At 45.7% G+C, this 142,803-nt stretch overlaps 3 protein-coding genes and 1 long non-coding RNA gene across 8 annotated transcripts; 3 read left to right on the forward strand and 1 right to left on the reverse strand.

Moving 5' to 3' along the window:
• Positions 1 to 2,779: 2,779 nt before the first annotated feature.
• On the forward strand, positions 2,780 to 24,065 carry Trim16 (tripartite motif containing 16). The gene is made up of 6 exons (XM_059269389.1): positions 2,780 to 3,542; positions 11,024 to 11,119; positions 16,937 to 17,170; positions 19,388 to 19,553; positions 19,932 to 20,027; positions 23,169 to 24,065. Exons 1-6 carry the CDS (start codon positions 3,045 to 3,047, stop codon positions 23,750 to 23,752), a joined length of 1,674 nt encoding a protein of 557 aa, XP_059125372.1. The 5' UTR covers positions 2,780 to 3,044; the 3' UTR covers positions 23,753 to 24,065.
• Positions 24,066 to 31,940: 7,875 nt separating this feature from the next.
• Positions 31,941 to 63,226, forward strand: Fbxw10b (F-box and WD repeat domain containing 10B). 4 transcript variants are annotated; one of them, XM_059270906.1, is made up of 13 exons: positions 31,945 to 32,667; positions 35,469 to 35,630; positions 37,342 to 37,542; positions 37,636 to 37,763; positions 39,654 to 39,776; positions 42,403 to 42,512; positions 44,644 to 44,844; positions 47,229 to 47,350; positions 50,037 to 50,185; positions 51,335 to 51,477; positions 57,441 to 57,599; positions 58,704 to 58,975; positions 62,379 to 63,226. In XM_059270906.1, the coding sequence occupies exons 1-13, from the start codon at positions 32,157 to 32,159 to the stop codon at positions 63,173 to 63,175; spliced, it is 3,078 nt and encodes a 1,025-aa protein (XP_059126889.1). In that variant the 5' UTR covers positions 31,945 to 32,156; the 3' UTR covers positions 63,176 to 63,226. The 4 variants fall into 4 exon arrangements, with proteins under 4 accessions (XP_059126890.1, XP_059126891.1, XP_059126889.1 ...); XM_059270905.1 differs by having other exon boundaries at positions 31,946 to 32,667; positions 62,376 to 63,226; XM_059270907.1 differs by lacking the exon at positions 62,379 to 63,226 and having other exon boundaries at positions 31,941 to 32,667; positions 57,441 to 57,562; positions 58,704 to 58,869.
• On the reverse strand, positions 43,910 to 65,175 carry LOC131917211 (uncharacterized). The gene is made up of 4 exons (XR_009380633.1): positions 65,106 to 65,175; positions 61,358 to 61,485; positions 44,077 to 44,195; positions 43,910 to 43,995 (listed from the first exon to the last, which is right to left on the reverse strand). It is a non-coding gene; the product is annotated as an uncharacterized LOC131917211 (long non-coding RNA).
• A 49-nt stretch (positions 65,176 to 65,224) lies between these two features.
• On the forward strand, positions 65,225 to 81,263 carry Tvp23c (trans-golgi network vesicle protein 23 homolog C). 2 transcript variants are annotated; one of them, XM_059270909.1, is made up of 7 exons: positions 65,225 to 65,333; positions 67,737 to 67,819; positions 69,568 to 69,712; positions 71,864 to 71,953; positions 72,921 to 73,052; positions 77,944 to 78,072; positions 80,157 to 81,263. In XM_059270909.1, the coding sequence occupies exons 1-7, from the start codon at positions 65,235 to 65,237 to the stop codon at positions 80,181 to 80,183; spliced, it is 705 nt and encodes a 234-aa protein (XP_059126892.1). In that variant the 5' UTR covers positions 65,225 to 65,234; the 3' UTR covers positions 80,184 to 81,263. The 2 variants fall into 2 exon arrangements, with proteins under 2 accessions (XP_059126892.1, XP_059126893.1); XM_059270910.1 differs by having other exon boundaries at positions 65,281 to 65,469.
• Positions 81,264 to 142,803: the final 61,540 nt, after the last annotated feature.

Consider the following 142,803-nt stretch of genomic DNA (forward strand, 5'->3'; position numbering starts at 1 on the left):
TCGGCACTGACAGAGGGACCAGCACTCCCCATACGCTGCATTAAAGTGTTAGTCATAGAAAAGAGGGCTGACAGGAAATAGTTCCTTAATAAAAGGTGAAGGGTGGGAATGAGATAGTAAAGAAATGAGAAATGAGTGGGAAGCGCATGGAGACCGCAAACTCTGTTCTTTCTGCTCTACCTTAGAGGCTGTGGAAGGGCCAGGCAGGGCAACCACTTTGCTTCCTTCTTCTGAGAAAGATCAGAGGCATGTGGGCAAACTAGTTCAGCTTCTGGTAAGTACTAGGTCGTTCTGGAAATGTCCGTTGATATTGAAGAAATGTCTGATAATGAACTGGCTGGTTGGGCAAGTTTTCTTCTCCCGGCTGGAGATATAAAAACCATGAAATTAAGTTCTGGGAAGCGTCTTCTGGGGATCTTCCAAAAGTGGGAGTCTTAGGAACGAGGACACTTGGGTAACTTTACTTGGCTGAAAAACCATGGCACTGGTGTTCTATGGTGTCTTCAAAATACACAAGGCTGCATCTGGGGTGAGTTTGCAGCCTTTCATGTACACTGATTCTGAGAAGTCTGTGGATTTCTTGGGATTTTGACATGTTCTGCTCAGAAATATATTTGGGTCTATTTAGTTTAACCCCAAAGAATCAGAATGGCTTGGGAGATATCATAGTAGAACAACCCCAATCCCAAAGTCCAACCTGTCTCTCTCTATTCCAAAAGTTCTACAAATCCACCTGAGTCTATATATGGATCTGAACAAACCCTGGGGGAAAGCTTAGAACATCTCTTGGACACAGAAGTTGGGGTACATGTGCCCTAGAAGGATCCTTCTGTTAAACCATGTGTTACGGACATGCCGCCGTATCCGGGAGATCTCTTTCCACCAGGAACCACTTGCTTCCCATCCTGTCCTCTGGCCCCATGCCATGAGCAGAGTTTCTATTCCCCTCCTCAACTTCCAGATCCATACACTGGGTTATAATCTCCGTTATATCAGAATGTGACTGCATTTGGAGGCAGGCCTTTGAACAGGTAATTAAGGCAAAATGAGGGAAGGTGGTCCCCTAATCTAGCCTCACTGACGTCACTCTAAGAAGAGGCAATCAGGACACAGATGAGCACAGGGAAGATGGTGTGTGTGGGGGACAGCCACAATTCAAGGGGTGAGGCCTCAGACGAAGGCCACAGCCATCTCCAATCACTGATCTCACATTTGCAGAACTGTCAGGAAATTAGTGTCTGTCGTCGAAGCCAGCCAGTCTGTGGCACTTCGTTATGACAGCCTGAGAAGATGAGGATGCCCTGTCCAGGAACACTTTCATTAGATGGGTGTAGGGCTAGGTTAGCACTTGTCCATCCCTGGAAATCACAGAATAGGATATGCGGCCTGGAGAGGCTGTGTGGAGCTGTCTGTGGAAGGAGACAGTGTCTTCCCTGGTCTCCCTGACTCTTCCCTGCCACCATCTATTCCTGGTCAGCTCCTGGAATGCACTAGAAGCTGACACTGGGGGGTCAGGATTAGAAACGTGCATCATGTCCTGCAGCTAAGGAACCAGGTTGCTGCATAGGATGGCAAACACAGAGACCCAGGAGTTTTGCAAAAGAGAAGAAATATATTTGAAGGCAGCTGAGGTGGGCACAGAAGGGGAGAAGCACAACCAAGTCCAATACCTAGAGGATGGGGTCTGGTGACATGTATGGGATAAAGAAGCAGGGTGGGGGAAGGGTGGTTGAGGTGAGGCAGTTGGTCTTCATGGCTCTTCATAGGATGCATGTTCAGAACATATCAGCGTTAGAATGTTCTGAAGGTAGAAATTTTGACCCTCTGATGCCAAAAGGTCACCCACTGGTCACCTGCTCAGATCCAAATGAGTCAGTTTCAACAAAAAGGCCTTCAAGTTTCAGAGAAGTGACCCAGGCAACCATTATCATCAGAACCCACACGTTAGTGGCATTCATGGCAGAGCGTGGAAGACCCAGAACCTGCCCAGCTGTGTGGCCTCTCAAACGAGAGATTTTTTTTAAAAGTCAACTAGAATTGGGGTTAGGAAGGTGGTCCAGTGGGTAAAGTGCTTGCTAGGAGTGCATGAGGACCTGAGTTTGATCACCAGGACCCATGCCATGGTGCTCCATGCAATGGTGCTCCATGCCATAGTGCTCCAGGCAATGGTGCTCATCTGTAACCCCAGCACTGGGGCAGCAAAGACAAGAACATCCCTGGGACTGGCTAGCCAGCTGCTCTAGATGACCTAACAAGTTCCAGGTTCACTGAGAGAGCCTGTCTCAAAAAGTGAGGTGGAGTGCAATTGAGGAAGACACCAGACTTTGACCTCTGCCTCTGTCTGTCTGTCTGTCTGTCTGTCTGTCTGTCTGTCTCTCTCTCTCTCTCTCTCTCACACACACACACACACACACACACACACAAACAAAAATAAAATAGAAGTCAGCTATTCCCTCAAAGCAAGTTATTAAAAGCAAGTGAAGCTAGATGATATTATTTATTTATTTAGGTCATAGTTTTTGTGGTGGTGGCGGTGGTGGGGGAACAAGCTCATGCAGGGTAAGCGGCTGCTCTAATGTCAAAGTCCTTGCATTTTGGATCCCTTTAAAACATACGAAGCTAAATATGGCTTGTGGGAACATTCAAAGCCGCATGGGCTTACAATAGAACTCAGGAATCTCTTGCTGTCTTCCAGAGCCACAGGCACACGTGGTCTCCCGCAGAGCCTATGGGAGACGGTTCCATAAGAATAGAAGTTTCTGGGCTGGACCAGGAATGGGAAGAAGTCTGAGCCAGTGAAGACTTCAGAGCCAAAGGGCAGTCCCGAGCTTGAGGATCGAGTCGCCTTGTCACTGCGGCTGGCTGCTAGCCAATCCGGAGGAGCCCAGTCCTGTCTGAGTAACTGAGCTTCCTCCGAGGGAGGAAACAGTTAATCTCTCAGGCAGCTGCAATCAGCTAGGCGTGGCTCTTGGGTCTGACTTGGGCTACACAGATCCTGAGGCAAGGGGCAGAGGAAGGACGTCTTAGTCCCGCAGAGCCTCCAGATGGCTGAATTGGATCTGATTGCCCCAGGGCCACTGACCGGGGTCAGCGTTCACCCCTTGGCCCCTCTGGGCCCAGACCCTCGGTCAGCTATCCCAGTAGAAGAAGAGGATGTGGACTCTCTGGGGAAGCCAGGAGAGGAAACCCAGGGACAGGGCTGCGATCCCGCAAAGGTCGGGGCTCCTGGTGAGGGGGAGGAGGAGATCCTGTGTGACTTCTGTCTTGGGGCCAGCAGAGTAAGGGCAGTGAAGTCCTGTCTGACCTGCATGGTGAATTACTGTGAGGAGCACCTGCGGCCACACCAGGAGAACAGCAAACTACACAGCCACCAGCTGACGGAACCCGCCAAGGACCGGGATCTGCGGACCTGCCCTGCCCACCACAGCCCTCTGGTAGCCTTCTGCCACACACACCAGCAGTGCATCTGCCAGGAATGTGGTGAGGGCGAGCACAGGGGCCACAGCACTGTCTCCCTGGAGGCAGCCCGCAGGAACAAAGAGGTGAGTGATGGGGTCCGTCCACATGGGACGGGGCAGTGGGAGATGGTGTCCCTGGGGAGAGGTCAGACATGCTGCCACTCCTGGCTCTGTGGATGCCCCTTCGGTGTTCTGAGTTTACAGACAAGGACTTTAGCTGTAGTGCCTGGGTGTTGGTCCGGTGTAAGTAAATATCTATAGTGTAAGTAAATATCTATAGCCATTGGCTTTGGAAACAAAAGTGGGTCACTGTCCCCATCCCTGTGTGGCTGTTACTGTGCGGTCTCTATTGCCTCCGTCCCTGCGTGGGAATTTCCTCCTGTTTCTTGTTAGTGTTTGGTGAGGTGTGTTTGGGTGTGGGCTGTACAAGTTTCACCTCAGGAAGATGGTATTCCCCTCTGGCAGGATCTGTGAGGCAGATTCACTACCAACCCTCAAAATACAAACCTTGGCGAAAGTCCAAGAGGAAAGAATAAACCTCAAACTTCATTTCTCTTTTTCTTTTTACCGAAAAAGAAGCCAATATAACAGGCCGCATTAGAGTTAAAAAAAAAAGCCAAGATAACAGAATTTGAAACACACACTGAGATTAACACCAAGGACGACTTAACTCACTGGAAAATAAAATTTCCTTACCAGATAGGGCTATCAGGAATGGCTGAGCACTACCATGCTCAAAGTCTGAAATTTTACTTCCGTCAGATAAAGACACTATTTCTGGAACACTGCTTACCTTTGTCCTAAAGTCAAAAAGCCAGACGAGACCTTGGGGATGGACTCAGCTTCACAGGCTTGGTTTCTCCCACTTTGAGTTTTCCCATAGGAAGTGAGGTTGACTCTTGTCCCACAGGTCTGGTTCACCCTCAAGGCACTTACCTCTTTGTACCGCCCACAGCTGACAGGGCCACAGTCCTTTTGCAGCATGAGTTCCCGGGCAGTAAAGGAAAGAGGTGTCTGGGTAAAGGGCTTTCCTGACCAGGGTATTTCCTCTGTGCCTATACCAGAGGTGGATTCTCTCTAGTCTCAGTGGGTGTTTTTCTGGAAAGTTCTGCACTCTAGATGCTAATGAGTCACCATTTCCGGCCTGGGAAGCTACTTGTCAACTGTTTTCAGTGTTTCCTTTATCAAGGGATGTCCTGTAAGGAAAGTACAGAAATCAACAAATACATAAAATGAAAGGGCCCCACCCAACTGAGGGAAACAGCCCTTGCTGGGTATTGCCACTTCAAAACACGTTTTGTGGCTCTTCCCACCCGAAATCTCAGTAATTATTATGAGGGCTCTGATTGTCTCTAGTATTTGTCCAAGTTCACACAGCTGATGGGTGAGGCACGGAAGCTTCTGGAATGCCATCTTATTGGAGAAAAATGAGGGAAAACTCAGATCACAGCACTGTAATCTTAATATTTGTTTATTTTATATGTGGGTGTGTGGACGTGTGTGTGCATGTATGTGCGTATGCATGTGGCGGCAGAGGCTAACCTCAGGTATGGTGCTGTAGGTGTGCAATGAAAAATGACTGTATGTGCCTCCCACTTCCCCTCCAACTCTTCCATATCTACCCAATATGTCCGCTCCCAACTTAACATCTTTTTTTTTTTTTTTTTAAATAACCCACTAAGTCCAGTTAGCGCTGCCTCTTTGAGCATAGGTGAGAGGCCATCCACAGGAGCGTGGGAACCCTGCCAAGCCACATCCTCAAAAAAGAGTGATTCTCCCTCCCCCAGCAAGTGTCAGCTGCCAGTGGCTCCTTGTGTTTTGAGACAGGGCTTTTTCTCATCTGGACTTAAGTTAACCAAACAGTCTAGGCTGACTGGCCAGGAAGACCCAGGCATCCACCTGTCTCTGCCTCCACAGCACTGGGTGATAAGCACATAACACCATGCCTAAATGTTTTTTAATCTGAAAAGTTTTTAGGTTTATTTTATGTGTGTATTTTACCTGCATGTATGTATGGGCACCACCTGTGTGTCTGGTACTTGTGGAGGTCAGAAGAGGGTGTCAGTGCCCCTGGAACTGGAGTGATGAGCAGTTGTGAGCTGCCATGTGGGTGCTGGGAAGCACATTCAGGTCCTCTGAAAGAGCAGCAAGAGCTCTTCACCACTGAGCCATCTCTCCAGCCCCAGCTTTAAAGATGCTTGTTTATTTTTATTTGATATGTATGGATGTTTTGTCTGCATGTATGTTTATGCACCACTTACATGCCAGGTGCCAGAAGTACAGACAGCTGTGAGCCACCCTGTGGGTGCTGGGAATTGAACCCGGGTTCTCTGGAGTGTAGCCAGAGCTCTTAACGGCTGAGCTATCCCTTCAGCACGCTCAGCTTTTTTAAGCGTAAGTTCTGGGTATTAAATTCAGGTCCCGATGCTTGCATAGTAAGCATGTTACAGACTGAGCTGTCTCCCCGGACCTAACCTTGCTTAAAAAGAACAACAAAACAACCATGAAAACGAACAAACAAACAAAAACCAACCACTACATACAGTAGAGGCATTTGGTCACAGCATGTTGCTATTCTCTTTGGATACAGTGTCTGAACTTTATGAATTTTTAACTGGAAAACCTATGCATGAGGATGTTAAAAAACAATCTCTACCAAACAATGCAGCAGATTTGAGTAGGGAGGAAGTTAGTTCTCCACCCCAACTCCAGATCCCGCATCCTGTGCTCAGAACACCTATGTTTGGTTCCCTCAGAAATGCCCTGAGCCTGTTCCAACCCAGATGCAATACAAACTGAAGGCTAACCACCCTGTACCACAGAGACTTGGGTGAGCATTTTGGCCAGGAGGAGCAGTGTGGAGCATACATGGAGCCCCAGATGCAGACATCTTGGGAGAGAGCTGTGTGACACAAAATGCTGGCTGAGAGGCTGGGGGGCGGGTCCAGGGCTACAGCCCTGTCATGGACCCCTCTTTACGGTCTGCTTTAGAGAGTGAGCTGCGCCCTTTCCATCCTACATCCTTATTGTCAGCCCAGAAAGCAAGTGTACTCTGTAGGCACGGCCACACTCTGAGTGGCTCCACCAAGTCTTAGCAGCCGAAAGATTTATTCCAAGGAGCCCAAGAGCCCAGCTCAGGAGACAGTTTCTCGAAGAGCACCATTAGGACTGTTTTGAAAGACTTATTAGACATATCGCAGGTTCCAGAGGTTCTTTTCAGCTAGCCCACACCTCCTGCAAGTAAACTTGCTTTCTGAAGGTCACCCTGGAGCCAGCCAAGGGCTCATAACTCATGCAGGCACGTTGTGTACAGGAAATGGCAAAGTCAGGTCAGCTGGGAGGGCACAGAGTGATGTTTCTGTCAGCCACGTGAATCCTTTCTGAAGTGCCCATGGCCACCACAGGTTAGACTGATGGACGAAAATTAGGCGTCGAGAGCTGGATGCACCTGACCACTGGTTCCATCCTGACGAACTTCCAGAGCTCAGCTGCTCCTAACAGAGACCTCAGTGCTCCCCTCAGCTCTAGCTCAGTGTCCTGAGGCTCCTTTTACCTTGTCAAAAATCTCAGGCCTGCCAGTATGGAAATGAGATCCCCATCTCCCTTGTCCTTCCACTCCACCCCCCCCCCACCGTGTGTGTGTGTGTGTGTGTGTGTGTGTGTGTGTGTGTGTGTGTGTATGTGTGTGTGTAAAATTTGGGTTCCTGGGACTGCTTTTGTTAGTTTCTCTGCCCCATAAGTGTGTGTGGTTCCCTCCTGCTCTTCAGAGTGCATTTGATGGGTTAAGAGGGATGCTGGCTGTACTGTGTACCCTCAGGGAATTTGGACTCAGGAAGGTATGACACATACTTTAATTTCATGGCATGCCAAAGGGTTGGTGCAACACAACTGTTGTGTGTTTGAAGTGGGGAGCCAGCCTGAAAGTGACATCAGCACAGTGCTCCTGGAGGAGGGAAGGCCTGAGCTAAGACCTTTGAAGGCCACTAGTGCCAGGCCACTAGTTCAAGCTCAGGATTGATTCCAGAAGGTCAAGATGGATCTTGATCGCACACAGTCTCCATGAAGAGAAGGTACCAACCATGCGAGAACTGGAAGGATCTGTGCTTGTCTGGAGAGCTGTCACCCAGCATTACCCAGTCTGTTCGCTGGCAGTCAATATGGTACTGGGCCACTCGGGGTAATATTCTCACAGAAACCCAAGTGAGTGCCTTGGGGTCAGTATTATATAACTTGTTTACTCACAAGCACCAGACTATACCACTACGCTTTCCAAGAGCCAGGAGTGCGTGGCTTAGTTGACCTTATTGGCATGCAGTAGGTCCTGGTCCAGCCACAGAGGAATGGAGTCAGCATCCAGGTCTAACTCTCGTGATACTAAAGGCAAAGTCAGTCTTACAGCAGAGTAGAAACTAAATGACTCGACAAGATCCTACAGCCAGGAACAAGGTCTTCATGCTCCAATTCCATCCTTTCTCAACGCTCTCTGCTAGAAGACGTGGCTGTCTGCGCTCCCAGGCAGTCCTGCTCTCAGACTGGGCACACCATGGCTCTCTTAGGGGACTCTGAGGTCAGAGTCTAAGGCAGCCCATCATTTTCTAGGAACAGGAACAACTAGAGAGACAAGACTCAGCCCCACCTTTTGTGGTAATTGGGAGTGTTTTCCTTGTGGTGACTCAGAGGGGTCCTCCTTTGATGCGTAGGCATCCCTTTCTCCTTTTATGGAAGTCTGAGGGCAGAGGCTAGAAGGCCCTTGCTGGACACCCTGGCTGTCTCTCAAAGGCTTGGCTGGGATAACAGCTTTAAAACACACTTGTGGCGCCGCTGCTCAGATGAACCAGGTTGCTAGGGCATGCTCTGTGGTGTCTTCCAGTTCCTTCAAACAAGCAATTCACCTTTCCCTCCTTGACCCTGGGGCTGGGTCACTGCAGAAGATTCCAAGATTGCCCTCCAAAAGGCCAGACACCCTCCTCTCCTTTCTCCACTCCCCACTCCCAGGCATCAGGTCTCTAGTGTCAAGGGTGTGATCCCCGGGACACCCTCAGCTTCACTCCCGTGACCTAAAGCTGGAGCAAAGTTTGCCTGCCAGCCCTCCATGATGCTCTGGTGCTCTGCCTACAGCTGTTCCTTCAATGTGTATTGGGGGGGGGGTGGCGGTGAAGAGAGGTGTGAAACTTTTCCAGGCTTCATGGGAAAAGAGCCAGATGCTCAATTTATGACTTCTGAGGTCTATTGGGCATAATGACTTGGTTTGGAACACAGACAGAAGCTATTAAAAGCACCCAGAGCTGTTTGCTTATTAGGTGTGTGTGTGTGTGTGTGTGTGTGTGTGTGTGTGTGTGTGTGTGTGTGTTTTGTGCTATCTCATGCCCTGTGGACACAGGAAAGTGGCGGTACCTCTGAGGTTTGCCAAGGCTTAGGTTCTCTATGTTGACAGGCTGTCTTTTTGGCAGGTGATGGTGTCCTCTGAGCTCAAGAGACATGCGTGAAGAGTCCAGGCAGGCAAACCTAAGACTCTCAGGCAGGCACTGGCTTTGGCTTGGGCAGGGGTGGGGCAGGGAGGGCAGAACTTGCCTCCAGGTGCAAGCATGGAGCATGAATAGAAAGCAGCCATGGTAGCAAGCCTGGTGGTGACTGATAACAGTAAGGGGGACATTATTGACACTTAGGGTTCACTTAGCGTGTACCTGGCTCTATCAAGTTCTTATTAATTTCATTTAGTTATCTCATAACCTGGGACATAGGCATTTTTATCCCCATCTCCCAGGTAAAGAAAGGGATATTTAGAGACATTATGTCGTGAAATAGTAAGAAATGCGGAGATGTCAGTTGCTTTTCTTGGTGTCCTGGCCACAGATACCTGACAAAGACCAGCTTAAGGAAGGCAGAGTTTTGTCTTATGGTTTAGGAGGGATGCAGTCTGTCACGGTGGGAAGGTAGGGTGACAGGGGCTTGGGCAGCTGGTCACACTGCATCTGCCATCACAGAGAGCAAAGGCTAGAGCGATGACTCAGCAGTTCAGAACACTTGCTGTTCTTTCAGAGGACCCAGGTTCGAGCCCCAGCACCCACGTCAAGTATTCAAACCCATGAGACTCTGGGAGACATCTCACATCCAAACCACAACATTCTGCCTGTCCCTGGCCCCCATAGGTACTTGTCTGTATCATAATGAAAAATACAGTTGTTCTAACTGCAACAGTGCCGTAGTCTTCAATAGTCCCAGTACTGTACAAAAGTCCAAGGTCGCTCCCGAGACTAAAGGCAATCTCTTACCTGTGGGCCTCTGTCCAATCAAACACAGTTTACACAGTTCTGATATATAAGGCACAGAGTAAATATTTTCCCTCCAAAGGGAGGAATGAGACATAACAGGGAAGAATGAAGCCAAAGCAAGGTAATAAAAACACCCTATAACTTCATGCCCAGTTCTGAGGTTTGGGATGGGATCCTCTGGCTTCCAAATGACTCTTCTAACTGCAGCACACCTAGCCTTTTCCCTGGGCAGGCTGTACTCCATACCTACAGCTTTCATCAGCAAATATCCCATGGCTCTGGAATAGCCCAAATTTCAACTTACCTTCACACAGTGCCCTCTCAGGGCCTCCGTGTAGAGAGTCAGACTGCCACACACCGCCTGGACTCACTAGCTTTCTGGACTCCTGGCGCAACCCTGCATCACCTTCTTACTCTTGCATCCGTCTTGCTTGCAAACCCAGGACCATGTGGGTGAGACTGCCAGGCTCTCCAGGCAGCTCAAGATGTAGCTCGGCCTCTTGAACGACAGCTGTAGCAGCCCCTGGATGTATTGCTGGCTGGATCTTCTAAAACACACATCACCAGGCAGTTGTTTTTGAGCAGGGGACCCCTTCTGTGACAGTCTCGGTTCAGAGTCTCTCCTTTGAAATATATTTGCATCTTCAAAAACTGGACCTTTTGATGGGAAGTCTTGCTCTCAAAGCACTTTCCCTATGTCCCATGCAGAGCACGAGGCTTCTCTTCAATAGGGCTAATTGATCAATAGGGCTAATTAATCCCTGTATTGATTACAGATGATTTAGAATCCACCCTTGTCTGCATCTTTAATTTCTCATGCTAATTTCCTTGGCAAGTTGCTTATTTTTTCCTACCCACTTGGTGCTCTCTCTCACTGCAGACCTGGATGAGAGCAGTGAACAGTAACCATGACTCAGCCTGAATGTTAGTCTGTCATGAGATGTCCTCTGCCGAACAAATTAGTCTATTACTTTTGAATTCACCCTGAATTAACTTCTCAAGACCCAGGCAGAATTCTTTGCCAGAGTGGGACATAAATGACCCGTATCCCCGCACCACATTCATGCTCAGGATGTGGCAGCTGCTTCATGCTGAGTTCAGTCCCAGGAGGCCACTGATACCTGTCTGACCCTTTGTGCCTCTAGGCTGGCTTTGAGCTCAGTTTTAAAGGTCATGCTCTCCTTTCAGGGGAGAAAGGCAGGGATATGAAGGACAGAAAGTGCTGTTGTCCTTGGGGACTACCTGTATACACCAGACTCTTTGCTCCTTAGTCCTCTCCTTCTTCCTCCTTAGGCTGACCTTCGGTGCATGCAGCTGGACCTGGAGCAGAAGCTCAAGTTGAATGACAATGCCATTGCCAGGCTCCAAGCCAACCATAAGTCTGTTTTGGTAAGACTGGGTCAGGTTACCTGTCTGGCTTCAGCGTACTTGGCACCACTGCAGGGTTGGTGAGACCCATTTGGGGCTGTAGGACGTGGGTTGGGCTCTAGCGGGGGTGTCAGCAAGTGAAAATAGTAGGCACAGTTGGCCACATTACGAGGTGCCTTTGCCTTGTCGGGATTTCTTACAAAATGGGCGTAAGCAGGCTGGAGAGATGCCTCAGTGCTTAAGAGTACCAGCTGCTCTTTCGGAGGACCCTAGTTCAATCTCCAGCACCCATGTGGCAGCTCACAACTGTCTTTACCTCTAGTTCCAGGGGGAATCTAATGACCTCTTCTGGCCTCCGTGAGCATCAGGCATATGGTACAAAAAAACATAAATGCAGGCAAAGACCCATACACATAAAGTAATAATAGGATATTTTAAAAATTGACTTAAGTTTTAAAACTGGTTAAGTGAGTCACCTTTTAATAATATGAAATAGACCCAGGTTAGTCTTGGACTAACAGCTTTCCTAATTTTATATGTGTATATTCTCTCTCTCTCTCCTTCCTCCTGCGGGGGAGGGGGAGGGGGCACACTCTGTCTCTTTATTTTTCTTTTGACAGAGTTTCACTTTGCAGCTCATATTAGTCTAGAACTCACTATATAGAACAGGTAGCACCAAACTCTTAGCAATCCTCCTGCACCAGCCTCTCAAGTGTTGCTGGGATCACAGACACACACCACCACACCAAGATTATATATGTTTTATTGATTAAGGGAAATGTGCATGTATGTGTATGCTCTGATTGGAGGTCTTCAGTCAGAGCTCCAGGAATTATGTGTCCTCTGGCTTCTTCTATCCCAGGAGGGTGATCTGCAGGAAGCTGGAGAAAAGAATCAAGGACTCCTGGATTAGTCAGTGGTATTTGGTAAGGTCAATGCTATGGCAGGCAGCTTAGCTTTAGTCTCTTCTGGTTTGATTTTAATTTCCCAATAATAAGTTCCATAAACACCTGTCATTGGTGACAAGCCAAGGGCCACCACTCAGAAGAGAATACAGGATATTTCCCCTGTGGCAGTGAATTGGAAGTATCATCTTACAAACTGAGAATGAATGACTCTATCCATCTGACTGTCCACCATTTATCCATACTTTATCCACTTACTCACCTATCTATTCACCTATTCATCTACTTATCTACATGCCCATCCATCCATCCATCCATCCATCCATCCATCCATCCATCCATCCATCCATCCAACTACCCCATCTATCCATCCATCCATCCATCCATCCATCCATCCATCTATCCATCCATCCACTCATCCATCCCATCTACATACCCATCCATCCATCTACCCCATCCATCTATCCATCCATCCATCCATCCATCCATCCACTCATCCATCCCATCTACATACCCATCCATCCATCTACCCCATCCATCCATCCATCCATCCATCCATCCATCCATCCATCCATCCACTCATCCATCCCATCTACATACCCATCCATCCATCTACCCCATCCATCCATCCATCCATCCATCCATCCATCCATCCACTCATCCATCCCATCTATATACCCATCCATCCATCTACCCCATCCATCTATCCATCCATCCATCCATCCATCCATCCATCCATCTATCCATCCATCCATCCATCCATGCATCCACTCCCCCATCCATCTACCCATTCATTCATCCATCCATCCACCCACCCACCCACACATTTATTCTAATCTAGTATCCAACTTAGTTTCTGTCTCCTGAGTGTTTATAACCAACTAGTCACTGAAGGATTAAAAACCTTCCTTACCCATAGCCGTTAGGTCACCAGCCTTCTAACTATGGTGCTTTTTGTGTCTTCCAGCAATCAGGCCACACCGCTGCAGTCTTTCCCTCTTAAGACAAAGAGTTGACAAGCCCTGCCTCTCTCTCCCTTGCAGCTGCAGGATAGGTTTATGGCCCTACGTTGCGCTTCCCTTTATGCCCCTTGGCATGTAGGCTAAGTCAGGCTAGGTCACAGTATAGCACCTACCCCTGGAATCTGTAGGTCCCCATGAAAATCTATAGGATGGAGGGACCACCTTTGTTCTAGGGATGGGAAGGGAGCTGATATACTTAGAGACTCCTGTCTCTCACTTCAAGCCCCTCATGGGTGCTGATGATCATGAGATGCTTGCTCTGAACAAAGCTAAGTAATCTCTCTTGTCGGATGTCAACATCCTCAGTACGGACCTCATTTTCTTTGTTATAGGCACAATATCTTTCTAAAGAAAGAAAAACAGTTGTCCCTGTAAAGTCTCAGAGACTTGATTTGCAAGTTCTGGATGATTAGGAGGGTTACACAAGACACAGTTCTGGCTCTGTAATCTGATTCCTACTTAGTTCTTTTCTTTTAAGATTTATTTATTTATTATGTGTACATGTTCTGTCGGCATGTGTCCCTGCACGCCAGAAGGCGGCACCAGATCTCATTATAGATGGTTGTGAGCCCCCATGTGGTTACTGGGAATTGAACTCAGGACCTCTGGAAGAACAGCTAGTGCTCTTAACCGCTGAGCCATCTCTCCAGAGTCATCTCTCCAGCCCTACTTAGTTCTCATAATGACATGGTAGTCAGAGAGATACTGCAATGGCCTTCATATACAAGGGATGTGGAGACACACAGAGAGATGTTAAGCCTGCCTTGGACTCTTCATATTGACTAGATGGGAGAATCTGGGATCGTTGTTTTCTTGCCCCGAGAATGATTCAGTACATTGCTGGGTATGTGTGCCATCCTCATATTTTTAAACCATTAACTACTAACTATTTGATATGTTCATGGCTCTCTCTTTGCATGGCTTACTTGTCATGGTTTGGGAAGTAATTAATATCCTTCACATATTCCATTCATACGAAAAGCAACATTTCTCAATGGGAAGGTTTAGGAAGAAAATGACCGGCAGGAGTCTTATCCACCAATATCATCCATCATCAGATGCCTCCTTTAGGTTAGCCTTCATCAGGATGATCTCTGATGGGATGGAGAGGGACATGACCTTGAATTTTGTCTTCAGACTAATGCCTTTTAGCCCATTTAGCCTCATATAATTTTCTTTTATGGGGAACCGACATAACGTAATTGTGGAGGTTAAATGGACTATGTTCTTTTCCCATGACACCCTCATATTTATTTCTATGTCTTTTTCTGTTCCTGGATTTTAGAGTCTATTTAAAAAGTGGCCATAAGCCAGAGAAACCAAAGCAAGCAGTGTGGCACTGCATTGGTCATATCAACACCACTTATTAGTCTAGGAGTTCTTGACTCTTTTCTCCAGCCTTCAGCGCGTTAAGACTAGTGATCTGCTCAGACAGACCATCCTCCTCCATGGTATAAGAAGCCAGGGCATGTATAATTAATTCCTGGAGCTCTGAGTGAAAAGCTCCACACACCCTACCAGGCAAACACACCCTGGTTCAGAAAGCACACACAAGCTTGTTATAGTGACCCACACCTGTGACCTCACCACTTGGGAGGCTAAGACAGAGGGATTGCCCAGAGTTTAAAGCCAGTCTGGATAGGGAGTGAGCGGGGTAGGGAGTCCCTACTTGCTTCTATGACTCATGAAACATGTACATCTACTGCTTGATGGGTGGGAAGGATGAGTGAGCCAGAGAGCTGGAATGAGTTAATGTGGAGCTTGGATGAAACACAAACAGCTCTACACCCCCAACCTCAACCCCTTAGAGCAAAGGCTATAAGCAAAACTGCCCTGTCTTCCAAGGTAGATTCCTCCATCTTTTCTTTATATTCTATTTTCAGTATTAAAATATAATTTAACATTGAGATCAAAATCCGGCCAGATGCTGAGACAGTATACAATGATGAGTCCCTGTTCCATTGCTATAACAAAGTGCTTGAGCTGAGTTCTTTGTCAATGAAGTTAAGGTTGTTTGGCTCATAGTTTCAGAGGTTCATGATCATATGTGTACAAGCTGGGTTCTGTTGAGGGCCTCATGGTGGCTAGCACCACTGTGGCAAGAATGTATGCAGAAGAGAGACAAAGAGAGCCCAGGAGAGCAAGACTCACTCTTTTATAACAACCCTCTCACGGGAGCTAGTGAGGGTTGGGGCCCACGACTCTTCCATATCCTTCTACTGCAATGTCTAACATGCTGGGAACTAAGTGAACCAGTACACGGACAAACCCCATCAGAACCACAGCCATGGTCAAACACATGGGTGCTGATCATAGATAGCCCTGTGAGTTTGGCAAATCATTGAATTTGCTGGTGTCTCAATTTCTTCATCTCAGTGATAGGGAGCATCATGGGTGACTTCTTGTTAGAGTGGATGAGAAGAGATGGGATGTTTGCCCCAGTACCGGTAACATTTACTCAACCTGGTTGTTGTGCTTATAATTTCCTATCATTGTACAAGTAACCAGATAGGCAGCAAGGACCCAAGACTGCCTCATGCTGCCCTGGTGGGTGCACACTACCACCCATCCCAGGGCTTTTCTGGGTCTGGGCTCAGGGAATTTGGAGAAAATCTGCTCTCTGCTCTCTTTCTTAATGGGACCACAGGGTATTTGCTTCCTGCTCTTTCCAGCTGCCCTAGGCCAAGGAAAGCATCAGATAACGGAAAAGCTGACAGGCAGTGAGTGTGTGGGCATTCCATCCACTCTTCAGGACCCTTTCCAGGAGGGATGCCACTTGCTCTCTTTCCTTCTGCTATCGGCCATAGATCAAAGGCTGATTGGTGACTATTTGTTCTCCCAGCATTGCACTCCAAGGCCCAGCCTGAACCAGGCAGTGGTCCTCCTATCTGCTGCCATCATTCCTTCTTGCCATCTCTCTCCAAAGCTGCTGGCTCCCACAGACACCAGGACAGCCCTTTCCTTACCAGATTACCCATTTTGAGTTGCTGCCTCCTTGGAGAGAGGGTGCTTGTGTGCCTCACTGAGGACATCATCAGCTGCTTTCACTTCCCTCAGAAGCCTGGTGTAGGCCTAGCCCTGGCCCTACATTAGGAAGAACTGAAAACAGAACATGGAGAGAGATCTCAGTTATGTGGGTGGTGCAGGTGTGAAGGGTGCTGAAGCAGGCAGAGAATGGTCCTGGGCTATGGGGTGGGGATACGGGGTTAGGATAAAGGAATCGATATGCAGGACGTTCTCAGGAAGTGCACTCAGTGATGTGCCTGGGTGCCACAGTCACCAACACTCTCTAACGCTTCCTGGGGACTGCCTGCTAGAGATACTGTAATATCAGATGCACTTTTGGCTCAGCCAATGGTCATTTAAACAAGGCACAATGAAATGCTAAGAATACTTACACAAAACAGCACAATCGTTTATCTCTTGAAATATATTTATCAACTATACTGAATACCGGTACTGCCCTATGACAATCAGTACAGTGGTTCTCATAACTTGTGGGTCATGACCCCTTTGCGGGGAGGAACCAAACCACCCTTTCACAGAGGTTGCCTAAGACCATCGGAAAAACATAGATATTTTTTACATTATGATTCACAACAGTGGCAAAATTACAGTTATAAAGTAGCAACAAAAATAATTTTATGGTTTGGGGTCACCACAACATGAGGAGCTGTAGTAAAGGGTCACAGCATTAGGAAGGTTGACACCCATTAAATCAGTATATACCTAGAAGAATACATCTCTTTTCTTAGGCACCCAGAATCCCCACAAGAACAAATCTGCCTTTTACTGTCTGGTGTTCTTTAATCTTTGGGCTTCTCCGCTTCCTGGTCATGTATGTTGAGCTTTGACCCTGTTGGAAGCCTCTGTAATGGAGTCTTGCCTGCTTCCCACCCCATCCCCACCAGGTGTCCGTGTCAGAGGTGAAGGTGGTGGCCGAAGAGAAGTTTGGGGAACTCCTTGCGGCTGTGAGGAAGGCCCAGGCTGACGTCATGCTTTTCTTAGAGGAGAAAGAACAGGCTGCACTGAATCAGGTCAATGGCATCAAGACCCACCTGGAGTACAGGAGCATCGAGATGGAGAAAAGCAGGCAGGAGCTGGAGAAGTTGGCCACCATCAGCAACACTGTGCTCTTCCTGGAGGTACAGAGGCTGCGGGTGGAGTGGGAGCAGGGGACTCTGGATGCATCTGGCCTGAGACACACCCGTGCATGGGACTGTCTTTTCGTACAGAGAACTGTAAAAGCAGGGGAGTCAGGTCTTGATTCATCAGGAAACAGTAATACGGGAGGGCCCCGAGAGGACTGATTAGATCAGGGAAGATCCTGGAAGGTAGCTCAAGTTCTGGGCTCTGCATGTGCCACATAGAGACCACCATGTGCAGACAGGACTAGGAGAGACCACGCCTGGCTCAAGGAGTCAAGGCGCTTTGACAAGGAGTGGGTGTGGGGTCTACGGTGGCGGAAGACGAGCCCGGCAGGGCCAGACCAGCGTGCAGCCGTGAAGGACTTTAGGTGGGGATGCAAAGAGCGCAGAGATAGGTTTCATGAAACACTCCGGCAGGTGTGTGGAGGTCTGCATGACAGTGTGAGACTGGAGAGACCGGCTGGTTTTCAGATTGGGCTGTGTCCACTGGGGTAACCGAGGAGGGCTTAGCAAAGCGAATGGAACTTTCCGTCTCACAATGTATCATGGGCATGGGAGGCATAAACCAGTTAGGCCTGGGTCTACAGAACATGCCCTCTTGCAGGATAACACTACCCCTGGTCTTAGATCTGTCACTAGATATCACTGTGTAGTGTTTAAAAAACTCACCCAGACTCTCGAGAGTGTCAAATTCCTCACTCACCAAACTGACAGGTTGGAGTAAAGAATCTGCAGCTTTTCTTTCAGTTTTACTATTCAAATACAAACAATTCCTTGCTTGAAATATGTGAAAGAAAAACAAACAAAAAATGCTTGTAACCTCAGTGACCAAACTCAGCCAGTGAAACATACTAAAAAAGTCCATAGAAAGTGGACAGTCTCGCTCTTTCTCTCCATTGTTTTGCTTTGCAGTTCCAAAACACAAAGAAAACGTGAACATTTGAGTCCTCAATCCATGAGACTCTACCAGGATCTCTTCTAAAAAGTGAAAGTTCTTTCCCTTTCTTCTTTTTTTGTAACTTTATTATTATTATTAGACAAGGTCTCATGGAACCCTGGTTGGTGGCCTCTAACTCACTATATACCTGAGGATGACCTTGAACTTCTGACCTTCTTCTTTCCTCCTCTGAAATGCTGAGATTATAGCAGCAGCCACCACGCCCACTTTATGCCATACTGGGGGTCAAATGCAGGGTTTCATGCATGTTAGGTAAGCACTCTTACCGACTGAACTACATCTCTAGGCCCTGTAACTTTATTTTTGAGATTAAAAACTTGAATAATCATAAAATATAGTTTAGCATAATGTAATTCAGTTGTAAAATTTAGTGAAAGATGGGTTGTTTTTTCCACAAATAATTCAAAGTGACAGCATTTCTTTCTTTATTTAGACAGGGTCTTCCTATGTATCCCAGGCTGGCCTTAAACTTGGGTTCCTACTGCCTCAGCCTACTGAACGCTGGGGTTACTGGCATGGACTGTAATTTATACCGACAGTACCCATGTTTTGCTTCACCTATTTGAATTACTTTTATCTTGCACTGCACCAAACCCATAACAATATGAAAATGCTCATCTACAGAGCTCTGGTTTGGACTCCTCTTCTATAGGTCTGCCTCGGTGTGACCGATTTCATTACTGTTCTATCTGGTCTGCTACCTGAAGCTTCATCTGCACCTGAGTAGTGATGATGCATTGCACATAAAAACAATCTTCCTTGACCCTACGTTGGGTTTGGAACTTAAGTAGCTTAATGTGATTTTCTGATGCACGCATAACTTTCAGATGCTAAAGCGAAGTGCAAGAATAGCAAGCGCAGTCATTGGGTTGACAGGACTGAGGTTGGCTTGGGGCTCTTCAGACCGCGGCAGCAGCAACAGCCAGGTCTTTCTTCCGTTCTCACCACAACTCGTACTTAAGCCATGGAAAGAGAAAGGATTTAGGGAATGGCCGACCTAAGAAGGTTCTTATTCCCTGGTCCCCAATCTGAGCTGTATATGGGAGCTGTCTGCGGTCATACATCTCTTGATGTTAAGAAACCCACGTTCCCACTTGATTTTAAGAAGGCTCACTTCCTTTGTAGGGTCTCGAAGCATAGGAAAAACACTTTATATGCACTCTCTCTGTGAAGCACGCATTGCCATCAGCCCATTTCACAGATGGAGAAAGAGACATGTTGGGAAGAGCTGCCTGATTCTGTTTCCCTCTCCGCAGGAGTACTGCAAGATTAAGAAGACAGAAGAGACTGCCTTCCCCAGCATTTACATAGGGCTGAAGGATAAACTCTCAGGCATCCGCAAGGTCATCACAGACTCGACTCTGCACTTAATCCAGTTGCTAGAGAGCTATAAGGAAAAGCTCCAGGAGTTTTCCAGGGAAGGTGAGGAACTTTCTACAATGGTGATGAGGAAAGAGGAAACCTGGGAAGGGAGGGAAAAGGACCCATTTCAAAGCCATTCTTTGGCTAGGCCATTAATGATTCTTATCTCGACTTTATCTTATAATTGCAACCTGAAGGAGGTAAATTGGCCACATTGCATCAGCATTTCTGTGACTAGAGTCTCAGGCTGCAGACGTTTGGGTTTTAAGTGGATTCTGTGTTAGCCTGGGGTCTTCTCCAGCAGGGTTTGTCTGGTACACAGAGTGTGCCCAGCTTCCCAGGCACCAGACCCTCCAGAAGACCGGGGAAGGGCAGCCTGTTTCTTGGGTACTCCCAGTCAACTGGACAGGTGCTATTCACAACTCTCTGATTTTCTAGAGGAATATGACATCAGAACTCAAGTGTCTGCCGTTGTCCAGCGCAAGTATAGGACCTCAAAACCTGAGCCCAGAACCCGGGATGAGTTTCTCCAATGTAAGTTGTGAAAGGTAGCCCCTTCTGACACGCTGGCGGCAGTGGGATGCTTTGCCAAAGCAAGAACCACCATATCTGGTAGAGGATTTAGGTTCTTGTAACTTCTCATCTATTCCTAAATGATAGACTTTAAAGTTTTTAACTGAAAACATTTCTTCCTGAAATAAATTGAAAAATGCAACAATTCCTATATATCTACCCAACACTCAGTTTCTCCAAAATGCTGACATCATACATAACTATGATACATCATGCAAGAAATTAGCATTGCTCCAATATTATTAACAATGTTGCAGATCCCCCCCCTCCCCCCCCCCCCGGTTGTCTAAGTTATTTTTCTATTACTGTGACAAAACACCATGACCAAGGCAAATTATAAAAGAAAACATTTAATTGAGGGCTCACAGTTCCAGAGGGTTATGGTCCATGACCACCATGGCGGGGAACATGGGAGCAGGCAGGCATGGTGCTGAAGCAGTAGCTGAGACTTCACATATTGAGAGACAACCTAGAGGTAGAGAGAAAGAGACACTAGGAATAACATGGGCTTTTGAAACCCCAAAGCCTATCCCCAGTGACATATCTCCTCCATCAAGCTTACACCTCCTAATCCTTCCCAAACAGTTCTACTAACTGGGGACCAAGTAATCAAGTATATGAGCCTGTGGGGGCCATTCTCATTCAAACCACTACATTGGCCCAAAGTTGAACTCAGAGACACAGATGTGTGTTCTAGTTTCCTTTCTGTTGCTGTGATAAAAACATTCTGAACAAAATAACTTAGGGGAGGACAGGGTTTATGTCATCTTACATTTCTGGGACACAGTCTATCATGAAGGAAAGTCAGAGCAGAAATTTAAAGGCAGGAACTTGAAGCAGAAATCATGAGGGAATGCTGCTTGATGGCTTGTTCAGTCACAGCCTTATGCTTATTCAGTCTAGGGATGGTGCCACCCACAGTGGGCTGAGCCTTCCTGTATCAATTAATGATCAATACCACCTCCTTAGACTTGCCTACAGACTAATCTGATTGAGGCTTTTCTCTTAGGCAACTCTAGGCTATGTCAAATTGACAAAGCTAACCAGGGTCCATGTTCCCATGTTTTCTTAATCCTCTCTAATCCACATCAGTCCCTTAGGCTTTCTTTAGATTTCATGACCTTGGCATTTTGAAATGTCCTGTCCATTTACCACATGGTTATTTTTAAGTGTGCCTTGACAAGATCTTATTGTTATTGCATTGATGTGGTCTGGCATCAATTTGGTTTTTGACACAGGGTTTCAGTATGTATGTAGCCCAGGTTGGCTTTAAACTCTTGATCCTCTTACCTCTGCTTCTCAAGTGCTGTGATTAGAGATGTGTGTCCAAGCCCAACTGTTGCCATTTTCAAAAGCACCGTATTTCTAGCTAGACATGGTAGAATATGCCTATAACCTTAGCAACTTCTAAGCACAACACTCACGAGGCTAAGGTAGGAGAATGGAGCGTTCAAGGACAGCCTAGGTTACATGGTGAGACTCTACATCAATTGACCAACCAATCAACCAGCTAGTCAGCCAGCCAACCTGTCAGCCAGCCAGCCAGCCAACCAACTAACCAACCAACCAAATGAATGAATGAATGAACAACGACAATTAAAGCACTATAGGGCTGCAGAGATAGTTCAGCTGCTCTTCCAGAGGACCCAAGTTCAACTCCTAGAACCCATATGGCAGCTCACAATTGTCTGATTCCAATTCCAGGGGATCTAACAACCTCTTCTGGATTCTGAGGGCACCAGGTAGGCATGTGGTGCACAGACAGACACATAGGCAAACATTATACCCAACAAATAAAAGTACCACATTACTAAGCAGTGCTTTGTGATATAATAAGTTTAAGAGATCTTTCACATAACACATATTGTAGTCTTGAAAAAAGGAAGTATCACCACCACCTGTCTACAAAAGTAATGTGTACGATATATGTGAAGTTATACGTTAACCAGCCTGATTTAGCTACTCCATGGTGTATACATATTTCAAATATCATGTTGTGTATAATAAACACAAGCAATTTTTACATGTTAAATTCAGAACTTAGAGTGAGAAAATGCTCCATGGTAGTCAAGAATTCATCAGGTTTCACCTCCCAGCAGGAGAAACTTCACTGTAGTCACAGCTCATTTGTACAGCATCCTTCTGGAACATGCAACTGAGACGTGCTCCTGTGTGGTTTGGGGGAGCAACCACGATCCCATCTTTTCCTCTGGATATTATGTGGGCCCCAGAAGCCCACAACTATGTCTTGCTCTTGTTGCAGCTCTGCATGTCTTGGCCTCCACCTGCTTTGTTCTCTCCTGTCTCCTGTCAGAAGCACATTTTAGAGACAAACGTTAAAACCATATACTAAATGCCATTTGGTCTTAAAATGAAAGTTAAGAATATCCTAGTATAATTTGTCTTTCTTTACAAGTGTTTTTACATATGTTAAGCCTTTTTGAGTATTATTTTAGGTAATGATACAACATATCTTTTTGAAATACTATTCTTACTGTGGAGAATAATTAAACAGCTTATTACACTATGCCAGACAAAATTTGCCCATGGCTTAGATGGGGGTGAAGCAAGGGTCTTGAAAGGAGTGGCTGGAGTATTGGAGGCTTGGAAGGAGTGATATCTGCATTGTAGGAGGGACAAGGGCAAAAGAAACATGGGAACAATTTTATGTTTGACTTGAGTAGATGTGCACGGAGGTGCTGTTGTTAGTCTTTGCAGTTAGGAAGAAAACGCATTTGACAGTGTGTCTAAGGCTTACCATGTTAAATGCTGGTCAAATGCTTAGCAAATGAATGAGTGGATCAAATTTAGGCATACAAGGATCTGAATCTCTGAACTTACCCCAGACCCATAGAATAGTGCCTGACTTCCTGTATACAGTCTATGAATGAATGAACGAGTTAATTGCTCTATTGAGTTCAGATATTACAGTAAGTGCAATCAACTCAAGCTTCAGAAAGGGGTGTGTTCTCTCCACTGGTTTTCACCTGCCCCTGATCCTAGGGAAGCACTGGCTGGGCAGACAGAACCAAAAGATGGGTGTACTCTCATGAATGCCTTGGGGGCCAGCTAGGTTCAAAGTTGTCTTCTGTGTTTCCTCAGATGCATGTGACATCACATTTGACCCGGACACAGCACATAGGTACCTTCGTCTGCAGGAGGACAACCGCAAGGTCACCAACACCACGCCCTGGGAGCACCCCTACCCGGACCTCCCCAGCAGGTTTTTGCACTGGCGGCAGGTGCTGTCCCAACAGAGTCTGTACCTGCACAGGTATTATTTTGAGGTGGAGATCACTGGAGGAGGCACCTATGTTGGCTTGACCTGCAAAGGCATTGACCGGAAAGGGGAGGAACGAAATGGCTGCATCTCTGGAAACAACTTCTCCTGGAGCGTTCATTGGAACGGAAAGGAGTTCACAGCCTGGCACAGTGACACAGAGACCCCACTCAAGGCTAGCCCTTTCCGGAGGCTCGGGATCTATGTCAACTTCCCAGGAGGAACCCTTTCTTTCTATGGCATAGAGTATGATACCATGACTCTGATTCATAAGTTTGACTGTAAGTTCTCAGAGCCAGTCTATGCCGCCTTCTGGCTGTCTAAGAAAGAGAACTCTATCCGGATCGCGGATCTGGGAGAGGAGCCCGAGAAGCCTGCTCTGTCCTCAGCGGAGACTGCTCCCTAGACTCTAGGATCTGCTCCCAGACTTTGCTAACTAACTGTGACGACTGGGCAGCAGCTGGTATTTTAAGGTAGAGAGAAATATCCGCTGGTGGTAGTTGACTCTGGAAACTGTGTGGGTCCCGAATGAACTTTCCTGTCTGCTTCTCATTGCAGTTCTTGCGTGAAAGCAGAAACTCTAAGGCACCAAAGCCTCTCCCCAAACTTTCTAGTGACGGGGTCTGCTCGGGTGATTATCAACCTTCACCCAGAATTTATGACTAGGGCTCTTCTGGGCATAACAAGACGGCATAGGGTCACAATAAATCACAAACACATCTCTGTGCGTTTATGTACTTGACGTGTCTAGCGTGTTTTCTCGGTGTTAGTTATGTCATCTTCACGGGATAAACATTTATATTGTCTTCATGCTACACATTAAGAGATGGTGTCAGGGCGGCTAGCTAACTTGTTCACAGTTAGTCTGGTCACTCAGTAAATGAGGGGTAGAGTTGGGATTCAAGACTGGGTAGGCTATTGTTAAGCTTGTGACTACCTCATTAGATCATTGTGGTGGTTTGACAGAAAATGGCCCCCAAAGGAAGTGGCACTATTAGGATGTGTGACCTTGACTACTTCGTTCTCCTTTAGACAGATGGCAAACACCCATCATGCCTTTAGGCACACCATCTTCAAATAGATCTCTACGGACATAACCTGATGTCCCTGGTGGGATTTACTAGAAATATTACTTCCCTGTCATTTCCCACGACCCATGTCAAGGCAAAATCTCTTCCTGTTCAACCAGTCTTGTGATCTGTCTCAACGGTGTTACTTTACCCACTGTGTATGGGGGTGGGGGTGTGTGTGGGGGGGTGGGCTTTGAGCTCTCTTTTTCTCAAGCTTCCCTCAGTGTGACAGTCAGTCTGACCCCCTGTTGCCTGCAAGATGGAGCACTCTCAGCTCCAGCACCACATCTGCCTGCACGCTGCCGTGCTCCCCTTCTATATCGTAACGGACTAAACCTCTGAAACTGTAAGGGAGCCCCCTCAATTAAATGTTTCCCTTATAAGAGTTGCCGTGATCCTGGTGTCTCTTCACAGCAATCGTAAACCTGAACTGAGACAATCATGAATGTTACATATAAGGGGTAAACCTCATGCTAGACGGCATAGCCAACAAACATCCCTTCAGCATCCCTCTCAGGGTTTGCTCATCTTTCTGCATGTGCCAGGCTCAGCTTGGTCATCAAGCCTTACACCATCCAAGCCCTCATCCCTCACACAACAGCAGCACGTTATGGTTTTGAACAGCAAGGTTTAGAATAGATGTTTTAGTGAGGCCCTTTAGGGAGGAGTCTTTGTCCTCTCTTCTAAAGTTACCCAGACTTCATCAACTTGTCTATTTTCTTGTGCAAAGAGATAGTTCTTCAAGAGTTTGGGGACAGTGCTCACCTCTCCTAGGAGCTATTCCTGTGTTTGTGCTAAGCTGATACTTTCTGCCATGGTTCTTATTTCTCCCTGACACTCTGTTAATTCCTCCGTTCTCCTTTAGACAGATGACAAATACCCATCAAGCCTTTAGGCACACCATGTTCAAATAGATCTCTGTGGACCTCACCTGATGTCCCTGGTGGGATTTACCAGAAATAGTACTTCCGTGTCTTTTCCCATGACCCGTGTCAAGGCAAAATCTCTTCCTGTTCAACCAGTCTTGTGATCCTGTCTCAACAGTGTTGCTTTAGAATTAGACTCTGCACCTTTGTCTCCAAGGACGTGGACAGTGCGGTATTTCAATGTCTTCACTTCATGTCCTCATATCTGCTATGCTGAGACACTTTCCTCATCTGTCATCTAGCACATTACCTCTCCTTCTAGCAGAAATAGACTGCTTGCAGAATCCACGGTCTTCTCTTGAGTCTGAACCTTGTGGGTAGATATACTGATTATGATGGGGCCAAAGCCAGAATGTTGCAGACCTGCTTAACTTCTGGGTTTAGTGGCACACTAGGTACTCAGTGGTAGAACTAGGCAGTGCCATGATTCACTGCTTGCCTCCCTTCCCCACTGAACGCAGTGAAACACTTTCTCTTTTCATTTTATTTGAGATCCAGCCTTGCTAGGTAGCCTAAGCTGGCCTGGGATGCACTATGTATCCTCAGCTGGCCTCAGACTCACAGCTGTCTTCTGAGCTTCCCAAGTGCTGGAGTTACAAGCATGAGTTACCAGTGTGATGCTCAGCTCAGTGAAGGACCTTTTCAGTAGCAAAAATCAGTCTGAATTTCTTGGATCTAGCTGTTAAAGAATACTCTTCAAAAGAGAAAAATCATATCATCTTGGCTTGTTCCTTCATTTTTTAAAAAATTAAATTTCTTTGTTTTTTATTTTGATTTTAATCGACACACAATAACTATGTATACTTGTGGAATTCACTGTGGTTTTCAATATATGTATGTAATGTATAATAACCAAATAAGAGCAATTAACATGTCTATCACCACAAATATTTATTTGTTATAGAACAAACCCTGTCTTCCAAATGTTTTGAAACAAGCCTATCATTATTATTATTATTATTATTATTATTATTATTACTATTGTTGGTAGCTGCCATTTTAATTACCACAGACTATCTGATAAACCATTTTATGATTCTGCTTTAGATTAATGCTGCATTTGTGAGTCTGTTGTTTTCAGGAAAAAATTTTTTTTGAGACAGAGGACTCATAAACGCTGAGATTATAGGTGTGTCCCACTGTGTCTAGTTTACTTGGCATTAAGGACTGAATCCGAGGTTCCATGCAGTCTATGCACAGCTCTCTACCAACTGAACATCTCCAGCCCTTTATTAAAAAATTTACATTTATTTATTGACTCTGTGTGTGTGTGAGAGAGAGAGAGAAAGAGGGGGAGTGGGTGGGGGGAGAACCATGGCACACATGTGGAGTTCAGAAGACAACTTGTGAGCCATCCCACTCCCTTCTTTCTTGTTTTTCTTTTTGAGACAGAGTTTTGCTCTTAGCCCAGGCTGACTTGAACTTCTGACTTTCTCAGCTCAGTGTTACCGCAAAGCCAGGGATTAATCTGTGCACCACCAAACCTGATTGTTCTTAAGAAAAAAAAAAATCAAAACTGTCCTCATCTCTACCGTTCTCTCCAGTTTCTCAAAGATTCAGTGTCCTGAAATGTAATTCGATTAGGCCAAAATATCCAAGCTCATACACAAAGAGCCATTTAGCTGTCTCTTTACCTGGCTTGAACTTTGGTTTTTCTTACAGCTTTTTGCCCATTAGTTTTCAGGTTGAAGATCCCTTTTCATATAATAGACCAAAGCAAAATTAAAGAGTCTTACATTTGCTTGCTTTCTGTCATGGCCTCAAGTGATGGACGTATCACTTTTCATTTTCTTTGAAAACTAAAAATTAGCTATAACACAAAAAATAAAAACTAAGAAAAGGAGCCGGGCGGTGGTGGCACACGCCTTTAATCCCAGCACTCGGGAGGCAGAGCCAGGTGGATCTCTGTGAGTTCAAGGCCAGCCTGGGCTACCAAGTGAGTTCCAGGAAAAGGCACAAAGCTGCACAGAGAAACCCTGTCTCGAAAAACAAAAACAAAAACAAAAAAAATAAAAACTAAGAAAAGGAGAAAAGAGAGAGTGAGCAAAGGACTACTTTTGTATTTCTCACAAGCTGTGGACTTTTCTCCAAGCTTGTGGAAGTGTGTGCCAACTGTTTGTATTCCACTGTTCTCTGTCAGTCCCCTGACCCCATTGTGTGGACTTACCCTAAAAAGCAAAGCAAAAAGCAAACTGGACCACAGAAGGCGCTCACTTTGATGCCGTTAGATGTAACTTTAGGCACTGCCTGATTTATTGTTAAAAACATGCGTGCACATTTGATGGGGTACGTTGCACATACACAGAAGTAGGAGGACAACCCGAGGGAGCTGGTTCTCTCCTTCCACCACACTGGCTCCAGGCTAGAACTCGGGTTGTCAGCAAGTGTTTTAATTTACTGAGCCATCGCCAGTCCTAATTTATCCTTAGCCCTTTGAAAGCAAAGTCCATTTGGTGCCATCTTCCAGGATTCTTAGGAACTCCAAGTAAATCTCCCAGGATTGGTGACCAATGATGAGACATAAATGTTCTTATCTCGTTGTCTCAGTCAGTTCTGTGTTGCTAATACAGAACATGGAAGACAGAGCAAACAGTAAAGAAAGTGAACGTGTCATTCACATTTCTGCAGGTCCAAAGTCAGGGGCCTTACATCTGCATCATCTCTGCGTGGAAGCGAAAAGACAAGGAGACCAACCTTGCAGCCTTAACTCTTCGAAAGTGAGCACTTGGCCGGGCAGTGGTGCTTTTAATCCCAGCACTCGGGAGGCAGAGCCAGGCGGATCTCTGTGAGTTCGAGGCCAGCCTGGGCTACCAAGTGAGTTCCAGGAAAGGCACAAAGCTACACAGAGAAACCCTGTCTCGAAAAACAAAAACAAAAACAAAACAAAACAAAAACAAAAGAAAAAAAAAGAAAGAAAGAAAGTTAGTACTAACGTATCCATGACCACAGGGTCCTCATGACCCAAACATCAGGCTCCACTACCCCCTGTTATTGCACTGGGCATCAGGCTTCCAACACCTGCTCTCTAGGGTCACAATCAAGCCACAACACTTTTCAACTTGCTTCAGCATATTTTGATAATGAATGCCTGCAAATCAAACTGATTCAAAGTGTGGCCTTCATAGTGTACAGTATGAGACTAACCTAGAAGAGAACAAGCTGTGTCTTTTGCTCACAAGATACCGATTTAAACAGAAGTGAAAAACCATTTATAGGAGAAGAGAGAAAAGGGAATCCATTCTTTTTTTTTTTTTAAGATTTATTTATTTATTATGTATACAGAAGAGGGCGCCAGATCTCATTACAAATGGTTGTGAACCACCATGTGGTTGCTGGGAATTGAACTCTGGACTTCTGGAAGAGCAGTCAGTGCTCTTAACCTCTGAGCCATCTCTCCAGCCCCTGAGAATCCATTCTTTAAGATGATAACAGAATAATCATGGCTGCATTTGGATTCACTGCCTCTGATTTAACATCTTTTCTTGGCTTCTTCAGCAACTGGGTTCTGTAACATGTGGTCACTCATCTTCCCGATCGTTTCCCATCTGTAGCGGATGGCCTCAGAGCCTCCACTACCTTAGCTTGGAGACTGGAGAAAAGAGGTGTGAGCGTTCCTGCTTCAGATAGACCCCTTCGGTTTTAGTACTAATGCCCAACAGCTCCCCCCCCCCATCTATACCACTCGTGTATCTGGGTGTCGGGGCAGGTGACCCTTGCAGTGAGGGCCATTGTGCCATATGACCCCAAAATTCATATGCACAGCACAGTCTATTCAGCTCACGGAGAGCTAGCCACTTAGGCTTACATTTTATCTCTAGTTTTGGTTTGCTTGGAAATTGTATTCAGAAAGTCCCATTGTCTTCCAGAAAGACCAGATACCAGAAAAGACGAGTGAAAGCAGATCATTTATAAAATACTGAGGATCAGTACAGCAACGCTTGGTCATGCAATGTTAAAATCCTTTCCCCCCAAATCAATAAATTAAGTAGTGATGTTGGTATCTATCTAAAAAAAAAAAAAAAAGCCATGTGTATATAGGCACATACTAACAAGACCAAGACTGGTCTCTAGGCCACACACTACCATTCTTCTTCTCTGAAACCTCTTGAGCCCGGCCCCCACAGTTCAGATCACACTCAGCACCACTGCCTTCCACAGTCCTACTAGGATGGCCCATTAAGCAGCACTTAAAGCATTCAACTGCTTCCCTAACCCAAAGAAAGTCCAAGTTCCTCCCAACAAAAACATGGTCAGGCCTATCTCAGCAACACCCTGCTCTTGATACCAACTTCTGTCTTAGTTTGTGTTTCTATTGCTGTGAAGAGACACCATGACCATGTCAACTCTTATAAATAGACACATTTAACTGGGGTGGCTCACTTACAGTTTCAGAGGTTTAGTCCATTATCATCATGGTGGGACATGGCAGTGTGCAGGCAGACAGGGTGCTGGAGAAGAAGCTGAGTATCCTACATCTTTGATCCGCAGGCAACAGGAGGTGAGGTGTGTCACTGAGTGTGGCTTGAGCATATGTGAGACCTCAAAGCCCACCTCCACAGTGACACACTTCCTCCACACATGCTCCAACAAGGCCACACCTCCTAATAGTACCACTCCCGTTGGGGGCCATTTTCTTTCAAACCACCACAAGTGCTATTTTTGAATACTGTTTCTCATTTCTTCTCTCACATAATCCTGGTATGCCTGAGACATAGATACTGCTTTCTCTGTTACATAGATGGAAGATGAAATGTCTCCAAGATCAGAGAGGTTAAGTAATTTGCCCCAGGCCATACCACAAGAAATCATGATGGAATTAAGCAATGCACACTTACGTCTAAACTGGAGTGACTCTGACTGCTTCTGGATGCAGGTCAGTCTCACAGATTAGAATTCTAATTTAGCCAAACCTTGAAAAACAAGGTACTTTTAGCTGTGGCACTTGTGAGGGTAATCTACCTGCTCTTGTATATTCGGACAGTGTGCTTTGGGCCTCCTTCTTCCTATCTGCCTCCTCTGTGGTGAGTTAGATCTCAGTGTCCCCCCTGCCTGCTCTCCAGTTCTCTCTCTATAGAAGAGGGTGAGCTTTTAGAACTAACCTCATTTGTCCCCAACCCTGGACCCAATATGTGACCACCAGTGCCAGCAACTACAGGAGATCATCTCCACTGCCTTCTTCCAAATGTTCTAGCCTTCGGAAGGGCACTGGAAATCCATCTCATATTATATACCTGAGTAGTAAGGAAAATAATAGCATCACCTTAGCCCATAGAGTTTATCTAAATCTACTTGTTGGCTATAACACGATTGCTTTCCTCCCTTCAGTTCTTCTAAGTGGAGAAACTGAGGCCTGCTCAGAGGAGCTGGGTAGCTTGCACAAGACTGCATAGCTAAGACATGAACCTAGCCTTGTATGAAGGAGGAGAATTATCTCAGCACACCTCAGTGAGTGCTGCTAGGCCTTTTCCAGTGATCTCCACTCTCCATCTTTATTAGTTATCTGAAAAAATTTCCAATCTACGAAAAGCTGAGAGACTAGAACAGTGGACACTTATGTACTCTTCATTCACACCCATTAACTCTCAGAATTTGGTTATGCCTGATGTTGAATATTTTACAAAGCTCAGGGAGAACCTTATTTCCTTCCAGGATGTGAGGGTGAGCAGAAGTCTTCTTGAGGAGCCATATGTACGTGTGTTTGGCCCTAATAATCCATGTCATTACTTCTGGGGGTGTCATAAGTCAGGGCTGAAGGGAAAATATCCTAGATAGCAGGTAAGACATACATTTCATGCTGCTTTTCTTTAGGAAAACACATTATTTAGGGTTTGATGTTATCTTTTGGCTTTTGTAATCCGAGTCTCAGAATGTGTCTCCCATGGATAAACGGAGACTCCTTTAACAATCACAATGACAGTCTCAGAATGTGTCTCCCATGGATAGACGGAGACTCCTTCAACGATCACAATGACAGCAGGATGACAGTTAGCATGTAGTCAGGGCAATGTAAGTGCTGTGCAGTCTCTTAAGTGCTGTGTGTACAGTATCTCACTTAATTCTCACATCTCCTATGTGAAGTGGAAACCATCACGGTCTCCACTTTCAGACAAGGAAACTGAAGAAGATTAAACAATCTCCTGGTGTCCACAGCAAGGAACAGCCATACCCTAGATCTCACAGTCTTCACTACCAAGCCACACTATCTCCCTGCTACATGGGGGGTGACTGAGGCTAGAAGTCAACTCCCGACATATCCTTGGGACAACTGAAACTTCTGGACCAGACAGTGGTTCCCTGCAGATTTCTGTCTAGCACTGAGACGTAATTAAATAACTTACATTGATGTTACTTGTAGGACACTGGAACAGCCCGTCTAATGGCTACAAATGTAAGAAGATCACATCTAAGTTTATATTCATGAATATTTAAAAGTCCTAAATAACAACAACTGAAATCTCTAGACGTTTTTATTTTTAAAAGGGGCTGTGTATATTTTGCATTTGGTTAACAGCATACCTGCTATAGAAATTAGATGACCAGCTCTTCCAGAATATACAGCAACTGTCTCTACTTTTGCAGTGCCAGGCTTAGAAGATTTACGGTAAACTATGTTTCCAAGGAGGTCAGTACAAAAAGCCAGACAGGCAGTTTCTGGGTCAGACCAGTTTTCCATCCATCGAAGTGGCTTCTGTTTTCTCCAGATGCTTATCACTAAGAGGCTCCCAAAAGGCTATTTTTCTGCTTACCCTGCCCCTCTGGTGTTTGGTGGTGTTGCTAACAGACAAGGTTAAAATGAACTGGTCATCTGAGAGTCATGGAAAACATGGAACCAAGACTTAAGCAGGCCCCCTATTTTCGTTGTGAAAAGGGACCCGATTGGGTTCCTGTGTGCCAGAAGTGTGAAACCTGTGTCTTAGCGTGGAAGATCTTTGCTACCAAAGAGTGGTTCAGGAGGGTCAGTGACATATCCCAGAGGAGGTTTCTAGTGAGCATCCTGGGGCAGTTAAATAGCCTGTATTTGTTACACTACTTCCAGAATATCCTACAGACCACCCAGGGGAAGGATTTCATCTATAACAGGTCCCGGATCAAATTCAGCAGGAAGGAAGGGAAGGAGGACGTGGTGAAGTCTTCCTTGAACCAAATGTTGGACAAAACGGTGGAGCAGAAGATGAAGGAGATCCTGTACTGGTTCGGTAACAGCACTCATCGGACTAAGGCAAACTACACGCTCCTGCTGCTGCAGATGTGTGACTCCAAGTTACTGCTCACCGCTGCCGACGTGATCCGAGTCCTGTTCATGAAGGAGTGGAACAGTATCTCAGGTGAGAGCCAAGGGCCCCAGGGACTACCCACAGTGCAGCTTCTGTGAACCTTGTCCCCGATGACACCCAATTGGTTACCGAAGGAGGGACTGCTGAGTGGGACTTCATTCTAGAAAACTATTCGCTGACCAGCACAGCAGGAAGGACAATCCTTTCAACCCTGGGGACTGAGCACAGCTTTCTGTCTGCCTCAGGCCCAGGAATGGCTGGCCCCAGGCTCTGACCACTGCAAGCTGTTGTCATTTCTTGTACTAGGCTTTGACTGGGTGTAGGAGGGATGTGACGGGGAAACTATTTGGCTTCTCAGCTGCTACAGGCAGAAGCCAAGCCAAATAACACAATTTACAACTTGAAAAAGTTTCGTCTTACCATGTTTCTTGCTTAAGCATGAAACCAAATTTTAATAAGACGCTTTAGAGGCCCAAATGTGGCTAATAGTCCAAAATTGCCCAGGGCAATTTCATAAGCAGTGGTTTGCATCTGAGTCTCCAACAGGGCTTGATAAAATAAACTGTGGGCCTCTGCCAGAGCCTGGCCCAGCAGCTGGTCTGAGGTGATGTCTGGTGGGCCTCAGGGGTGCAGGTGTCTGTTTCTGGCTGATACAGACATTGCTGGACCTTGCTGAGAACCTTCTTGGTCCTGAGTATTGACAGGAAAGGCTTGGAAGCAAAAGGAACCAGAAGAGAGGACAGCGACTTTCGACTAGGAGGGTCCCTGAGTGGAAAGGCTGAGGGAGATTAGGGAATGGAGAAGAGGTTTAGCCAGGGCTGGGGAGGAGAGGAGTAGGGGTGGCCACACAGAGGAATTTTGGAGTTTGAGCTCTGGAAGGTGGGTAATTCCCGTCCCCAAAGGATATTTGACTTGTGGTCCTTCTGTAGGCTAATGGAAAACCCTCCCCCACTTTAGAGACAGGGTCTGCTTTTCTTGGCTAGCCTAGAGACTCAACAGTATTCCTCCTCAGTCTCCTGAGTGCTGGGATTACTTACAGGCATGCACCACCATTCATGACTTTCAAAGAAATTTCAAAGCTAGATGACCTAGGATGCAATTAGATCCTCACATATGCCAACTGGCTTTTTTTCCCTTTCTTTTCTTTTTTCTTTTCCTTCCCTCCTCCCTCCCTCCCTTCCTCCCTCCTTCCCTCCCTCCCTCCCCCTCTCTTTCTCTCTTTTTCTTTCTTTCTTTCTTTCTTTCTTTCTTTCTTTCTTTCTTTCTTTCTTTCTTTCTTTTTCTTTCTTTCTTTCTTTCTTTCAACTCTCTCCTTCCTTCCTTCTTTCCTGCTTTCTTTCTTTCCCTTCTTCCTTCATTTTTAAAGATGTGTTTATTTTTAGTTTGTTGTTTTGCCTACAGATATGTATGTGTCCCCTGTGAATGTCTGATGCCTGTGGAGACCAAATGAGGGTGCCAGATCCCCTGGAACTGGAGTTACAGAATGTTGTGCGCTGCCATGTGGATGTGAGGAACTGAACCTGCCTCCTCTGCAAGAGCAACCAGCGCTCTTAGCAACTGAGCCATCTCTCCAGCCCCTCTCTTTGTATCTTTGGTATCAAAGATATAAAGGATGATACAGTTGAGAAAAAAAAATGAGAGAATCCAAGTGCACTAAAACTAAGTTAGGTTAGTGTGTTGCTCCCTAAGTTTCTAATAAAGAAACCAAAGTCTGGGGAATCTGAGCCTTGGGGCTTGGCCATCCAGCATAGCAGCAGAAAGCCAGCATTTGCCCCCAACACATTTCACTGCACCCTGCAATGTGCATGCATATCCCTGGTTCTCTTTCACCGGCTCCATCCCATGCTGTAGACTCAGCTATTTACACTGGGGTTGGATAAGCCTAGTTATAGATTAAGGCCGATTTCTTTGCCTAGGAGAGCATCTCTCTTAAACAGTTAGAGGTTCTGGGGCTGGAGAGACGGTTCAGCAGTTAAGGGAAGGCCCTGCTTTGCAGAGGTCCCACACTGGACAGTTCACAATCTCCAGCTCCAGGGGACCCCATACTCTCCTCTGAACTCCAAGGGCCATCTGCGCTCTAGTACACATATCTCCATACAGACACACAGTTAAAAATGATAAAAATAGGTATTTCTTAAAAGGTAACGTTTCTAATCTGCTGCAAGGGCAGTTACACGTTGAAGGAAATCAGCGAGAGCTTCAGAGAGCCACCCTTCCTGCAGCAGGTCCTTCCACGGCTCCCCCACTCTCTCCTTGAGTACAGAATGCTAGCAACATCTGCAGTGGAGACTGGTGGGCAGAGCCCGGGTGGAGGCTTTCTGAGACTTTTACATGGAAACTCAGATGCCTTGAGTAAAACCAACAAAGCCCCTTGTTTGTGCTGCATGTGTGCTTCTCTCTCTATATATCTCTGTGTGTGTGTGTGTGTGTGTGTGTGTGTGTGTGTGTGTGGTGTGTGCGCACGTCAATTCCAGGACCTCAATATCCGTAGATGCTCAAGTTCTTCTTCATATAAAATAATCTAATATTTGCACAAACCTCCCGGGAATGTTCAGTTACCCCCAGTTCCTTTTTAAAACCGACTACAGACCACATGTGTGGTAGATGTTATGTTGTACTGTGCATGTCAGGGACTAATGACCAAAACTCTGTGCATATCTGCTACAGACATGGGTTTCTTACTTTTGTTTTATTTTTTTCATTTTCAATTAAAGGTTGATTGAATTTGAGAGATTCAGAAAACTGGCTGTATTTAAACCAAACGAGAAAAAAAAACAAGGCCTTTTCTCTCTACTTCATTTCCCTCTCTACACCTACTTCAGGAGCAAACTTGTCTTGGTTTTGTTCACCAGGCCTCCATCAAGACTCCGATGATATCATGTTTTTCCCCGAGAAAAACTACAACCCCGCATCTGACACTTCATACGTCTCTTGGTCAGCTAGACCCAAACCCATGTCGTTCCCGATGTCCAAACCTAAAAGTGGGGCTGAAAATGAGAGAGAAGCAACTACTGGTAAGTCGGGTTCTACCAAGAAATCTAACATAGCACCAGATGAGTTAGACGGCTCACCCTACAGGTTTTTTTTTTTTTTTTTTTTTAACTTTTGGTGGGTCTTTTGTGACTTGATAGCATTCTGGGTCAGAGAACATCTGCCCTTACATAGTTTGACTTAAGATTTCTTTTTTTATTTTTTAATGGTTATGAGGTAGTAAAAACATCTTATCGTGGCTTTCTGAGTCAGTCTTATTATGTCTCCTGGCTGGTCTTGAACCCATGATCCTCCTTGATGTACCCTCTTATCACAATCATAGGCACGTGGCAGCATGACATTATTTTTATTTATGATGACTTTTCCAGGATGCGACCTCACGTGATGTCAAAGGGCTCCTGTATATGAGGTTGGGAAATCTCAATGGAGCTGGAGGTACTGGCAAGGCCTTAGAAGCTGGGGACGTCAGCTGTGAACACTAACCTTCACTTAGCATTATGTGTTGGAGCCGGGTAGTGGTGTCGCACGCCTTTAATCCCAGCACTCGGGAGGCAGAGCCAGGTGAATCTGTATGAGTTCAAGGCCAGCCTGGTCTACAGAGCAAGATCCAGGACAGGCACCAAAGCTACACAGAGAAACCCTGTCTCGAAACAAACACAAACAAAAAAGCATTATGTGTTGGGCTCTTGGATTTTTTATTTTCTCATTTAATTCTCACAGCTGGTAAGGGCAGAAGGATAAAAACCAGTCAGTATTACAACTGATGCTCATGCTTTCCCTTCCGTGGGCTCTCTAAGACACTCCTGAAAACAGATCAGAAAGGAACTTTCTAGAGCCTCTCTCGATTGCTCCCTCTACTCTAGGCCCCAGTGTACTCTCTGTCTCCTGAGCTCTGGTATGGTACACGGTGGCCCTCTAACCTGGCAATTTTAACTTATCATTCTTCCCTCTTTTTAAATTGTTTCAATTTTCCTTCACCACAGCATTGTGTGTGTGTGTGTGTGTAGATACTGGGTGGGTACATGCAGAGGCCAGAGGATTTTCTTAATTGTTCTCCATTTTATTTATTTATTTATTTATTTATTTATTTGTTTGTTTGTTTGTTTGGTTGGTTGGTTGGTTGGTTTTTCAAGACAGGGTTTCTCTGTATAGCTTTGGCGCCTTTCCTGGAACTCACTTTGTAGCCCAGGCTGGCCTCAAACACACAGAGATTTACCTGCCTCTGCCTTCCGCGTGCTGGGATTAAAGGCATGTGCTACTGCTGCCCCATTTCCATTTTATTTTTTGAGGCAGGCTTTCTCACAGAACTGGGAGCTGAGCCCCAGGAGTCTTTCTGTTTCTGCTCTCCCCAGGGCTGGGGTTACAGGCGCAGTGGATCACTGCACCTGGCTTTTAAGTTGGTGCTTGGAATCAAAACTCAGGCCATTATGTCTGTGCAGCAAGCAGTTAATGGACTGATCTCTCTCTCACTGAAGCATTCTTATAGGAAACTCCAGATAAGATGCCATTTCAGTCTTCACTACTATAAACATCTGGAGCTGAAAAGTACTTGTGTGTTTGAATCAGGAGGTTCCGTTTTGGTGGGGAAAGACATTGATTAGAAGATTCAGTGGCCCAGGGGTTTTATTATTTATGAAGATTTATTTGGGGACAAGCTTTGCAGTGGATTTGTTTGGGGACTAGAGTTACTGCAGATTCAACTCAACCATCTACCCTTCTTTGGCTTTGCTCTAGAGGAAAAAGGGAAGAGTTCGCTCCAGTGTATTTCTGAGATGAATAAACAATTTTCTGGAAAAGCGGGTATATTCAGACTGGGAGACGACCCGTGCCATCTGCTGCTGAGCCTGGATGATGTCCAAGTCCTGTCTTCTGGGTCCAGCAAACATCGGGACTTTATACGTTACCTGCCCCTCCACCTCTCCAAGTACATTCTAAGTATGTTGGGCAGGTGAGGGAACTTGGCAGAGATTTCCCAGCTGGGCCCAGCTCTGGGGGTTTCTGGGTCCATCCTCTTTCTTTTTCTCCCAGGAATGCTGGATAAGAACAGTCTGAACAGGTGTTCTTTTGTGAGTCAGCACTGGGCCGCTCTGACCCAGCAGGTCAAGCTGGACCTGTCCATGCACTCCTTCATTCAGAACCAGATTTCTCTCCTGCAGGTACTTTGGGTCTGAAAGGGGTGTGTCTGGGTGTGAAGCTTTGTTTCCATAGGAAGGTTGAACATTTGTGTCTCCCTGGTAGACCCCCAAATGGCTTCCTATCCACACGGGCAGTCACTCCCTGGTGCTCCGGCCTCCTGTAGGTCAACATCTGTCTTTCCGTTGTCAGTGTTTGGTCAGTAGGGACAAATACAGAAACCTTTCAGGTGGTGGGATGGTTCAGTGGGTGGAGGTACCTGCTACCAAGCCCGATGACTTGAGTTTGATCTCCTAAACCCACATGTTGAAAGGAGAGAACAAATTCCTCCGAGTTGTCCTCCGATCACACATGTGCTGGTGTAGACGTGCCCATTCCCTATATACACATACACACAAAATAAACAAGTGGACAAAAAAAATCCTTTTTAAACGGAAATCTTTCAGGAACACAGGGCCTTCCTGACCCTCCGAGGGCTGGGGCTCCAGCCCACTAGCGAGCCGTGTGCTTGTCTAGCGTGTGCGAAGCTCTGGGAACTTTACTTTGTGAAATGGTTGAATGTCATTAACTCACGAAGAACACAATACTTTGCCTTTTCAAGAGTATAATCTATTGTCATTATCTACTGTGAAATTATCACACAATAGATCTCTTGAATCACCATCTCTAGAATCGCAAGATCCCAAACCGAACCACACTTGAGAGGCAGAGAATTCTCCCTCTGCACAAAGAGTTATAGTGGTTTCTACAACCAGAAAGCCACCGATGAACTTCTGAATCAGCTTCGAGCTACCCACTTACTTACAAGGCCCAAACGCAGTGGGTTTAGGTGACCAAGAAGTTCTCTCCAACAGTAAACACCCGAGCATTCCCACCTTTGTTCCTTATCTGAGACTTAGCCCTGAACCCCGGAGTTCAGGCAGTGCCAAAGGGAGAGAGGCAGGCACAGTTAGTGGACCACTGTCAGGACCGCTCCCATCTCCCCTGGGCTTCCTGCCTGGCATTTGGCATTCGCCATTCCTTCTTGATTTGTCCACACACAATCCTGGTGAAACTGGCCAGGCTTGGGCCTTCAGGGTTCGATCATCTTCAGATTTCATCAAGAACTGGTTTCCCTTCTTTCTCCTGGAGAGTAGAAATGAAGAGGAGTCATTTCGTATGTGTGTGTGTGTGTGTGTGTGTGTGTGTGTGTGTGTGCGTGCGTGTGCGTGTGTGTGTGTGTTTTAAATATATATTTAAGACTGCGGATGCAGCTCAGTAGTAGAGTGGTTGGTTCAACCCCCAGCACCACAAAATATTTTTCTTGAGATGATAAATAGCATTGTATGTATTTATCATGTAGGATATGATGTTTTGAAGTATGTGTGCATTGTGGGATGGTTAAATGTCACTAATGAGTGAATCACTTCACCCTGGAGAGAGAGCACTCAGCTTTGCATTTTCAAGAATACAATATATCTTCATTAGCTATTGTGAACTTACCATACAATAGATCTCTTGAACTTACTCCTGTCTAACTGTAATCATGTGCCCTTTGACCACCACCTCTGCCCCCTCCCCACCCGGGAACCACCTCAGTCTCTGGTGATCACTATTCTTTATACTTTTTTTGAGATCGCCTTTGTTAGGTTCCACACAAGTGAGATCATGTATTTGTCTCTATGTGCCTGGCTTATTTCACTCAACATAGTGTCCTCTACTTCCATGCACATTGTTGCAGATGACGGGATTTCCTTTGTATTTATGACTTGTCGTATTCCATTGTGGGCACATGCACACACACAGAGTTTTTTCTTTATTCTTCTTTAACGAATATTTACTTAATTTTATATTTTAGCTATTGTGGATAGTATGATAATAAACACGTGAGTACAGATGTTTTTCTTTTTTCTTTTTTTTTTCAAACCACACAGGGATCCTACACAAGGGGAATAGATCCTAATTATGCCAGCAAAGTCTCTATCCCAGTTCCTAAAATAGTCAATGATGGGAAGCGTTCACGGTCAAAAAATCAGAAGTGGAAGCTGAGAACAAAGGTGAGTTTCATGTCTGGGGTAAGTAGCTGAAAGTGTGGTATTCCTGTTGACCATGGAAGGTTGACATCCACAAACAAGGACAGAGGCTCCTGGGAGGTACCACTCTCTGAAGGAGATGAAAGTTCTGTGTTGCTGCCCACATACAAGTCATTCCTTCTACATAAGCCTTGACATCATCCTCCACTGGATGAGTGGAATTCATTGGGTTGTCCTCTCAGGGGTCTACGTCAATGGCTTTAAGTCATCTATGGCGATTTCAGAGTCTGGGAGCAGGGTCAGCCACGCCTCGGACTCCCCATTGTCCTAGAAGTCCACACACCTCAAGGCTACTTGAGTCGGCTGCTTTGGATTGAGAAGGGCATATAAAGAGAGCTAATGCTTGTCTAGAATGCCAGATTCTTTGCCTCACTACTGGGTTTGTGCTGCTGTTTCATGGAGGGGAGGATCAGTTACCTATAGCTCTCCTCGTCAGCTCTTAGGCATTAATTAATATAGAACAAAGGGAAGAAAATTGGAGCATTGTGCATTTACTATCTAGGCATTGTAGGTACCCCCAAGACCATGAGACTTCTAGTCCATCCGCTCTGTTGATGTTCCATTTATTCTGGAATCTATTCAGTTGGTACTAAAAGGATCCTTTAATGAGGGGTGGTTTGACTTGGGTGCCCATAGGGAACCTGTGGAGGCTAATTTAGAGAAGGTTTACCTCGTGTGTGTAGGGCCAGGCAGAGAACACAGAGAGGAGGTGGTCTGTAAAGGATACCGAGACTGATGAACTGAGAGGAGGCTGCCCTCCCAAAGGCCCAGTAGCTACGCAGCTCCAGCTAATTATGCCATTGAGGACTGTGGAATCTGACTTCCCAGACAATTTTAATTTCCAGGAGAAGGGAAAAATCAGAGTTATGTGAAAGCTCTTGTATTGCCAGATGTGGTGGCACACATCCGAAATCTCAGCTGAGGCAGGATTGCCGAGGCTACATTGTGAGCTCCCAGCCAGCTTGACCTGCCTCAGAAACAAATACAAAAACAAACGATGGAACCTCTTGTCTTTTTAAAAAATGATAGGTGTTTTCACAAACTACGTAAGCTAAGAAAAGACATTTGTGAATCTTATTTACCTGCAAGTTTTTATCTCCAAGTTGGTTCATCTATCTGTTTTGTCAATAAAGAAACTGAGGGTCGGAAAGCTCAAGGACCTCCAGCCAGTTGAGTGACAGAGGCACATGTTAAACACACACACACATACAGACACACACACACACACACACACACACACACACACACACACAGACACAGACACAGACACACACATACACACACACCCCTTTTCTAAGGCTCTTTTATGTCTAACAAGCTCCATGGGCCCCGGAGATCAGGCAGGTTTGCAGATTCTTCTGGAGCAAGACTTTTAGGTGAGCATCTCTGTGTGGTTAAAGCTCAAGAAGCGTGAGCAGAGGGGCGAAGGCATCTGAGCAAGAGTCTAGGACACGGAGGAGGAGGAAGTCTGAACGAGACTTCCTGTCTGGCGCAAACACGATGCAGCTTCCCTCTTGCGACAGTCTCACTTTCTTTCCTACAAGTTGAGCGCGTCTGCTTCCCAGCCTTCCCTGAGGGCTGGGGAGAGGGACGGAAGTGGAAGTTCAGTTCAGTCTTCTACACCAGAATTTTTCATGCCTGGCAGGTTGGAGCCATTCAGAAACGGTGTGGTGAATGGCTGGAGGGAAGGAAGGTGGGAAGCGGGAAGGAAGGATGGAAAGAAGGGAAGGAGGAGAAATGAGACGCACAGGGCATCACCCCTACTGAGACTGATAAAACTCATTTTTCCTCCCCGAGTCTCAGATAAGTCACCTGTAAGGTGATGAGAGTACTGTGCTAGCAAGTGGTCTGCTTTATGAGTCAGCTGCAAGGACAAGGTCGGGTGTCTATGAGCACTGGACTCAAGTGTACCAAGTGCAGCACAGTTTCACCTGTGGTGGATGTTCTGGTGTGTTCTGTGTTATTAGGTACCTGGACTAGAAATACAACATCCCGATTTTGTGAGATGGTTGGTCAAAGGCTGCTGTAATTTGATCTATGACCATGCCTAGGTGAGCATGTCCTTGTGAGCATGTCTGTGTGAACTTGCCTGTGCGAGCATGTTCATGCAAGCATTCCTGTGTGAACATGCCCATGTGAGCATGTCTGTGTGAGCCTGTCCATATGAATATGTCTGTGTGAGCATGTCCATATGAGTATGTCTGTGTGGGCATGTCCATGTGATGCAGTCTGTGTTGAGCATGCCCACGTGAGCATATCCACGTGAGCACGTTCATGTGAGCTTGCTCATGTGAGCTCATTTTCAGTAAAGTTGCGCTCCAGGCAGCACTTGGGATTCAGCCATGAAAGTGCATAGAGCTGAACTGTAGAAAATTCAGAGGCGAAAACATGGATTAGTACCCTTACCTTAGTGTTTTCTCTCACAGGTAACGTTAGTGTCTGCTTATGGGCCTCTCCCCAACAACCCCAAACAGCCGCTATATCCTTGAAGGGAAGAGTCCGTGGGAGATTGGGGATGGGGGGGGGGCAGTGCATCTAGGACTCTGGGTGGAGTGCGTGCCACCTTTGACTCCAACCATCTCTTCTTTAGAATGATTACAACTTGTGGAATGCATACCAGAACCAGGAAACCCAGCTGGTGCAGATGGAAGAGAGGAATGTTTTCTGTGGCACCTACAACATCCGCATTCTCTCTGACACGTAAGCACTGGCGTGAGAAGTTAGATCTCTAGGGACCTTTGAAGTACTCCAACTGGCACTTTAGGCTTTTCTAGACTTTCACTGACTTGGGAAGGCAGCGCTCCTCCACTTAGACCCTGGGTCTGAACTAGCTAGCATAAGATCCTGTGTGAACAACCAATCTGCACCATTCTCTACAGCACGGGACACCCTCATTAATTTTAGATATTCTGACAAAAAAAAAACAAAAAACAAAAAACAAACAAACAAACCCTTTTGTGTAGATGACACACGGGAAATCTTTGGGTCTTTGAAATTTCACTATTGTCTTACTCCAACTTGGGAGCTAATCCATGGAGAAAGGTCCTATAAATCCCAGCCAGTGTACAGAGAAATAAAGTCCCCTGTAATTGTGCCACCAAGAGCCAGCCACCATCAATATTTGTCTCAGGTAGGGTTCCTGTCGGTGTAAAGAAACACCATGACCAAAACCACCTGGGGAGGAAAGGGTTTATTTAGCTTACATATCCTGAATCACAGTCCATTGAGGGAAACCAAGGCAGGAACTCAAACTGGGCAGGAAACTGGAGGCAGGAGCTGATGCAGAGGCCATGGAGGAGGGTTGCTTACTGGCTTGCTCCTCAAGGCTTGCTCAGCCTGCTTCCTTCTAGAACCCAAGACCAGCAGCCCAGGGGTGTCCCCACTTACAATGAGTTAGGCTTTTTGAATCAATCACTAATTAAGAAAATTCCCTGCTGGCTTGCCTACGGCCCTGTCTTATGGAGGCAGTTTCAGTTGAAGTGCCCTCCTCTCAGATGGCTCTAGCTAATTTCAACTTGACATAAACCTAGTAAACACAATAGTGACCTTGAACCTCCACAATAGAGTCTTTGAACACATAGCATGTACTTGAAGGAAATGGGATTATATTATACATTTCTGTAACATATTACAGCAAAACACTCTGGTATCTATTTTAAATATGAAAATGTATTTATAATAATTGTACCATGTGACATCATTTGGATATGCCACAAGAAGTCTTGCTTATTTATTTATTTATTTATTTATTTTGGTAAGGCTGGGGTTTGAAACATGGCACCTCACACATGCTAGGCCTGTGTGCACCTGCCACTGAGGCATAACCGCTGCCCCAAGAAAGCATTTTAATAGTTTATGTTTTGCCATACTTTTGGCCTAGGTCCTTTCTCTTTATTCACAAGGTTCTGTAGAGGCTGCCTGTATTTTATTTTCAGTCTGTGTGGGATAGTTTTACTAACTGTTTGGTGATGGCTCCTCTTCAGATGTGTGTGTGTGTGTGTGTGTGTGTGTGTGTGTGTGTGTGTTGCCCCATAGATATGACACAAGGAATCAGGAGATAAATACCAAGAACTTCTCCTCATCAAAGTGATTTTTGCCTTCCTGTTTGCTGTGACATTGCCTCCTTACTGTGTGGCCATGGTGTACTTGATGACAGTGTCCTCTTTCACAATCAAGGACGGCTCTACTTGGACAAATTATTTGGTCATCCTGTTCATAATACCCAATTGTATAATAGTTTTTTGGTTGGGAAATCAATTCTCACCTGGCAGTAGACTGACTATAAAGCTCACAGTGAGCAAGGGCTACATCACATTCTTGTTTATTGTCGGTGGTACTTATTGGCATGAGCTCCAATCCTAAGACCCGATCCTTAGATGCTGGCTAAGGGGAAAGACAGGAAGAGAAAATTTAGTGCATGTGGGACTTCCCATATTCCTCTGAAGTTGTCTATGAGAAACCGACTTCCGTGGTCAATTAAGTTTGGGAACTGTCACTCAGTTTAGTCTACCTTTGGGGCATTTAACGCGCGCGCGCGTGCGCGCGCGCGGTGTGTGTGTGTGTGTGTGTGTGTGTGTGTGTGTGTGTGTGTGTGCGCGCGCGCACACATTATAAATTTGCCCATGTCTTCAGGGTTTTATCCTCCTTGGCATAGATTTCTGTGGCATGAGGCAGGGATCATCAGGTCCCATTATCACTTGGCCTTGTCTTCTGAAAGTCCCTACATTTCCTATTATTCCACCAATGCAGGCAAAGTAAGGTGTTGTGGAAGCCCAGGAAGACACTAACTCTTCTTTCCTATAATCCATCCCCTCCGCATCCTGAAACCCAGGAAGGACCAAAACAGAATCATCCACTATAACGGGGGAGATCTGATGGCTGTCTCATCCAATCGGAAGATCCACCTTCTGAACATCATGGAGGCCAAGGAGTTGCCCATTGAGTTCCGAGGCCACGCTGGCAGCGTCAGGGCTCTCTTCCTAGCTGAGGAGGAGAACATTCTCTTCAGTGGGAGTTACGACCTGAGTATTAGGTGAGAGGCACAAGGTCATGACCCTTGTCCTGCTTAGTGCCAGCAAAAATGAGGCTTTTGTGAGAAGCACGCACAGCATGCTTCTTCCATTTTGTATTTATTTACAGGTTATCTCTTATTACATTAGGATCTAGACTGTCTATAAAAGTAAATATTTTTGCAAGATAAAACCCACGATTTTATTTACGGTTTAAACTTTGAAATAGATTTGTAAGTTAGCAGATGTTGGCACTGAAAATCAGAAATTTTCTTTCTTTTTTTTCTTTTCTTTTTTAAAAAAATATTCTTAAAGATGTAATTTATATTGTTAAAAAAGTAAATTCCTTCAAGAGAAATCAGTTTTTTAATGGATGTGAAATATAATGTGGAAGCAAAATCATGTTTAAATGGTATAGATTCATATATTTTAGTTTTAGAGATTTAAAAAATTTAAAAATTATGCGTGTGTGTGTGTGTGTGTGTGTGTGTGTGTGTGTGTGTGTGTGCGTGCCTATGGATGGGTATACGGACATGAGCACCGTTGCTCTTGGAGGCTAGAAAAAGGTGTGGGATGCCCGGGAACTAGATTTACAGACCATTGTGAGCTGTCTGGTGTGGGTGCAGGGAACTGGACTTGGGCTAATGGCTAGGTCATCCTTTCAGCCATTTTAAAGAATATAATGAACACTCCTGCTCAGACCAGGAAAGAGCCCTTCCCTGACCTCTGAGTCATTTGTCTTTTTTTTTTTTTTTTCAGACGGGGTAACATTGCCAAAAGTTTTATATTGATTATTCTCTTGTATTTCTTCATAGCTTTTTCTTCTTGTTTATATATTTTCAAAAATAGTATCTATTTACTTGTACCCACATTTCAAGTCAAAACAAATGGAGCTGTACTTTGAAAAACTTGGTTCTTGCCCTGGATTGATTTAAGAGTCTCCATATGATGTGTACAGCAGTCATAGCATATTTGTGTGGGGGGCACAGTGTTTCACTGGGTGAATATTTGTGTTATTTCTGGTGTTTAGCCCTAGAGTGCTGCCACAGATGATCGTGGCTACACCATCTGGTGCCTGTGTGCATGAGCTCTGGGTTAGGTTTTTCTTAAGTGTCTCGCTATGTAACCAGGCTAGACTCTTACTCAAGGCAACCTTCCTGCCTTAGCCTCCTGAATGCTGGGACTGTAGGCATGTGACATCCTGTCCAGCTTTGTGGTGTTTTCCCTAAAGCCCTATCTTGTTCTACTTTTGCCTTTCACTTTCAGATCCCCCGTCTACCTGAAACTCATGCTTGTTATGACCTCCTATTGTTTTAAGAGGCTCTTCATTTGTGTCCCCAGCTGTCCCAGCACCACTTGTGAAAAAGAATGTCCTCTTGTATGGCTGGCTGTGTCCTAAGACTCGCATCTCTATCTTGCCATTTCTGGCCTCGAGGTTCTACTTTAGTTTTCTTTTTGGCTGTCTTTGCTCAACAATGTTTTAATGACTTTGGTTTCTTAAAACTTTGTATCTGGTAGGACAAGTCCTGATCTCATCCATCCTGTGGCTCTTCTCCGACTTGGGTTTGGTTTGGTTTATTTTTAGTTTTGTTTTTGGGCATTAGGGAAAGGGAAATGAGCTGCCTGGAACATTCCAGTTCACACCATCCGATCATTATTAGTCTGCACAAGGCTTCATTTCTGGTTTTATTTATCTGTTACTCTATCTCATCTCTACCTCTGTTTCCCCTCCCATTCCTCAGGGTGCTATCTAATCTCTGGCCCTAGCCCTAGTGTTAGGGACGGAACCTAGGACTTCCCAGATGCAAGGCACTGAGTAGAGATGCAAACCCCTCCTAATCTTTCTCAATGTGTATCCACCTTTCTCTCTGAGATAGAGTGTATTACTGGCCTAGAACTTACCTAGCAGGCTAGGCTGACTGGTCAGTAAACCCCAGGGACCTGCCACCTCCCCAGCACTCACACTACAAACACAGATCACCATGTCAGGCTTTGTATTATGTGGGTTTTGGGGGTCAGAGTCAGGCCCTTGCCTTTCTTACTGAGTTATCCCTCTAACCCCCTTCTTTGTTCTGTTTAAAACTCCTTATAACAGTCTTGTGCACTCTTATTAAACCTCATAATTCTATTTGATTCTGAATGCCATCATAGCCTTGTGTTTTCAAATTGGTTATTGATAGAGTAATGGTTTTGAGTTTTGTAAGCTGATCTGTGTCCAGCAGACTTGCTCACCTCTGTTACTAGTCCTAAAGTGCACACAGTGCTGATTTGGATTTTCAATGAGGATGATTTTATCAGTGCTAACAGTGATAAGACTCTGTTGCCCACTAACTATCTAAAGGAACCCTATACAACAGGATCCTCTGGACCTTCAGAAAAATCTCTAACCCTCCCCCCATTTCTGCAGATACTGGGATGTGAAAACTGGGGCTTGCGTACGAAACTTCTATGGTCACCAGGGGACAATCACTTGCCTGGATTTATATAAGAACAGGCTTGTATCTGGAGCAAAAGATGGACAGGTGAAAGGTGAGAAATCTGACTTAATTTTCTTTCTTCCTCTCTTCCCTTTATTTTTTCCCTCCTCTCCACCTTAGCACAGGGTCTCCTGATATATATAGCCTGGGCTGCTTTGAACTCATGATCCTCCTATGGCAGCCTCCAGGGTTCTGGAATTTCAGGCACATCCACCTCCTCAGCTTGTGCTTCACTCGTTTCTATAACTAGTCCTTATATATTTGTCTATCTATTTATACATCTGTCCATCTATTCATCCAATAATACTTCAGAATCCCCTGCCTAGGGAATGGCACCACCCACAGTGGGTGGATCATCTCACCTTAATTAATGTAATTAAGATAATCCCTAAAAGACATGTTTGGAGGCCCATCACCAAGGTGATTCTAGATTTTGTCAAGTTGATAATTAATAATTAACACTACCATCACAACCACTGGGGCAGAAAAATAGCCACAATCAGAGCTACAAAGAGAAGTAGGGATTTGAATTGAAGACTGTCTGGCTCTCAGTCATGTGCTTCTAACCGCATGCAGTGTTCAAAAGGAACATAGAAATAAGAGTAAATTAGGAAAAGCTCCATCAGCAGGACGCCACTTGGGTGTGATCTTAAGGATGAGTGGTTTCATAGGCAGATAGTGGGAGATGTTCCAAGAAGAGTGAACAAGGACAGACAGATGTGTGTGAAGATGAAGAAGACTGTACTGAGTACCTCCCATTGTCTGTTGTGGCTGGACTGCTGTGTGCGGTATTGGATAGTCTTCTAAGCTTGTTTGGGGACCAGTTATAGAGAGCTTTCTGCATCACAATGCAAAACTGAACCTTAAAGCCACAGGTGTGTTTTCACCTGTGGACCCGACACGATCTGATATGCACTTTAGACAAGAACTCAGATGAGTTTGGAAGACCTTGGAAGAGGGTGACTATGTGGAGATGGGGGACAAATGAAGACACCTTGCACCCTAGAAAACTGCCAGGGTGCCTTCAAAATACTTGAGGAAACTTAGGTGGATGTAGCTTCATATTCAATGGCCCAGGTGAGAGACTTCCAGAGGGGAAATCGCCAGGACTTTCTCATCAACTGGATCTAAAAAGAAGGCTATAAAAGTGAGCAATAACGCCATTAAAAAAAAAAAAAAAAAAAAAAAAAAACAACCCAGGCTGCCAGACATCTAAAAATACAATTCATGGAAATAACAAAGACTTATGGGGGAGAACAAGGTAGGGAGAAAACAGAGAGGAGGTCATGGGTTCCGTTGCAGACATGTCGAGTATGGCAGGCAGGGCAATGCCCAAGCAAAAAGGTTTACACCCTAACGCTTGGAACTGGTGGTGATCCTATCTTGTGCTAGGCTGTGATCCCCCTAAAAGCTCATGTGTTGGAAGCTTGGTCACCACTATGGCAAGTGGAAGTGACATATAGGACCTGATTGGGAAGTTTTGGGGCCAACTTGGGGCACTGCCCACAGAAAGGATTATGGAATCCAGTGGCTCTCTGGCATCCAGTTCGGCAATGTTCTTACACACACACACACACACACACACACACACACACACACACACTTTTCCACCGTGATGTGATACAGCCAAGAGAGCCCTCCACAGAGCTGAGCTGATGCTAGTTGGCACCATGCCCTGGAACCTTCAAGCCTTTGAGCTGAATAAAGTCTTCTCTTTGTAAATGCATACGTCAGGTATTTTGTTAAAGCAACGGCATATAGACTAAAATGCCTTGGGAAGCAAAAAAAAAAAAAGGATTTTTTTTTCAGATATGATTAAGTGAATGACTTTAGGATGTGGAGATGATTCTAGATTATTGATGGTGGGCCGATGTATTCACTTGGAAAGCACACATACAGTGTGAGGGCTCACCTCACAGAAACGGCCAACGAACCAGAGGCCCCGGATGCCTGGGTTTTAGTTCTCGGCTCTCCCGCCTGGTCCTTTTCTAACTTGAAGTCCCTGGACTCTAGGCCTCCATTTCTTCAGCTGCACAGGGTGGAGTAGAGACAGTGTTTTGCTCTGTGAGGGTGAGAGCACGCGGCAGACACTTTAGTTCCTTGCTCGTTGTGAACGCTTTGCTGCTTCAGATACGCCATCCCTCTTAGGTGACTTGTTCTTCCACTTCAGGACAAAAGCACCTCTGGGGGCTGGTGAAGTAGGGCTTTCAGCATCCATCCCGGAATTTGTGGTCCCCACCTGAAGCATCTGGTAGCTCTACTTGCTCACATATCCACCCCCTCCCATCCTCACCTAACCCCGGCTCTAACACAGTCTGCAGAGGTAGTAGCAGCAAACCCACCCTCATCTGTGAAAACAATGCCCCAGAACCCCAGGGTCCCAGTCAGAAATACCTAGAAAAGATGACAACTCACCTTCTACTGATGGAAGGTGTGGGCCAGGAAGAGAGCTCTTGGCAGGGGTCATGACACTAGGTATGCCTTGGTTTTCATGAACCATGTTCAACAGCAAGCCCAATTCAGGCTTATCGCACATCGGTTGCCCAGCATGGCAGGTCCAAGGTAGAGTTCCAGGGTCAGAGCGAAGGCCTTCCTCATTGCTGGTTTTCCCAAGGGTCTGTTGTCAGGGGACTCTGTCATTGCTGGTGGGTCTGGAGGGGTTCCAGCAAGGTGAGGGTTTCTGGGGAAGATTTAGTAAGCTAAGCAGCAGAACGTCACTGTAACCTTCTCCCCTTCAGAATGGGACATAGACACAGCGAAGTGCCTGAAGACATTTAAACACAAAGATCCCATCTTGGCCGCCAAGATCAGTGAGAGCTACATCGTGAGCAGCTGTGAGCGAGGCACAGTCAAGGTGTGGCATATTGCCACAGCTCAGCTGCTAAAGGTGAGTAGGCAGTGAGTAGGAACATTGGTGAAGAGTTACAGCCAGCAACCAGGAATCCCAGAATCACTCAAGGAAGGGTCTCCAAAGACATTCAAGGTAGGCCAGGATCATAGGTTCCACCCCACATCATGCTCCACATTATCAAACAGTGGGTGGATGAAGGCTGCATAGGATATGAGTCCCAGGGCCTTGTAACAGAGGCAGAGGTAAAGTACCCTTTCCTCTTCTGGAATATCCTGCCCTGGCCTGAGGGGTGGTCAGGGGATGAATACATTCCCCCCCCCCAATAAATTAAAATTATTTTCTCTTTTTCTAAGAGAAAATACCACCACCAATTATATCAGCAAAAAAAAAAAAAAAAAAAAGAGTGTTGGAAAAGTAGTTTTTGTCTTTACTAATGATAAGAGAACACCCGGCATCTTGAAGGCCGTTAGAGGTTGTCTTAGTCCATGTTTTGTTATTCTAACATAGAAGTTTATTTAGCTCCTAGTTCCGGAGGCTGAGAAGTCCAAGAGTGGTGCTGTCATCTGGTAAAGGCCTTTGTGATGGGCCATGCCACGGTGGAGAGCATCGGGTGTTGAGACAGAGAGAGCATGGCAGAGACCACTGCTCTTAGAACAAAGTCTCTCCTGGGACAAGCTACAAGTCTGAGGCTTCAACTTCCAACACCTGAATTCTGTAGGGTGCATCCAAACTCCAGCATGTGTCCACCAACATTCTTGTTGGATTTGGACTCCTGGGTTTAGTGGGTACTGGGCAAGATCTGGCTTGTGCCAGGACCACAGGACCACAGTGAAACGTAGGATGTTTCCACCTCAGTCCTGTCGTTGTGGTTGAGCCTCGGCTGCAGGCACAAGAATGCCCACCTCCACCCTCTGAGTCATGGCGAAGAGCTGAGGATGACGGCAGAGAAGAGGGATTTCAGGCCTCTCTGTGCTCCAGGGAGACGGCGCCTGTCCTAGCCATGGACGCACCAGGACAAGAACTTAGCTTACTCATATTCCTCCTGAGTGGGGAAGAGCCTGCTGCCAAGAGGGAGGCCCAGGCCTCTCTGGTCTTAGAGAAGTTAAGCCAGCTGAGGATATCAAATGAGGGGCAGTCACGGAGGCGTGGTGAGGGTCTGAAAGTGGTGGCATTTTTTTCTTGCAGACTCTCACTGGGCACGAGGGAGCTGTGAAATGCCTGTTCTTTAACCAATGGCATCTTGTCTCTGGAGGTGCAGATGGCCTGGTCATGGCCTGGAGCATGGTGGGAAAGTATGAGCGGTGCCTGATGGCCTTCAAGCATCCTAGGTAGGTGCCGGGGAGTGGAGTGGTGACTGTGGCCTTCCCTCCTTTTCCTAGTACTGTGGAGACAACACTCTTCAGTGGATGGGTCCCTCTGTGTACTGCTGCTCTCCTGGCCCTTCTTTTCCTCATTTCACTCTGCTTTCTTCCCATCTGTTACCCATTTCTACCACCATCCTTCCTTCCGGACAGTCTTTCTTACCCTAGCTTGTTTCTCCTGAGAAATAATAGCACTAGATACACATTTTGAGAAGTTGTTGGGGAGAATGGGGTAGAGTGAGTCTCCCTATGTAGCCCAGGCCGGCGTTGAACTGGTGAGCTAGCTTTGGCCTACTGACTGCTGAGATTACAGAGAACACGTGACACATGACAGAATCACATCTGTTAGCTATCTGGCGCACTGACGGATTGTTCCAAATAATGCCAACTCTAAACTTAGAATTCCCGCACTTGGCCTTTCTGCCAGGAAATGTGCTCACAAAACCTTAAAATGATCCACGTGTCAAAGTTTTAAAAATAACAAAAGACATTTTAAAAGTTTATACTTCAAAGTCTGGGGACTGAGCTCTTCTCCAGGATTGCGAATGGCTTTGTTTTCCATTCCAGTTCAAATTCAGTGCTGATGGCTGCTGGGCGCCTATTAAGAAGTTTTCTGAGGTCACAGCTGGGCTCACTTGGAAAGGCTATTGTGGCCAATTAATGATTCCGCTGTGCCTACAGCTTTATAGACTACACAGATAATGCTTTTCACCCTCAATGCATTAAAGTGCCAGGAAACACAATACTGTGTTACTTGATTAAAAGAGCAAGTGGATTCCCTAGAGGGATCTATCTGAGGATAGCTGTTTAATAAGTCAGGCTCTAGATTTCCTGATAGTCCTCATACACTGGCCTTGTGAGAGGTATGCAAGATATGCGTATACATGGGTATGCTCTTTGTGGTACACGATGAGTACATTATTAGCAGATGAGTGCCGGGAAATACCTATGCTCAGTGAATTGACCTAATCCCCAGGGAACTGTGAGCAAGCCTTTTAGTGTAGCACCTAGACAATCAAATTGCTACTTCAAGGAGAAAGTCAGCTTTATGATGTCTCCTGAAAATTATTAACTATATGTTTTTTACAACCTATAAACCTCTAAACAGCATCCAGTAAGACTTAGTGACTGGCAAATAATGGTTTCAGCAAACCTGACAGTTCGGTTGTCATCTCGTTAACCCATAGGCCTTCTGTCTGCTAGCAGACAACTTCAGATACCACCACTCTTGCTGGATGTCACTACCAACATACCATTCATATGTGTTATTTAAAATTTTTAAATTAGATTTACTCACTTTATTTTATGTGTGAGTGTTTTGCCTGCATATAAGCATGTGCACCATTTGAACTTGGTGCTTGGGCAGGTCAGAAAAGGGTGTTGGATCCCCTAGAACTGGAGTTATAGGTAACCACATGTAAACCATCATGTGTGTGCTGGGAACCAAGCCCAATTCTCTGCAAGGGCAACAAGTCCTCTTCCTCATTGAACCACCTCTCCAGCCTCATATTGGTTCTTGATACCTGGTGTGAACACAGAAAAACCATAGCTACCTGGAGGATGTGACTAACGCTTTTGTTTGGAGGCTCCTCCAACCCTCTGTAATGGTGTTAGCTAGATACAAGTGCTCAAAAATATTTGATTGGCAGCAAGCATTCATTCAGAGATTGCTTTTCTGGAGAGTTCTAGTGATTGGATTGATACTCATCTTTTGAATATGGTAGACAGTTACTATGTTAGGGTCTGCAGATCACCCCACAAAAGAACACCACTCCACATATACAAAAGCAAGAGTGTTTATTTCTCAGAGAAGAATTCCTGCATGCCGGGGTCAGCCACACAACACAATGGTGATGACCCCCAGAGAAGTTCACAGGCTCCTTTTACAGACAACCAGGAGGGGATTAGATAATCCTAAACAGGACTGGCCAAGTGAGCAGCAGCCACACTAACATGTTGCTGATTGGCTGGAGCTGTAAGTGCTGAATCACGCCTGGTGTACAATATCTCCCTCACCTGCCTTACCAGAAACCAAAACTGAAACAAAAACTGAGACATAAACAGAAACTAAAACTTAACTGAAACTCAGGCCTAGCAGGGGCTGGGCCAGGAGACGCCCACCATGGTGCTACCATGGCCTCTCAACTATCTGGGAGAGGAGCTAGAGAGAGGCATCTCCTTTTTGAGTCCCATTATGTTTTCAACTAAAATTATGATTTTTGATTACAGCGTGGGAGAAGAATACGGGAGAAGAAATCTGAGCATGGAGAGTTGGTTTGACAGATGGTGATCTTATTCTCTGTTTTTTTTAATAATCTTCAATGTTTTTTCCACAACTCAGACCATAATTAACTTTTTGCAATTTATAATTGAGACATAGTTTTCATGATGTAAAATTCACTACATTAATATGTAGCAGTTTGTAGTATATTCACAATGTTGTACATTATCTACCCATAGAACTTTCCATCTGTCAGCAGGAATGTCCCCCAGTTCCTTCCTGACATTAGTTTCTTGAACCTTCTCTCTTCTTTTATTTCCTTTTCGGTGCTAGGAGTTGAGCAGGGCTTCATAGCCCAGGAGTTGAGCAGGGCCTCATAGCTCAGGAGTTGAGCAGGGCCTCATAGCCCAGGCAAGCACCCCAGGCCACACCCATAGCCTTTCTTCTCTTATTTTCTTGTCAGTTTTAGTAAAGTCTCATTGTTGACTGTCTATCAAGGTCTGTTGATCTTTTCAAAGGATTAGCTTTTGGTTTCATGATTTGCTCTATTTCTTTAATTCTCAACCTAATTAACTTATGCTATCGGGTTTTACGATTTCTTGCCTTCTGCTTGATTTTGATTTGTTTTTCCTTCTTCTAGTTTTAAGGTAAAGGGGTCGATTACTGACTGGAGAAATGTGCACATTCGTAGTATAAAATTTCCCCCAGCATTATTTTAGCTGTTTTGTTTTTAAGACAGGGTCTTGTTCTGTAGCTCAGGCTGCCCCCAAACTCAAAGTCTACTACTTCAGCCTCCTGAGTGTTGGGATCGCAGGTATGCTTTGACATGCTGTATTTTCATTTTCATTTCACCTGCAAAATATTTTCTTATTTCCTTTCTGATCTCTCCTTCGACCTGTCTTAGTACGCTTTTCCACCTGCACAGAACATCAAGGGTAGCTGGGGGCAGGAGCTCAAGGCTCTCTCAGACCTTTCCTAAGCATGAGCTGGACAGTGTGGATGTTAGATTCTGGGGGATATGCTGGAGATTTTTGAGGCCCCTGGACCTCTCATTCCCTGGCATTTCCTGACTTTTTAGTTAGTGTATCATTTGCCCCAGTGACTTTCTAGTTCCTCAGGTAGCAAGAGCCCACATGAGACTTTCCAGCAAATGCCCCTCGGGTAGCAGATCCAGCACTGAAAGAACTCTTGGTAACGAAGACAAAGCTTTTGAGGGAGTCTTCCAAGAACCCTTAGACAGTCCAAATAACTCATCATTAACACAACCTGTCTGCTTCTTTCTTGTGCCAAGAATGTGGCTATTTTTTCCCCTCACTACCATTCAAGTGAAGAATGGACTAGAGTCAGTTAACATGGCACAAAACACGCCATTCTTACCGACTCTAAGACCATTTTTCGTGTTGAAATGCTCCTTAGGCTGCCGCAAACTTTCTGCAGTTTTCCCATGACCCTGAAAGAGTGGATTCTGACAGTTTTTTTCAGTTTGTGTTGCTGTTCCAGAAGGGTGGAATTTTGTAGTTTCCATCTCCACCGTCTTCACTGATGTTACTCTCTGAGTAAAGGTCAGAAAGAGCAAAGCAGAAGACATCTTCTGGGCAGATAAAACCTGAAAGGAGTCTGAGCTAGTCTAAGACCTGTAACCACCACTGAGTCAGGTACTGGGCAAACTTAAAAAAAAAATCAGCTAATTAAATTGTCGCAGAAATTATATGAGGTAGAGATGACGATTCCTTTCAATGGGGTGTGAGGTGTGTATGGGGGGATGTGAGGGGAGACTGAGGCTGAGGTGCTTCCTCAGTGATGTGCAGCAAGTATGTGGTGGCGTCAGGTTTCATGGTAGATGTCTGACTCTGAAGCCTATGTGTAACCATAGGCTATACTGGCACAGGTTGAACTACCAAATGTCACTGGAACCTGGGGGAAGTGTAGGTCCAGCTCAACAAAGTCAAGAAAGACAGCGAGGCAAAGCCTTTTGCGTAGGACATCTCTGTCCCAGTGCTGGATAACTGCAGGGGCAGACTAAGAGGTGCCTGAGCTATCGAAGCACCGGGACTTCATTGGATGTTTAACTTTTTGAATAAAAGCCTAGTTTGATATCTTCTGCCTCCACCTAAGGAGGAATCCAAGCCACACTGGCCTCATGGCTGTTTTTAGAGATCCTGATCATGTATCTGCTTTCTGAGGTCTTTGCTGTTTCTCTTTTGATAGTTGTTAGGTCGCTGAAGAATCTTCACCTGGCCCTGAGATCAACCAAGGTTAAAGTCCAATAGGGTAGACTTCGTTCTTTTAACATTTCTGTAGCAATGACCACACTCTGAAGATGTAAGTCACCTTTAGAATAACTATATATTTAAGATCTGCTACAGGCTAGGTACTGTGCTATGTGTTGAGCATTCGGCGATAAGTATGACATGAGTTGTTCCCAAGAGAATCTGTCAGTGTATGTGAAGTGTGTATACATATGTAGTGGGGAGGAAACGGAGAGAACTCTGTTTTGTTTTGTTTCTCGTTGTTGTTGAACAAAGTGGCAGATGAATTAGGCCTTGGCTGGCGATTTCTCATGAATTGCTCAAATGAACCACCCAAAGCTGGACGGATTGTAAAGGAAAGAGTCTTATTTAACTCACAGTTTTGGATGCTCGAAGACCAGGCAGCCCTGTCTGTCCAGCCTGTGGTGAGGGCCACGTTGGTGGCATCTCGACATAGTGGCGACCCAGGAAGGACTGAGTGTGTGAAGTGGCCTTGCTTTCTAACAATGCCTTCCTCAGTTACTAACTGGAGATGTGTACAAACTGCCAGCTGTGTCCTCGTGCTGAGAGTGGGGACTCCAGTGATTTAACTGGGTCCTGCCTCTTCAAAATTTTTCTTAACATGGCTACCTCAGAGACCAATATTCCAGCACATGAACCATGTGGGGATACACACGACCCATACATACGCCATAGCAGATCTGGGTGGGTAGATCATAACCAACAGGCTTGCTTTGCATGCAAGATCTAGCAAGTTGATGTGATTACATTCAACTAATCAACACCATCAATAAAAAAGGCATTGTATTTGTCAGAACTGAATAAACCAACTTGAACCCTGTAGTTGGGGAAAGGCTGTTTTGGAGGCCTCTCTCTGGGTTTTTCCCTGGTTCCCTCCTTGCTTATTGGCCATCACAAAAACACACAAATCTCATCCCAACGAATGTATAATTTTCTTTAAGGATGTTCTTTGTTGGAAGGAATGAAAGTCACTCTTTAAAGACCGAAAAAGAGAGTCTATACATTTAAGACGTCTGTTCATATAAAACTAATCATTAGCCTTATACTGTTCTTTCTTACATAACAACACTGTTCTAAACTGGATCAAAAACCAACTCTCAGTATAAAAAAGTAGCTAAGGCTCAAATTGCATGAAAAAAATAAATGGCCATCTGAAGTATCAACCCGCTCTCCCCAACTTCCCCCTTACAAGCCTGAAGCAGCGTCCTTTCTCCTTGGCTGACTGGTGGCCTGGGACTAAACTGCAAACAGCTGCAGGCCGGGGATGGGATGGCTGGTGGTTAAGGATTTAAATCTAGAATTAAAAAAGATGGAAACAGTGTCTCAAAGACAGACAAGGCTCCTGTCTCCCAACTGCACACAAACACTACAGACCACGACCAATCCCAGAGTCTTCTAGACGGTGGGTACTGCCTGTTTGTTGCTCTGTTCCCTTCCAGGGAGGTGCTGCAGGTGTCTCTTCTGTACCTCCGTGTCATCAGTGCCTGTGGAGATGGCAAGATCCGCATCTACAACTTCCTCAATGGGAACTGTTTGAAGGTGATAAAAGTCGATGCCAGAGGTGACCCTGTGCTATCCTTCTTTTATCAGGGCAACAGGTGGGTGGTAGGTAGGTGTGGAGGGTGGAACCATGAACAATTCTGTGTGATTTGCTTTTTCCTCCTCTGGGACTCTGGATTCACTGACAGAGCATAATAGGCCATGCTTCCCTCCAGCTTGGCTGAAGGAAATATCTCTGGTGGGACTAACTGGCCTTTGCCCCAGACTTAGTGATCAGGGCACAATTAGAGCTGTGTTTACTCTTAAGGGTGTCATGATGCCCAGCTTGGATGATCTCCTTTGGGTTTGAGTAAATAGAAACCTGGCAGAGATTTCTTAACAGAATCTGACTCCTCAGACTCCATTTCAACATTTCCAGCCCAAACAAGATGCTTTTCTAGAGTTTACACTACAAGTTAAAGTCTTAAAACTACAGTATTTAAGGAGGGGACACACACGCACACACCCGCACACATGCACACATGCAAACTTCAGTTTCTTCATATAGTTTCAAGAAATCTAGACACACAAAGAAGAGAGCAGCTTACTTTGTGCAAATGAAAAAAAAAATGAAAGAAATGAGTGGGAGATGGGAAGTGTGCTGGGGGTGGAAAAAGTGAGTTCCAGACCTTTGTCCCCTGGGGAGGGAGAGAGAGGATTAGAAGCAACAGAAATCACCATGCTTTATAAAATGTCTCCATTATGTCCAGAGGTCCTAGAGGGTGCTGTGCAGCCAGTGGGGCTTTGTGTGGGAGCTCAGCAGAGGAGAGGAGACTTCCCCATTGACAGTTTTTATTCCAAGGATAAAAACAGAAACACTGAGTCTAGACACCAAGCTTAAAAGAAGAGTGAATTTCCAGACATCTCCCTGCAGAGTACCTAAGCTTTTGTCTTGGGCATCCTAGGTATTTGGCACTCCAGAATTAGCAATTCACTGAAAAGGTATTCCACCCTGAGCAGTGAAGCCATCAGAACACATGTGTCCCTTTCATGATTAATTCACAAAGAAAAGAGTCACAAAACTACCACCCTGAACCAGCCCATTCCTGCGGTCCTCGCCTGGCCCCAGCTCCCCGAGCCTAGGGATCGGGTAGAACACAACTGCAATGTATGTTTTGGTGGCTTCCATGCTCCTTTTGTGGACACTCTCATTTTGGTTTCAGGATGGTGGTCCAGACAGACAGCAATATCCTCATGTTCCAGTTTGAAAACGTAAAGTGGCAGTACAGCATGGACAAAAACAAAGCAAAGAAGAGTAAGGATAAGGAGGAGGAGAGGGAAGAAACCAGCATTGGGGATGGGCATTCCAAGTCCAGCACTCAGGTTCAGAGCCTGAGAGATTCTGTGTCCAGTAAACAGACTATGGGCCAGGAATTCTTATCAAATAAACAGAAGTCTCAAGTTCATCTGAAGCCAAACAAGAAGGTCTCTTCAGGTAAAACATCAAGATCATTGTGATTTCAGTGACAATCAGTGGGGATGAGCTCTCTCTCTCTCTCTCTCTCTCTCTCTCTCTCTCTCTCTCTCTCTCTCTCTCTCTCTCTCTGTGTTGATAGAGTCAGGGAGGGGGGAACTATTATGGATATTATGGACAGTTAATTAAACTATTACTTATTATGTCCTCAGGGGAGACACAAAGTTACTATACACAGGAAATTGTTCTATACAGAATGTGTTATCATTAGACTCCTGAGAGAGAATCCGTGCACCTGAAGATGTTAATTATAAGGCAGGTGTGTGTGTGTGTGTGTGTGTGTGTGTGTGTGTGTGTGTGTGGTTATGTAAGTGGGGGTATGTACATGGTACGATGCTATTTATGATGTCTAAAGAGCAAATCATATGTGGGTTAGACTAGCAAGACTCCTTCATGCTACCTGTCCTCTGTGGCATGAAGCTGGACCCAGGATCTACAGAGAACAACAACAGGTCACCTTCAAGAACATCATACTGCAAATGACCAGTTAATTCTGGAGAAACTGGGAGTTTCAGATGCTTAAAGCTTGATATTCTGTAGGAAGGATCTGTGGAAGGGGAGCCATGATGGAATCCAGATCTTGGAGCCAGGCTGCTTAGTGCCAGTGACAAGGATCATACAGTGGTATCTTGAGTAAAAACCAGTTGAATTATTGCTGTATTCCCCACTACTCAGGTCTAATCAAATTACCTATTGACTATGGTTTCTTCTTCATTCTTAACCTAATCATGTTAATAGAGATTTATGACCAAGGAAAACCAAAGACACCCCAGAGGGAAGGCAGGAAGAGAGCTGGTGATGTTGGGGAAGATGGGCTAGAGAATCTGGAAGCAAAATCTGCAGGTGAAGAGAAGATGAATAGTGATATTTTATTTTGAAGAAGAGCTAAGGTCTCTCCCGCCCCCAATCTCTCTCCTTGTTTTTCAGCCTAAACTTCTGCTTCTTTGGGAGTGGTGCAGTTATGCTTTCTGCAAAGAAGAACTGGCTTCCCACTGGTTCCTACTAAGAGGGATCAGTTTCTTGTCTCTTTACTAACTCAAGGCTATGGAGTGGAAGCCTTTCTAAGCGCCTCACCTGTTTCTTGTCTCTGCCTCCCAAATGGCTCCCTCTTGCATTGTGTCATTTGGATTAATGGGCACATCAGAAGAAGGAAGAGGGGGTCAGGCTGGTTGGAGGGGATTTCTTGAGAGAGGAGAGAGATTGGAGTGTGTGTGGAGAGGTGTGTGTGTGTGTGGGATGAGTGTGTATGGGTGATGTGTGTGAGACAAGCAGATGAGGGAGAGATAGGAATGAGATTTTAAGAAGTACTTTTAGATATCATGGCTGGGATGCCTCTGATGGTTTTGAAAGGCATTGGCAAGCTTTTCAAATGTTTTTTTCTAATTTTTTGATAGTAGTAATGTTCCTTTGAAAAAAATCCCCACACAGACTGGTTTCAAAGTGAGTCAAACAATTAAGATTTAATGGTCTACCCTAAACATGGGCATCTTACATTTGTGCATACATACAGTTGTACCTACAGAGTGGAGTCCTAGGAGTAAAACTGCTGAGCTAAAGGGCAAATACACTTTAAAAACTAGAGAGTTATTGTCTGGTTTAACTTAAAAAAAAAAAACAACCTGCAGAATCAATTTATATTCCCATTAACACTGTAAGTGCCCTCACCACATGCAAGCCAGCTCTGGGCATTGTCTATCTCCTCATTCCTGTTTATGTGATGAATAAAAATGGTATTTGCATTTCCTTAAGGTTCATTATTAACAAATAAAATGTCCATCAGAGTAGACAACGGTAAATAGTAAACCCAACCTACCACTATCGATATTATATAACAGCCAAGATTCATACCATGAAGATCTGTATGTGTATCAAATTGCAGATCTAAAGATATATTACCATACCAAAACAAGAATCAGAAAACCCTACCACAACAAAATCCCCAGAATAATGAAAAAGAAAAAAAAAATTCCATGTTTCCTGAATTTGGAAGGAGAAGGGAAGAATCTGACAACCAAATTATCCCAGTGTTTTGTTTTGTTTTGTTTTGTTTTGTTTTTGGTTTTTCGAGACAGGGTTTCTCTGTGTAGCTTTGCGCCTCTCCTGGAACTCACTTGGTAGCCCAGGCTGGCCTCGAACTCACAGAGATCCGCCTGGCTCTGCCTCTCAAGTGCTGGGATTAAAGGCGTGCGCCACCACTGCCCGGCTATCCCAGTGTTTTATGTTTTTATAAAACACTGTTTAATTAGCAAAGCAAAGATCAGGAACACTTGGAGTTTCGCACTACCCTCATCTGTCCCTTTTGGGACACCACCCAATGGCCAAAGGAAATTATATGCATAATACCTGGTTGCTGTTCCTTTCATGGCAGAACTCTGGGTTTGGATTGTTGATAGGCTTCAGACAGGCAACTGATTTCTCCTTTTCTTGACTCAGTTATTTTTGAAAACAAGGACCTTGTTTTTCTGAAGGGACTGAAAAAAAGGCAAAATGAGAATGATATAAGAGATCCAGGGGCTGGAGAGATGGCTCATTAGTTAAGAGCACTGGCTGCTCTTGCAGAGGTCCTGAGTTCAATTCCCAGCAACCACATAATGGCTCACAATCATCTCTAGTGCAATCTGATGCCCTCTTTTAGCATAAAGTCATAGGGCACTCATATACATAAAATAAATAAATACATCTTTAAAAACAAAAAAAACCCCCAAATGTTTAAGAAAAAAAAAAAGAGAGAGAGATCTAAATCGATCCAAGAGGACATCTTTGTTAACTGGATGGTCTTAGATACCTCAACTATAAAGTGGTTTGTAGAAAGGATTCTGTTGTTCTGGTGAACATTTCTGATTCATAACTATTGGTCAGAACATTTTGGCGACTCCTCTTTAGAAATCTAGTTTTAGCCATGCTATGATACATTGCATTAGGCAGGAGTGAGTGACATTTTTAGAATCTAGGCCTGATTCTGGGAAACATAACTGAAGCTGGTTAATTAAATGAGAATTGATCTTTGCAGTATGATTATTGATGACAATGGAGGTATGCTATAAATCTGCAAGACCTATTTTATGGGAGTCATGAATGAGATGCGAGAGTCATTCTCACAGGAATTTTTGAACATGTGTGGAACATTAGAATTACATAGGCTGTCTTCAAAATATGACACCCTACACAAATATTAGTATAGTCATTAAAAACAAGCCCTTTCTGCTGTCGTCATTTCTGATGTCACCTGGCATGTTTGTTGGCATGCCTTTTGGGCAACAAAACCTCAGTGTGCCTAGCAGTTAGAACGGCTTCGGCTTTTCTGTATAGATAGTCTCAATTTTCCATGGAATGCTGATGTGCCTTTGTTTTCTTTCTGAAGAAGCAGATGATGGGCCAAGTCCTGGAGATCAAATCAGTCATCCAAAGAAAAAGTTCTGGAAAGTCCCTATGACACCTGACCGATTCCTTCTGACTGTCAATTCTCTGCAACAAGCCCACAATTCTGAAGAGTTTGCTTATCCCCACAGGCCCCGAACTCCAGTCATTGATGCCTGGGGGCCTTCCATTCCATATCCAAGGAAAGTCCTAAGTTTCAAAGGAAAATCAGCTCAACATGCAGTTGATCAGCTGCGATCCAGCAACCTTTCCACCGATGTGAAACAAACCAATATTCCCCTTGAAGTTCAGAAACTGCAGCCCAACTTGAAAAAATCCTTGCATAGTCCCAGAGTCCAGTCCACCATACCCGAGCCCAGACTTATCCGTTCCAGAGTCTCTGATAGCCCAAGGGGCGAGGAGCACTTGACCAGTTCAATTGATGGGGCAAAGCGCCGTGTTGGCCCCCTGACCAGCATGCAGGTCATTAAACCAAACCGAATGCTCGCTCCTCGGGGTGGCACAGCCACCCTGTCTCTCAAGAAAGAACGGCCACGTTTCTACACAACCCTGGATCCTCTTAGAATGAACACCGGGTTCATGCTGTTGACTGTGAAGGAGGAGAAAGAATATGGAGAAGCCAAGATGAAGGAATATCAAGCTAGTGAATCCACTAAAGTAGTCGACCCAGGTAAAGCCAGCAAAGCTGCGTGGATTCGTAAGATCAAAGGCCTGCCTATTGATAATTTCATGAAGCAAGGGAAAACAGCGGCTCCCGAACTGGGACAAAATGTGTTTATCTAACCAGGCTTGGGAAATTATAGCACCATTACAACAAACAGAAAACCAAGTGAATGTTGCCGTCTGGACCTTTCTTTTGTCTTTTTTTTTTTTGAGATTTCTTTGGCAATTCACACGAACTTTTCTAGGAATCAAAGAGCACATAGATTGCACTAAGACAAGAGGAGATAGGGAGAGAGTGCCATCTACCTTCCACTTAGTGAGATGAAGACAAGCTCACTGATGGGTGTCTGTGTGAGGAGGTCATCATTGGCAGGTAGATGCCATTCATCACTACCAATTTAGGATCATCATCACTTCCGGAAACTTTTAAGTGAATATCAGGATAATATAAAGAAATTCCCTGGTATTTTTTGCATAGAATGAAGCTCAGTTCTGGTAAACAGGGTGGGGAGCCCAAAAGGTTGAGTTGTATTTAGAACACTGTATTTGATTTTACTGGTCAGAACAAACTTCATCCGGTGAAAACGAAGCATATTCATATTTGATACAAAAAGAGCCACTAATACCAAGTATATTGAGGCTCCTATTTAAATACTTAGGGGGTGGTGTCAGGCCCAAAATAGATAATTTTGAAGAGTAGCTCACCAGCAGGGATGTAGCTCACTGACGGCCTCAGGACCTATATAAAGAGTATAGTCCCTACACAGAGCCAGTGAGACCTTCTCCTTCATTAAGACCCAGCTCTTGGGAGGCTAAGGCAGGAGGTCTGAGCACCTAAGTCAGTTGGTACTATGAGGCAACACCCTGTTTCAAAAGCAAGTAAACACCTCCCCACCCCATCCTCCAAAAAGGAAAAAAAAAAGTCCCCCCAAAACAGGTCAGAAATTCACTTTCCTGTCAAATGTTCTAAATTTAAAAAATACGGTAACGAATTCAAATTGCATTCATATAAAAAGTGAAAACGACCAAAAGATAAAACTCCACACAACCCCACAATACAGGGTGGACCACCCAAAACGTGCTCCAAGAGGTTTAGGACATAGGTCATCTGTCCAGCAAGCTTTCTCTGCTTGGGGAATTATGTTGCTGTTTCCTCACCATTCTGACGGTAGGTTTGAAATGGTGCTAGCAAAGAGCCAGATAAAATCTGGGTTTCAGTGAATATCTTCCAACAGTCTGACAAACAGAATACTGCTATCTTTACAGTTTCAAAGATGGCTTTAAATTCTCTGAATTTTAGATCTAGGCAGGATCACCCCATCACCAAGTGACTTAAAACAGTAATAAAAACAACGCCTGCCACTTTATTAACTGCTCTGGAAAGCCATCACTATCCTTCCCATTTTACAACTGAGGAAAGACATACACAGAGACTAGTTATACAATCGACACATGGGGGCAGACGCAGAAACCCAAGTGCCTGAGTCCTAGGGCACACGGGATCAGCCTCTGCCTTTACAGCACACTATACTCACTGCTTAGTTAGTCCTCTGGCCTTTTACTTACTCTTTTTTTTTTTTTAACTCCTTCCCAGGGACACATTTATTTCTTAAGTATTCCTAAAATGTAAAACGCAAAAGTAAGACTATACAGAAACACATTTCCAAAGTTAAGTTGTAGAATAAAGCCCTGCCTTTTAGGGCTGGAGAGATGGCTCAGAGGTTAAGAGCACCGACTGCTCTTCCAGAGGTCCTGAGTTCAATTCCCAGCACCCACGTGGTGGCTCACAACCATCTGTAATGAGATCTGGCGCCCTCTTCTATATACATAATAAGTAAATCTTAGAAGGAAAAAAAAGCCTCGCCTTTCTCAGAGCATCCACGCTGGTGCTGATGCCTCACGGTTTGTACTTCACAAGTGTCAAAAACCATTTTTTCCTTCCTAACTCAGGAAGCCTCCCTTCAGAACCTACTGAGTTAGACAACTCATTCCCAGGCGTTTTGCTTCTTAGAGGTGCAGCCCTTGCCCCGCCCACGCTTGCCCCGCCCACCTCTGCCTGGCTCCCGACAGAGCCTCTGCGGTATGGCTCCGCCCACACGCCCCGCCTCCTACTGCGCACGTCCGCACTTTGACCCCGCTTTCCCCGCCCCTCCCAGTACGTGGCCCTGCCCTCTGTGGCATGGACCCGCCTACCGCTCTTCCGGTCCAGGGCGTTGCTCCCTCCCACGAGCCTCACCGAAAAGGAAGTGTTGCCGGCAAGTGGCTTCCGGTTGGCCCTGTAGGTTGGCTTCTTGTCCTGTGGCGACCAACCCGCGTCAGTTTGACACCGGACCGGGTAGCAGCTGTGTTGACGTGGCTCCCGGAAGTGGGGTTGGGGGGGGAGGATTTGGCGCAAGGCCGTCATGTTGTCGCAGGTGAGGGAGGGCGGCCGGGTTCCGGGAGCGGGTGCGATCGCTTCAATTGGGGCCGGGGGCCTTGCCCAGTCCCCGAAGCTGTTGTGTCCGTGTGTCTGCCCACTGCCTGAGCTGGAGGAAGGGCAGGCTGGGTGGGCAGAAGTGCAGGGGCCCGGGCCAGTGGTCGCTCGAGGGTTCTGTGCGCTCCGAGGGTCGGGTGGACCAGGGACCCAGGAGGCGCAGAGCTGGGGATGCTGTGTAGAGGCGGGTCACCAGCGGCCGTGGAGCCCTGGCTGTAGGAAGCTCTGGGTGTGTGATGTCAGGGTAACCCTGCTCGCTGCAGCCCACCCGGAGGAGGGGAGCGGCCTGCAGGCGTCGTCAGCTCTCTTGCCTGGACACCCAAGTGCAGGACAGTCCTGTTGGGAGAGGAGAGTACCAGAGCCTTGGTTTCGAGTAGATGTTACCACGCTGTTACATTGATAGTCACGATGGCTATCACGTTTGTGCCTGTAGGGATCGCTGTAGCCAGTTGGCTTTCGGCTAGAGATTAGTAAACGTAATATAGCATTTCCTTCCTTTAAAAATTTACTGTGAACTCCCGTTTAGATTATGTATTTCTCTTTTTATTTTTACAAGTAATTTCCTGCGGGATTACCCTGGCTCAGGCAAATGCTCCAGGTCCGGAATAGGAGTGAATAACATAGACAGGTTTCTTGCCCCTCATTGTGAGGTTGGGGTTGTGGTGTTGGGGTCCACAACGGGCGTGGGAAGGGGAGAGGTTAGGTTGGGGAACAACATATTTTTGGAACGTAATAGCAAAGACATGGTAGTGACATGCCAAGTGTCTGAGGATAAGACAACTAGAATTTGTGATCAGAAAAGTCTGCTGTGGGGGAATGTGGAGTGGAGAAAGCCTGTTTTGTGGTTTCAGCTCAGCTCTCTGAAGGTGCCCCCAGATTGAAGGGAGCTGGGGAAAGACAACCATGTACTTGTAACTCTGTGACCATGAACCTTGGATCAACTCTTCCTTCCACCTGCTAGGCATTTGACATTTTGGTAGTCTCTGCCTTCCCTTCCCCAGGCAACCTTTGCATTAAAACTTTTCTGCAACTTTAAACGTTTATTCCCTTGTCTTTTTTTTTTTTTTTTTTTTTTTTCGTCTGGCAGTCTTGCTACCTGTTTCACTGAGATGCAGCCCACCAAAGGGATTTTCATACGACTCCTCTTCCTGTCTGCATCTTCACTCATGGTCACCCACGCGCTCTTTAGTGGATTCTGTGGTACTCCATTATTGAGTTGCAGCCAATGCACTGGCTTCACCTTTGCTTACTGGGAAGTGTTCAGCAGTTGTCGCACTATTGATGTCCTTCCCCCCTCCCACCTTTTTTTCTTTTGGAAAAGCTTGTTCATGTTAGCACAAAGACATGCTTTAGTTTCTCCTATTTTTTTTCCTTCACCCTTCTTCAACTGATGATAATCATCTTGATTCAGCCTTCCAAGTGCTGGGATTACAGGCACAACGGGCCACACTTGTAATTTCTACTATCTGAAAAGAGTGAAGACTCCCCACATGACACCTCTGGTGTCTCCCCATTCACTGTTCCTGAAACATTGTGCACACTTGTATTTTAATTCTGTTTCATCAGTTCTGGTTGGTAGTTCTCCCCACTTCCGCATTGTTTTGTGTCTCAGGAGTTCACAGAAGAACCCAGTGGTCGTTAGTTTTCATCTTATGAGCAGCAGTCTTCAGTTGTTGAGGTGCGCTTTATTCATCTTCCAGGATCATCACTCTGGTGTGAAGGATTTTATATATTGACTAGAAAGACTGAATTGAGAGAAAGAATAGGAAGAAAATAATGGAACAAGTCCTAGAGGCATGATAGTTTAGCCTCAGATAAGAAGAGAAAGCATTGTGAGGAGTCAAGGAAACAGGCTGCAGTCATGTGGTTTTCTGAGTTTCTCCCCCCAATAACTTGCGTTTTCTCGGTGACTTGAGAGAGTAGCTTATGATAGACATCAGCTTTTAGGAGCTTCGTCTGCTCCTTAGTGTTCTGTCAGGGCTCAGGCTGATGTTAGCTGATCATTAGATTGTCATGGAGAGTTGATTGTTTTCAGATGATTGGAGTTTCGGGGGAGGATCTGCAGGTGCCTCTTTTCCTAAGCTGTGAATCCCTGGTAATTGTAACTCATGATTTCACCTTCCATTTTGAGGATTGTGTAGGTTTGTATGTAGTAGGCATATAAGGACTGAATTTCATTTTTATCATAGATATTTAATTTCCTAACAGGACAGTAATGACGACACTGAAGATGTCTCACTGTTTGATGCAGAAGAGGAGACAACCAACAGACCAAGGAAATCCAAAATCAGGTACAAGGTTGAATTAGAGTTGTATTTTTGTCTATCTGTTCTGTCCACTGTTGGTGTCAGCCAATGGGATTTGTGTTGACTTTTTTTTTTTTTTTTTTTTTTTTAACACAGACTCACCATGTAGTCTTGGCTGTGCTTACCTGGGCTCAGAGATATGCCTGCCTCTTCCTTTCTAGTGTGGGGATTAAAGGTGTGTGCTACCACACCTAGCTCTGTGTCTCACTTTTTGATGTGAGAAAACATCTGACAAAATCAAAGAGGAAAAAAAACCCAAAAAACCCTTTATGTTAAGTGTTTTGGGAGGTTTCACTGTATGGCACTGTTTTTGTTTGGTTCTGCTTCTGGGCCCATGGTGATGCAGGACATTTTGACACAAGGGAGTAGTGGAGAAACACTGCTCACCTCATGGCAGACTAGAAACAGAACCATAACCTGCCATAAGTGACCCACTCCATCTAGATAGACCCACTTCCTAAGGTTTCCAGCACCTCCACACCAGTGTGCCCTTGGGAGTTGGTCTTCAAAAGGAGCCCATGGGGGTATCCAAGGCAGAGTAGGTTAGGTGTGCTTGTGAGTTAAATGTTGTTGCTTTGATGTAGTATGAGACAGAGGTAATTTGAGACTTTGTTAGGAGTAGTTGGTATGTAGAATTTTGTTCAACACTGAGCTTTCAAATTAGCAAACTTGAAAAATGAGATATTTGAGCACTGATGGTTTAAAGTCTGTGCTGACTGCTGTTTTATGAGAATGTACCATTTCTATAGGGGTGTGGTTTAGCTCAATGGTAGAACTTAAAGCCCTGGGTTCAGTTCTCAGTTAAAAAAAAAGACAAAAATCACAAAAACCAAGGAAACTATAATTTCTGTAGATACATTTTGATTTCGTTTGTAAATTTCAGAATTATATCTTATATAAGTAATAAAATTAAATGTACTTCTCAATATATTCTCTAAAGAAATTCACTTAATAAAGTAAAATTCTACTTGAACCGTGAAAACACTGTGCTAAGTGAAAGGTGCTGTCCACAGGAGACAAAGTATTGTGTGATTTTACTTACACAGAATGTCCATAACGAGTAAATCTACAGAGACAGAAAGATGATTGGTTGCTTAGGGCTGAAAGGGTTGGGAACGAAAGAGGGGTGATTGCCAGTGGGTATAGACTTGCTTTTTGAAGTAATAAAATGTTGTAAAATTGATTATGGTGATGGTCACTATATTAAAAAATGTTAATTTGTAGAAAAATTATGTGATATTTGAATCACATGTCAATAAAGCTGTTTTACAAAAAGCATACATACATATATGATAATGCAGGCATGTAATCTCAGAGGTGAGGACTGGAAGATTATGAATTTGAGGGCAGCCTGAGCTACCTAGTGAGACCCTATCTTAAAAAAGGAGGAGGGAAAAAGGAAGAAGGAGGAAAGGAAGAGACAAAACTCCTATGGTGACTTTGACTTAATGCTAGAAGCGATTTCTCAGTCTGGGGCTCTTGTGACATGATGAGATAATCTAAGCTGGTATGGCTCTGGTTAGGTGCTTTGAAAGTTTATGCTCAATGAGGTATCAGAGTCAGCTCATGTAATATATTTTCTTGTGACAATAGAACCTAGCTAAATGGTGGGAACTTAAGAAGGAGGTAAGCTGTTTGCTTTCTCCTTCCCGGACACCCCTTGTTTCATGGTTATGGGTCTGCAGGCTCTTGCGGTAAAATGTGGTGCTGTTCACGGTTGTCTTGATTTTCAGACACCCCGTGGCGTCCTTCTTCCATCTGTTCTTCCGAGTCAGTGCGGTTGTTGTCTACCTCCTCTGTGAGCTGCTCAGCACCAGCTTCATTGCCTGTATGGTGACGATTATCTTGTTGCTGTCATGTGACTTTTGGGCAGTGAAGGTAGGCTCTATTGTTTTTATTTTAAAATTGTATTTAATATGAATTCAAGTAATGAATAAATTGAAAGAACCAGGACAGCATTTTGGAATGGTGTTAATTTATCTGTTACTTTGGGCCTGCTCTGTGTTAAAGTGCAGTGTATTTGATTACATGAACACTGCTTAGTAGTGGTACCATGTGCCAAGCTGCAAAATATCACTGGCAGCCATAGAATCTACATATTTTATTCCAGTGTCATTTATGAATAGTCTGGGTGTAATTTCTATGTAAAGTTCCAATATAGTTTGTTTACAAATGTTCAGGAAGTGTCTTTTTTTTTTTTTTTTTTGCAAAAACCACAGGGTATTTGGGATTAATCTTTCTCAACCAGGGGCAAGTTTATTTTTCTGGTGTTTTTGTTGTTGTTTGTTTTGTTTTGTTTTCCTCTGCGCTCTGGCTGTCCTGGAACTCACTTTGTAGACCGGTCTGGTCTGAACTCAGAGATCTACCTGCCTCTGCCTCCCGAGCTCTGGAATTAAAGGTGTGCACCATCCTCACCCAAGAAGTTGTTTTTTTGTTTGTTTGTGTTTATTAGTTGTGGACATTTTTCAATGTCTGAAGCATTTTTGATGCTTCCAGGTGGGATTGGAAGTAAGGGCACATTTGTTTCAATAGTAAATATTGTACTTTTAAGGAAATAAATATTGGTTAAAATCCCATTCTAAAGATACAAATTCTGAGATTGGGTCAAAAACAAATTTTGACCGAAAAGGTGAAACTGAAACAGTGACATTAGATAAAATAAAAGTAGCTGAGATAGCATCAGACCAATTTAAACACAAAGAAATGTAGCAGGCTCCCAAATCATGACACGGAGACATATTATTAGTTATAAATGCTCAGCCTTAGCTTAGGCTTGTTTCTGGTTAGCTTTTTAAACTTATATTAACCCTTTTCTCTTCATCTACATTTTGCCTCAGGACCTTTTACTTTTCTTTCCTTCTGTATGTTCTACCTCCCTGCTTACTCTGTGTCTGGCTGGTGGTGTCTTTCTCTCTTTCTCCCTCGTTCTCTCTCCTACTTATTCTCTCTGCCCACCAGCCCCAACTATCCCTTTACTGTCTAGCTTTTGGCCAGTCAGCTTTTTATTAGACCAGTCAGGTGCCTTAGGCAGGCAAAGCAACACATCTTTACATCATTAAACAAATGCAGCATAAACAATGTAACACATCTTTACATAGTTAAACAAATGCAACACACCTTTACATAGTTAAAATAATAATCCACAACAAAGAAACTTGGCAGTGTAAGGTTAGAAGCAATAGGGGCCTAGGACAGGTATGGTATTACATACCTGTAATCTTAGCACTTGGGAGGCAGGAGCAGAAGGATCACAAACTAAAGGCCAGACTGATCTACATAGTAAGTTCTAGGTCAGCGAGAGCTATGATATGATACCCTGTACTGGCTAGTTTTATGTCAACTTGACACAAGATAGAGTCATCAGAGAGGAGGGAGCCTCAGTTGGGAAAATACTTCTAAAATATTGGTCTGTAGGCAAGCCTATGGGCATTTTCTTAATTAGTTTATCAGTGAGGGCCCAGCCCATTATGTGTGATGCCTTCCCTGGTCTAGTGGTCCTGGGTTCTCTAAGAAAGCAGGCTGAGCAAGTCAGGAGCAAGCCAGTAAGCAGTACCCATCTGTGTCAGCTCCTGCCTCCAGGTTCCTGCCCTGACTTCCTTAGATGATGAACTGTGATGTGGAAGTGTAAGCTGAATAAACCCTTTCCTCCTCAGGTTGCTTTGGTCATGGTATTTCATCACAGCAATAGTAACCCTAACTAAGACCGACCCCATCTTAAAAATTAAAAATAGGAAGAAGGAAGGGAAGACCTAGGAAGGAGTTAGAGATTGAGAGGAAGGACAGGTGCTCCATCTTGGGGAGAAGAAAGGATAGGGCTTCTGGGTGTGCCTGGAACTTTATCCTGTAAGCGCCATGCATCCCGGCCTTGGCATGGCCACTTTGTTTAGTCTTTAGCTGGGACTGGTACATAGGGGTTAACTGGCTGTCCTAGGGGAAAGCTGAAGAATTTTGTGAAATAGTACACTAAGGTGGGATTTATAATGCTTTAAATAATGCTTAAAAATGTGTGTTCATGTTCCTCTTTCCCAGAATGTCACTGGTAGACTAATGGTTGGCCTACGCTGGTGGAATCATATTGATGAGGATGGGAAGAGCCACTGGGTGTTTGAGTCCAGAAAGGTAAACTGATAAAGACTGTGCAGGTTCTTTTGAGTCCTGAAGGAGGAGTCAAGGTTGACAGCACTACTGCAGATCTCCAGCCCTGTTAGTACTAAGTCAGACAGCCTCCAAAGCATAATGCTTCTGCTGCTTCTGTCTAGCAGCAGACATACACAGGCCAGAATCCTAGGAGCAGGGCAAGCTAAGCTGCCGGGTGCCTGCTGATGAGAGCCTTCCGGGTGATCTCCGGCTTTGTTGCCTTGCTGGCCATCATCTTGGATCCTTCTGTGTTCAGCAGACACCTCCGTACCTTTGTCTGTCTTTGTTCCCATTGTCATTTCCTATTTGTCGGGAAGATCGCAGCTGGGTACAGGGTCAGAATGATCGGTCTATTCTTTAAGCGGGTGACCTCAGGAACCATGGAGAGCCTGTTTGTTTTGGATCACCCTTCTTCCTAATAGTGAACATTCCATTTCCTTGTGGAAATTTTTTGGAAGACAGAGGATAAAATCTTGGCAGCACTACGAGTTAAATTGCTTGCCCTCTGCTTGGAAGAGCCTTTCTGAGTAATACTTCTCAGAAAGCAGCACTGTGCCCAGTAAGCTTGTGTTCTGACATCAAATCTGCCATGGAAACAACTCAACACTGTTGTCAATTCCTGGGTTTTGCTGAGACATGGAATCTCCTAGATGACTCTTTGATTTCCTTAACTCTTACCTAGAAAGGTTCATACGAAGCTTTCTCATGAATAAACAGGCCTTGTCTTCCTGTTCTGCCGCAAACATGCAGCAAAGTACAATAATTCATTTATTAAGGTTGTTGTGGTGGTAGAGCCCCTAGTTTGTGGTCTTGGCTCCAACTTGGGATGTGGATCGTCTCTATTAATCTTTGAATTTGAGCACAATGTGTTTTCTGTTTAAAAAGGACCTTTTATTAATAAACCTGATATTAGTCATTGAATTGACTTTTGTACTATTTGTTTCTGTAGTCAACTCCTGAAGACAACAAAACTGTTTCTGAGGCTGAGTCAAGAATCTTCTGGTTAGGCCTCATCGCCTGTCCAATCCTGTGGGTGATCTTTGCCTTCAGCGCGCTCTTCTCCTTCAAAGTGAAGTGGCTGGTGAGTATCCAAGTCCGAGGGTGACTGCCATTGTTCAGCATCTGACCTGTGCATTAGACCTGTCCTGACTAGGCTGCCTCATCTTGTGTTTCTGAGTTCCAGTCCCCAACTCTGTTTTCCCTTGAGTACCTGGGCACAGCCATTTGCCAGTTTCCGTGGTATCAGTGGTTGTTGTGGTCTTTTAAGGAAGCTGTGGTTGGTAATCTCTTCTGCTTACTCATTGCTGGGCTAGTAAATCACTCCAGACCTCAGGAGCTTAGAACAACTGTCAACTGTGTGTTGGCCTCACAGTGATTGGCTCATGGCATCCTTGGGGTGGTCCAGCTCACAGCTGAATCACTGGTTGAACTCACTGTCACTGTCACTCACCATGCTCAAGGGAATGGAAGTTGGAATCTCTTTTCTGGGAAGTAGGAGGTTGTGGAAGAGCATATGAAGCAGAAATATAGTTGCTGCTGTGTTTGAAAGATAGTCTGTCACCGAGCCAAACTGTGAGTCTTGTCGCTGTAACCGTTGAGTTTATTGCATGTGATGCACACTGGCTTCATGTATGGTGACCTTAATTAGATCCCTGTTTCTCAGGCTTTCTATCTCCTGCCCCTGTTTTGCTGTGAAAGCTTGGTTTTGTGTGTGTACACTAATACTTTCCTGTTAGGATGTGGGAGTGCTGTTTGTTTTTCTTTAGTAGTCATCTTCATATATTTGTGTCATAATCTCCTTTCACAAGGAGATGTATTCAGTGTTTATGGATTTGCTGCTGTGGCAGAGGAGACAGCATTTATGGATCTCATTTGTGGATCTTGGTTGGTTGTCTTAATTTAGGTGTAGTGCTTTTCTTTATTACTCTGAATGCTGTACTTAGATGTCTTTACTGACTTAAAGACTTGATGTGGATGAAAAGAAACATTCCCGTGTCCCTGTATTTTTTCAGTTTTTGTTTGTTTTTACGTTATTTTATTTGATAGGATTGATAATAATTACCCTTGGAAATACTTTCTGATTCTTTGGTCTTGATCTGCTTGTGAGTATGCATGTGTTTGTGTGAAGGTAGCACATGGATGTGTGTACATGTGCGTGTGGAAGATAGGGCACAACCTCAGGTGGCCGTTTTGTTTTTTACCTGGGGTTGCAGCTTGGAGCTCACTGAGTAGGCCCGGCAGGCCAGTGAGTACTAGGCTCTACCAGGCTCAGCTCTCAGCACCGGACTGCAGGTGTGTGTCACCGCATGGGGTTTGAACTCAGCTCCTTATGTGTGCTTGGCGAGCGCTTTCCTGACTGTTTTTACATGCGTCGATTCACACATCATTTTATTGCAGCTTCTTGTGTTGCTTGGTTGGCTGCATTATACTGTGGGGTGAAATTTTAAAAAATAACTTGTGGGTTTATTCTCCTTTAACTTTTTATGCCAAAGAATATGTCTCTGACTTCTCTTGAAGGATGACTTGATTATGTTACTCCAGCTTGTTTTTAGCTAATGAGTCTTCAAGAGAAAAAAACCTAACCTCCATGTGAATAATGAGTCATTTTTTTTTTCTCTTTGATGGTCTCTCTCTCTCTTTCTTTCTCTCTCTCTCCTCCCTCCCTCCTCCTCTCCTCCGTCTCCCCCAATGTTAAAGCATTACAGGCAGGATGCGTCTGCATTGATTGTCTATCAGCCTTTCTGGTACTGGGCAAGATTATGTTTGCTTTAACAGGAAAATCGGCTTTTGTTAAACCTTTCCATTTAAATGTATTATTCTGTTGTTGCGATTGTCTGATTCTGAGACACTGCTTGTCTGTGTCTCGGGTCATTTATATGTGTTTTCACCACTGTCTTCCGCTTGTTCTACTCTTCCATTTTTTTCTGTTTACTTGATCAGCAAATGTTTTAAGAGTTCTCAGTCTGTCAGCTGCTTGGGGAGCTGAACAGAACAATTAGACGAGCCAGGTAACTGTCCTGCAGAGCTCTGTTCTAGTGGAGTGATTGACAGGCACTAAAAAGTGGAGTTGGGGGTGCTCCATGACTATGTCAGGAGTGGTGGAAGGGCAGCTCAGCGGACTAGGGCTGCAGAGACGTGTGTGCCTCCTGACTGTCAGCCTCATCTCCTGCTCTTAACTCACTGCATGGGCCCTGACTCTCGGCCTCAGGTCTTCCGGCGTGGCTTCTGCCCTGTCTTTGGCAGTGTGCTGCTTTGTTGTCTTCTGCTGTGGTTTTGGGGAGTGGCTTTCCTTTTTCCCTGTCCATGTTACTGCCGCTCCCACAGGCAGCTCTTGTTAGACCATCTTGTCTGTGCTGCTGTCCCATAAGGGATTGTTCTTGATGCCTTCCCTGCATTTACTGAGGCTCACGGTCACTGCCACCAGGCTGAGTTGGAGTGCTGTGATTGGTGGTCTGCACACCCAGGTGTGAGGAGGAGCGCAGCCAGGCCCCAGTGCCTTGGCTAGCTTATGTGGGTCTTGCCTTCTCCTGGGGAGTGGTATTTCTGTCTTCTGGCTGTCTGTGGACACTTGTCTGAGCCTCTGGTCCTGCCATGGTCTCAGCTCTGGGGGAGTCAGTCCAGTCTTGCGTTTCTGCATTTTTCCTTACAGCTACGCATGTCTTTGGCCTTGTGCTTCTCTCTGGGTTGTGAGGTGGCAGTTTTTAGTTTAGTTCCCTTGGAGCTTCTTGCAGAGTGGCACTAGACTGGCCCTTTCTCTGACCAGCAGCTCTCCTCTGTGTTTGCTGGCTTATTTGCTCAGGTGGGAAAGTGCTTGCCGCTCAAGCCTGAGGACCTGAGTCAGACCTCGAGCTTCCTCATAAAAGGCTGGGGCAGCAGTGCACACCTGTAATCCCAGTACTGGGGGCAGAGACAGGAGGATCCCTGGGGCCTATTGCCCAGCCAGTCTAGACAACTTAGCAAATTCTGGATTCAGTGAGAGACTCTGTTTAGAATAAGGTGTAGAATGAGTGAGAAAATACCCAGTGTTGACATACTTTACATGCATGTGTGCATACACACATACACACAGACACATGAACATGTATGTACATGTACTACACACACACACACACACACACACACACACACACACACACACGGACCGAATTATAATAATTTTAAAACCCTACCTGTTGCTTCTCAAGGGGAGGGAGATTGTGATATGTGACTTCACTGCCCATCCTCAACTTAGTAATACGTTTTAAAATTTGTTTTAATACTTGAAGTTGATGCTTCAGCAGGATCCATGCTCCATCTGCAAGTGGACTTGCCCCATGGCATGCTGGTGTGCATGCTTAATGCCCAGGAGCATCCCAGTGTGTGCTTTGGGAAGTTGCTGGAGGCCGCTGAAGTAGACATGAGGTTTTATGTTTACTTAGGCATCTGGCTGTTATCTCTAATGGTCAGTGCATTTCCATGAACGTAAGAGTAAAGCAGAAAGTCTAAACTCTGCATTTTTTCATTTTAGTAAAGATATTTCAAAACTTCGTTAAAATATTTGAGGTAATAAGGTCATTGTACAATGTTTCCCAACTTGGTTGATTATTTTCAGGTTTACATACTGTTTTTGTTTTCTTTTTCTAATTTAAGTTACGGCTTGTGTTCATTGTATAGTGATGAATTTCATAAAGATAGTTTACTTGGAATATATCTTGTCCTTTAATAGAGTCTCCCGCATGCCTCCCTCTTGGTACCTCCTCCTTCCTTTGCTCCTTTTGCGAGAGTTTGAGTCAGTCCTTTAGTTAAACATTTCAATCTTAAAAGCAGTCATTCAGCTTGTCATGGGTTAAGGAGAGTGTGATTCGGAGATCAGCACCCTGTCTAGCTGTTGTGTTTTTCAGAGGTAAGTGTTTCCTGCATGTGCTTGTTGAGAGTAGGATTGTAGAGCAGAGCTGGCCCGCTGGATTTCAGGCCGCCCAGCCAAGTCCGTTCTGGTACACTGCTGTTGAAGCACAGCTTGGCCTGTTGGTTTGCGTGCTGCCTGTGGCTGCTCTGAGACTGAAAGTGGTAGAATTGAGAAACGGACCTTGATTTATGACCCATGGGATCTAAACTATGGTTCTGTTTCCACAATTGTTGGTTGATTTTTATAGAGTATTTAGTTGCAGGACCTCCTCTTGTTAGTTAATTCTTTTGTAATCATGTTTAAAGAGTTGTCACAAGTCTCCTCTCTCAGTTCTAGGTGTCTGGGGTGTCCCCAGGGCCAAGCAGCTTTGCACAGTGTGTTCCTCCTGCCGTGGGAGAGCAGTTTGTCCCCTTTCCATAAACCAGTGACAGGTGCTCATCAGTGTGCTGCATAGACACCCCTGATCTGCTCAGTGTGCTCAACTTGAGAGAGACGGAATATGAGAATGGATATGGATAGTATAGTGGTTTGAATGAGATGTGTCCCTACAGTTTCAGGCGTTTGAATGCTTAGTGTCCAGTCGGTGTTTGCCGTTTGCCAGGGCTTCAGAGTTGTGACCTTGCTGGAGGAAGTGTGTCCCTGGGCAGGCTTGGAGCACTTGAAGGCCTCACTCCTCCCTCTTTGCTGTCTGCCATGTGCTGTGGTTTAAGGTGTGAGAGTACTCAGTGTGTGTTACCGCTGCCATGCCTGCCTGAGCCTCTGCCCTGCCGTTATGCACTCTAACCGTCTGGAACCACAGCGGAGGAAATAAACTACGGTCATGGTTTTCTTGGTCATGGTGTTTTATCACAGCAACAGAGAAGTAACTAAAACAAATATGAATGAAAATGATGATGCTCGGTGAATGATCTGGTGCTTTCTACAGAGTAATGTCAGTGAGGTCCCTTCTGCAGGCTAAGGAATCTCGTTGGTTCAACCCCTGACTTTTAGCACTTCCTTTTCTCACCACAGTCTACCTGGTCTCATTTAATGGCATAGAGAAAAGTCAGTTTTGGGCTGGTAACTTGATTGTTTCTCCCTTTCCCAGGCTGTGGTGATCATGGGTGTGGTGCTGCAAGGTGCCAACCTATACGGTTATATCCGCTGTAAAGTAGGCAATAAGAAGAACTTAACCAGCATGGCTACCTCATACCTTGGAAAGCAGTTTCTGAGACAAGTAAGCATGTTTTAGATATGATCTCTTACTGACACAATACTGTCTGACTCCTGGAGAGTTTACTTTCTAACCAGTGCTTGTTTTTAAATTACTTTTGATTTTTTGCTTCTATGTCTGTAAACCACATGTGTGCAGTGCCCCAGAGAGGCCAGAAGAGGGTGTTGATCAGACCCCCTGAAGCTGATGTTAGAGATGGGTGTGAGCTGCCATGTGGGTGCTGGGAACTGAACACCGTGTCCTCTGGAAGAGCGGCTAGTACTTTTAACCACTGGGTCATCTCTGCAGCCCACCAAATGCCTTGTAACTCGTTTTAAGTATGTAAATAACCATGTAGGTTATTTAGGCATGAGATAACGACAGGGATGTCTTATTTGCTCTTTGGAGGCTTTTAGGACATTTCAAAAATGTATCATTTGTTTTTAAAATTATTTTAAAACTAAGAGAAATAAACTATCACTGACAATCACTCATATCTCATAGATTATCTCAAGTTCAGTTACTTTTCATTAATTACAGTTGCTTTAAATGAAAGTTCTTGAAGAGTGTACATTGCATGGTTTTAGGATTTGTAAGCACAAACAAGTTGAAAAGGCTTTATCATTAGTGTTGCTTTAAAATACTTTGATTTCCCCCCGACCCACACTCGGAACACAGGGTTTTTTTTATTTATTTTTGGAATTGTCTTTATTTTATTTTGTATGTGTATGAGTGTTTTGCCTGCATGTGTGTCTATGCACCACATTTGTGCCTGGTGCCTGCAGAAGCTAGCTGAGGGCATTGGATGGTTGTGAGCCACCATATGGGTGCTAGGAATTGAACCGTGGCTCACTGAGTCTTCTTTCCAGCCCCCTTATAGTTCTCCAAATGATAGTTGAAATTGAGGTTTACAGTGGGATAATGAAGTAGTTATGGTTACAGGTTTGGTTAAATGTCCTGGAAAAGTCCTCCAGGTCTCAGTGAATCCCCTCAGTGAAGTTTAGCTTAGTAGCAATGTTAGAGAGGACAGTGGATCTCAAACTCCAGCACGTCATGGCAGACAGCTCAGGATGGTTGCATTTCTCCTGGGAGGCTTCTTATTCAGCAGATGTGGGCATGATGTCATGGTTCGCATTTCTGACAAATTGGTGTCTGAGAATCACACTGAGTCACTGAATTGAGAGGCAAAGTGACTTGCTCAAGAGTGGAGAGCCTGATGGCTGCCTCTGTTCCAGAAATTCACTCTTTTCTTCATTTTACTTCACACTTTCCCATTGTAGGAGATAAGAAGTAGGAGAAAGAAATAGTCTTTTTAAATTACATTTGTTTATTGGTGTGTGTACACATACACAAATACACAGAGGCGGGGCATGTGTGTGCAAGGGCACGATATGGAGGTCAGAGGACAACTTTGGTTCTCTCCTTCCCCCATGTGGGTCATGGGGATCAAACTGAAATCATCTAGCACCTTTACATGCTGAACCATCTTATAGGGACATGTTTTTCACTGTTGGATTTTTACATGGTTCTATGCTATGGTCCATTTGTTGTGTATGCTTTTAGTATTGTAGGATTTTCTTTTTGTTTGTTTGTTTGTTTGTTTGTTTTTTGGTTTTTTTTTAGACAGTGTCTCACTATGTACCCTTTGCTGGCCTGGAACTTGCTAGGGAGACCAGGCTGGCCTTGAACTCATAGAGATCTGCCTGCTTATACCTCCTGAGAGTTGGGATTAGCAATGTGTGTCACTACACCTGTCTGTGATGGCTTTTAGTTTTAATGTATTAGTCTTTCCCCTTATGGTTTTCAGTTGGGAGGGACTTTGCTATTGAACCTTGGGCCTGGTATGATATTAATGTTATATCTCATGAAATCTGGTGACACTTTGCTTAATATGATGAGCTGGACATCTGAGTGGATGATAGTTTTCTTCTATAGTGTGTCCAAGTTTTAAGCATGAAAATAATAACAATAAGGTGTTGAAAATCATGTCGTATAGAAACTAGCACTGCTACAAATGCAGTATTTTCCTAGGTCTGGTACTGTGAGTTCCATGGTTATGTGAAGTGAAATAATGTTGATATTAAGAAGTTTTTTTTTCTCTGTTGCAGAACGCTGGGGATGGTCAGACTTCATGAGTAAAGATGGAGCCTATGTGCCATGGACTCTGGGGACAACGGACAAGATTCTTAATGTTCAGATTTCAGTCTGTGTTGCAGAGTGGGGTGTTGTGTTAATTTTGTCACTTAAAAGCTTAATTTAAAAGAAGGAAACCTGGCCTCATCTTAAACCCTGTGAGGTTAGAAAGTATGGTGTCAGCTGGAGGCAGAGGCAGAGTTTGCTGATGGTGTGTGTGTGTATGGACAGTCCTGTGACAGCAACGTGTCCTAAGTTTGTGTGTCGTTCACGTGGTGGATCTTTGCATTTTGATCCATAGAATGTAGGAAGAGGCCGAAGTCTGTCTTGCCTGTGTGTTTTCAGAATTTTTCTGTACGTTGTTCTTAGAGGTAAGTTTTGATTCAGTGTAGGGTGAACGTGTTAGTTTATGTATGAATTAGAAACAGTTACTAATTTTAAATTGTTCTGTATGGTAAGATTCCTTATCTTAGACTTATGCAAGCAAGTAAAAGCCAAATTAGGACAGTTGTGTTAACTGATTTCTAAAATTTTGTTTTTACTTGGTAATAAGTCATTTATTCAAGGTCCATTTGACATAAGTGGATATTTGTAGCTATGTGGTGGACACCCAGGGGCTGCTGCTGCTGTGTTTCTTTTGTGGCCATAAGTCACTCTGGAACCATCTAAAATCTCTTAGTGGTTGTTAGGTTAATGAAATATTACCTTTTAATAAGAATATTATTCTTATGTAATAATGGGAGTATTTGTTTAACTACTTGGCATAATAAATGCCTATGAAACATTGTATGAATCTATTTTTTCTTATTATAATGGGGATATTGTAAATCACACATTTGTATTAATATTTCCTAAGACAGAGCAATATTCTATAGACTAAACCAAATGTAAACTATTGTAGGCAGCTGAATTCTTTTGTAGCTACTGTAAATTTTGTTGGAATCTTTAGATTATGTTGTGAATACATTTGTCTGTTGTTGACATTTTTAAAATGTCTTGTTTATTGAATAAGGGTATTTATTAGACTGTAGCTTGGCAGGTGCATAACTTTATATTTATATAAAACTGCAGTTTACAAAGCATTAGATGTGTGGTCCTGTTTAATCACGGCATTTGTGACGTCTTTGAGGAAAATGACCTTCGGCTGTTGACGTGCTTAGGAAGACACTACCATAGGAGCGTCTGTAGACTCTAGAGCAGGACAAGGCTGTTTGGGGAAGAAATAACTTACTTCAAAGGCTGCTTCTTCCTTTGGATGCGTTCATTGAGTGCTTGTTGGCCGTTCGGCTTCCCTCCATCTGTTACGCCACCTGATGAGGCAGCTGGTACTTCTAAAGATAGATTTGTACTTGATCAGGGGGTTGGGAGGCTGACTGGATCTGTTAGGGATGCTGTTGTTGAGCCTAGAATTCTAAACAAGTGGATTTACTTTTGGATGATGCACATGGCAGGGTCTACCACTTGCCCCTCTTTAATTTTCTCCCTTCTCAGCTGGAGCATGGCAAACGATTCCTAAATTTCATCAGTGAGACTTGGTGTGGCCATGGGACCAGGTTATGTCCAGTGAACACAGCACAAAGGGTGAAAAAGGAAAGGGTGTGAACACCTTCATCCTCTCCTCATTTTCATCCTTCTGTCTGATGTTTTGAGAATTTCGGAAGATGGAAGCAGATGTCTGCCTCCTCCTTAGAAGACCCCAATGACAAACTAAAGGGTGATTCCACCAGAGTCTAGTGTGGTGAGCCAGTGAGTTTATTGGGCTTATGTACACAGCATGCTTAACAAACTGCTGTACTTAATCGCATCACAGTTGAGAAATGGCCTGGGAGAGATTGCGGGTAAGTGGTGTTTTCTTTGTATCTTACCCATCAGCGTAGGTCCCGCTGAATGGAGTAGATGGTGCAGGAGGAACGAAATCATCACGTGTCCCCCAGCCCCCCGTGTCTGCTCTTTGACTCACACGTGAATAAAGGGATGGGTGTGTGCGTAGACGTGAAGGCACATTGACTGCACCACAGTGTACGTCCTGCAGTCATTTGAACCTTGCACTCTCAAGTGTTTAGTGATGTTCTTCATGAATTCTTTCACTTGCTTTTCCCACCACCCCAAGAGGGAGGACAGACCATTATGTGCCATGTAACTTAAAAATTCACAGCCAAGGGTAAGCAAAGTAAAATAATCCCCTGGAGGTTGCTTGTAGAGACACAGTACTCACCCAGTTCTCCATGTGTTGTTTCCTGGGCCCCTTAATTAGTGAGGTCATGTCATTGTGGCTAATGAAGTTGGGGTGAAAGTGAGTGCTGGGTGTGACTGAGTGTCCTGTCTTTTGTCCCTTATTATGGCACCTAGTAGTACTCAAGGTGGTGGGGCCTCAGCCAGCTCTGGAGACGTGGGCAACAGAGTCCCTCTGCCTGGTCCAGTTGGGCCAGATTGCAAGTGAGAAATAAACCTGTGGAGAATGAACCCATTGGCTTCCCGGTTAGTTGGCAAATACTGCATGGCAGAGCAGCCTGCTTCACCAGCACAGTGGCACAACGAATAAGCTGTAGCCAGGAGACTTTACAAATGCTCATTAGTCTGTTATTTGGTGTTGGCATGCACACCTGTGGAGTTGGTTCTCTCCTTCCACCCTGTGTGTCCTGTGGATCAAATTCAGGCCTTTCAGATTTGCAGTAAGCACCTCTACCCACTGAACCGACTTCCTGGCCCCAGAAAACATTTTCTAGAAAGTCTCAGCTCAGTAACCTTTTCATTGCTTGATGTTGTTTCCTATCCAAAAAAAAAAAAAAAAAAAAAGTTGGACTCCTTGTCCCTTAGTGCAAGGCCACTGTTCAGGTGGGCCACAAAGTCTTTCATGGCTGAGGCCGACCAGGTCCCATCTAAGTGGACAAGAAGCTTTGCATCTCCAGCCGTTGGTTGTCATTCACAGGGGTGGGGCCATGCTGCCAGGCCTTTCGGGTCTTTAAGAGAAATGGGGACTTTCTATGAACTCTGACCTTTAAATACATATACATTAAATTTAAAAGGGAGAAAACCACATGTGAAACCAAATTGCACATACTTGCAGGTCAGATACAGCTGAGCTAACTTTGGCATAGTGTAAGGATTTCAGAGCCTCACACTCATGGGACTCCCCCTGTATCGAAGCCTGGTGGCACTAATAAAGCAGAGTGGCTCCCGTGAAAGCTGGGCTGCAGGGTCTCAGGCCACCTGTCAGCCCTCTCCACAGTTTTTAAATGGCTTCCGGGGTTGTTTGGAAGGGAGGGAACCCGAGTTTATACTGAGCTTCGAGGAGGTCACTGATGATGGTGTCAATGTGGTCATTTCAGAGTAAAGCCCGGATTTTAATACTTTCTTAGGAGAAATGAGAAACACTCCTTAAAAATCGTTAATTTGTCCTTAATAAGAAAAGAAGAGGAAACATCTCCCCAATGCTTTTTAGAGGAGGGCATCACATGTAATTTCTTCCCTCCTAGGGGCACGGTCCCCATCCTTTTCTGACAGCCATAAGGCCACTGTTACTGCTGAAAAGTGACACTTGATTTTAAGTTTGGAAAGAGGATTCCAGTCCTATTGAAAAGAGGGCTCAGAAATCACTGCTGACTTGGCTTCTACTTGAACATGGTGTCTGTTGCAAGGCAGTCTGGGAAAACAGTTGTTTAGTAGTTGTACCAGTGCCCTTAATGAGAGGTCTGTTAATAAGGAGCCAGGGTAGCAGCGATGACATGTGGCCCTATTCCTCCTGTGGATCTTTATGTAGAAGATGTCCAATGCTTTGTGGTTCTTAGCATTGTTCCTATAACGAAAAGTCCAAATAGCCTTTTATCCTGACCTTTTTTTTTTTAAAGGGGCATAGTTAATTCATTTGAGTCCAAGCTGGTTAGATGGTTCTGTGACGTGAAGGCTGCTTCCCTCTTCATGTGCAAACCTCTGCTTTGACCTGGTTGAAGAGTTGGATTTGGACTCTGCAGTGATTCTCAGGAGATGGTGCCACCTGGACAGGGTAAGCTGCAGATGCTAATTGCCTATAGGACAGTTTTGGACAACAATGAATTATACATCCTAACTTCTGAGTATTTATATACATGAAATCCTGTTTATAATGAGAGGAGCTGAAGTCGACCAGCCCTAACAGCTGAACTGCCATGTTCTCATTTTGACACTACGCCACTTTGTAGACCGTCAGCCCTTGACAAGGCTACCTTGTCACTGATGGAGTAAGATGAGAAGAACAGCCCCTACTCAAAGAGCGTGGAGCCAGGGTGCTATGCAAACCGCCAACGGTGACTGGACAGCCCCGCTCCTAGCTCCTAGCTGATGCTGGTGTAGCACAGTCACAGCTTTAGAGTGCTCGCTCAGTTCTTCCTGCCTTCTAGATTAAAATGAACATCTTGGCCCAGAATGGCCCATGCTCTCTGAGGGCATCCAACCTGAGCAAAACTGATTCCTAGAGCCCTCCTCGGATCATAGTGGAGTTAAATGGGAGAAAATTCATGGGTGTGGGAATTAAAACACGTTCTGCTAAATGACCAGTGAGGGGAAAAGCCACAGGAGGATTAGACTCGAAAAGAGGGCCTTAGCAAACCAAGAAGCAGAGAAAGTGCTGATAGCAGTGTGCTTCCATGAAGGACAGAAAAACAGTCAAGACAGTGAAACCCGGCTAAATGGATCAATGGAGTTGATAGTCTTTAGCTAGACTGGTGAGGGCAAAAAGGGAAGACTACGATTAAAATCAGCAGCAAAAGAGGTAGGCGGTGTCCCTGCTGACAGCACTGAGCTGTGGTGACTACTGAGTCCTGTGTACATCTTGATAGAGTGTGGAGCATGTGCATCTGCCATGGAGTTAGCTTGAGATGTAACTAACCTCGTGCTTTCCCTAGCCTGTGTCTTATCAGTTGTTCCCTCCCCTCAGCATTCTTAGCAAGCGGGGGTGTTGTGTTTAGTTAAATGCCATCGTGAAGACTGGAGCCACATCTCCATCCTAAGTGAGACTCCGAAAACCATCGATGATTACAGAGAGGCAGGAGGTTGAGTCTTGTGTATTTACGCCTGCTGGGGATAGTTCATGAGGACTAAATGAGAGGAGCCACAGGGATCACTGTTTGTGGTCGTGTAAGCAGAATGGGAAACCATCCCTCAGATGGCTAAAGGCCAGAGCTGAGGAAATCCAGCCCCTAGGTGAGTGGCTCCCCTTGGGTCCTAATCTAACCCAGAACAAAGCACAGAGGCTCCAAATGGAGAGAAGCAGTCAGTTAGGGGGAAAGATGCGAATCTTAGTTTTCAGTTTTCTTAAAACAAGATAGCAGTGGTAAAAAGTGGACAACACACACAGTGTCGTGAGCAAATGGATTGGGCAGTCTTCATGATGAGGTTCAGTGCACTCCGCTGCTAATACAAGCCCGTGGAACACTTGGAGTAAAATGCTGAAGACAACAGGAAGAAAGAAGATTGGTTGTAAAGCAAATGTCTGCTGCCTAGATGGATTGCTCAACTCTCTCTGAGTTCTCAGAGGGTCAGAGCTCTGTTTTTGGCTTGGTGGTGTGGCACTTTGACATGAGGCACTCTGATTTGATTTTTTTTCTTTTGAAGTTTAGTGCAGAGCTCAGTCCCAATCAATGAATGGCCCCTGTAAAGATCTTGAGAGTTCCTGAGACAGGAGCTGGTAGTTTACTGTGTTGTTCTCTTCTAATTAGCTTTATAGGTGAAACACATCCTGTTCTCTGTTTTGTTCCCCGCAGCAGTTGAAACTTGGTGATGCTGTGGAGTAGCCTTTGCAGTTTTAAACTGCTCCAGGATACCTTTCTCGGCGGGCGGGTCCCTCTTTGTGTAACTTTCATGTGGTTCACTAGATGGCAGTACACCAACATGAATGCTGTTACCTTCAAATGAGGCAGGGCTAAATCCATCCCTCCTGTTCTCCAGTTAATTGAAATCATTTCATTACTAATGGATGGCTAGATGCTGAGGGCCTAAGTGTGGCGACAAAGTACCTGCTTGGGAAAGCATGGTAAAACACCGGCATGTAGTGTCTGAAGCCTAGCAAGGTGCTTCAGACAGGCTCAGGAACCTTCATGACTTGTGTCTTCTTCCTGATTGTGTCAAGTCCTCAGCAGGAAAGTGAGAAGACTGGCTGGAGGGTCTGCAGCTTTCCCAGGGCGGTGTAAGTAGAGACAGGTGAAGCTGGGACTTGCGGGAGGTAAGGGAGAGGTGACTTAGCTGGGAAGTTTAGGAAATGCTGGCTTGGAGGCCGGCCTCACCACCAAGCGGAATGGAACCTTGGGACTGAGCCAAGGCTACAAAGTTAAAAGACATCTCTGTTATCAGAGCAGAAAATGTAACAATGTATAGTGTCTGTAACAAAGGTGTTAGGAAACTTTTCCAGTGCTAAGGAGCATGAAGATGCATGGACAGAGCTGAGGTTAAATGCAGGCTTCCTGTTTACCAACTGCGTGTTCATGAACAAAACACTTACCTCTTTGACCCTCTGGCAGTGACTGTAGAAGGGATAGCTGTTTGTATTTTACAGTGGGGGAAACAGGCTTAGAGATGGAGGACATGATCAAAAGCCACAGAGCGGCTAGAATAGATGGATCTAAGATTCGAATCTGAACAAGTCTGCCCTAGGCTTACACTGTTAAGCACTACATACAGGATCTCCTCAACCTATAGCACCCAGGACCTGCCTGTGCAGTCTCCTCCCATTAGTCAGAGTTCCTCAGAGAAACGTGTGTGAACCCGAAGAGATTTTGATCAAGGGTTTGACTTTAATGATTATAGAAGTGGACAATATCAAAACCTATAGGATGGGTGGTAGGCCGGCCTTGGGAACTTGCCTGTTGTAGCCTCGAGGACAGCTTTCCCTCAGGAAAGTTGCCTTTAAGGCCTTCAGCTGGACAGACCTACCCATCCATTGGGTTAAAGACAGGTTTTCATTCTGTAGCCCAGGCTGGCCTTGAGTTTGTGGCAAGCCTGCCTCAGCCTCCCAAGTTCTAGGATTACAGGTATGAAGTACTGTACCCTGTGGGGGGGGTCCTCTTTCCCTCTCTGCCTGTCAGCCATCAGCCTGGGAGGGGAAAGAGGCAGAAGGGCGACAGAAAGCTTTGTATGCAGCCCATGAGCATGGACAGTGACAGCCTTCTGGGAGACAGATTTCAGTCAATCAGCTCAACTTTATTCCAGAGTATAAGGAATATATAGGATTGGGGAACCTGGGGACAAACTCTAATTTGCATTAAGTGGCACACTTCTACCATAAGGCTTAGGATGTAGCAGGAAGGTCCTGAAGCAGAGCCCCTAGCACAAGTCTTCTTAGCAGGGATCTGTGCCAAGGGTCAAGCTAAAGATGAATCAGGCATCTGGCTTAGAGACAGCTTTTAGGTAAGGTCAGTCCTCCAGGCCCAGGGACATTCTCCAGATAAGGACAGGTAGCAGGCAGCCTTGCTGGGGAGGGAGGGAGTTTCCATGTTGCTGAGCTTAGAGAAAGCTGCCAGGCTGTGGAAGACTGCAACCTCTACTCAGCCAGCAATATATTCCACCAATACCTAGCAGGGTATAATCTTTTCAAGGATGTTTACTACACACATAATACCTTCACAGTAATGCCCATTGTTGTTTGATTAGCCATACACTGTAGCAACATTGACACAGAAAGCCAAACAGCACACCCTTCCAGGTGCCTGTAAGCACTGTAGCAGGGATCCCCCTTGTTATCTCGGTCATAGCCCACTGCACCTGTTGGCACTCAGCTAACAGTAGGTGTGTGCCACCTCATACCAACCTTGGTGAAGGCAAACATGTTCTCAGTGTGTCTAACTCATGCATTACGTTCTCTTGGGCCTCATAGCACATCAGGACTTGTGTAGAAGCAGGTGGGGGAACATCCTTGGACATCCTTGTCTCTTGTGATGAGAGCATGAAAGTTCAAGCCACAGAACTAACCAAGGTTAGATCAGCATGTGTAATTATGGATCTTAGAGTGCCTGTAGCTGTGGTGTGCATCCTTCCGAGGCCGAGTTGTCTCTGCTGAGACAACAGATAGGGTTGTGGACAGCACTCACTTGGTAGAAATATACTTTGGAGAGCCTTCTGTCTTATGGCCAAGGCAACTCTTATAAAAGGAAGCATTTAACTGAGGGCTTGCTTATAGTTTTAGAGGGTTAGTCCATGATCATCATGGCAGGAAGTAGACAGCATGGTGCTGGAGCAGTAGCTGAGAGCTTTATACATCCTGATTCACAGGCAGAGAGAGAAAGAGAGAGAGATATCTGCTGGGCCTGTAGGCTTCTGAAACCTCAAACTCTGTTACCAGTGACACACTTAAGGCCTTACCACTTAATCCTTCCCAAACAGTTCCACTAACTTGAGATCAAGCGTTCAAACATATGAGCCTATGTTCTCACTCAAACTACCATACCTTCTTAGGCACTGTAAGAGCCAAAGTTAACCTGAAAGACCCACATGCCCAAGGACCAGCTAACTTCCTGGAATGTTGGGAGTTGTTGTTCTTGGGAAATAACAAAGCCATATGGGAAATATGGTGGCCATGTGGTTTTGTCCTTAATAAGCTCCTACACACATGTCTTGTTGCCACTGGGATTCTAGGGAGTGGACCTGGCCAAAGTCCATCTACCTGGCCAGTATTTAATACTTAATTAAAGCTTGCCTCAGATTTGGCTCTGAACTGTGGAACTGGGTTTTCTCTTGTGACTCTCAGGATTAAGAGCACCTAATTACATTCCTCCTCCTCTGCATCAAAAGGAAAGACATCTCCTTGTAGTTGATGAGTTTAAACACTGCCCTTTCTCCTCTTTCTGGGACCACATCGTATCATAGCCTCCTGGAATCCATCTTTCATTCCTTTCTTTAGATTATATCTACATAGATCCTTAGGCAACCAAACACTTATCTGTGTACAGTAGTGTAACCCAGGGCAGAGCTTACCCTGTGGCTCCTGCAGATTGCCTAAGAAGGCAGGGAGAGCTCGTGTTGAGATACATTCCAGGAGGGCACTACTGTTTGTAAGAAGTGCCATCTTGTAAAACATGTCCAATAGATGGTGAAATAAGCCAGAGAGCTGGGTAGTGGTGGTGCATGCCTTTAATCCCCACACAGGAGGCAGAGGCAGGCAGATCTCTGAGTTCAAGGCCAGCCTGGTCTTTAGAGTGAGTTCCAGGACAGCCAGGGCTACGCTAACAAAGCAACAACAACATTCACTCCCCCCCCCAAAAAAAAAAAAACAACAAAAAAAAGAAAGAAAAAGAAAAAGAAAGAAGCCAGAGATGTATCAAGGAAGGTAATGCACATTTTCAGGGCATTTTGGCTATCTCTAGGAGTAAAATGGAGAAAGGACACACTAAGTTACAGGAGCCATGTCTGCAAAGTGTGGGGTTCACAGGTACATGTACTCCTGTGCACAGATGCACACGTCCCCACTCCTCTCGGCTTCAACTAAAGGGAACACCTAGGTGTTCTCGGAAAGTACCAGGCTTACTTCTGCACCACTTTCCTGTGTGTACGGAGCATGTCACAAGAATTAAAAATATTTCTTCTGGTCTGTAACTTCACTTTCAACTTTGTTCAGGATGTCTTTAAATTTTTTCTATTACAGTTTAATTAACTCTGTGTGTACATGCATTGGGGCGGGGGGGGGGGGGGCGGAGAGGGAGGAGAGGTGTGAGGGTGAGTTTACAAATGTGCATGGTGTGCATGTGTGGCGATCAGAAGACGACTTCCGGGAGTCAGTTCTCTCCTTCCACCTTGTGAATTCCAGGGGTTGAACACTGATGGTTAGACTTGATGGCAGCTGCCTTTGTCCGCTGAGCCTGTACCTGCCCTGGGTGTCTTAAGTAAGTTTTTAGAATGGAGACAAATTGGTGGACCTTTTTTTCTGACTTGGCTTTTCAGTATTAACTTAAAACACTTTCCTAGATAATTATGATGCACTACATTTTCTTCCAAGTTACACAATGTTGCTTTTTCATTTATTCAACTTTTAAAATAGTCTAGGACTTACTTACATACAGAATGAAGCAGGGATCTCATTTTATCTTTCCCCACACACAACTGTCTTCATATGTTGTATGAATAGTGGTCATTACTAATTTGTGAGGCCATTCTGGTAATTTCCCAGTGTGCATGGGTCCATTTTTCTTATTTATTTAGAGGGGCATTTTATATATTCTAAATGTTAATTCTTTGCTGTTGATATATGTTGCAAATGTCTTGTCACTTTGAACTACTGATGAACATTGAGATTATCAGGCTCATATCTTTACTTTATCTGTCATGTCTGGGAATCTCTTGCCCTAAGAATATATTTCCCTACACCATGCCTGAAACCTTCAAACTTCTGCCTGTTAACCTGCCTGAGCTGACTTGCTTTGGTTAACAGGATTGAATAGATACAATGTGTGGTCCACACTCAACGACTGTATGGTTTATCCTTAGATTACTTACTGTACCATGAGAAGTACTTGCCCCAGGTGGCCACTGCTCCTTCAGTTTAGCTCAGAATATGAGACATGCTAGGCGTGGTGGTGTAATCCCAGCACTAGGGAGGCCAAGACAGGTAGATCTTTGAGAGTTTGAGGCTGGCCTGTTCTACATAGTGGGCTCCAGGACAGCCAGGACTACCTAGAGAGACCCTATCTTAAAAAAAAAAATTACTATGAGAGACACACAGAGTGGACCTGGATCTAACTTGAAATATGTCAGTTGACTTTGTTGAGATTTGGGAGATACTTGTTACATAGCATCATGACAGTAACATGGCTGGCTAACACAAGATCTGGTTTCTTTTTATGTTTCATAAGGACAATCAGTTGTTCAAGTATCCGTTCTTCCCACATTGACTACCTACTTGGACTCTGCCGTTCTGTCGCACATTTCCTGTTTATATGGGAGTCTGTTTCTGGACTCACTTTTTCATTCTGTTTCTCTGTTGGAACATCTAATATCAATGTAAATCAGTGTACATTTCTTTTAATTAAAATTTTTTCAGACTTTTTTTTTTTTTCCTCGAGACAGGGTTTCTCTGTGTAGCTCTGGCTTTCCTGGAACTCACGGTGTAGACCAGGCTGGCCTTGAACTCATAGAAATCTGCCTGCCTGCCTCCTGAGTGCTGGGATTAAAGGCCTGTTCCACCACTGCCCAGCTAAATTTTTTTCAGATTTTAAAATTTTATATGTATGAGTGTTTTGCCTGAATTTATGTATGTGTATAATGTGTGTGTCAGGTGCCCATGGAGGAGAGAAAAAGATTTCAGAGCCCTAGAACTGGAGTTATAGATGGTTGTGAGCTGCTATGTGGGTGCTGGGAACTGAACCCAGGTCCTCTGCACGAGCAGCCAGTGCTCTTAGCCCCTGAGCCATCTCTCCAGCCTCCAGTGAAGGGTTATAATACTCAGTCCATAAGAAACATCCCTGAAGCTGAATCTTTAGGATATCATTATCGTTTTGCATTTTTCCTGTATAAACTTTATAACCAACATTATTATAAGACTAAAGAACCCTGCTGATTTCTCTGATAATTCCATTGAAACTGTGTGAGTTGGAGAAAAGTCCCATTTTTGTAATTCTGATTCATAAAAACCATGAATCTCTCATTCCTCAATTTCTGTTAATAATTAATTTTCTCCACAAAGACCTTTCATCTCTTTGTTAGCCTTATTGTTGGCTTTTTCTTTATTTTGTTGTTATGATAAATAGTGTCTTTCACAATCCTATTGTCTATTTTCTTTCTTTTCCCTTTCTGAGTTAGGATCTTGGTAGGTGGTCTAGACTAGCTTCATGTTTGGACTCCTCTTGCCTTAGGTAGTATACCTGCTGCCATACTCAGCTACAATCACATTCTCTTGTAAATGTGTCCTTGGGATTTTTGTTGTTGTTGTCAGTTTGTTTTTGAGACAGGGTTTCTCTGTATAGCCCTGGCTGTCCTGGATCTCACTCTGTAGACTATGGTGGCTGTGAACACAGAGATCCATGTTCCTCTGCCTCCCGAGTGCTGGGATTAAAGGTGTGCACCACCATGCCTTGCAGGATTATTAATATATTTGTTTCTTCATTTCCAATACTTACCTATTTATTTATTCTTTGCTATACTAGCTTGGAATTTCAGCATGTAACATTGTAAGAACATGTTGGTATCAAGCACCCTTGTTTGTTATCAGTATTCGGGAGATTTTAAAAATAACATCACATTTAATGGTAAAAATTTGAAAACACTGATTTAACAGTGCTGTTCACTTCCCATCATGATGTGGTAAAGGGGAGGCCTAAACGGCTGGGAAGCTGGACAAGCTGCATGGCCCTCCATCAAGCATCGGACAAGAGGCCATGCGAGCCTTTGATCCAGAGGAAAGGGGGAGTTGACGAAGGAGTGCCAGGGAGGAGATGGAGAATGGTCCAAAGGAGATGGGGTAGGTCAGGTGACGGGGACCTCATGTTTTAAACTGTCATGCCCAGTTCTGGGACGCAGCTTGGGAATTAAGAAGGAAAGTTTGGCTGAACCCCAGGAAATGCCCTCTAACCACCACAGCTGAAGAGGCTGAAGAGGCCTGCCTGCTTTTTGCTCCCTTGGCTGATGAAGGAACCGAATGAGCATGCAGGTCGGTGCTGGTTGGCTGAGCTCACTGTTAGCCGGGGACCCATTCATACTTAATTTTTTTATGACATGATGTTGATAGCTTGGCCTCTGCAACCAAACTCGTCATCCTATTGTGAACAGTTTCTGTCACTCTTGCATACCCTGCATTTATAGTTGAACACCTAACCCTCAGAACCTCATAATGGGACTATGTTTAGGAATAAGGCCTTTAAAGAGACGATGAAGGAAAAATGGCCCCACTGGGAGGGGAGGACTCCAGTCCAGTGTGACTGGTGTCTTTGTAAGGAGAGGTTTTGATACAGGCACACGGAGAGGAGCCATGGGGACATACAGGGAGAAGATGGACACTATGGAACCAAGGAGAGCAGCCATCGGGCGCCACCCTACTGATACTCGGGTCTACTCTTCGGCCCAACTCTGTAGACAGTCAGACAGTAGGGGTGTGTGTGTGTGTGTGTGTGTGTGTGTGTGTGTGTGTGTGTGTGTGTGTGTTGGTGAGGAGGTACATGAAAGCTGGGTTTAGGGTAACTAGTCCTAGCTCCTTGACCTGGTGTTCAAAGGCTTGTAATCTGTTTACTAGCTCCATAGCTCTAGTTCTTCACAAGCAAAAACAATGAAAAACACTCTGCTTTTCCCCACTCTTGCCTGAGTCTGAACTGCCTTGGTGACATTTCAGCATGAAACGTTTTCCCATTGTGTGTCTCAGCCTTCTACCCAGGCCTCTGCTGTCTGAGGAGATGGTCCTGCTCCTGTGGATGGTAAATTCCCAGCAGCAGCTGGCCTGGTGTCCCACTTCACACAAGTGTTTGTCGTGGGTCACCTCCAGGAGCAGACACTGAGGTGAGCGTTCTTGTGCAAGCTGAGGTAAGATTCTGTTAACACTGAAGAGTGTGCTCACTGCTATACTAATGGTCCACATCAGCTTTAGGGTCCGGCATGTCTGCCCGTAGTTGAAGGTAAATGGCTGTACTTCATTCATAGTGAAAGAAAGTTCTCTTGGTGCAGTGCAGTCTGTCACTTGATGCTGTGGGCTCCTGGATGGTGACAGGCCCTGGGTGTTATGGTTTGGATGTGGTGTGTCCTCCTGGTGAGAAGCCGTGGGTGTTATGGTTTGGTTGTGGTGTGTCCTCCTGGTGTCAGGCCCTGGGTGTTATGGTTTGGATGTGGTGTGTCCTCCTGGTGACAGGCCCTGGGTGTTATGGTTTGGATGTGGTGTGTCCTCCTGGTGACAGGCCCTGGGTGTTATGGTTTGGATGTGGTGTATCCACGGGATCAGGTATTGAAGGCTTGGTCCCCACTTGATGGTGCTAGAAACTTTGCTAGTTATTTTATCCTTGACCCCACCTAGCTGGAGGAAGTAGGTCACTGGGGAATGAGTGTTTGTGGGTATTTTATCCTTGACTCTTGCCTGTCTTTCTGTTCCCTGTCCACCATGAGATTAAATGGCATTTACACCTGATCCGTCAACCATGTGTGTCTTACCATAGGGCCAAGGACTATGGGCAGAAACCATAAGCCAGAGTAACCCTTCTTCTCTTTAGGCTGTTTGCCTCAGGTCTTTTGTTATAGCTACAAGAAGCATTAACTCACCAGTACACGACTGTAATCCCAACACTTGGGAGGCTAAGGCAGGAGGATAGCAGATTTGAGGCCAGCCTGGGCTACATATCAAGATTCTGTGTCAATAAAATTAAGTCAAACCAAACCACTCCCTCCAAAGCTAACAACCACACAGGGTTATGGTCATGGTAGTTAGAGGGAGCGGCTTGCCTCCCTCACCACTCACTGCCTTTGGATTCAGGGCTCGCTTGAGAAACCATTGCAGACACCATGTGAATCCAGCTCCTCCCTTACTCTGAGAGTCTGTCTTACTTTGCTGTCATGGATGTTTGTCTTCTGTACCTGCAAGGGTACATTAGTGGGGACTAGGGGGAAGTCGCTGTCCTGGCGTCCTTTCTTGTTGCTGTGATACAGTGCCCTGAGAGAGGCAGCTTGGGAAGAAGAGTTCATTTCAGCTCACAGTTCCAGAGTATAACTCTCCACGGTGGGGAAGCAAAGGCAGCAGGGATTTGAAGCAGCTAGCCGCACCCACAGTCAAGAGCGGAGAGGAGAAAGAAGGCACGCATGTGATGGGCAGTGGTGGCGCACGCCTTTTATCCCAGCACTCGGGAGGCAGAGCCAGGCGGATCTCTGTGAGTTCGAGGCCAGCCCGGTCTACAGAGTGAGTTCCAGGAAAGGCACAAAACTACACAGAGAAACTCTGTCTCAAAAAACAAAAAAACAAAAAAACAACAACAACAACAAAAATGTACACATATATAGTCTCAGCTCTCTTTCCACAGTCCTAAGCAGCCCAGGACCCAAACCCAGGGAATGGCGTCACCCACCCGCTTTTAGGCTGGGTCTCTCACGACAGCTAAGGTAGACAAAACTCCCACAGGCCAACCTGATGTAGCCAGCCCCTCATTAAGACTCTTCCCCAGTGATTGTAGATTGTGTCAAGTTAATGATTAAAAGTAGCCATCATTGTTGCATAGAATTATGAACATGGTGGTAACACTGGGTTTTCCATTTCACTGGAGTGTTCCAGACCACTGATGAGCCCACGGTTTGTGTCTTGCTATGATAAGTCAAGTAGTTTCAGACGTTAACCGCTTGGCAGACACGGATTTGGCTCCTGGTTGAAAATGTCTATGCCCTTTATCCTGCCGTTTGACACTGAGAAAAGAGAACCTGAAGATTTTCAGATGGGAGAGAATACTGTGCCTCATTCGCTTTGAAAATTGAAGTCATTTAAGAGATTTAAACTTAAAAGTTCCTGTCCCCTGCTATGGGATCTAGGAGGAAAAGCCTTAGGGTCATGGTGTTCACCCCATCTCGGTCTGAAGCAGTAACGATTAAAATGAAGGAAATGGATAATTCTCAAAGAAGAAACACTTGATTGTTTTCACAAAGAACATTTTTTAAAGCATAGTTTAAAATTCAGTTCACTTTTGGGGGTATTTTTAGCCTCTTGAGAATGTTCCAGATTGTTGACTCAGTAAGCCCAGGCTCTTAAAAATGCATGTTTTTAAACTCCACAATGCAACATTGTCTCAGCTGCTTGCCATTCGAGACTACTGACTGTGTATTCTGAAGTCTGCCTTGGTTGCCTAGGGACTGTTCACAGCCATTCCGAGCCCCAGACACGCCCTCCTCCCCAAATGTGATGAGAGAGCACGTTCCCAGCATAGTACAGAGAAAAGGGGACCCAGGAGTGGCATGTAAAAGAACAGAAGGCTACTGTGCTTCTGGCTCAGGGCCGAAAGGGCTTCTCATCTAATGAAATTTAGCATCCTATCTTCAGAGAGAAGGAAATAAAGGCCCCAGGAGAAGAGGCACATGTCCATGAGGTTCCACTGATCCCATTTGCTCCCTCTCCTTCAGCCTTCCAGCAGCGAGGGTGCCGTGGAGTGGCTGGTGCATTTCCCTTCTGATTTGATGCAGTCCTTACTTGGGTATCTTTCTGTGGTCCACTTAGGTTTGTTCACAAGCAGTAAGCCTGATGCACAGTGGCTGCTTCAGGAGCTGGAAGCTGGAGGTGTTCCCTAGTCTGAGCTATGTAACAAATAAAAATGTACTCATTGCCTTCTCCAGGCTGTTTACAATTTACACGACTATAGACATGGAAGTATAAATGGTTTGAGTTCCTGATGATGCAAAAGCCAACCCACATAACCATTCTGCTGTTCGTGTTCAGCATAGTGTTTGTGCTGGCTAGTCTTATGTCAACTTGATGCACAAACTAGAGTTATCCCAAAGGAGGGAACCTCAATTGAGAAAATGCCCCCATAAGAAAGATCTGGCTTAAGGACACATTTTCTTTCTTTTTCTTTTTTGGTTTTCCAAGACAGAGTTTTTCTGTGTAGCTTTGGAGTCTGTCCTAGAGCTCACTTTGTAGATCAGGCTAGCCTCGAACTCACAGAGATCCACCTGCCTCTGCCTCACGAGTGCTGGGATTCAAGGCATGTGCCACTACTGCCTGGCAGGACACATTTTCTTAATTAGTGATTGATGACAGAGGGCCCAGCGTATTGTGTGTGGTTCCATCCCTGGGCTGGTTGTCCCGGGTTCTATAAGAAAACAGGCTGAGCAAGCCATGAGGAGCAAGCTAGTAAGCAGTGCCCCTTCATGGCCTTAGCTGCCTCCAGGTTCCTGCCTTGTTTGAGTTCCTGTCCTGATTTCCTTCAATGATGAACAGTGATATGAAAGTGTAAACTGAATAAACACTTTTCTCCCCAACTTGCTTTTTGGTCATGGTGTTTCATCGCAGCAATAGCAACCTCAACTAAGACAGTATTCAGTAATAACTGTTTTCCAGCTTTGGGTACTCTACAGTGCCCTGGCACACTGCAGGTAGGCAAGGCTCAGCTATGATGTTTAGGAGGTTAGGCATTTTAAATGCAATTTTGATTTAGGATATTTTAAATTTACTAGGGGTCTATCAGGATAGACACTGAGGACTACCTAACTTTCTACCTAGTTTCTCCCAGCATCTACAGGCACAGCAGAGAGGAGGACCCCCGATAGTTTGGGGACCAGGAAACAGATTATTTTCTACTAACTGGCAGGACAACAAAACCCTTCCTGTGAACCCCTAAACATTGCCTGGTTTGGGGGGAGAACTGGTACTTTTGTATTCTCCCAGTAGCCTTTGTCCCATTGAATTCTCTCAGGAGAGGCCCCATGCAATATCAGGGTCATACAGAGACAGAGCCAGGGACCTAGGTGCCATGATTCCTAGGTTAGCAACAGAGCCTGCCAGGGTGCATCTGAAGCCTGTTTAAGGACATGTCATGGTGTAAACGAGAAATGTCCCCCACAGGCTTAGATATCTGAGCACTCGGGTCGCAGTTGTGAGTGGTGCTGTTTGGGGAGGGTATGGGATTTTTAGGAGGTGGAGCCTTGCTGGAGGAAGTGTGTCACCATCGTTGGGGGTGGGCTGTGAAGGTTTACAGCCCACCCCACTTTAATTCACTCTCCCTGCTTTCTGCTGCTTGGAGATGTGATCTCAGCTGCTTCCTCTGGCTACCCAACACTATGCCTTCTTCGGCATTATGGACTCTCCCTCTGGAACTGTAAGCCAGAATAAACTCTTCCGAAGTTGATTTTGTCATGGTGTCTTTTAACTACAACAACAAAACATGTCTAATACAGGAAGGACCCCTGACGAAGGTTTTACAGATGCACCCAGTCAGCCTGCTCCATGCTCCATCCCCTGAACCCAGTCTCTTCGAAACCCCTCCCTTCAGCCTGTCTCAAGGAGAGGGAAAAAAGGCGAGGAAGCTTCCAGGGTTTGTCTTCGCTGACTCTCCCAATAGCCATTTTAAAGAGTGATTCTCAAGTGGGTTCCCAGGACCAGTAGTTTCAGCATCATCTGGGAAAGTTCCTAGAGATGCAAATGACACTGTCCCATCCACCTCCCTAGGTCAGCAGCTCTGGGGAGGAGGCACAGTAGACTGTGTTTGAACAGGAAATCCAAATGGGCTTCCGAGAACCACTGTTCCAAATAACCACGGATTAAGCCATAATCTGCAGCCACGAGTCTTCTTATAATTTAAGTCTGATATTGCTTGTTAAAGATATCAGATTAGCTTTTAAAAATTAGACATTAAAGAGTCTAATATGGTACCAATGCTTAATAATATCATACTAGACACTGGAAGCTTCTATCATTTTCCCGGAGAGTTTTATTATGCAGTTTAAAATGGGAAACAAAGAGTGTAACAATGGTGTATTTGTCATCAGAGCAAGTGCATTAATGTAAACAGGGCCATTCTGATTTGGGGAGGGAGAGAATTGGCAATTTTCTGATGAGAGCAGAGAGATGGGGACCATTTTTTTTTTTTTTTTGTTTTGTTTTTCGAGACAGGGTTTCTCTGTGTAGCTTTGAGCCTTTCCTGGGACTCACTTGGTAGCCCAGGCTGGCCTCGAACTCACAGAGATCCGCCTGGCTCTGCCTCCCGAGTGCTGGGACTAAAGGCGTGAGCCACCACCGCCCGGCCGGGGAACCATTTTTTAAAAGCCCTCTACAGCCTGGCTTATTTACTGTGGGGACACTTACATTGCGGAACTATGGGAGCATGTCTGGCTGCTTTGTATGCTGTTCATGTGCTCCAGGACCTCAAAGAGTTTGTTTGGGTTTCTGGAAACTTAATGAGTTAGATTCTCAACATTTCCAAAGCTAGAACAACAGCACAGACTTCATTCATGTCTTTAGCTCAAGGACACTGTCTTCCAAGACCACACAGTGAAACAGGATGGCAAGCCCTGGCAGGTCTGTTCCGCCACTGCCCACAGTTCTCTGCCTCAGTGGCTTTCTAAGCCCTTGGACATTTGCTCTTCTATTTTGACATCACAAAAAGGTCTGGACCAAGATCAGTGTGGACCAAGAGCCTTTGATTAGTTTTCTATGGCCCTGTTTCTTTGGTTACGAGATGCAAAAAGCTGCAGGTCTAAGGTCCCATGAGCGGTGAGTGTGGCCTCTCCCATCCTTTGAAAATGAAAACATCCAGTGATTCTGTAGTTTCGTTTTTTAGGGAAGATTCATAAATCTGTAAAAACAACAACAACAACAACAACAAAACCCCCTGAATTAATGGAATTTTCCCATGGGCCCACCCTGAGAAAATCTTTTCCAGGGTCCTGGGGAAGATGCTATGTCCCATGTGGGGTTATCTGAGGGAAAAGAATGTATGCACACCATGCTTTTTTTGTCTGTTTACTTTATTTCTCTAAGACAAAATTCTATCTATACAGCTTCAGTTCTGTCCTCATGTTCAGCTCCTCTCTGTACCTACTAGCCCTGTCATAGTCCTAACTAAACCCCTATGCTTTCAATCTCCATCTTCAGTTCCTTCATCCTTCATCTTTCCTCCCTCTTCTCCTCTCCTGACCTGATTCACCTACAATCTACAAGAAACTTTTCCTTGCTCCTCACTCCTCGGCCTGAGCCACACTCTACAAGAGATGTGCCTTGTTCCTCTTCTCTGGCCCTGTGACTCTGCCTGGGCCAGGAGTTCTGCTCCAGTCTTTACTGCACCTGGTTATGCAAAAAGCCCTATTGTCCTGAGTCAGTTGCTCTGCAATGCTACTGGGCCTGAAGGAAGGGGATGGTCTGAGCTTCATTTGCACAGGAAACAAAGCTGTGCATCTGCAGTCCACCTGTCTCTCCTAGGCTCTGTAGGGGTGTTATCTAGTAGATCAGCAGTAGGTCTGAGCTGTTTATGCTGTTTGCCATATGGCCTAGTAGTATATGAACACACAAGAATTTCATAGCAGAAGACAGCTGAGATGGCTTCCCTCTAGAAAAATTCCTTGACTTTTCTAGAGACAGCTTTAATATACAGCTGAATCTCTATAATATATTCTTGTGGTCCTCTGCTCCGAATGTTGCTCAAAGTTGGTGAATGGAAGTGAGCATTATCTCATCATTTCATTTGGGAACTCTCAGAGAAGGGACTCAGCTTTTGGTGGCACACAGGCCTTTGGAGTTGGAAGGGTAACTTTCTAGCTTCAGACTTCTTTCCCCAAATCCTAAGGAAGTAGAGGGCAGTACATCTGACTTTACCTTAAACTCCTGCCCTGGTCTTTGGTCCCTGGCCTTATCATCATCCTCTCTACCTCCTTCTCTGGACCTCTTCACTAGAATCTTTCCTAAAGCAGGGTTCATAGGAAGGCTAAGAGAGAGCCACATGTCACTCATTCTAAAGAGCATTTTTTTGCTTTTAAGCTGCCTGTGGTAGCACAGGCCTATATTCTCAGCACTTGGGAAGCTGAGGCAGTAGGATTGTGAGTTTAAAGACACTGAGCTAGCCACATAGTGAGACCTTGTCTCAAAATGAAGTAAATAATGTAAAAAATGATATAATAATAAAACAATTTCAACATCTCTGAATTGAGGAATGTCTTACTGTCTTGTATATTGACAAGTGTACTAGTGATTTTATTGGTGTGGGAAAACACCATGACCAAAAGTGATCTATGGAAGACTTTATTTTGGCTTTTAGTGAGAGAGAGAGAGAGAGAGAGAGAGAGAGAGAGAGAGAGAGAGAGATCCCATAATGGTGAGGAAGGCATGACAGCTAGTGGTCAGAGCAGGAAGCCAAGAGCTCCCCTCCCCACAACACAAAGGAAGCAGAGAGGGTGAACCGGAAGTGGGGCGGGGCTATAAACCCTCCAAGCCCACCTCTAGCAGTGCACTTCCTCCAGGAAGGCCACACCTGTGAAAGGTCCTGTGACCTCTTCAAACAGTACCACCAACTGGGGGCCATGTATTTAAATACCTGAGTCTGGGGGGGAGGGGGCATTTCTCATTCAATCCGTGACCATTCAAACAAGCTCTTTGCTGTCCCGCAGGCATAAAAAGCAGAGGTGTATTCTACATCCATGTCAGCTGAGTTTCATTGAAACATGGCTGTCTTTCCTCTCCAGGAGCTTCAGTCTTCACAGTGAGAACTGGAGAGAGGGGCTGTAGGCCAGCCACCCTGCTACACAGAGCAGTGATAGCTAAGGAAGCCTTGCAGTTTGGATAGGAAATGTCCAACCAATGGCTCACCCGCTGATGGATTCCAGCTAGTGGTGATCTTTGGGGGAACTTATGGAGACTTTGGGAGGTGGGTGTCTAGCTGAAGAAAGTAGGTGACTGGGTAGGATCACTAGGGGCCACATAGTTTCCCAGTTCCTATCACTTTCTCCTTGCTTCCTGTTTGACATTGTTCCCAATGCTTCAGCCCAACGCTCCCAACACAATGATGTTGTGCCTCCTCACAGACCAGCATCAGTAGACCTGAGGGCTATGGACTTTCTCCAAACAAACAGTTCCTCCCTTGGGTTGTTTTTTTGGGTACTTTGGCGTAGCTACATAAGATGACCTGACATGGGAGCATGTGGAGGGCTGAGGGAATGAGCACTTCCTCATGCCCCTGAACACAGAGTTCTCTATGAGGACTGAAAATTCTGAATGAGACCTTGAAAGATGAATGAGATGTGGGGGTGGGGCGGGGTGGAACACTCTCTGAAACCTGCCAAGGTGTGGCCAGCAGAAATCACCCATGGAAGGCCGTGGCTATGGTCAAAGTTGATGCTTAATATGGCCAGAATTTGTCAGCTTTCTGAAATAGTTCTTTGCTGCCGATGATTCTGGGAGTAGTCTGACTCATGGTGTGAAAGTGATACGCATTCAGTACAAACCATATTTTCAGCTCAGATCCCTTCTCATGATGGGCCAGGCAGTGAGCTGCAGCTCCCACCCAGCCAATGACCATGAGGGGAAACACTGATACTCAAGTGTCCCCTGTCCCTAAGCTAGGGAAATGGGTAGGTTGGGTGGATCAGATGTGTTTTGGACTTGATGTTTTCATGCTGTTTATCAGAACATTACCCATCCTAAGTTGAGGAGCACCTGTCACTGCAGTCAATGCCTGTCTCATGCCTTCCCATGTGAGTTATTGCCTGGGATGATCCCACTGTCCCCTCCCTAAACCTATCCACAATCAAGCAATAAAATCTTGATGCTGCCGCATCCCTGAGCTTCCAGGTCCCCCTGACAGGCTAGTGCCTAACTCTCCTCCAGGTCTTCACACTGGGTAGGAGGAGAACCACAGATGAAAACCATCCTGAAGCCAGAGCTAGAGAGAGACAGAGAAGCACTGTGGACCAGAATCCTGGCTCACCTTTTAAAATTGTGCCTGTCCATCTTTGCTCATACATCCGCAGTAGCTATATGCTTATTTATAGAGGTCAACAGCTACTGCCACACTTTGTCAAAACCAGATGTTCAATAAATGAGATAAAACAAGCAGAAATAGAAGTTAGAGCAGCTTTTGTCTACAGCACAGCAAACCAGAGCAAGACGACAAGCGTTCCTCAGTTGCTAGGACACTGTTGGGACAGTATAGACCTGAGGCGAATACTGGTGAGCAGGCTCTTGGCTTCTTCTTTTGAACAATTAGGATCTTGAATGGATTTGCAGAAGTAGCAAGAGCACTTCAAAATGAAGCAACAGTGCAGGTTAGAGGGGGTACCTGTCAAGACTGTGCCAGGGGGTAAGGGTACCCAAGGGCTGCAATTACTGTCTGGGTTTTCCTTTTATGGGGTTCAAGAGGAAGAATTTAGTTACTAAGGAGTGTAGTGAGGGCAGTTCTTTGTTTTGGCTGAGGCTTGGGATACATAAACTGAGCATGACCCTTTTCATATGCATCTGATTTTAATCGTATGCAAGCCCAATTATGCATATACACAAAATGGTAAATAGAGGATTCCTCCTAAAAGGTTACTTCAACACAATTTTACTGTACTGTGCATGCACCCAAAAATCAGTTCAGGCTGGCATGGCCCTTCTACCTTCAGACCTGGATGTACTGAAAATATGTTTGAATAGAAACTGTCTAGTTTGATAGTCACTGGGGAGGAGAAACCCATTCCACTGTTCAGAGTTGGTTGTATAAATAGCCTGACGGAGGTGCATAGTGAATTGATGCTTTGTATTAGAAACAGGCCAGAGGAAGACAGGGGGAGAGAATGGCCATAGAAGACCTGACCAAGAAGGAGATCCAGAAATATTTTCAAACACTACAATCACACCTTGTCCTGTCCACATTTCTAGGTTGTTTTGAGGTAAATTTCCTGGTCCCAATGCAAAATAACTTAATGTAAGAGAGTGGCTCAGTGATATAGTAATGATTTGAGTACCATGGGAAGTTCAGGGAGGCAGATAAGGACTCAGGAATAGGACAGCCAGGGTGGGATCCCTAGCTCCCCAAGGAGCAGGAGTACAGCTCCTGACCAGGTAGGAACAAAGCACACAAGTGCCTCAGGACTGATGGAGGAGGATGCCAATCTTGACCTGGGGCAGCTGGGATAGTAACAGGCCTGAGCTGATGCCTGTGAGAATGGGACAAAGGTCATAGCTGTCCACATTATTCCCCCTCCCCAGGGTGGTGAGTGGAATGGCTATTCCAGGCACACTGATGAAGGAATCCAAGTGTAGCAGGACCAGCTGGAGGACCCAAGGCTAGTCCCCACCAGCACAGAGAGATGCTGTCTCAGATAGGGTTTCTATTGCTATGAAGAGACACCACAATCATGACAACTCTTATAAAGGAAAACATTTAGTTGGATGGCTTACAGTTCGGAGGCTCAGTCCATTGTCATCACGATGGAACATAACGGCATGCAGGCAGACATGGGAATGGAGAAGGAGCTGAGAGTTCCACATCTTGTAGGCAATAGGAAATGAACTGTCTCAATGGGCATGGCTTGAGCATATGTGAGACCTCAAAGCCTGTTTCCACAGTGACACACTTCTTCCAACAAGACTATACCTACTTTAACAAGGCCACACCTTCCAATAGTGCCACTCGCTATGAGCTTAGGGGGAACCATTGCATTCAGATTGCCACAGATGCCTTGGATTTTCTACAAATGCAATCCATCCTCAGGACAGATAAAATCACATGGGGTAGAAGTAGCAGTTCTGGGAGTCAGGTGGAGATAATCTGGGTCTAGAACTCATGCTTCTAACCACTAGAAGTCACTGCCCAAGATTGGAAGGGGAATTGGTAGCTACCTGTGCTGGCTAGTTTTATGTCAACTTGACATAAGCTAGAGTCACTGGAGAAGAGGGAGCCTAAACTGAGAAAATGCTTCCATAAGACTGGGCGGTAAGGCAAGCCTGTAGGGCATTTTCCTAACTAGTGATTGATTGGGGCAGGCCCAGCCCATAGTGGATTATTCCATCCCTGGGCTTGTGGTCCTGGGTTCTATAAGAAAGCAGGCTGAGCAAGCCTGGAGGAGCAAGCCAGTAAGCAACACTCCTCCATGGCCTTTCAGTTCCTGCCTCCAGGTTCCTGTCCTGTTTGAGTTCCAGTCATGACTTCCTTTGATGATGAAAAGTGTGATGTGGTAGCATAAGCCAAATAAACCCTTTCTTCCCATGTTGCATTTGGTCATGGTGTTTTATTACAGCAATAATAACCTGGATTAAGACACTACCCCAGTTTACCCCCTGCCCAAGCTCCCTTCCCACCCAGAGGCTCACCGGTAGTCATGTCTTTTGGGTCAACATTCTCAGATGTCTTGAAACAACTAGTGGTCCTGATAGATTGACATGGGACTGTTTTTCCTGCCTAATGGGACATGTTTACTCTAACAAGAGAATAAAAGGTGTGAGACTACAGTTCCATGTATGTCTTACTACTCCCTCTTCAGTGCTGGGAATATAGCTGCATTGAATGCTTGTGTTGTGTTGGGTGTGGTTTGCCCAAAGGCCCATGTGCTGGAAGCTTGGTTCTTAGTGGGGTGATTGAGACATGGTGGGATCTTTAGAAGGTGGTGCTTAGGTAGTTCACAGACTGGCCTCTTCTTTGCTCTAGCTTTCTGTGTGGTCATGCACTGTCTCTCTTTTGCATCTATCTCCCCATGAGGTGATGTAGCCAAGGGATGTAGGCAGAGTTTTTCTGTGTCCCAGTGGTGGCTCCCAAATAACCAAACAGAGACTTAATGTTAATTATAAATGCTTGGCCGATAGCTTAGACTTGTCTCCAGCCAGGTCTTACAACTTAAATTAACCCATTTCTATTAATCTATGAGCTGCTCTGAGGCTCGTTTACCTCATCTAGGAACTTCCCATGTTGCTTCTTCTGTGTCTAGCTTGAGACTCCTCAACTCCTTCCTTCTTCTTCCCAGCATTCTCTCTGCCCTGAAAAACCTACCTACCTACCAGCCAGTCAGCTTTTTATTAACAAAGAGCAACACATTTTCACAATGTACAGAAGGATTGTTCCTTCTCATCTGAGCATATGCTGTGCTGTTTGGATTTTCAGTCTCCAAAGATGTGAGACAAATAAATCTCTTTTTCTTTTAAGTATCCAGCCTCAGTCATTTTTGTTATAGTAACAAGAGTGGCCCAACCCATTCATGATGTTGACTTAAAGTATCAGTTTTCCTCCTTTGCTCCCCTCTAAATGCCAATGGAAACAATTTCCATATTTTGATCCCTCAAGAGGTCACTGAAAGTGTAGGGGATGGGAGGAAAAGCCCTTCATAAAGCACAGCAAACCACTGTGCCTTATTGAGAGGAACTGCTGCCCTCCATTTTAAAGAGATTTAAAAGGTGATTTATTGCACCTTAAATACATTTTCTGGGGGCTGGGGAGATGGTTCTGAGGTTCTGAGCATTTGTTCTTGCACTGGACCCAGGCTCAGTTGCCAGCACCTGCTAGGGCAGCTCACAACTATCTATAATGCCAGTTCTGGGGATCTGATGCTCTCTTATGTCCACTGTGGGTAGGGCATGCACATGGTGCACACACAGACAAGCAGGTGCACACACATACAAGTCAAAACAAAACAAAAGAAAGCATTTTCTGGGACTGGGTCTACAGCTCAGAGGTAGAGTTCTTGCTCAGTATTGCAAGGCCCTGGATTCTATTTCTAGCATCCATCCTGTCAAAAGAGAATGCATTTCCCCCCTCCCTATATTGATGCTTTCTATAACGACCTAACTTCCTCACCCTCAGCTCTTCAACATGAACCCCACTCGAAACCTTACCCTGGGCCCTTCAACAAGCTCCTCAAGTTTCACTTCTTATTCAAGTGACTCTTAGCTCAGAAAGCAAAGTTCCAGGGCTTCCACACAGGCCTCCACTTACGCCTTTACTGCCTGCTGCTCCTATGTTCCCTACCCCGGGGAGCTGACAAAGACTAAGGTGTCAGGAGAGAGAAAGTGTCAGGGCACAGAGTCTTACTTGCTAAAATCTTCCTTCCTGTAGGTGCCTGCACAAGAAGCCCTGGGCTGGAAGAGTGCCTGCTCCTGGGCCGGCTGGCATCCTCAGCCAGTCCTGCTTTGATGGCGCTGGGACTGTGTTTGGGCTGCACACCGCTGTCAGACCTGGTTTTTCGTGCTCCTCAGGCGGCTCCAGGTTGGGCCTCCTCCCCTGGCACTGGGACTCCATTCCCGGCTGCCTCGTGACCTCTCCAGCCCTGCACTTCCCCCACCGCCAACAGATTTGACTCCATTTCCAAGACCTGGCATAACCCACCGTCTTCACAGCCTCCACACCACCCTGGAAATCCTCCCAATAACATTGCCCTAACCGCAGTGGGTAGCTTTCATCTCCACGTCCCTTCCTTTGAGTTCTTCTACTGACGAGGTGTCGCCAGGCCGGACCCTTAAAAGTTAATTTGTTCCGAGTCGTTTCCTTTAGCGAACACAAGCTGGGATGCCAAAATCTCTGCCCTTCAAAGAATGTGATGTTAAAAACCGCCCAGCTGGGTCCCAGACTGTAATTAAAGAGAAAAAAAGGGGGGAGGGGAGAAAAAGAAAAGACAGCAAAGAGCGAGGCCGTGAATGAACCCAAGACGGCTCTCCAGACGCTCCGTAGGTCTTCAGTCCCGTGCAAGGACTGAAGCGTTCTGATTTACACACCATTTTTTCTCCCAGATAACCTGAATTTTTCCAACAGAGCCTATTACTGATAGGAAACCAGTCCTGCCCCACCTTAACCTCCTCCGCCCCTTCTTTGGGCTTCTGGAAGCTGCCGGCAGGTGGCGCCAGCCTGCACGGTTTTTGTTTTTTTCTTTCCTTGTGGCCTTGGGAGCCAGAAAGGAAGGTGGGGGGGAGAGGTCCGAAGTCAGAAGAACGCTGAGCCCAGGCCAAGATTTCTCTGGCATCTGGAATGCATTAAAAACAGCCCACAGAGCTGAATATAATTCTCCTTCGAAGAGAGTGGGGTGGGGAGAGAGAGAAAAAGAGGGAGAGAAGACAGGAAAACGAGGCGGGCGGGGGACGGGACGTGCAGAGATGCCCATGGGTCATACTGAAAAAGATATGCCTCCTCTCTCCTCTCCCTTGACTACGCCAGCTTCCAGCATTTTAGTTCTGGGTGGACAGGGTGACGTGGATGGGAGGAGGAAGGAAGCAACAAGCTGAGGATTCTAACTCAGAAGGAAGGGCAGGATGGGATTCCCAGCGTTCTCCCGCCAGCTCCTCCTCACTGGCAAAGAGGTATCTCCTGGGGGGGAGGGGGGGCACCTCCTCTGCACACAGCCCTATCAGCTTACGGCGTGACATGCCCATCGTTATCAGGTGGTGACTCATTGGTAAGGCCGAGCAGGTTGGATTCCGGGGATAGCTAGGCCTTCGCCGTCACTAACTCATTCCTCCAACTTCCAATTCAATTTTATGTTTCATTTTCTTCTGGGCCTTGATGAAAAGTGTTTTCAATGGTTGCGCAGTTCCATCACTTCGTGTTTGCAGGCGCTGTATGACCAGCAAGTAACGGAGAGCAGGGCCAGCCCTGAGTGAGGACAGAGATTCTGGAGGGCAAGTCACTGGGAGTGAGGCAGTTGAAACTCAAGGGTGATCAGTCTCAGGTTTGGGGGCCGGTTCTTCTTCTTATCAAAGGACACCCATTCGGCTAGGCTGGGAGAGAGCCGGGCTGATTTGTGCAGCTCTGTCCACGGCCATGCTGTACTTCTCCACCTAACTCACATCATTTCTACCTCAACCCGACCGCTGCTGGCTGCGAACCGTGGATGACCACACGGTTTTCTGTTGCTCCCGATGGCGTTCTTACCGGAAAGGTGCAAAAGAGAGGTGCGGAGCTCTGGGACGGAACTGCCAGGCCAGGCTAGGCTGCCTGTGGGTGTGGTTTGTCTCTCACAGATGCAGGTTTTGAGGATTTGATGCCCAGTGTGCAGTAATGGGGGGTGGTGTGGAAACTTTAGGTGTGGCCTGGTGAGAGGGCCACCAGTGTCCACCGGCATGAAGGCGTCCACCATCAAGCCTGCCCTAGATGCTGACGTCCCGCCCTCAGACCTTTGGAACTTTCAACTAAAATCTTTTTCCTTAAGAAAGTATGTAGTCATGAGTGTTTTGTTTTAGCTACGTACAATTAACTAGTACAACCACCCTGTCAGGCTATCTAATTCCCATGATGATGCTGAGCTTAATCAAGGAGACGGTGCCATGATACAGCATGTGGGAGGCCATGGCGGGTTTTGGACCAAGGTGCCCCCTGCAGGTGAGACGTGGCATGTTTATTTGGGGGTTTGTGGAGAGGGGGAGAGGGAATGGAGGGGAGGAGAGAGAGAGAGAGGAGAGAGAGAGAGAGAGAGAGAGAGAGAGAGAGAGAGAGAGAGAGGGAGAGAGGGAGAGAGGGAGAGAGGGAGAGAGGGAGAGAGGGAGAGAGGGAGAGAGGGAGAGAGAGAGAGAGAGAGAGAGCTACCTCTGGCAAGGGGGGGGAACAGAGATGGGGGAGGGGAGGGGTATTTCCCTCTTAAGGGTTTTTTAACGTAAGATGACGTCAGGACGTTGGGCGGGTCTCCAAGGGGTGGGTCAGAATACGGGCCACCATGAATCGTGCCTTCACATACAACAGCTACCAACCGGCCCTTAGAATTCTCCACACCGCTGAGTGACACAGCTGAGCTCCAGCCTGACCTTGGAGCCCACTGCCATTTCCTGCCCTTATCATCCCGCCACCCACCCTGCTGGCTTTTTCCAGCTCCATCCTCACCATCAGCCCCCTCAGGCCATCTCACCCTCCTGAGTGAGCCTTGCTCTCTGTCTGACAGGGGTTCCTTTCATGTTCCCTCTGGGGTCAACACAAAGTGGTGGTTGACATCGCAGACTGGAGCCAGTGAGACGGTCAGATCCTGCCCTCTGCTGTGTGATTTGAGCCCGTTGTGTGAGCTAAGATGGCTTCACTTCCTTCATAGGAAAAATGGGATAACAACAGCAGCTAGGCATTGGGCTGAGGGCTGAGCTGACGCACGCTGTTTACATGGCGCAAGCAACTGATAAACGGTAGCTGCTGTTAATAGCTTCCCTTCTTTCCAATCTGGTTGTCTTCAGGAAGGAATGTGGGTGGCTATGTTAGTCTGTGTCTGGCCCTCTAGACTAATAGTTTCCAAATAGGGAGGTATGCACCCCATAAGGTACCCAGGCACTTTTTATGGGGGAGCAGGGGACTTGATTTTCTGTGCAGGGTTTCCCGTATATTGACCAAAGTCCATGGCCATTTCCCTCTTGGAGACAAGCTACACTACATTTCCCAGCCTCCCTTGCAGGACTGCATTGTGTGATGTCATCAGGGCCTCTGTGATGTCAGAGTGTTGTGTCCTCTACGTCTGCTCTTAAGTTCCCAAGAATGGTCCAGTCCTCAAGGCTGGCTCCTTCACTGGTGATGCCGAGCTGGACTCCGGCATGTCACCATCTTTCATTTGGTTGGAGAGGACTCCAAAGTCCCGAGAGAGGGAAGCACCTGAGACAGAAGAATCCTCCATCTTCCGATGAATGAGAGAAACAACTCCAACCTAAGGAAGACATAAACTTTATCTCATTAAGCCCATAAAATTTATGATTATTCTATACCAAGTCGACTTGTGTTAAAATTTATTTTGCAACATTATCTGTTTTTTTTTTCTTATGCTATACATGTTCCAATAGAGAAAGAGATACAGCAGTTCACATTTACAATTCAATGCCCAACATCTTGTTTTGTTTGTTTCGAGACAGGGTTTCTCTGTGTAGTTTTGGAGCCTATCCTGGATCTCGCTTTGTAGACCAGTCTGGCCTTGAATTCACAGAGATCTGCCTGGCTCTGCTTCCCCAGTGCTGGGATTAAAGGTGTGCGCCACCACCGCCCGGCATAATGCCCAACATTTTAATAACAAACGAACAGAATACTTGGGATTGTCTCTCCATTGTATTTGTGTGACTTAAATTCTCACTCAGGCCAGTGCCCACAAGATCAGAGGCCCTTGGCCATGTATCACATTCAGAAACACCCTGCTGTTTCTTAACTTTTAGCTGTGGCCTGCTGTCACCTGGAGAAAGTACAGGGAAAACGAACAAGAAAGCAAGCAAGTAAAACATTTTGTAAAGGATGGTAACTGGGTTGGAGGAGTAACTTAGGATGGTCTATGGAAAGTAGAGTAACTGTGTTTGACAACAGTTAACTGGCTATTTCAAAATAGTAGTTATCAGAGGGGATTTTGAATGCTCCCCACTCAAAGAAATGACAGCTCTTTAAGGAGGTGGCTTCTGTCAATTGTCCCATCTAATCATTGCACTATCACGGTATCACAGGGTATCACACTGGATCCCATTAAAATGTAACATGTGCCAATAAAAATGTAAAAAGACAATGTTGGCAATGGAGGAAAGCAGACTAGCATCAGAACATGGGAGTTTTATCTCCAAATCTGACGAACTTGGTAACCACGGGCATCCAATTCCTTATCTCCAGAATTCGGTTGCTCTGCTGGAAGGTTCTCAAGCACTTCTTAGCTCTAACAGTCGATGGACTCCGTGGCCTGCTGGTTCAAGTGGGTGTGAGCCTCGTTTGGGACTCAGCCTTAAAGAATGCCTTTAAAGCAACCAAGGTCACGTCCTTGCTCCGTGCCACCTCTGGCTGCCGCTGCTCCCTCAGAAGCGTTTCTTAGCTGCTCGCTGGGAATTGGCATCTGCAAGGAAAGTTTAAGATTGGACCTGTCTGAGACCTTTCTTCTTCTAATGAGAGGACTCCACAGGTCCTCTGAACTCTGCTTGTAGCTATCTCCTCTTCCCATTTCCTGCCCCCACACTCCTTCCTCTAAAGAAAATTCTTGTGTTTCTAAAGACCCTAACGCCCAAGCTGCCTGTTCCAAGGCAATGTTCTGAATTACAGATGTTTGTTCTCAAGGGCCTCCAAAATGTCTCTGAGGAGGCCAGTGTGCTCCTGGCACTGCCGTGGAGCATGTGTTCATATGCTAGTTAGGACCAAAGCCAAAGCAAGAGTGGCTGGCCTCAGGGTTGGGATTTTAATGGTGTGATGTTAGAGCCTCCAGGGTGAGTACTTCCTCTTCTGAGTTTTGACCAATCTGCAGATTAAAAAACCCATCTTTCCATGAGACTTAAAAGTTCTGTGTAGATCGATGTGTACGATGGGAGTTTCGTTTTCAAAGCTTGTGTTTGGCATAACACAAAGAGAGCTGTGCTTGTCATGATCATGTCATTGTTAACATCTTTGCTCCAGTTTCAGGGTCACCTGCTAGGAGAACACTTAACCTTACCAAGTGAGTTCACTTAGCCATTTCAAACATTGTCTGATTTTTTTTTATCCCCTCAAATTCAAGTCTAGAATTCTTCAACATCTCCTGTGTCTCTTGCAGGGGACATATCTGGGTTCAGGCACACATCATCCAACACCGAGGCAGGGATGGTTGGAGTAGTTATGTCACTGTGACAAACTAACCAACAAAGACAACTTCAGAGAGAAAGAGGAACTCCTCCGGGCCCACGATCTCAGAGAGTTTGGTCTATCCTAGATGGGATGGCATGGTAGAAGGCTCCTTTGGTGGTGGCAGTAGTTCAAGGCAGAGAATGCCGGAAGCAAGGCTGGACTGTAACCATCCAAGGCCTACCCTGTTATCCTACTTCAGCCAGTCAGGCCTCACTTCCTAAGGGTCAAAATAGCGCCACCCGCTGAGGTCAGGCGTTGAAATCATGGGCTTATTGGGGGACATTTCGGATTCAAACCACAATAAGTGGGGTGAGCGGAAGTGAGAGGCCTCAGCTGTGGGGGTGTTGTAGGTCAATGCTGGTCTGCTGTCATGCCTTTTGTCCTGTCTGCCTTGGGGTCCCTGGGCAGTCAGACCTCATGTCTCATGGCTGACCATTGTTTCTACTCTTCTCTATGCTACATTGGGGAATGAGCATGCAGCAGCTCCTAACCCTTGGTAGATGTTCAGGACTCTATGAGATCTCTTTAAGCTCAGTTACCTGGGCGCCACGTTCCCGAAGCTATCCACTGTCTTGATGGTCACTTGTCTGTCAGGGGGTGGAAATCTCACTGGGAGGCAGAAACTCTGTTTGGCAGGGAGGGAGAAAGGTGGGAAGAGAGAGGGAGTGTTGCTGGAGAACTTTTCTCCAGCTCCCGCCACCAAGTCCTGCCAGTCCCAGAGCCCACTTATAAAATAAACACACAGACTCTTACATTATTTAAACTGCTTGGCCATTAGCTCAGGCCTGTTATTGTCTAGCTCTTACTCTTATATTTAGCCCATTTCTATTAATCTTTACTTTGCCACATAGCTCATGGCTTACTGGTACCTTACATCTTCCTTGTCCTGATGGCGGCTGGCCGTGTCTCTCCCTCAGCCTTCCACTTCCCAGAATTCTTTTCCTTGTCCCGCCTATACTTCCTGCCTAGCCAATGGCCAATCAGTGATTTATTTACTGACCAATCAGCAACACACTTGACATACAGACCATCCCACAGCACTTCCCCTTTTCTTTTCTTAAAAAGGAAGGTTTTAACTTTAACATAGTAAAATTACATATAACAAAACAATTATCAAGCAAGAATTATAGTTACAATATTAAAGAAGAGATCCTATCTATCTTCTATTTGTAAGTTTAAGGTTTTATATCTAACTTATCTTTTATTATAACTAAGGAAAATTGTAAGTATCTAGTCTTTAACCACATCAAAGACCTCAGAAGGATATACTACTGCCTGAGAAATGGGAGAAGGATGCAAGCAACTTTTGGGAGTCTTGCAGGGTAGACAGAGACAGCTGAGCCTGGACAGTCATCCAAAGTTTTCTTGTAAAGTTGGGGCATCTGTCTTCAGCCCACAGGGCTAGAGTCTCTTATTCACTTTTTTCTGTGTCCTGTAGAATGTCTGGCAGTTTTCTCTGCAAAGCAGGAACCTGAAGGACCATTTTGTCAAGCAAAGTTCAGTGGTCACCTTTGTATGGGTCCTGCATGTCCAGTTGATCAGACAGTCCAGGCAAGAACAGTTTCTTGCCCAAATGGCTATTTTTGTCAAGGTGAAGATAAACTCCATATGGAGTGTCTTCGATACCCATACTCCTCTCTGAAGTAAATCGGTGATGTCAGGAGCAGACATGTCTCACTGTCCAGAAAGTCTAAATTTTTTTTAAAAGATTTTAAATGCCATATTCTGTAGGTCTTTGAAGTGTTTGAAGACTACTTATCTATCTGAAATATATCTATGTATACCTAGAAGACTTAACTAACATGGCTACAAATATGATTATCATAGATGACTAACTATTAATCTATTTTTTAATTATCCATTACAATTTTAAATGAGTTACATAAACATAATACCTCAAACAAGAATAGAAATATATATACAGTATAACAAAATTAAGTTTAAATTTGTATCAATAAACTAAAATCTATAGCAATGTAAAACATTTTAAACAAGTTGTTACTCTTTAAAAGTAGGTTCATTAATCTACCCTTTCATCCTATCATATCTAAACTATCCCCCTTTTTGTTTTAGAAAGAGATTGTATTTATAATCAACCTGATTTAAATAAAAATATTGTTTTTTCTCTGTCCCACACCAGAGGGCTCTTCTGATTTGGGACACAAGAATCTCTTAACCATTTTTTTTTTTTGAGCAATATGTCTGGGTTTAGAGGGGGAGTGAGCCAATTCCATCTCTAAAGCCAGCTTGGTATATTTGGGAATTTGGGCGTAGCTTCTCTTACTACTTCCTGCTGGAGGGGGGCGCTGTATCTTCTGGAGACAGAAAGAAAATTTTAGGATCATGGAGTAGTCCGTGAGGCTGTATATCTGAGCCAGTTGACTTGAAACCATTCTGGATGTTGAATCATCTGGGCCATGGTGTCATTGGAGACCTTTCAGGGGGTCTTGGCTGGTCAAACCTGATGTATCTTAATCTGGAACAAATCCATAGTCTCTGGCTTTCTGTGGAAACAAAAGCAGAGACTCTTTTCCAAAGCAACATATCCTTATATCCAAATTTTGAAGTCAAGGTACCTTTAAAATATACATTTTGGCATAACTCAACAGCTTTTACAATCAAATGTTTTTCTGCAGTTACGAATATCAAAGAGAACATAATCCAGATTCTTTGTGTGGTAGCCATCTTTACGTGGCTTATTTTTTTATATTAGCGTGAGCCTATTGCTTTAAACTGCAGCCTTCTAAGCCTGAAATGGGGCAGTGGCTGCTGGCTCCGCCCACTTCAGCTTCCCAACATGGCGGTGGTCCGCTTTCCGCCAGCTCTGGGAGCCATGACTCTCAGAAATAGTGGGTCTACACTTTTACCAAAGTAGCGTGTAGCCCAGAAACCTCTTTTTTTGTTTTGTACTAGCAAAGGCTAAATTCACCACACAGTTTAATGTGCTACTTGCAGAGGCCTCATTCCCACCATACTGCAGGTCGAGAGCGCACGCTAGGAACCCGCCAGTAGCTCAAACCAGCAGCTGCCGCTTATTTGAGAGAGACAATTAGGAAGCTGTTTTAGGTCCGTTTTAGAATCTTTTTTCTAAGTTTTTAGGTGGAAACTCTTGCCCCACGTTGGGCGCCATTTGTTGCTGGAGAACTTTTCTCCAGCTCCCGCCACCAAGTCCTGCCAGTCCCAGAGCCCACTTATAAAATAAACACACAGACTCTTACATTATTTAAACTGCTTGGCCATTAGCTCAGGCCTGTTATTGTCTAGCTCTTACTCTTATATTTAGCCCATTTCTATTAATCTTTACTTTGCCACATAGCTCATGGCTTACTGGTACCTTACATCTTCCTTGTCCTGATGGCGGCTGGCCGTGTCTCTCCCTCAGCCTTCCACTTCCCAGAATTCTTTTCCTTGTCCCGCCTATACTTCCTGCCTAGCCAATGGCCAATCAGTGATTTATTTACTGACCAATCAGCAACACACTTGACATACAGACCATCCCACAGCAAGGGAGAGGGAAAGAGAAAGAAAGAATGAATCAATGCATCAGAATAAATTCCGATGAAGTGCATCTTACATTCCCCCCAAGTCCTCAAGTAGGTTTTACCCCTGAGGGCCTGTGTCTTTCAGGGTGGACTGGGAGGGTCTTGATGTGGAGTTCTTGTCTTCACAAGAGAAGCTTGAAGGGTGACTCTTCAGCGGCCACAAGCTGATCGGATTCACAGTATTCCTGACTTCTTTTAAGAAGGACCCACTTGTTGGCCTGTGCTCTGCTAATAGGAAGGGTGTAGGAGGCCTCTTCACCATGATGTCATGATGCTGAGGGCAGCCTAGGCAGGCGACAACCACTGACCCAGCCTCAGCATCTCCTTTACAGCACAGACGTCACAGAAGGCAGAGATAAAAATCCTCCAGCCTTTAATTTATCCTCCCTCCTCCTCTCCTCTCTCCTGGCTTCCTCTGCTGTCTCCCCCACCCCCACCCCCCCATCCCTCCCCTGTAGCTGATTCTCATTTGCACAGCAGTGGCTTACATCAGTTTGTAAGCCAGCACAGTGGGCATCATGGCAACGGGGTCGGGGTTTCCTCGATATCAGCCTCTTCCCTGTCTTCTCTGGCGTCAGTAGCTCTGCCCTGATGTCACCCCCTCCTCCCCAGGAGCCACGACCAAAATCATTGCCACACACTGCCAGATATCCCTGTGGGGTAGAACTGACCCTGGCTAAGAACCGCACTGGTTTAGACAAATTACAAATGTGAAAAAAAGAAAATCAGCAGCAACCGCTTTTACATGCTGTATATTATGGTGCCTAACAGCAGCACATGATTAGAAATTACTGATAAACCACTGGGTTCTATTCTAAGCCTGATACTTATTATTTGGTTGCCCTCTACGTCAGTTTCATGGAAATAGTGTGAGGGCTGGAGAGACGCCTCAGCAGTTAAGAGCATTGGCTGCTCTTCCAGAGGACCTGGGTTCAGTTCCCAGTACTCACCTGGCCCTTCACAACCATCTGTAACTCCAGGTCCTGTGCTCTAGCGCCGCCTGCTGGCCTTCTCCAACACCAGGCATGCACAGGGTGCAAAACATCCACACACACTGTTAAAAACAAAAGAAATGGTGTCATCTGTTCTGCTTAGATGATGCTTTTATGTTTTGTTCTCTTCATTACCTTTAATGAAGAAGAGGTTTTTGTTTTTCCTGGAAAGTATAAAAAGTTAACTGAATTCCCATATGCGATTTAACATTTTTTTTTTAAACTTATAATCCTCTGGAGTCTGACATGGATTCGTATTCTAAGGAAATTCAATTCCAAGACATACATTGTTGTAATTCCAACCACACATTTCTTTCTTCTGCTACTGTGAACAGAAACAATTTGCATATTTGATAGTCGCAGACATACAGATTCTCAGCCTTGTTTACATGGTTGATTACTACACATTTCGGTTTTTGTTACGTTTATTGCATTATTCCAGATGTGCTTACCATCACCATTTCCATAGCTGTTTTATTGTGCACTGGATTGCTTTCTGAGACTTTGATCCATTTTGCGATGGGGGCTGCAGTGAGTGGGGGCTGCAGTCTGAAGCTGCAGTGAGTGGGGGCTGCAGTGTGAGGCTGCAGTAAATGGGGGCTGCATATGAGGCTGCAGTAAATGGGGGCTGCAGTGTGAGGCTGCAGTAAATGGGGGCTGCATGTGAAGCTGAAGTAAATGGGGGCTGCATATGAGGCTGCAGTGAGTGGCAGAAAAACAAAACATGAACAATATAGTAGCAGGAAAATGAGGAAACAGCCCCTGAGATGATCTGTGCTTCACCAAGTGCATGTTAGACCTGTGGTTCCTATAACTTGGACTTAGAACTTAGGTTTAACAATCCAGGTTTTCATAACTATCAGAAACATACTTTTACTTTAAGATATGTGAAATAAGGGGCTGGAGAGAGTTCAATGGTTAAAATCACTCACTGTCTGCTCCTTCAGAGAATCTAGGTTTGAGTCCCACACCTATGTGGTGGCTCACAACTCCTCACAACTCCAGTTCAAGGGGATCTGATGCCCCTTTCTGGCCTCTTCCTGCACTGTGTGCATGTGTGGTGCACAGACATTCAGGCAGTATGGTGCACAGACATACATGCAGGCAAAAATAAAATAATTTTTTTAACTGAAAGAAATACGTGAAACGTAGTGAAGAATTAGTGTTATGACCTTCTTAGGCTAACATCTTTATCAGTTTGGGCTGGTTTACCAGAATGCACCCACTGTGTGGCTTAAAGACTTCTTATAGTCTGGAAGCTGGGGACTCTAAGGCATTGATGAACAGACTCTCCTAGCTTTGCATGTAGTCATTTTTTTCCTGGGACATAGAGAGAAAAATGAAGACTGTAGTTGAACTTTTCCTGTGCTCGGCTGGCACCAAGGTCCACAGCCACTTATAAAATTCCTGTGTCCCACCTGGTCCTGTAACTGCTCAGACCCAAGTAAACACACATGCTCGGCCATTAGCTCAGGCTTACCACTGACTAGCTTTTACACTTAAACTCAGCCCATTTCTGTTCATCTGTATGTTGCCATGTTTTCTGTGGCTTTACCTGTGTGCCATTACGTGCTACTCCCTGGACTGCGGGCTGGCATCTCCTGACTCAGCCTTCCTCTTCCCAGAATTCTTCTCTTCTGCTGGCCCTACCTATACTTCCTGCCTGGCTACTGGCCAATCAGCATTTTATTTATCAACCAATCAGAGCAACACATATTCACAGTGTACAGAAAGACATCCACATCAGAAGAATGTGCACACTTGCTCTGGCCTCTTCATCCATTCATAAGGGCCCAATAACCTAACTACCTCCAAAGCCCCATTCCAAATATCAGAAGTACTTGTGCTTTCCAGTGCCCTTCAGAAAGGTACTGTTACTGTTCTTAAGTTTTTTTGTTTTGTTTTGTTTTTTAAATGAGAAAGATGGATCTTAAGAAAGACAGTACTTCAAATTCCACATAGTCCCTTCTGGGGCCAGACAACAAGTCTCCTAAGGATAAGTAGAGGTTTTTGTGGTTCCTGTGAATCCGTCCACTGCCCCCAGTGTGTGGCTCTGGCCCAAATTAGACTAGGCACTTCCATAGAAGGTGCTGTGGGTTCTGCCCTGGTGCCCTTACAACTGCAGAATCGCTTCCACCAAAGGATGAAGCCTGGAGTTGAAACGCAGACAGACAGGTCCACAATGGCTGAGCCGTGTGGGCTTTAGCTCTGCAAATCTGCTCTTTTGACAAAGCTGGTGCTCTCCTGGCATAGCACAGCTCAGCAGTGAGAGCTGGCCCTGTGGTGGCTCAGCAGGGAAAGCTGGATCCATGGTGACTCTGCACACCATGGCTGGCTCATTGCTGGCCGGAAGACACACAGTTGTCCTCCCCAGCTGGCAGCTGTTCTTCTTCCAGCTGAGTGGCTTCTAACTTAGCTGTGGGTAGAGGTGAAGGGGTGTGTCTATTCCTTCCTGTGAGAAGTTTTAGAAACATATGTAGTCTTCATTTCTCTCAGCTTTATTCTGTTGTTTGATCAGTTTGTTCCTCCAATCGTATCCATGCCCATTTCTCTAAGAGTTTGGATGTCCACTTGTGGGGGCTTCATGTACTGCTGCTGCTTTGAATAACCCCCGTCCCAGGACTTCCTAACGCAGGAGCGAGCTGATGGTTTCTCATCGTTACCAAAGACAAGATGGAGAAATTGAGGATGTAAAGAATTGAAGTTGGACTGTCTTAAAACTATTCTATATTAATTCCATTTTTGAAAAATCTCATCAAAGGATATAGCATGTTGGTTTGGAGGATGGCACTTAAGTGTGGTTCTGGGATGGGAGGACTTGATGGGAGCCATCCGGGTAGCAGGACAGAAGTATGGTCTTCTCAATAACACCGCTAAAATTGTTCTGGTAACATTTATTGTACAGTTACGATTCCAAGGTATAGTATATGTTTCTCTCATTTTTTCACACAATCCTGTTATCATCCCCACATGACAGTTGAGGAGAGGGACCCAAGAGGTTTACCAGCTGTGAGCTATGGCATCCAGATGCCATGCATCCACTTCTCCCAGCTCCTGGAACTGGGGTCACGTGTGAAGGGTCATGACCTCTACTGACCTTACTTTTGCTCTGAAAAATATTCCTTTCTAATCTCTGAAAGTCCCTGTCCTTGGGTCACATCCTAAAATGGGTGAAGTAGAACCTTCTATCTTTCTTGCCTCCCCTAATCTTCTGTAGGGCTCACTCCAGCCCTCCTGGGGGGGGGGCAATGGCTTTGCATAATTTATCGTTATTTCTGTCTTCAACACAAATCTGCTCAGATGATTTCCTTCTCCCGGAGTCAATGAATGATAACAACGTAAGGCATTCATGTTCTATCTGATGAGGGAACACCACGGGCCAGCAGGTAGCAGTAAGCATTGTTTGGGGGCCATCGAAGGTGCTAGCATCATTCCAGTCACAAAAGTTGTCCCCAAGAGCCTGCCCCACCCTACCTTCACTCTCAGTTAGGCATGTGAAGAAATTAAGGTGCAAAGAGAGAGAGAGAGGTTCATTAACTGTGACTGTCAGTTCTTTGGAAATCTGGAGCAAAATTCTGGTTTTGGATCTTCTGTCCGGAAATCACACATAGGGATAAATAACTTGAAGTTGGCTCCCACCCTGGGAGTGCTCAGATTCTTGGCTCACAGTGATACCAGGGACTTGGAACATTCCAAAGGAAACAAAAGCAAGACAAATAAAGAAACAAAGAGCTGTGAACGCCAGACTGAAAGTGACTGGGTGAAGGTGGCCACAAGCTACCGGAGCGAGGATTGGTGGCCACCCTGGTTCAAGGGCCCCAAAAGAAACACACAGGTTCCCTGGGTTAGGAGGAAGGCGTGGCTGTGCCTACAGGCTACGCTACTGTGAGACCTCTACCACTTTGAGAGATGGACCAAAGTGACTCACACTTCCTGAGAAGTGTCTTATCTCTGCCAGACAGACATCTGTGCCTTCCCTTGACCAAGAAGTCACCCATGCAGGACCACTCCCTCTTAGCCAGCTCAGTGGCTCGTTCATTGCCCTCTAGGGTGGGTCCCAAGAACAGTCTTTGGGACTGTTCTTCAGCAAAGAAGGAAGGAGCTTGCTGACTGTCTTTCTGGGATTTCTGTTTCTTCTGCTCTCTTGTATTGCCCTCTCAGAAGCTGCCGACAGAGCAGGAGGAACTGACTAATTCTCCTCAGGAACTTCTTACCTTCAGGAGGAGTGATGCCATCACTCTACCAACCACATTTTGTAAAGGGGGGTAAGAGCTTTAATAAAGATGTACCCTCCTGGTTAGAGGGCCGTTGGTGGCTTGAGATTGTTTGAGATTGGCTTTATGGATGGGTTCCAGGGATAGGATTTGCCCACAGGGAGACAGTAGGGTGGGTACAAATCACGTGCAAGTTGTCCCTGGGCTGAATCACTTCTACTTGACTCAGACAGAGGCTCATGACACATGGGCTCCTTGAGAGAGCACGTGGGAAGAGACCAGTATGGGAGATAAACAATCCCATCTGAGTTTGCTTGTTGATGGTGGTGGGGACCATGGAGTTTTGTTGCCTGACACAACATGATACGGTCATCAGAATGGATGTGTGAGCGTGTTGAATGCCACACAGAGCAGGCACTGTTGCTACATGTAAGGGGCTCACAGTCTGGCATCGGAGGTAGACATCTGACAAGTGTTCCTGTGGTGACTGTGGCAGGGACGTTACAGGTGTAAATAAAGTTCTGTTGAAACTTGAGACGTTGACTGGGATCAGAGGGGCTTCACAGACGGGTGGCAAGTCAAACAGGGTTCTGAAGCAAGAGGGGGATTTCTGCTGGCAGGGAAGGAAAAGGATTCTGGGAGCTTGAGCTGGGGAGCATGCAATGACTTCCAAACTGCCCAGAGTCCCGTTTGATGAGGGCAGCGTCCTTAAGACATGTTCCATGGAACTCTAGGCCTTGGAGATGAGCCATTATAAAGGGATCTTGGGTCAAATTTTTCAGAGTTTGCCTCCTTTGTGGCTTTCTTAGAGTTCTGTGATTCATGGAAGCTTATTGAAGGCCATTGTTGAAACAAAGAAAACAAGACAAAACGTTTAGCCATTTTAAAGGGAGATACTCCCTCTCTTTGCGTCAGAAAAGATCTTTCAACTCCGGGAACCCGAGCTTGGTTGGATTCCTTTTGGCCTAGGGCAGGACACAGAGAAGGGAAAAGAACATGATTTCTGAAAGACCAAGCCTGCTCAGGGAGTCTAGAGTCTCATCCTGGAGGTGATTGGAGCCGTGGTGGGACCTCTGCCTGCCTCATAAGACATTTTTTTTCTAGTACATAAGTAAAATATTTTAACATTAGAAGGAAGAAAGAATAAAAGAGCCTCAGAAAAGAAATCTGAGCTTTCCTACTAAGCAGGGCACAGGGGTATTCTTCAACCACGATGTATGCAGGTATCATAGAGTGTGTTCTGGGGCCACGCCTGCTCTAGGCACACTGAGTACAGCTGATACCAACTCCCACTCTCCTTCAACTTACCATCTAATTGTGGACACAGACTATGAATGGACAAAATGAATATGTCCTCAGCAGAGTAAGTAATGAGGAGAAGGCAGAGAAGCACACAGGGTGAGAATAATGAGGGGTGTGCCTGCCTGCAGGCACGGGCTACCTGGACGAGGGACTGGACGGGTTTGGGACGAGGACCTGAGGGAGGCAACCAAGTGAAATCTGCATAGAAAAAGAAATAACACATGCAAAAGGCCAAGTGTGGAGCAAGGGAGAGATGTGGACCGTGTGCACTAGAGACACGGCAGAGGGGAGGTGGACTGTGTGCACTAGAGACACAGCAGAGGAGAGATGTGGACTGTGTGCACACTAGAGACACGGCAGAGGAGAGATGTGGACTGTGTGCACACTAGAGACACGGCAGAGGAGAGATGTGGACTGTGTGCACTAAAGACACGGCAGAGGGGAGGTGTGGACTGTGTGCACTAGAGACACTGCAGAGGAGAGATGTGGACTGTGCACACTAGAGACACGGCAGAGGAGAGATGTGGACTGTGTGCACTAGAGACACTGCAGAGGAGAGATGTGGACTGTGTGCACACTAGAGCCACGCAGAGGAGAGATGTGGACTGTGTGCACTAGAGACACGGCAGAGGAGAGATGTGGACTGTGTGCACACTAGAGACACGGCAGAGGAGAGATGTGGACTGTGTGCACACTAGAGACACGGTAGAGGGGAGATGTGGACTGTGTGCACACTAGAGACACGGTAGAGGAGAGATGTGGACTGTGTGCACTAGAGACACGGCAGAGGAGAGATGTGGACTGTGTGCACTAGAGACACGGCAGAGGAGAGATGTGGACTGTGTGCACTAGAGACACGGCAGAGGAGAGATGTGGACTGTGTGCACTAGAGACACGGCAGAGGAGAGATGTGGACTGTGTGCACTAGAGACACGGCAGAGGGGAGATGTGGACTGTGTGCACTAAAGACACGGCAGAGGAGAGATGTGGACTGTGTGCACACTAGAGACACGGCAGAGGGGAGGTGGACTGTGCCCACAGGCGTCATATCGAGGGGACATTGGTGGCTGGAATAGCTGAGGAGGTTTGGATGAGTAGAAATGAAATACCAGTGAGATACTATGGTGATATTTTATTTGTGCTGAAATGTGATTTTATTTGTATGTTAATAAATAAAGTTTCCTGGAGATTAGAGGTAAAAGTGAGCAGAAGTCCAGCAGTGGTAGCACACGCCCTTGATCCGGTCACATGGCAGGCAGAGTCTCTGTGTGGTCAAGGACACAGCCAAGCGTGGTGACCCAAGTCTTTAATCCTATTACCAACCATAGAGACCAGGAGGTCTGTATAGACAGGCAGTGACGAGGAAGTCATGTGGCTGGGCTTAGAGCCAATGAGAAGGCAGAACAGGAAAGCAATAAAAGACAAGTCACACAGGGAGAAGCTTCTCTCAGGGGAAGGACGGCAGCGAGTGGTAAGATAAGGTAGTCTTGGCTCCTCGCTAGTGCTCTGATCTCTTGGGCTTTTAACTTTGTAGTTGGCCCTGTGTTTCTTATTTACTAAGACCATTTAGAATTTCATCTACAAGATACTGTGGGCAGGATGGGCCTTTTCAGGAGTAGGCGTTTGTTTATCTGATAGAGGATGCTGTGGCAATGCTTTTACATGGCTAAAGGGAGATAGAATTCATGTGCCACCAAATGTACTCATGCAAATTGCTCCAACCAGTGGTTTGTATGGAATTCATGGGGTTGTGCAGTTATCTGGAATGTAATTTTAGAAACGTCACCCCTCAGCAATCGTTGTCTCTCCCTCTATCCCTTCCCCAGCCCTTGACATTAGCAGTCTGCCATCTGTCCCTGAAGGTTTACCTATTCTGGCCGTCTCACATAAATGGCATGAATGTTGTATACTATGGTATGGGGTCTTGGTTACTGGTTTCTTTCATAGCAGGTTGACAAGTTCAGGTTTCTTTTCTTTTCTTTCTTTCTTTCTTTCTTTCTTTCTTTCTTTCTTTCTTTCTTTCTTTTTTTGAGGCAGGGTTTCTCTGTGTAGCTTTGGCACCTTTCCTGGAACTCGCTCTGTAGACCAGGCTGGCCTTGAACTCACAGCAATCCCCCAGCCTCTGCCTCTCAAGTGCTGGGATTAAAGGCATGAGCCACCACCGCCCAGCTGACAAGTTCAGGTTTCAAGCATGTTATAAACGATCTACGCTTTACTTTTAGAGCTAAAAATTTCCACTGTATGATGTACCATAGCTAAGATTTTTTTCCATGGTGACCTCTGAGCAGAGAAGCAATGGGACCTGACTTTGGTGGGAACACTGTGGCTTCTTCATGGAGAATGGACTGAGCTGAGCAAGTGTGGAATCAGGGAAAATGACCAGGAAGAGGGGGAATGTGGTTCAGGGTGATGAGCTTGGAGCTAGACGATGGTGCTGGAAGTGGTAAGGGGTGACACTGTCAAATGCTCCAGGGCTCAGTCTTGAGATTTTTTTCCTCTCTATTACATTTACTTCTTAGGTTATATTAGTTTCCCAGATTTGTTTTGTTTTGTATGTGGTGCATGCATGTGTGTGTCTGTGTAAAATGCATGCTTATATATGTGTTTACGTATGCACAGATGCATGTGTGTATAGACTAGAGGTTGATGTTGGATGTTTTCTGTCATTTTAGTTTAGTTTAAAAAAATAATTATTTGGTGTTATTTTATGTATGAGTGTCTTGCCTTTATGTCTGTGCACCACAAACATGCAGTGCCTGCGGAAACCAGAAGACGGTGTTCAATCCAGGAACTCCAGGAACCAGAGTTAAAGAAGGTTGTAAGCCTCCACATCAGTGCTGGGAATCAAACCCAGGACCTCTGGAAGAGTAGACAGTGCTCATAACTGCTGAGCCCCCTCTCCAGCCTCCTCTATCATTTTATCATCTGCTCTCTTAAGACGTGGTCTCTTCTGAACCTGGAGTTCACTGACTTGGCAAAATTAGCTTGCCTGCTAGCTCCAGGTATCCCCCTGTGTCTGCCTCTCCAGTTCTAAGATTATAGGTATGTGTCACCTCTTCTGCCTTTTTGCTGGCCTGCCGGGAATCCGAACTCAGATCCTCATGCCTGCACAGCAACTGCTTTGCCAACTGAGCCTTCTCCCAGGCCAGTCTCCTCTTGTTATAAACACGATCTGGAATGGAGCACTCGCCTTCCCCTCCTGTAAACTCATGTGCTGAAATCCTAGTGCCCAGGGGGATTAGAATGAGACCTTCGAGGAGTAATTTGGTCACCAGAGTGGAGTCCTCAAGAACGGAATTATCAGGGTTAAGAGAGGGACCTCAGCGAGTTTCCTTCCCTGTTTGGCCATGTGAAGGTACAATAAGAAGCCAGCAGTCTGTCACCCAGGGAAGGGTTTCCACGAGATTCATACTGTCACTCTGATGTCATATATTCTATAACTTTGAGACGTTCATTTCTGTTATTTATAAATCACCCAATTCATAGCTTTTCACTTATCACAGACTAGGACATTGCTGTGGACCGGGTACTTAAGTTTTTCCCACTCATGACCACTTTCAACCTGAGAAAATTTTATGTAACCTAGGGTGTATAGATATGTAGAAGCAAACATTTATTGATACTAAATCATAAATAAATTTATTTGAACCCAATTGTTTGCCATAATTTTACCATTTATTAAAGATGAAAATAAATTTGCATACTAATGAGATGTATGTACTTATTTATTTTTACATAGAGAATTCAATCTTGGTTGAATAATACCACAGGACACAAAGCACCTTCAACACTTTTCCGAGCTAGTCAGTATTTTAATTTGACAGTTGTCAAAGCCAAGGATGCTGCTTCTTGTAAATACACAGCACAAAATGGCAGAAGCAGGTTTAGGGTCATTTAAAAAATTGTTGGGCATTCTCTCCTTATTTCAAGTCAAAATTCATTTAATGTTTTTTATTTTTGAATGAAACTCAAAACAGTAGTGGCTCAAACAGCCTTTATTTTTACAAGTAATAAATTTATTGAGAGTCAAGCAAGTACACAAAATTTTATTCAATACTTTGGATTCCAGGACTAGCATTCTGGTGAAACTGGGACAGCAGAGGATGGATGTGAGGGTTTCTCTGAAGTAGGAGAAAGTGATCCAGGTTGAGAGATGCGGGGCATTTACCCACCAATCCCACAGCTCCCCAGAGTTTTCTTGAGTACGAGCAGCAGGAAATATTAGAAGGATTTAGATTGTGGAGATAAACAGATAGAAAATAAAGGATAGCCTCGAGAGGGCCTGGAACCTTTTCCAACGGGCCCCGACTGTCTCTGCCCCAGGGTATTTATAGAGACGCCAAGGGGTGGAGCAAAAGACCTCCCCCCAGCACAGCCCAGTGCAGACCATCTCAGACACTTGGCCTCAGGCCCGTGGTCCTAATCATCCTCTCTATTCGGACCTGCTCAATAAAGCCACAAGGAACCTGAAAACGGGCTCCCACAGAGAGATGCTGTTTTCACTCTGTACATCTTGTCTTCAGGTGAACTGGAGCCTAGACTCCTAGAGGCTACCTTGTAGTGCAGCTCTCCATCAGCAGAGCTAACTTGACCGGGCTCATCTTCCTTGCACACCCCTCCTCTCACAGAGTCCTTGGCTGTTTAAGCTCACTCACTTTGAGCTCCCCACTCCTCAAATCTGTCATTTCTATGATCAGTAAGAGAATGGATAAACAAGCATTGATATAGCCACATGGTATGTTTCACACGATAAAAAGAAATACACCAGTAAGCCACAGAAAGATCTAGAACTATCTTAAGAACTTGTCAATCAGAAGAGGCCCATACAATTTTTCCAACTATGTGACTGTGGTGGTTTGAAAGAAAATGGCCCCCAAAGGGAGTGGCACTATTAGGAGGTGTGGCCTTGTTAGAGGAAGTGTGTCACTGTGGGGGCGGGCTTTGAGGTCTCTTTTGCTCAAGCTTCCCTCAGTGTGACTGTCAGTTGACTTCCTGTTGCCTGCAAGATGTAGCACTCTCAGCTCTAGTACCACATCTGCCTGCACGCCACCATGCTCCCCCCCACGATGATAATGTACTGAACCTCTGAAATGGTAAGCGAGCCACCCTGATTAAATGTTTTCTTTATAAGAGTTGCCATGGTCATGGTGTCTCTTCACAGCAATAGAAACCCTAACTAGGACAGTGACATTGTGGAAATGACAAAACTGTAGGGACAAGAAATATCAGTGAGTTGAGAGAAAGGGAGGAATGGATAAATGAAAAGCAGGTAATTATAGAGTAGTGAAATTATTTTGTATGGTGTTGTAATGGGAGGTGCGTGCCATCATGTATTGTCAAAATCCATAGTACTCAGGGATTTCACAGAGTGAGCCCTATATTAACCAGTGTTCTCTAAAGGAACAGAACTGCTGGAATGGAGGTATATATATATATATGGTTTATTAGAGTGGCTTACAGGCTGCCCAGAGGATTCATGGCAAGCTGCTGGTCTTCCATTATGTTGGAATCCTGAAGAAGCTGGTTCTAATATCAGCAAAGGAATGCTGCGGCAATCAGACAGATGAAGTTGCCAGCAAGAGTGAGAGAAAGCAGGCAAAGAAGAAAGTTTTCTTCTTCCACGCCATTTTATCTGGGCTGGCTGCCAGAAGGTGCCAAACACGTTTAGGGTGGGTCTCTCTGCTTCAAATAATCTGGTCAAGAAAATCCCTCAGGCTGGAGAGATGGCTCAGAGGTTAAGAGCACTGACTGCTCTCCCAGAAGTCCGGAGTTCAATTCCCAGCAACCACATGGTGGCTCACAACCATCTGTAATGGGATCTGGTGCCCTCTTCTGGCCTGCAGTCATACATGCTGTATACTTAACAAATAAATAAATCTTAAAAAAAAAGTTAGAAAAGAAAAGAAAATCCCTCATAGGTATGGCCAGCAGATGCCATCAAGTTGACAGCCAATAATAGTCATTACAAGCCCCCGTGTAAATTATTCACCATAAGTGATAATAATACAACATTAGTCATTTGTAACAAATGTTACAAACTTGTGGACGACATTAATGGGAACCAGTAAGAGATGAGGTATGAAGGAACTCTGGACCTCTCAATCTTTCTATAAAACTAAAACTGCATTTTAAAAAAGCCTATTACTTTAAAAAGATTTCTCCAACACATCAATACACCCTTGTTCTTCTTCCAGGATGCCCTTCTCAGTCAGTGGCTCCACTAAGTATCCAATGATGCAAATCCAAAATCCAGACTTTGACTTTGCTGCCTCCTCATGCTCAACTCTGAAGCTAATGAACAAACAAGAACTGTTGCTTTGCCCTTCTAAGCAACACTGTAATCTTTCTCTGTCTCCACGTCCTCCACCACCATCCAGGTGATCATCCCTTGTCATAAACCACTACAATGACCTCCTCAACCTGCTTCCCCCCTTGTTTTCCTCCATGCTGTATCCACTGGGGCTCTAAAACACAGACATGAGTGCATCATCCATTGCTTAAAACCTGTGATGCATTTCCTGTTGCTCCTAGGATGAGAACACAGCTATTCAAGTGGTGTTCCTTCATGATCTGTCTCACCATCCTCTCCAGGCTCATTCCCACCATGTTGCTGTGGAATATTCCTTTACACTGTGTGAATATAAAATCACTGTGATTGGTTTAATAAAGAAGTTGACTCACCAATAGCTGAACAGGTTAAGGTTAGGCGGGAAAGCCAAACTGAGAATGCTGGGAGAAAGAAAGGCAGAGCTGGGGAGTTGCCAGCAGGCTCAGAGGGAAGCAAGATAGGCATGACATACTGAGAAAAGGTACCAAGCCATGTGGCAAATCATAGACAAGAAATATGGGTTAATTTAAAATGTAAGAGTTAGCTAGTAACAAGCCTGAGCTTTGGGCTGAGCTTTTTTTTTTTTTTTTTTTTTTTAAGACAGGGTTTCTCTGTGTAGTTTTGGTGCCTGTGCTGGATCTTGCTCTGTAGACCAGGCTGGCCTTGAACTCACAGACAGCTGCCTGGCTCTGCCTCCTGAGTGCTGGGATTAAAGGCGTGTGTCACCGATGCCCAGCTTGGCTGAGCATTTATAATTACTATTAAGCCTCTGAGTGGTTGCTTGGGAGCAACTGGGGGTCTACACACTGTCCTTATGTGTCTCATGCCTTTTGGGGTCTTACTGTCTTTACCATTGACTACTGTGCATTCTATTCCTTCTGGAAAGGTTCCCATTCCTTTTCCTCTACTCAACCCCCTAAGTTTTGACGTAGCAGTCACTTCCTCAGAGAACTCTTCTTTGACTTTCCCGATGGGCTCAAGTCTCCACATTTGGGCTTCAAGCAAGCTGTAATTGTGTGAGATGGACTGAGGCCAGTCTCCAGGGTGTACAAACAGTAACTGGGTGCTTTAGTTACTTTTACACAGTGATGAACAAACACTGACAGAAACAACTTCAGGAAATATTGATTCTGGCTCATGGTGTCAGAGGGCTCAGAAATGACAGCTCACAAAGGAGACACTGACTAGTGGGGGTAGCAGCTAACACTGAGGTCTCTGGAGTGGCAAATGTGCCTTAGAGCCAGTGTCCCTCACTTTGCCTTGGCACAGGAATCTTTCTCAGTGGCTCAGAGCCTCCTTCCCAGGGAGCTCGTGTTCCAGAATTCTCCCCCGAAGCTCATCAGCTCAGCTGTAAGCACTCACTGCCTCTGTGATCTCATCCAGGGAGGGAGCACTTTGGAGCCGAACACATTTGGCTGTTGCAGGATCCAGATTGCAAAATCTGGTGACTTCATGCTCCTTCCTTTCTTCCTTAGAGTAGACACAGTTCTCATCACGTTGGGGCAGCTTTACAAGAGCTCGTGAGGGCGACAGAAAAACAACATTGAAGAGACACTCAGTTTTAACTCTGTAAAAAGATTAGTGTCATAAGGTTCTTTAAAAAAAAAAAACAACTTTGTATTTATTCTTTGTGGATTTCACATCATGCTTCGCGATTCCACTCATCTCCCCTCACCTCCATCCTCTGCCTTTGTCAATGCCCCCCATATACAAAAGAAAATAAAAATCTCAGTGTGGAAGCTGTAGTGTGGCCCAGTGAGTCACACAGTGTACCCCTTAGTCCAGACATCTTCACTTGGATGTATTCATTGCAATGCATCATTGTTCTGGCTCGAGGCCTCTGGCTTCTGCTACACCCTCGGTAATGGGCCCTCACTGGGACTCCTCCTGGATATCCTGTTGTTGTCCTGTGTCATGGAGATCCTGTAGCTTTGGATCTACAGATCCAGCCCCTTCAGGTACTCCAGTAGTTCATAGATGAGGTGGATGCTGGGGTAGGCTAACTCATAGCCCTGGTTCTGGGCCTGGGTGGTAGCTGGGTTGGTCAGCCTGCCAGCTTTCCCTCATCAACACCACCAGAGTGAGAGAGTTCTCCAGCACTACCCTGGCTAGTTCACCCAGTGCAGCAGGCAGCAAGGAGCAGGGCCAGTTCTCCTGTTCTCATGCCCTTGGGTCCCGCTCTCCCACACTCCCACCACCAGGGTTGGTTCTACTGTTTCACCCAGCTAAGGTATACGGTCTGCTCTCCTGATTGCTGCAGTTGGTGAGAGAAAGGGTCAGCTCTTCCATTCTCATGCCCCGCCCCCAGGCTGCCTGCCACATTTGGCAATGGGGGGGGGCACATATTTCCCTCACCCCTGCCACCACATGGCATATGAGGGAGAGGGCAGGTGCCACTCTCATGCTCTCATATCCACAGGACCAGCTCACTTGTGCCCCCGTCAACAGGGTCAGCTCTAGTGTGTACCCCAGGCTCTCTCTTGTGCTGCAGCTGGTGAGGGGCAGGACCGGCTCTCCTGCTCTTGTGACCCAAGGGCCAGATCTCCTGTCCACTGCAGGTGGCGATGGGGAGGGCATCTTTCCCTCACCCGTGCCACCACATGGCTGGTCGGGGGGCAGGGTCAGCTCACCTGCCCTCACACCCTCCAGGCTGGTTCACCTGTGCCCTCACCAAGCCAAGAGGGTCAGCTATACTGTGCTGCCTGGGTGAGGTGCAATGCCAATTTTCCTGTTCCTATGACCCCAGGTCAGCTTTCCCACACATCATAGGCAGTGAAGGACAGGGGACTTCTCTCCCTTATTCACTCCACCATATGACAGATGAGGGATAGGGCCAGATCTTTCATGGACTTTCATGGGGGTGGATCACTTGTGCTACCATCAATAGGGTCAGCTCTACTGTGCTGCCTAGGTGAGGTGCAGGGCTTGCTCTTCCAAGTGCTATAGCCTGTGAGGGGCAGGACCAGTTCTCCCTAGTGCTGCAGCTGGTGAGGAGTGGGACCAAATCTGTGCAGCCTGTTCTCACTGCTTTCAGTGGCAACAGGAGCCATGGACCTCACCACAGACGGTGGCTGCAGCAAGGCCATGGACCCAGATATGGCCCCTGGCAGCAGCTCAGGCTTGAGTGACACCATGGCTCTGGGTGGCAGCACAGGCCACTCAGATCTGTATGGCTTAGCAGAGGCTCAGCCCTTGGGCACTAAGATGGCCCTAGGTGGTGGCCCAGACCCCTGTCATTCACGTCGCCCTTGGTGGTAATACAGGCTGTGAATATCCACACAGACCCAGGTGTAGTTAGGTCATGGACTCAGACATGGTCCTTGGGAGCAGCCCAGATCCGGTTGCCACCGTGGCCCTGGTTGGCAGCACAGGCCACTCAGACTGGCATTGACCCTGATTGTTTTAATAAAAGAGCTGACTGGCCAGTAGCTAAGCAGGAGGTAGGACAGCAAGACACAGAGGATGCTGGGAAGAAGAAGGGCAGAGTCTTGGGAGTCTTGAGCAGACGCAGAGGGAAACAAGATGAACATGTTGAAAGAAGGTACCACCATGTGGCAGAGGGTAGATAAGAAATATGAGATAATTTAAAATGTAAGAGTTAGCTAGTAACGAGCCTGAGCTTGAGCATTTATAATTAATAATAAGTCTCTGAATGGTTATTTGGGAGCAGCTGCCGAGACACAGAGAAACTCTGCTTACAGACTCAGCCACACAGCGGCTCTTGAACACCTACCTGACCCAAGGTGGTAGCTCAGACTCTGGGTCGCCACACAGCCTTCAATGGTGACAGGAACCTCAGACATCAACAAAGACCCTGGCTGTGGCCGGGCCACAGACCCAGACATGGACTCAGGTGGCAATAGATGTCACTCAGGTCTGTATGGGCCCAACAGCAGTGCAGCCCTCTGACACCAACATGGCCACAGGTGGTAGTCCAGATCCTGGGCCTGTGTGGCCTTTGGTGTCAACACAGGCCACAAACATCAACATAGCCTCAGGCTGTAGTAGGACCATGGACCCAGACATGGTCGCTTCTTGGTAGCAGCCCAGGACCAGACATCATTGTGGCCCTAGTTGGCATTGTAGATTGCCCAGATTAGCATGGCCCCAGACGGCAAGCAGGCCATCTCTGTCAGCCTGCTCCTCATGGTCCTCACTTCTCCAGATCCACCTCTCTCCCCAGCACATGAATCATTCTGCGCCCTCCCCCCCATCACCTCTATCTCTCTTTCCCATTTCCTCACCGTAATGGTGCCCCACTGCCTGGTGGTGGGCTCCTGGTCGATTCTGTCATAAGGTTCTTACATACTTGTTTTGACAGGGTCTCCTGTGTTTGTTAAGGAACAACACATTTGTAGACAGCAGCCTCTCCGCTGAGAATGAAGTTGTAGTCACCTTCCTGAGGCTCAGAATCCAGCTTCCTCTTTGTTCACTGATGTCCCAATCTACGGATATTGGGAACCTGTCATCCACCCCACTGTCTTCACTTTTCTCATTTCTCTTTGTTTATTCATTCAGGAAACCTCCAGAACACATAAGATGGCAGGCCCTGAACGGCCCTCGTGGCTCCCTGACCTTTTGTGACGTACTCTCCTTCTATTAGAGTGAGAGTTCCAGGGGTGCAGTGGTCTGTGCCTTTTCCTCACTAGAACAGTAATTTACACTGAACAACCTAGGCGACTGTTCAGGGACCTTCCTGATTGCCTGCCTAGCCCTCGGCAGCCACTTCCCTCTGCTTGGTAATGGAACCCTGGTTCTCTGTCTCTGTCTCTCTCTCTGTATGTGTGTGTTTGTGTGTGTGTGTGTTATGATGTGCTGAACATGTAACCCAGGGCCTCAACTACACTCAGTAAATGCTCTAACCATATAGGAAAATCTTTATTGATTTCAGGTCCTGTGGCATGATGGAACTAATTCAAGTTCAAATCAGTTGACTAGATCCCCAGCCTAGGGCATAGCAAACTTGGGTAAAAGAGATGCAGGCAAAGGCAGAAGACAGGGTGATCCATCCACAAGCTGAGAGACAGAAGAGGTTCCCCAGAAAACCACCAGAAGCAAGGTGAGGGGCAGGGGGAGCCCCCTCCTTCACAGCCTTCAGAAACCACCAATACCCCTCCCCCAAGAGGCCCTGAAACTGGAGGCTTGTAAGGCTGGCACTGCTGTGGAACACCATGTCATGGCTGCTTGCCTGTGCTTGAGTGGAGCCCAGAATCAGGAAAACAGAAGTTAGAACAATCTAGATGGACTGGGTTCTGATGACTTTGCTTTTTCTGTATAAGATCTCAGTTTCCTGGGGCTGCTGTACCATGTGCTACAAACTGAACTTTTTTTTTTGGTTTCGTTTTGTTTAAAAGACAGGCCCTGTGTTTTCACTAGAAGTTGCTATGTAGACCAGGCTGTCCTTGAACTCATAGAGATCCTCTTGCTTCTGTCTCCTGAGTTCTGGGACTAAAGGTAGGCACCACCACTCCTGGCCAAATAGGACATCTTAAACAACAAGAACATCTTGTTCCCCGTGAAAGCAGTGCAGTGTCAAAATCTGCAGGCTTGGTGGCTTCTGAGGGTCCGAGGGGACTCTGTCTCCTTCTCCTTCGTCTTGCTTCAGATTTTCTGCAGATGCATCACTCTGTCTGAGGTTCCTTTGCCCTAGTCACACTGATTAGGACTATCCTAAGGATCTCAAAATTTGCAAATAAGACCACACACACAGGAACTCCACTCTGTGACATTTTGTGGTTGAGAGCCTTCTCTACTTAGGGATTAAGTTCTCTAAACCAAATCATATATTTTGCAGAAAGCCAGTCAATGAAAGGGTGGTGGGGCGGGGGGAATTCCACTACTTTCTACATGATCTTTTCATATGATGGGAAGCAGGACACCAGAAACAGAACAGATTGCGTATGGAGGGAGGGCAGCATGGTATTTGTCTCCATGTACATACAACTCCAGCTGTTCAGCAGGGGAGCTCATCTCCTTGTTTGGTGTCTTCTCTGACTAATAGTCCAGGTACCTAATGGGTGAACAGTTGCTGTCAACCCCACTGGGTGAGAATAAGATCACTACTGCAATTTTTGAGCCACATTTGAAGCAAGTTCTATTAAATACTTACCAGGATTACAAACCCTGGCCAGGTCCATACCTGGGATTCCCAGAGTATGGCCATGAATTACATTGGTCAGGGGCTTACAAAGGCAAACCCCACAAGGCTACACACTTCCCACCTTCGTCCAATCTGGGGCTTGATGTGCTTCCTGCCTATGTACCTCCCACCTTCGTGTGATCAAGCACATCCTGTGCAGTTGGGCAAGCAAGCTTGTTTACAGAAGTGAAAACACAGGGCTTGTTATCTGACCTGAACAACAGCTCCCGGCATTCTAGGAAGTCATCCATCCTTGGGCAAAGGGGGCTTACAGGTTCGAGGCATTTTTGTTTTATAGACCTCTTAAGCACAGGAATTTAAACTTAAAACATAACACTAGCCCTCACGGTATTTTCACTTCTCTCAATGGGCTTCTTTGTGAGGGAACCAGAGAACAGCTGGCATGGTTTCTGATCAGGCCTTATTCTAGGGGCTCAGGAGGCAGCTAAGGGACTTGTTTTCTTTCTATTTCAGGATGGAGAAGCCAGTCCTGTTTAGCAGAGGCCCAGTCCCGCACGTTTTCAGGGAGGAAGCAGTGTGGAGAAACCTTGCTTGTCCTGTTGATCTCAGGGTTCCAGGTCCACTCTCCCAGCCTGGTCTTGTTTTCTTCACCAAGAAAACTCCAGTGTGTGAAGCTGCAGGCCCAGCCTTGTACCAGGAGAGGGTATAGGTGGCATCCTTGCCACACCGGGGCCTCGTCTGAGCCTGTGAGCAGGAGTGAGTATTTGCTATAGTATGTACAGTTGGAATCTGTCATGTCGTCTGTGGGTTCATGCCTTGAATACCTGGTCCCTTGCCCATGGCGTTAACAACTGGGGAGCCTTTAGCAGGTTAGATCTGGCCAGTGGAAGGTGGTCACATGATTTGGGCCTTCGAAGGTTTTATTTGGTCTCCTTTCTCTGGTTCATCTTTGTTACCACGGGAACAAGCTGACTCCACTTCATACCCCTGTAGCCCTGGCCTGAGCGGCCCCACTGCCAGACCTTCACTGACATAATGGATTGAAGTTCTGAAATGTGAGCCGAGGTAACCTTTTCCTCTGCTAAGTAGCTCCTCTCAGGTGTTCTGTCAGAGCAACAGCTTGTGAGCAGGGACAGATGTCTGCTCGGGCGTCCCTAGCCCCATGCGCTCTCCTCTGGATTCCACTTCACCAAACACTTTTCCAAAAGGCCACGAAGCCCAGGAACTGTTTTCAGTTTTCAGTGTTGGTTGCCATGGTTCCTACGCTCCCGACAGTTCAAATTATTTCCGGTGTTTCAGTACCTGAGTCAGCATGGGTCAAGAGAGTCCCGGGTCCTTTAGCCCTAGCAGGCTCCACTCACTAAGTGGAGAACAAATGTACATGGAAACGTAATGAATGTTTTAATCTAGGGCGTTTTCTAAGGCTTTCTAGAAAGTGTTTTAAGTGTCAGGCTGGGTGGAGGCTGATTCCTCAGAAGGGAGTTGGGCTTTCAAAAACGTAGAAATGACCTCGGTTCTGTCCCAGAGATGAAGGCCCTCAGCTGCTTCCCGCCCAGGGTGGAGCAAGGTCATCCCGGGGGAGTGGAGGCTCTGGGGCTCTCAGCTCGGTCTGGGGTGTGGGAAGGTGAAGGGTGGCTTTAGGGTAGACTGGAGTTTGGAGCTTGGTACCGCAGCCCACTTAGAGGGTCAGTAGTTATTGAGATAGTATTTGTAAGGTGTTTAGCATGGGCGTTAGCTCTTATTACAATAACTTCGTTTGGAAATAAAATAAAATAGCTTATGACCACAAGAGAACAGACAAAGGGTCATTTTGGATCATGATATTTAATATTTTTATTAATTAGAAACCTCAAAATAGCATTAAAAATGAGTTATATATTTGCACTTTTTTCAGAAGGAAGATGAATAAAAAAGAAAAAGTCACAGAAGCCAGCCTATCACACAATAAAATTGGCTTGCCTCTTGCTGCGTGCACCATCAACTCTTGCTTGCTATAGCAGTGACCATGTTCTGCGTTGACTCTTTTGGGCACGAAATGGTATTGTTCTTTGCACCAAGACAGGCTCCATATACATGGTGTTATGATTTATTATGCTGGGGGTGGGGGTGGGGAGGATATCCTGTGAGTGCAGGGAACTGTGCTGGCATGCTGGGCAGATGCAGCGTCGGGCTGGCAGGTGACCCACTCCATGCAAGCATGGTGGCGGGGCAGCGAGTGGACACTCACAACCCAGATGCTACATCCTCATGGAGAGTTTATTATAATCGAGAGATAAAGAGGCAGTGAGGCAGAGAGAGAGAGAGAGAGAGAGAGAGAGAGAGAGAGAGAGAGAGAGAGAGAGGAGACAGAGAGAGACAGAGAGAGACAGACAGAGACAGACAGAGACAGACAGAGACAGACAGAGGGGAAGAGAGAGGGGACATCAAGGGGTGCACACCTTGTGGGAGTGGAGGGCAGAGCTTTTCCTTAAAAAGAGACTTTTACAGCAGGGCACAGGGTGGCGCCAAGGGGCGGGATCAGAACATCAACACACAGTAGAAGCTAAAGGCAGAACTTGTCCATCTGCGTGGCCTGATAGGATGCAGGAGCATCCTTGCTATGTGAATAGTGCAGATGTTATCCCAGCTCCCTTTAGAAAGGAAGAAGTCAAGCTCCCCCAGAGGAAAGAGATTTTCAGAAGGCTCAAAGGTTTTAAGAGGGGGAAGCAGAACTGGGTAGCCTGCTGCCAAGTGCTTGGAACGGGCTATGGAATGCCTAGCCCTAGCAGGTACTCAGGGAGAGATATTCTGAAGAAATCACTGCCGTGTGGTGGGTCAGAAGGCAGAGATCTGCTCTGTGGGGTAGGTATTGTGTCTTCTAATGGAGCTAGCAAGGAAAGAGAGAAACACCAAATTTATTTCCCATAGAAAGCCCACTAGCTTCTGGCATGACATCATCCTGAAGGGCTCCTGCAGTGAGCTAGCCATTGATCGGTAGTTATTTCCCAGGCATTTTCTGTGTAAGACTTCGGTGTCCACAAAGGCAAGAGAATGGCAGGTCACGTCAGGTTCCTGGAATTGCAGAAAACAGAAATGAGAAGATTCTAAACACTTTGTAGTGTTCTTTAAAACATTTTAAAATTTTATTTGCATATGTCTGTGTGAGTATATTACGCTCGTGCATGGCATGCATTCGTGTGTGTGTGTGTGTGTGTGTGTGTGTGTGTGTGTGTGTATGTGCGCGTGCACGCGCGCCAGAAGAGCATATAGATTCCCTGGAGCTAGAATTACAAGAAGCTGTGAGCTGCCCACATGGGTACTGGAAACCAATCTTGGGTCCTCTGGGCGAGCAGGAAGCACTCTTAACTACTGAGCCCTCTCTCTAGCCCTTGTTCTGGCATTCTTGATGCTCACGCTGAAAAAGCAATGCCTATCAAGATATGCAGATTGCCTTGTCATATAATGGCATTATTTTGCATGAACTGTGGGATTTCAAAAGATGAATCATTTCATAGCACACAGCAGGAGGGAAGCCAGGTCCCACACCAACCTTAGACAAGGCAGTAACTAAGAAGGCACTGACCCCCTGGCACAAACATGTGATCCACTCACATAACTACGGGATAAGAAGGAAAAGGATGTTAGGGAGGCTTCCCTGAAGGACAGGTCACTGTGCTGGCAGGACCTGAGAAGGCCGTGTAGAGGGAAGAGAGCCTTGACTGGAGGGTCCAGACTCCATTCTGAGGATCTGCTTTCTCCCCACTTCTGGTCTCTGCTCACATTCATCCCACTGGGCCCTTTCTCCTTCCTAGGCTCCAGTCTAGTCTTGGTGGACAGAATAATGTTCTTTGTTGACTTGCTTTCAGATTTCTTTTTCAACTATGGAAGTGATTTGGTTTCTTTGTGGTTTCTTTGAGCCACTTTACATGAAAAAGCATCCTGTGGGAATATGTAGGAAATAAACTAATTAGCACTTGAAAATTCAACACCACTCCTGTGGCCTGGCTGCTGTGTGGGGCATGCGAGAGTAGCATTGAGGGTGAGGGAGGCTGATGAGATGGGGTTCTGCATTAAGGTGGGGTGTGGGTGCTGTCTATCACTGGGGGAGTAGGTGTTGAGGAGATTTGTGGAGAGTAACTGGGCCCAGAGCACAGCTGTAGGTCTGAAAGAACCCCAGCAGCCGTGTGGGGGATCTTCCTTAGTGCTGAGAGGTCAGATGCTGTGGTCATCCCAAATTTAGTTTCAGTGTCGTGGCCACTGGAATCACACACGCCAAGAGGGATGCAAAGGAAGCATGAGACTTTCTGGGAAGAGGAGGGCAGACTTCGCAAGCTGGTTCGGAATGGCTTGAAAGAGGAGGGAAAGGAGACAGGCTGGAGTTTTCATGGTGGTTCAGAACACTGCTGAGTCTGGGGCGTGGCACATGGGCAGAGGCTTGGGTGGTTTAAGTCTCTTGGTGGTGTCAAAAAAAAGAGAGTGTCCAGGCTTTTAATCACCTTGTCTCACAGAGGCAGGAGGATGGAGCGTTCAAGGCCAGCCCAGCTACACGGTAAATTGAAGACCACCTTGGGTGTATAGCAAGGTCCAGTTTAACAGATCAACCAACCAGTCAACTATCCAACCAACCAGCCCAAAATAAGCTTCTTATTCCTCTAGCAGTTTCAAATTCAGCCAGTCATGTGACCCCGACTGTGGGCTATATTTCAAGGAATGAATCAGCAGGTGATTTTGTCAGTCTATGGCTGTCACAGAGTGCTCTTAACACAAACTAAGACAGTTATGCTGTCACTAGGTGATAGTCTACAGAACCCCTGCTCTGTGTGTTCTCTGTTGTTGACTAAATGTTATGTAGATCATGGCTGCATATGTTATCAGTTATGATCACTGTGCAGCTCAGTAAGTCAGTAAAACTTGTTCCTCCGTCTAACTGAAGTCTTGTACCCTTTACTCTCCCTCCCTCTCTCTCCCTCACTTCCAATCACCTTTCTGCTTTTTTTTTCTTTTTTCTTTTTTTCTTGGTTTTTTGAGACAAGATTTCTCTGTGTAATAGCCCTGGCTGTCCTGGAACTCACTCTGTAGACCAGGCTGGCCTTGAACTCATAGAGATCCACCTGTTTCTGCCTCCCGAATGCTGGGACTAAAAGTGTGCACCACCACCGCCCCGCAACCTTTCTGCTATTTCTATGAAATTGACTATCTTATTTTTTTCAATCTCACATTTAAGTGAGATCACACAGCATTTATTATTATCTACTTGGCTTATTTCATTTAACATAATGCCTTCCAACGTCATTTTGTCATGAATGGCAGAATTTACTTTTAAGGGTTGTATAGTAAAGTGTTTATATGTATATATGTACGTGTATGTAGAAAGGAAATGTCTTTGTGTGTGTGACCACATTCTTCCATTGATGGACTCTGACTGCATCCTAACTCGTGTGTGTGTGTGTGTGTGTGTGTGTGTGTGTGTGTATGTGTGTGTGTGTGTATGTGTGTGTGTATGTGTGTGTATGTGTGTGTGTATGTGTGTGTGTATGTGTGTGTGTATGTGTGTGTGTGTGTATGTGTGTATGTGTGTGTGTATGTGTGTGTGTGTATGTGTGTGTGTGTGTGTGTGTGTGTGTGTGTGTGTGTAGTGTTTTAGTGAAATGGGAGTGCAGCTATCTCTTCCACAGGCCAATTTCAATTCCTTTGTTTGGCTTTGTATTTAAGAGTGAGGTTTCTGGGTCATAGGGTGGTTTGCTTTTGAGTTTTTTGAGGAATCTCATTATCTCCCCAAATGGCTGTCCTGATGCATGTTTTCATCGAGAGCTTACAAGGCTCCCCCCAACATCTTTTTGCCAGCTTCCCACCATGTGTCTTTTTGAAAAGAGCCATTCCAGCAGTGCTAAGTGTGAGCTCACTGTGGTTTTCATTTACTTCCTTGGTGATATTTTATGTCTCTACTGGCCATCTTCCTTCCTTCCTTCCTTCCTTCCTTCCTTCCTCCTTCCTTCCTTCCTTCCTTCCTTCCTTCCTTCTTCCCTCTCTCCCTCCCTCCCTCCTCCTCTCTCTTTCTCTCTTTCTTTCTCTCTTTCTTTCTTTCTTTCTTTCTTTCTTTTTTTCTTCTTTTTCTTTTTTTGAGGAATAGCTGTTCAGATTCTTAGCCCATTTAAAGATAGTCTCACTGCAAAAAGCAATAAATAGGTGAATTGATGGATAATTGCTGATTGGATTTTTGTATAGAGTACACATAGATCAAAAACATCAATCACGCTGTACCCCACAGGCAACACAATTATTTATCAATAAAAAAGTAAACAAAAAAATGAACAAAGGCACCAAGCTTCCCACACTGTACCCCAGAGCTAATGAGAGCCATTGCTGGTGTGGACTGTGGAAATGTGTGTGTGTGTGTGTGTGTGTGTGTGTGTGTGTGTGTGTGTGTGACTTTCCCTATTGTTCGGATGAACGTTTCATGGAACTGGGAACACAAGGCTAAATCACTGAAAGGAAGGACTGGAAACACCAAACAAGAGTCCAAGACATGAGACCTGGGGAACCGCCTCCTTTGAGGATTGCACTTTTTTGGACTGGTTGACATGTGATTGCATGGCCACTTTATGGACTTGGGGAAAAGAACCGAAAATCTCCCGGGTCTTCCTTGAAATCTGTGTGCAAGGGACTGTAAGTCAGTCCTGTGTTTTCCTGTGCGTTCCCCACGGGCTGCAGACACACCAGGGCAAACGTTCCCTCACTTCCTGGACTCCTCCAGCCATGGTGCTCTGTGTCTTTCTTCAGAGCTGTCCTGGGAGTAGAACCTTATAGTAACTTGCCAATGGAAAATGGAATTAATTAGCGACGAGACCGTCTTGCAAAATAAATGACGTAGTGTGTTCCAAAGATAAAAGAAGCCCTATGAGATTGTCTGCAACTCTGGGTAACGACACCACAGTGTTCTTTCTGGAGCTGAGAGCTAAGGGTTGGGTCAGAAGTCTCTGACTTGGCTTTATCAGGACAGCATAGCTTGAAGCTGGGGCGTTTGTTGTATACACAAGAGAGGTAACAGACAACCCAAAGGATTAGTGCTGTCAGGGCTGAGGAGAAAGTATGAAGCAGTCAGGGGAGGCAGCCCTTGTGCGTGTCTGGGAGGTGCTCTGCTGTTATCTTGATAACGTAGTGTGGGTGCTGGGAACCAAACCTGGGTCCTCTGGAAGAGCAGCCAGTGTTCTTAACTGCTGAACCATCTCTCCAGTTCCAATAGCTAGCTTACACTTTTTCCCAGTTAGTATGAAAGATGATGGGTTTTATCATGACTTTTTCACACATGTCTATCACTGTTCCTGGCTCGTATCCCTCCCCTCAATTGCCCTTCCCGTTTCTCCATCTGACCTCTTGCTGGTCGTCTTCCTCCCTGCTGAGTGCTCCCCCTTCTGCCTTCATGTTACATGTATGTATGTATACATATTTAAATCTGGATTCCACACATGAGAGAAAACATGCAACATTTTGCTTCCCTCATGATCCTGTTGCTACTCCCTTCCCTTTAGAACTCTTCTTCCCCCCACACAGTCTCTGTCTACCTCCCCCCACCCCCGCCGTGTGTGTGTGTGTGTGTGTGTGTGTGTGTGTGTGTGTGTGTGTGTGAGAGAGAGAGAGAGAGAGAGAGAGAGAGAGAGAGAGAGAGAGAGAGAGAAAGAACGAACATGCCCTATTCTGTATTTCTGAATTTCTGAGTCTGGCTTACAGTGATCTCCTGGTCACCCATTTTCCTACAAGTGACATAATTTCCAGAGTCACCTGCGGATGGCCCTGCTAGCTATTATTTGTTTGTTTGTTTGTTTTTTGAGACAGGGTTTCTCTGTGTAGTTTTGGTGCCTGTCCTGGATCTCACTCTGTAGACCAGGCTGGCCTCAAACTCACAGAGATTCGCCTGGCTCTGCCTCCCAAGTGCTGGGATGAAAGGCGTGCGCCGCCGCCACCACCACCTGGCCCCGCTGGCTATTATTAACTACTGATCAGTGATGTCTTTCATTTACCTCCTGTTTCGTCTTAACTTTGGCATATATTAGAACACGGTCCAGTCGGTTTCTTAAAAAGCTTTATTGAGATAAAATTCTCATTCCATATAACTTACCAGCTAAACACTTACATTCGACTTTTTATATCCTCACAGGCTGTGCGATAGTCATCACAACCAATTTTAGGATATTTCTGTCACCCCAGCATGAACCCTGTACCCTTTAGCCATCATCTAGCATTCCTGTGCCACCCCCTGCCCCAACCCTATAGAAGTGTCTACACTGAACATGTCA

Source organism: Peromyscus eremicus, chromosome 8a (assembly GCF_949786415.1).
Source record: "Peromyscus eremicus chromosome 8a, PerEre_H2_v1, whole genome shotgun sequence".
Classification (NCBI taxonomy): Eukaryota; Metazoa; Chordata; class Mammalia; order Rodentia; family Cricetidae; genus Peromyscus; species Peromyscus eremicus.

What these genes read in the sequence shown, in the direction of transcription:
- Fbxw10b (XM_059270905.1), top strand. Translation starts at nt 32,157, where the DNA reads ATGGAAAACATGGAACCAAGACTTAAGCAGGCCCCCTATTTTCGTTGT. An exon ending in CCTCTCCAAGTACATTCTAA is followed by an intron (nt 37,543 to 37,635) that starts GTATGTTGGGCA and finishes TTTTTCTCCCAG; the next exon opens with GAATGCTGGATAAGAACAGT. An exon ending in ATCCGCATTCTCTCTGACAC is followed by an intron (nt 42,513 to 44,643) that starts GTAAGCACTGGC and finishes CCTGAAACCCAG; the next exon opens with GAAGGACCAAAACAGAATCA.
- Tvp23c (XM_059270909.1), top strand. Translation starts at nt 65,235, where the DNA reads ATGGACCCGCCTACCGCTCTTCCGGTCCAGGGCGTTGCTCCCTCCCAC. An exon ending in CCAAGGAAATCCAAAATCAG is followed by an intron (nt 67,820 to 69,567) that starts GTACAAGGTTGA and finishes CTTGATTTTCAG; the next exon opens with ACACCCCGTGGCGTCCTTCT. An exon ending in GAAAGCAGTTTCTGAGACAA is followed by an intron (nt 78,073 to 80,156) that starts GTAAGCATGTTT and finishes TCTCTGTTGCAG; the next exon opens with AACGCTGGGGATGGTCAGAC.
- Trim16 (XM_059269389.1), top strand. Translation starts at nt 3,045, where the DNA reads ATGGCTGAATTGGATCTGATTGCCCCAGGGCCACTGACCGGGGTCAGC. An exon ending in CAGCCCGCAGGAACAAAGAG is followed by an intron (nt 3,543 to 11,023) that starts GTGAGTGATGGG and finishes CTTCCTCCTTAG; the next exon opens with GCTGACCTTCGGTGCATGCA. An exon ending in CCAGGAGTTTTCCAGGGAAG is followed by an intron (nt 19,554 to 19,931) that starts GTGAGGAACTTT and finishes CTGATTTTCTAG; the next exon opens with AGGAATATGACATCAGAACT.